This window comes from Mytilus californianus, unplaced genomic scaffold, assembly GCF_021869535.1.
Source record: "Mytilus californianus isolate M0D057914Y unplaced genomic scaffold, xbMytCali1.0.p SCAF_1, whole genome shotgun sequence".
NCBI lineage: Eukaryota > Metazoa > Mollusca > Bivalvia > Mytilida > Mytilidae > Mytilus > Mytilus californianus.
Genome location: NW_026262581.1, coordinates 4683153 through 4812101, shown reverse-complemented (window position 1 = coordinate 4812101; position 128949 = coordinate 4683153). Strand labels below are relative to the sequence as shown.

Sequence of the window (128949 nt, the reverse complement as noted above, 5' to 3'; positions counted from 1 at the left end):
TAAATGGCAAACATTATCTGTAAGATCTACAAATATAAAGTCAACGAGATCAAAATCGTCAGTCGCTCCTTTTTGGAGTTATTGCACTTCAATGATGAGTTTTCTCATTTTTTTGGTGTTTTTGCTTTTTATCTGAAACAAATATAAATATATAATAGATAGATCGAAACTTAGATAAATAAAAATTATCAGCAAGAAAAGATCAACAAGTAAATCAACATCGTAAAAATCGTCTGATGTTCCTTTTTGGAGTAATTGCCCTTTGATGACGATTTTTGTCTTTTTTCTAATTTCTAACAAAACTATAATAGATAGATCAAAACTTAAATAAGCAAACATGATTAGCAAGACAAGATCTACAAATAAGTCAATATTGTCGAAATCGTCAGACGACTCCTTAATAGAGTTATTGTCCTTTCATGACGGTTTTTGTCGTTTTGTTTGCGTTTTTGTCTAATACCTAAAGAACTATATAAGATAGATCGAAAATTTATGCCTGCTGAAAAGTAAGTTACTAATAAAAGTTCATTGAAATCTGAGAAGCCCATATCGGCACAAAGTGAGAAATGTACACATCATTAACCAGATTAGAAATACCCAATGATCATCACCACAATGGAAAGTAAATTAACATTACAGAATTGAATGCTGTTTTTTTTAATTTATCCATATGAAATGAAAGCAAGTGACAATCACATGCTAAAAATGTGATGGTCACTTGTTTTTTTTTAATTATGAATGAATTTTGAAAACGCAGCTTTCAATGCTTATATTTACAGATTTTCGAAATAAAAAATATAATATACTATCCACATTTTGAATCTGTGAAAGTAAAAAACCTCAAACACAAAACATCGGCAGAAATTGTCTAGTGAGAGGTAGTATCATTCCACGTGAAATCAATTATAATACGTCATATAGCTGAAATTGCCATACCAATAGGAGATATGGTATGATTGCCAATGAGACAACTATCCGCTAGAGACCAAATGACTTAGATGTTAGTACTGAACTATAGGTCGCCATACTGCCTTCAATAATGAGAAAAACTCATACCAAATAGCAAGCTATAAAAGGCCTCGACATGATATACATTACAAACTGTAAAACAATTCAAACAAGAAGACTAACTGTCTGATTTATGTGCAAACAACAAACGAAAAACAAATATGATGTACAGTAACAAACGACAATTAACCACTGAATTACAACACTAATTGGCAAAATTATAATTATTACTTAAAAATCGTCATTTAAAGTAAGGGCAATAAACCCATTAAGGAATCGGACAAATTTGCCTTGTTAACTTATTAGTAGATCTTATTGTGTTTATCTATCTTCTTTAGATTTGGGACAAAAATACAAAAAATGGGTAACAATCATCATTCTGGGGGAAATCACACCTCTAAGAAGTTTATATTTTCGTTAGTTTTCTGTTTTTAGTTGTCCTACATTCCTGAAAATAACACAGGAGATGGAATTTGAACTGCTAATTTTTACCCATGTCAGTTCTGACTGTTTTAGTTATTTTTAGATATAAACCAAACATGTGAAATTTCCAAACAATTGACATTTTAGGGACATTAACTCCAAAATGGGAAGTCCAATTTTTCTGAAAATATATAGGATATAGACCTCGACTTGCTGGCCTTTTTTCAACGGCTCATGCCAGTTTTGCTCCAACTGCTTAGTTTTTGAGATATAAGCCGAAACTGCAGTTTACCCTATTCTTAGCAACAGGGGCCATGTTTGTTGATGGATCAACTCCCGGATACAATTTTTAAATGAGATACCACAAGGAACATTCAGGTAAACTTTGGTAACATTTAACCCAATAGTTTCAGAGATTTTTTAAAGTTAATGACGACGGATGGACGACAGACGGACGACGATAACAGACGCCAAGTGGTGGTAAACGCTCAATGGTCCTTTAGGCCAGGTTAGATAAAAAAAGGGGAAAAAAAAGGGAATGAAAAATAGTTCTTTATCATAAATTTGAGCATAAAGTTTCCATCGTAGAATGTTTTGTGGTAATAAGCATTGTGTATATAAGTTTCATAACATTTAGGTGAGCAAACTAAAGTTAGAGAATGGAAACTAATTTTGGGACGTACGTACGGACGGACGTACAAATAGACAATGGTAATACTTAATGCCCCCTCCGCTGCGGCGGGGGTATACAAATATTTTAATCTGTTCATAATAGACTTATTTAAAGTTATAGTTCCCTGGGTATATTTCTGCAGTATAAAGAGATTTCGTCATTATTTAAAGCCAAACTATCACAAAGGTAACAGTGTTATCAAATCTTTCTATTAAATGGAATATAGTAGACAGACCTTTACTGAGTTTGGCCATAAACTGTGGGCAATAACCATGCAGGAACATGTCTGCTATTAAAGGGGTGCAAGTGGTGCTCATATGTCATTAGGAATGACTACAAACTGTTGATAAACTTTATTACTGAAACATACATAGATGTTGTCAAGAGGAATACTATCGACTTAAATCATCTCATCAGTTCTGGCATAGTCATCTTTTCCATTGCAAAAAAAGGCTTTAATATATGAGTTGCAGCAAATATATTTACAAACATAAAGGACCATTTGATTAGGGAAGAAAACTTCTTTGTGATATGAGTGTGTGGAAGATAAGGTGTTGAATGTCGAAAAGTCAATTACCAAAAGAACAATAAAAACACTTAATTTATCTAAAACATTCAAAGAGTCTTTTATAACCCCAAAATATATGGTTCCTTTGTTTTCATATGCTCCCTTACAAAATTTAATGAATTCTGTTATAGTAGGCAGGGAACTCGATAAAAGGACAAACATATTATTAGTCGTAGAACACTTACAAGAAGCCCAGATGAAACGAACTTTGACGTTCTTGTGTGTAGTTTATGTGATCAATACATAGTAAGGAACCTCAAACATTCAGAGGCCTTGAGCTGTGGTAATGAATATAATTGTCTTATCTTTGACTCTACAAGCAGCCTTGAATTTAGAAAATAATCAGCTGCAGCAAGAGCGCATGATACATCCTCACTGTACATATTGAAATTGTTGCAAGAATAAAATAGGATATTTAGGAGGCATTTAATCGGAAGAAAAATTATTAAATGTCTCTGCAGAAAAACTTGCATGGGGATGTAACATATAGATATATGGTTAGGCACTGGCTACGGTTACACTCAAATGTAACAATAATAAAAAAGTTATTGTTACATTGGAGACTAATTGCCGGAATGCAGGGTTGTGTAAGGAACTGATTAATTACGAATTATGTAACCGTAGCCAGTGCCATATATATATTGCATAACACATTAAAAAGTCTGAGAACTCTGGAATGACAAACCAGATAATTTTCAAAATCGAAAGCAAGGCTTCATTCACTAATCCCAACAACAGTGTTAAGTTTGTTCAAACATTCTAGTGCTAGTGCATGACATTAAAATATGCTTTTTGCTTTTTGCCTGTTGACTGTCAGATTCAAAGTTCCATAACTCTGCCGGGAATGACATATCAATTTTTTTTGTTGGTTTGTTATATTGTTCCAACAATTATGTAAAGTTTCCAGTAATTTCAATCCAAACAAATTCAAGTTATGGTACAACATATGAAATTTACTTAAATCTGAAAACTATTTTTTTTATGTTTGATAAGGCCCTAAAATGGCCTCTATTTCTAGCTACAATTTCAAGTTTATTGACTAATATCACAATGAATCATAGCTTATACAATGACAAGATAGATATTATGTCATTTTGTTTGAAATCCATGCTTTTTTGTCAAATTTCACCAAAACTTCTATTTTTTTTTGGCTTTTTAGGATTTAAAAAATCAATGCTTCAAAATAAAACTTTGACAAAAATAGTTCTATTTAACTTTCTTACATGTCTTTTCATCAACTTAAAAAATAAAATGGGGAATGTGTCCATGGGACACAGATGATGCCCCCTCTAGCATAATGTTATAAAGGGACATAACTCAAGAAAGTGACGCTACCCAAATTCGTACTTGATCTGAGTTTTGTGGTAATAAGCAGTGTGTATAAGTTTCATAACATTTGGTTGAGGCAAACTCAAGTTATGGAATGGAAACGGAAAATTCAGCAATTTTTCCATTTGTAAAGGAGCATAACTCTAGAATGTTAAAAGTGATGCCACCAAAATTCAAACTTGATCTGTGTTTTGTGGTAATAAGCATTGTATATAAGATTCATAACATTTGGTTGAGGCAAACTCAAGTTAGAGAAAGGAAACAAAAAATTCAGCAATTTTTCCATTTGTAAAGGGTCATAACTCTAGAAAGGTAAAAGTGACACCACCCAAATTCAAATACTTTGATTTGTGGTAATAAGCACTGTGTATAAGTTTCATAACATTTGGTTGAGGCAAACTAAAGTTAGAAAACGGAAACCAATTTCGGGACATACGGACGGACGTACAGAAGGACAAGGGTAAAACTTAATGTCCCCTCCGCTACAGCGGGGGCATAAAAACAACATAATTGGGGCCAAATATGGTCCTTACCAAACTTACTCTTTTATAAATTTGAACAATACAGTTATTGAGGAAATCAATCCAGGCATACTTGAGTTAGCGTGGGATATTTAAAAATAAAATGCTTCGCTGGGCGCAGCTTGATACGACCGCAGAGGTCGAACCCTGAACAGTTGGGGCAAGTATGGACACAACATTCAAGCTTGATACAGCTCTGACTTTGGATTGTGATTAAATATTTGACACTGCATAGGTTTCTGACACAGAATGAATGTGGTCTAAGAACTTAAAATTTTTTAATTTACCTATTATGGTCCAATATCTAAAATCTAAACAAATGGTTAGAATAGATTCAGCATATCAAAGAATCTAAAGAATTCAATTTTTGATGAAATCAAACAAAGTTTAATTTTGGACCCTTTTGACCTCAATGTGGACCAATTTGATAACGGGGCCCAAAAATCAAAATACATGGTTAGATTCAGCATATCAAAGAACCCCATATATTCAATTTTTGTTGAAATCAAACAAAGTTTAATTTTGGACCCCAACTTGGACCAACTTGAAAACTGGGCCCATAATAAAAAATCTAAACACATGTTTAGATTCAGCATATCAAAGAACCACAAGAATTCAATTTTTGTTAAAATCAAACTAAGTTTAATTTTGGACCCTTTGAACCTTAATGTAGACCAATTTGAAAACGGGACCCAAAATTAAAAATCTAAATACACGGTTAGATTTGGCATATCAAAGAACCCCAATAATTCAATTTTTGATGAAATCAAACAAAGTTTAATTTTGGACCCTTTTGACCTCAATATGAACCAATTTGATACCCACAAACAAAAAAATCTAAAGACATGGTGAGATTCAGCATATTAAAGAACCCCATATATTCAATTTTTGTTGAAATCAAACAAAGTTTAATTTTGGACCCCAATTTGGACCAACTTGAAAACTGGGCCCAAAATAAAAAATCTAAATACATGTTTAGATTCAGCACATCAAAGAACCCCATATATTCAATTTTTGTTAAAATCAAACTAAGTTTAATTTTGGACCCTTAGGACCTTAATGTAGACCAATTTGAAAACTGGACCCAAAATTAAAAATCTAAATACACAGTATGATTTGGCATAACAAATAAATAAATGTGGTCAAAGATTTTACAAATCTAATGCGCCATACTGTGCAATTAAAGATTACTTCTTGAAATTTTTCAATATTTGAAACTTGAAAAAAAAATAGTATTGGAAGAATAATTCTTTTTAATTTCTGAAATCTGAAATGAGAAAAAATTAACCCCAACAATTTCTTTTTAACCCCCTCCCCCCCCCCCCCCCCTTTTTCCTCCAAAAAATTCCTTTATAAATATGCATTTCTTTACACATAATTTAAAAGCAGTGTAAGGGAAGTAATCAAAACGTTGTATTTGGATTACCTCCCTTACACTGTTTTAAATTGTCTTAATTGTTCATTAACCATTACTTTATACATAATTTAAAAGCAGTGTAAGGGAGGTAATTCAAATGATGTATTTGATTTATCTCCCTTACACTGCTTTAAATTATGTTTTGTACTAAAGTATTTGTCCATTAACCAGGACAACCTTGTTTTTCCCCCCTTTTTTGCCCCTAATTCCTAAACGGTTTGAGCCATAACCCCCCAAAGCAAATCCTAACCATCCCTTTGTGGTATGGAAACTTGTGGTATAATTTCAGAGAGATCCATACACCAATCCACAAGTTATTGTCTGGAAACTAGAAAATGCTTATTTTTGTCCCATAATTCCTTAACTGTTGGTACCATAACCCCCAAAATCAATCCCAACCTTCCTTTTGTGGTATTTAACCTTATGGTAAAATTTCATAGAGATCCATTCACTTAAACTAAAGTTATAGTGCGAAAACCAATGTGTCTTCGGACAACAACGACGACGACGCCAACGTCATACCAATATACGACCGCAAAAATTTTTTGCGGTCGTATAAAAATCAAAATGGAAAGGGAGCTTTCTTCTTCAGTACTAATGTTGTGTTAAAATTACATGAGAATAGGTTAATCAAAGAGTTATCTTACAAAGTGTTTACAGAAGGATGCATATGGACGGACAAACTTACTATGGTATACATTGTACCATAATACAACTGGTCTTCAAAGGGCATTTAAAAATGTTTCAATCTTTAGAACTTCAGTGTATTATTAAGGTCACATTACTACTGCATTGTTTGCTGCTTTGTCAGCCTGTACAAACACAAAATGCTGTCACAGATCTTGAAAGAAGGTTGTACAGTGACCTTTAGTTGCGTACATCCACATCATTTTGACTCTGTTGGAGAATTGTCTGTCTCATTGACAATCATACCATATCTCCTTATTTTTATATTGAAATTTATTTTTTTCCTAGAAATGGACATAATAATGGCCATTTTAGTAATTTTTAAATTATTTTCCAAATGTGATAAGTGAATATCTACCATATTCAAGCATTTATTGAAATAAGAACCCATTGAATTTTATCAATATTTTCCTAGTGATAACATATTTTGTATAAGAATGAAAGAACATCTTTAATTACATGGCAAAACACTTTCCAATTTATTTCAGATGATGGAAAATATTTTGGTCCTTTATTGCAGAAAATTTATAACTTCTCAACATTGAAGAATGTTGAGATCGCTGTAATTATTACATGGCTATAGAGATAGTATTTAATCTTCTGTTTCAGTCTCATGTTGAAGAACAACCATTTTCTATACAGGCATGTGATGTAGCTGACATATATTTGAAGTATATGAAATAATGGGTGGTTCTACGTTATCAAAATAAGGAGATGTAAGTATTGTTATGACAGTGTCATATTCAATGAGTTGAAAAAACAATCTCTCTGTTTGTGGCTTTTATCATCTTCAGGTTTATCAATACGAGGGAACAGGGAGCCTATGGTGACAAATAGCTCTGATGATGTACGTACACCCATAGAGTGGACTAAAAAACAATAGACATGTAGTACTACTCTTTGAAAACTTTAAGGAATTAACTAATTGGTATTTCACTTAGTTTGCATAATAGTTGATACCTAACATTTTTCTTGAATATAGATAAGAGATCTTTCAGTGTAAATTAGTATGATGTTGACTGTTTACAATGGTTTATAGCATTTCATATGCTTACCATTATTTTGTTTTTTAATCATCAATATTCAAGATATCAATAAAGTTTTCAATGTTCCCATGTTCCATGATATATCTAGACCAAGAGGATATGCAGTCTGTAGTCGTCTAATCCAAGACAGCTCGCAACTTTTACCTGAATCTTCATAATGTTCATGTGATTATCCTGGTTGTTTCTGAAATGTTTTAAACTTTTGTTAGGTAAGTGGAAGCAGTATAGTTGTTGTTTGTGTCTGTCTGAAAAACTTATGTTCTGCTCCTCCTACATATTGAATACCACATTTTGGTTTTTTTCATGTTGCTAGGTATCCCAAGGTTTTTGAATGTTTGAAGTCATATCATAAGAAAAAGAGAATGAACAAGTTCTTCCTTTCACTAATGACTCATTAGTATAGATTGCAAGATATTTTCTGGTGGATATGATTTTCTTTCAATATGTGATAAAATGTGAATCATTAAATGGAGGACCTTCCATAAATAATTCCTCCCAAATTTGGTTAAACTTGGTCAAGTAGTACAAATGTATCAAAATAAGAGATGAAAATGTAATTTTTTCATAGGGTTGTAAGGGACCAATGCTGCCTTATTTGCCACCCAATCAACATTAAATGAGTATATTTTCCAAAGGGTCTTCCAATCATTAATGTTCTGAAGTTTTGAAAATATTATGCATTGTAATTTCAGGGAAAAGAATTTTGAAAATTGACCAATAAGAATCAAAGATTACTTCTGACACCAATATTTTTCATCCAAATTCAATCAAATGAGGATCATTTGTAAAAGACCTCCCATACATCATTTCTGCAAAGTTTGGTTATATTGGATTTAAAAGAAAATGGATATGTAACGTGTTCAAGAATTCCTTAGACAATTGATGCCAAGTCATGGCAAAAGCTCACATACCACATTGGGTCGGATGACCTATATAGGAGTTGGGCAAGTAAGACCTTTTTTCTGTTCTTGAACTTTTAATATTAGAAGATCTTGTCTCTAGGTACAACAAACCAATGATAAATATCTATAGTTTATTAAAACAAATCAATATGGCTTACATAATTGGATGATTCCATAAAGGGTCAAAATTTAATTTTCACAGATTTTCATGATAATTGCTTTTTAGACGGCATACCAGCAACTTTAAATTTGGATCAACAAATATTATATTTAACAGAAAGATATATATAGCTTTACCAAATATATATTTAAGTTGGTCCAAAGATGCAGGGTAGATACAAAACCAATTAACTCTTGAGTTTTCCTTGAAATTTGTGATCATGGCCATGTTCTAGACACAATTTGTTTTTTGTATAATTTTAAACAAAGTGTTCATAATATTATGAATTATTAACACCAACATGATCATCATCATTTAACTTATTTTAGTCATATTTGGGGCATAACTAACCCTTGTTCTTTGGTTCTGCTGCAATAAATGAATAACAGAATAAATTGTATTTTGCTATAGCACTATTGTATAAACAACATGATTTTGATAAATGAAACACAATAAATTTTCAGTCCTTTACCAAAAGTTTACATTATCATTAATTATCAAACCAGCTGTATGATTCAGTCAATATTCTGGTTCACAAACATAAATAACAATGCCCCTATGAGTTCATAAAGAAGTTGAACACATCATACAGGACTATCTAACCATTGTTTTAACCGACTTTCAAACAAATCACTAGCTCTTCTGTTTGAATCTATTTCTTTTTTCAGTTTGTCAACTTCATCTGTTATTAAAGGTTCACTTAAACTTTCAAGGAGTACATGATCACCAGACACAGTTTTCTCTGGAGAATCGAACACACTCCAGGGTGGTAAGGCTGAGATATCAGGCATTGTAGTATTGCTCATGTCTCCATTCAACAAGGCATTCTTCAGGAACTCTTCATATTTGTCTGACTCCTTCTGTTCCTTTTTAAGATCAGAAGACAGTGATATGGATATTTTACGAGCAGCCTGAACACACTCAGGTTCTATTTCAAGAACAATGTTAGCATTATTTTGTGTTTTGTCCACTCGGTCAGGTTCATAGGATAAACTCTCTTCAGCTTTCTTTGCTTTTGATTTAGTTTTCGCTGTCTGCATTGAAGATTTCATTGAAGTTGTCACTGAAATAAAATAAATATCAATCATTTATCAAAAATGTTAAATTTTATTTAATTCTGTTTCAGCTAAGTCGCTAATCCATATTTTAACAAAATTCCCAACCAAATTTAATCAGAATCAGACTACCAGAGTTATTGGTTCTCACTGCTGTTAGCCTGGGTCCCTTTAATCACAGAGAGAGATTATATATTTATTAAAGTCAACAAGAAACTTTCAACTATAATAAAGTTTTGAAATTGTGAAAATGTTATTTCTATGTTCTTAGCCTATGTATACTTTTCCAAAAAGGATGATTATAATCAAGTAGTTTTGATTGATAGCAGTTCATCATTGTTAAAAAATCATTTATAATGTTAACATTTTTGTCTTCCTCTGATTTTGCAATTATAACGTGAAAAAAGTGATCATGTCTGATGATAAAGTTTGCCACCATATCTTGTTTGGTTCAATATTTCTCTTTTATCACAAGTTAATTTCTAATATTTAAAACACTCAGCAAGCAGTATGTTTTTAAATTTTAAAATTTTCACACTCAGAGTTGGTAAAATCTATATATAATTACAAAAAGTACAAATCATAATTTTTTTGAAACAACAGCTAACAATGGACATCATTTGCGTTTGTGCTAACTTTTATTTTTTTCCCACAAAAACACCAAAATTCACTAATTGAGAGTTGCAAATAACCATCTGTCATGCCCTGTGATTTATAACATCTCAGCAATGTTACCAGATTAAATGTATGTGTCACAATAGATGCTAAACTTCCAGTTACTTTTAAAAAAAAATTGGTTTTATTACTAACAAGTTCCTCTTCCAAAAAAATGACAAATTTCTCAACACAGCAAATATATAATGATAACATTCATGTCTTAAATTCATAAGTACTCAGTTTAATCCCCCTAAAAGAAAAATATCTGGATAATACTGGGGATTGTTGCATCAATGGAAAAGAACAAAAATTCACTAGAGTACAATACCATTAAAATCTTTGACAGATTCCATGAATTTCCAACTATCAGGAGGACGGTAATCATCCAGTTCCTTCTTCATGTACACTGCCAATAATTCATACGTCTGTAAACAAACAAAAGACATATCTGAAGTTGGTGTTTCTATTCACCCTAGACATTCTATCTGTAGGAAAAAAATGCCTTGCATTCAAAAAAAATATGTAAGAAAATGCTACCATTGGATTGACTGCAATGGAAATGCAACAGCTAACAAGACCTACTAAAGCACATTATAATATAGTAAGAATATACTGGTGAAATATCTGCAATATACTTCTTTCTATTTTTTTGTTTCAATTGGACCAGAGTTTAAGGAGATCTTTGCAGATTTAGTAAAAAGGACTAGTATTTTAGGCATGGCAGCCATGTTTCTTATTTGCTCACAAATTTAAGTAAAAACTTTTGTACAGCTATCCTCAGGAATGCTGCATGTATGCCAAGTCTGTTTGTAACCTATGTCAATTTTGTTTTCAGCAGTAAGGGGGAAGAGGTTCTGGGAGTTTATGATGGACCTGCATCTTGATAAATGGAAATACAGTGTAAACATCAGTCAGAGAACTGACAACACATGGACATAAAAAGAGAATATCTGAAGGTCATAGCATTCGGAAATGAGCAGCCAAACATTAATGTCATTTGAGCATGTCAACTTGACATTCATATGTTGGGAAACAGAAAATCACAACTGATGGTGATGAGCAGTAGGTGTCTGCTGTAAAAAGTTAGGATTGATTATTTTCCCTCAACCATTTCAATTCTAGAAACTCCATGGTATTGCTATTCACAACTTAACCTACATCATTGAGTTGTGTATCATTAAACTTGGTAACAGTAAGTTTGTAGTCTACACAAGCTGATATGACATCTGTCCAGGGAATATTTTCATGTGAGGGTTCACATCTAGTCTCCTTCTCTAATAAGTAACAAATGTCTTCAAAATCTCTCTCTGTGTTCTTCAAAATTAATCTTATCCTACAGAGAAAAATACAAAATAATGATCAAATTAGAATGTTAGAGCCTACCAAAATTTCAATGTTATAGCCTATCATATATATTTTTTTTGTTTTACGGATCAAACACAGTGTTCTCCCCAGGGCTTTAAAGGACCGCGGGCCCGCGATGTATATTTTTTTACCGTGGTGGTATCGTTCTTACCGCGATGTATTATATTTCTCCGTGGTGCTAAAATTTTTAGTTAAAAAATCGACTTGTTAAATCTTTTCCGTGCGGTATAAAATTCCAGGTGAAATTTGACCAGTTCAAACCAGTTCAGATTGTTTACACCACATGATCGATTTACCTTTATGAGGTTAACCTTTGTTGATTGGATTTAATCGATGTAATTAACACTTGTAAAATTATTCTTTTGTGTTTTAATTAAGAGATCATAACTTTATGATCGTAGATAACTACTTTATGGCTTCACTCACCACCTGACAAGTTGGCAAATACTTTGTACACAAACCGTTTTGACCCGATAGTTGTACACACGACGGTACACATTTTGTACATTATAAAGTTGGCTCATTACGTATAATTGACCATTATACACTTCTCATTACTTATATAATAGTATTATAGGTCTCTGATTAAACCATGGCCAAATTATCTTTAATTTTGACATAGTTTATATTGCATGATATTCCGGTTTCAAACTATCATAGTATCTGTCAACAAGTAATTCAAAGGGGACGGATCACATATGTACATGACCCGTTAGTTCACATAGAATACCCAAGATTTATTTACAATTAACTGCAAACTATTCTATTTTATAAATAAAATGCATGACTGTACCTTCAAACTGGATATCTATATCCATATGATAATTAATGAATAACAGAAGTGATTTGCAAATTTTATCCATAAGCACATGTTAAATCTATTTATATCTACTTCCTGTCATTTAGGCGGGAAAATAGGGAGGCTTAGTTGTTGACATTGAATAGGGTTACTTATAGATCTATAGAACTAGGATAAATTTATAGATTTAGTAATTCTTTTTAAGTGGATCATGACAAAAAAAGATTTAGATTTCAGTGCAGTATTAAGTCTGTATCTGTGTTTGATTATCACTAAAGACAAGAAAAGTTAATATTTACATGAAATCTAAGGCAAAATGTTTTGAAATTTATGAAAAAATTCTTTTTATTAAAATTCAAGAGAGATACTGGTTCAAATAATTATACAATATTTATTCTCGTTAATTTTATATCTCCTTATGACAGGAATCCTTTCACAATACAACATCTTTCATTCTAGAAATAAGAAAGTTTTTTAAATTGAACATTTTTGTTCTCTTTTGAATGATATTTTATTCTTATTGCTCATTGATTTTATAAAAGATTTAATAACTTTAAATTTAGATGAATATTTTGTAATGTATCATGTTTTATTTATTTTTAAAAAATATTAAAAGTATACATGTCAAACTGTTTATTGATTTACATCTTTTTTACCAATAATTTTCAATGTCTACATAACACAGTACCACAGTATTAAAACAAAACAGGAGACATAAAAACTACAGTTACTAGAAATATAGCTAAGCAAAGCGATGCAACGCGACGCAACACGACACAACTGATTGTATGAATCATTTCACCAAGCAGTCCACACGCGTTACCCTGGTGCTATCCAAAAATCCTGGGGAGAACACTGAAACACACAAAATCTAATATCAAGATTTCATATTTTTTCTATATTTAAATTCTTTTGAGGTTTTTGTTACTATTGTAGGCCTAAACCTTTATCACCCTTACATAAAACCATATGATGATCTATTTCTATACAGATCTTTGTACCTATTTTACAACTGGCTACTGAAATAATATCCTTTCTTATGGCATGAATTTGCTCCGTAAAATTTGAATAGGATTAGTAGACCAGCCAAAGAAAGAAAGAATGAATCAATCAATATAATACCTCTGCAACTGTCACTGGGTGGAAAAGAAAACATCCTTGATAAACTATTGGTATTATGAAAGTTGCAGATTATATTTTAGCTCTTAACTGACATGATTCATTAAATTAGTTCTACAATAGGCTAATAGCATGAATGGAAGGAATCTGTAAAATAGGACTGATTGGCAAGTTTTCATACTTGGATGATAGGTCTATTTTGGCCTGTCCTGAATGGTCATCTATGACTTTGTCAATATAAATCCACAATACTTCACATATTTCTGACCAATCATCTTTCTCAAAATCATCATTCAGAAACCATGGTAACTGCAAGGATTCTGTTAACTGTTCTATACAATACAAATGATCTTCAGTGTTCCAATGAGAAGCAGGTATACCTGAAATGTATACACACATATCATGTGCATTACAGTTTTGAAAAGAATTTAGCATCATTCACTATGCTTTGAAATGCTATTTTTTAATAAAATTTATCAACACAAAATTGCATTAGTGAGTAGATTGACAGCTGATTTTTATTAACAAAACAGAAATATAAAAGAAAACCTACTCTTTATTGATTAATCTGCTCTTTATGTATATTTTTCATTAAACATATCTAAATGGTTAAATAAACAGGACAAATTTGCACACCTAAATGAGAGTGGCCATTGAAGATCAAGTTACTAAAGTAGTTGACCAACTTGTTAAGAGAATGGGGAGAGAAAAAATAGACCATAACAAAAACACATAACATATAAAATAAACACCAACTTACAAAGATTGGTTTTCCTTGTAGAGAAGAATTCTGCAACAGGCCAAGATTGGTCCTTCAATGTTTCTGATGCTAAAACTTTAGACATGTGACTGATCACATGATTATATAATATTACCAACTGTTCTGGCATCTGAAATAGGACAGATACATTATTTTGCTCTTCCATGATAGTCAGCAAGTAAAAGTAAAGTAAAAAAGACTTCTCCAGTTATTTTAAAATGTACCTTTAGCAGTATGAATAAATGTCAAAGAATTCTTGTTAAGTCTCTGCTAAGGTGAGAGTTATAAAAACTCTAAAGACCTTCAAACAATTGTAAAGAACAGCATTTAAGATGATCTTACATATTTCAATGCATGTCAGACTCACAAATGTTAAGTATACTGTTGGCCTCAATTGAACACACCTACATTTAAGTAAACAAGCCCACATCGAATAGGATGTTCTGTTAGGGTTCTTTTTGCGTATTGTGCTCTAAATTCTATTTACTTTTGACTTTTCAAACTTTAGATGATCTGTGGTTCTCTCTCCAGCTTCCTCCACCAATAAAAACTAGTCTCTATAACGTAGCCAAGTGTTCTGAAAGAGGCGTTAAACACCAACAATCAATCAATCAATCTAATTTTTAGTCTCAAGAGTACCTAATAATTATTTCAGAAACATGGGTGGTTTGACAGGTATCAGTATTCCACTGACTTTAACCTTCATGGTATTTGAAATCTGATTCACAAAAATTATAACTAAATAACTAAAATGACCTAATTATAATGCATTACCTGATGCAGAAAACCATTCTGTTTCCTTTGTTTAAGGTTTTGTAAAACTGGACCAAAGAATTTCTTAAGTATGTAATCATCTATAAAATCTTTTAGAAATTTGAGTTCGATGTCTGGCTGTGGAGGATAAGCTTCTGCCAAAAATTGGACACATTCTTGTAACTGTAAGACAAAATCATATAATTTTAATATAATGTATTAGTGTTTATAAACATTAAGCAGATATAAGGATAAATGGCTATACTAATGAAACAAACAACAAATAAGTTTTTGAGCAGATATACGATTTCATAAAATTGCATACATATTCTGTCCTTGCAATTTTGTTTAACTTATATTTCAAGAGTATTTGCTTACAAATCCTGGTGCATATATATGACTTCATTGAAAAGAATTTATCCTTGCCTCATATACAGCCTAAAACATAGCAATTTAATGAGAGAAGAACCAAGCTATCACTTTGCACATTATTTACTGATACTCCTTTGTATGTGAACTTATATAACTTTCAGTTTTATCTGTCACATAAAATTCTATAAAATTTCATAATTAAAATAATGCTGATGACTTTTCCAAACTGAACTAGAAAATGCACCAATAACTCTTTGTGATAGTTTCAATGTTGAATTACCTATCTGTAAAGAGTAGAAATATAATATAATCAAAGTAAATTTGCACTATTAAACTTAACATATTTCATGTCAGTAGTGATTCCTGCTAAGGTAATAATAAGATATTTTCACAATTAGCTGTAACAGTATGCAAAAGATATATTATGTGTAATATCTGACAAAATTTAGCTGTCCAGTTCTCAATTATAATTTGCAATTGTTATTCATACTGTATGATTATTCAAAATTAATTTACCTCCTGGTTGAGTTCTGGTTGTGTAACATCCAATGAACGACCATAATCTTGAAGATCGATAGTTCTAAGGTATATACTGGACACAAAATCTTCATCTATAAATGATGGCAAATCTAGTCCAGTATAAATTAAATCATCTAAATCTTCACTGATTAACAAAGGAATCATAATCACTAAAGGAACGGGTGGATATAACGGCTTCAGCTGTAATAATGTCTGTAGGCGACTTCTGGCATCTTCCCAGTACTCCTGTCAATGTTACAGAAAATGCATTAGCAAATTAAAAACTGACCTAACCACTTAAATGAACATGAAAATAATCAATTTGGTGGTCTTGTGTTCATCTCAAGTGCTGGAGGTTATGGTGTCTGATTTCCAACCATGTGAAACCAAAGACTTGAAAAGTTTATTGGTAATACTGTGGATTCATTTTGATTCATGGGATACCAGTTTCCATTGATTTGGTGGGTACAGGTGAACCATGAATTTAAATATACAATGAAGTCAAAATTTTCTACAGGATTGTATTGAGACTTTTCAAATAACCACGAAAATACAATTTTTCCTTAATCCACGTATATAAATGAATCCACAGTAGTTGAGGCATTTTGGACAATGTCAACTCAAAGTCAGAATAATGTGTCTCTGGGTAGGGTGATATGCCATCCTGGGGTCTGTTACCATGTAAACCATCATTCTTAATAAAGGCTGATTGTGTTGGCTGTGTACAAAGCAAGGTTCAAATTCATATCACATTATCATGTTCCTAACCTGAATATGCATGAAATATCTGCCACTGGATGTACAAATAGACATCCATCTATGAGGTTAAGATTTCGATACCCCTAACAGTCATAAATATACTTTGTGTGGAAAAGACAAAACATTCTTTTATACATGCTTTTGATCAATACAAGAAATGAAAGAAAAGTTTAACTATGATGAAAGAAGCAAAAGTCAATCTTACCGCAGATAAATCATCAGTTACTCCAGGAGGGAGAACAAAAATTATTCCATTTGTGCCAAGAATGTCACTGTGACTGAGTTCTTCACTTTTTACAGATTTAATACAAACTCCTAAATCTTTAACTATACTGCTGTGACTACAATGAATCTTAGTTCTGTACAGGCTTAACATATCCTACAATTACAAATCATCATTATATTCACGATAATATAAGATGGAGGTGAAACTGTCAATAAAAAAGTTAACATGTACTGTTTTAAAAAAAACTCTTTCAAGTGATAAACAAAAAATGCATCAAGTACTACAGAATATCTGATTCACACAATTATTTAAAATGTATTTCTTGTTTCCTGCCAAAAGTTGGTGGTTCCTTCAGGGCACTTTGGCTTCTTCCACCAATAAAAACTGATATACAATAAGGATGAAAGTGGCGTTAAACACCAACAATCAATCACTCAATCTTGTTGACTTAATCATTAACTCTCAATATATAATTAATTTTGTTAATACCTTATCTTTATCAGTTGATGTTTCATCCTTCCCTTTAGTGAACTTTGACCTTAACCATTTTTCAAGCAGTCCTCCTACATCTCTTTGCTCCTGATTTCCACATAGCCTCAAATCAGGGAGTGATAGTATTAATTTCCAATAAAATGTCCTAGATTTACATCCTAAAATAGAACAAGACTATATAGTTTCTACTGGTGATAGTTTTCCAACCAGATCAACTCGTTTCTAGTTTTTAGTGTTTTCCCAAATATTTCAATGGTGCATATGCATATTTGTCAATTTGGCTCTAAAATTTTGGACTTTTATCAATTAAAGACTGCTGATAGACAGTAATATCTCATCTACTGCAGAATTATTTCAAAGTGCAATGAACTATAAAACTAAGGTCAAGATTTAAATGAAACCTGTCAGGTGAACCCGTTATTTTAATAATTCATATAAAAAAGATTTTTTGTGAAATGAGTCGCAGCAGATCAAGACCTAATCCAAAAAACTTAAACCTGACCTCACAGGTAAACAATAGGAATGGAATATGTCAATATTGCAAAAATTATGTCAAACATTTAAAATTTATGACCATTTTACGCAATGTCAAAAGGAAGGCAATTTATTTTGATGATATTTTCAATTATTTGATAAAATAAAGGCAGAAATAAAACAACATGATTGGTTTGCATAAAGCAATGTTCTTTTGAGGAAAAATACAATTGATGTACTAAATTAATGGTTTCACTTCACTTCAAAATACATATAAATAAATCTTCTCAATCTTTCAATTCCCTTTCTACAAAATAAAAAAATTGCTGTTATGTTAAATAAAAATTCAGATAACAAAAGCAACTTTGAAGGATGTGGGCGACTTAATATCACTTTTGACAGCAGAAGAAAGAGAAGAAACTGATGAGAGGCTGGCTGCTCTATAACAGTGACCAATATTATAAGCCCTGGTCAGAAGAACATATACTTGCCCAAATCAATCTTAATACCAAATATGGTTTGTTTATCATGAACGATTACTGACAAACCTTCATAATCTATAAAACTTTCCCTGTAATCAGGTCAAGGTCACATGACAATGACTGAAAGAGAAGGTCTCATAATAAACAACCTCTATAGAAAGCTTTGATAACGTAGATGAGAGTAATAAGATATGAAGGCATTTGCAAATGGTCAATGCTACCCATGCACCAGAAAAGATATATGCAAATCTAGCTGACCACAAATAAACTTTTGATGCAAGGAAGACAAACTTAGGCATATTTAAACAAATCTAATATCTAACAATGTAATTGTCTTACTTTTAAAATGTTTCTGTAGCTGTGAACCAGCTGTAATTGCAATGTCCAGTGGCTGCCATGACTTTAAATGGCAAATCTTTCTGTATAACTCATGTGCACTTAACATAAGATCAACTGCCCATCTATTGGTTAAATCTCGTTCGGGAGTGTCAATTTTCAACTTAGCAAGTTTATTAACATAAAATCCATTGCTATCACAAACATCGTTTTGTCGTTCAGGAATTAACTTCTTCACTGAATCATAATTATTGTCCATTGCCACTGCAGGAGGGAATTCTAACATTGATCGTTTCAGTTTAATTCTAGCTAAGTACTCCTTCTTCCATCTTTGAAGAAATTTCCCAGCTCTCTGAAGTTCAATACAGTGACAAATATCGTCTAACTCCTCAAGGCGCTCTACAACATCCTTCTGATACACTTCCTCAGCAACCTCTTCAGACATCTCATTGATAACAAGGTCAACAAGTTCATCTGATATTTCAAGAGCACATCTGTCTATCTGTTCCTTCTTTAGTTGTGCCTTTACTTCCCTGTAATTATAGAAACTTAACTAGAAAACTGACATGTCAGGAATGGCCCCACTTGCACATTGTTTGTGCGATACAGAGAAACAAGACGTATAAATGATGCATCAGGTTTGAAACAAATGTACTCTTAGTACTTAACAAATTCATATTTTGACAGTAGAAATCAATTCATGGTATAGAACTCTAACCAGATATCAAATTTTGTTGAACTCAAAGCTCTTTGAATGTTTACATATTTTTGTGCACATATGGCAAATGGCAGTTGACAATATATATTGGACACCAGGAATTATTTAAACATGTCATGTTCTACATAGATATCAAATTTCGTAAAAATCTGAGCACTTTAAATGTTATGTATTTTGTTGGCCATGTGGAAAATGGTGGCAGACAGATAATTTTTGACACAAGAAATCAATTTCGAATAGCATATAATAGTCTTATAAGTAGATGTTTCTCAAAATTTGTGATTTATTAATACAAAAACTGAGAATTGACCACATATTCCACCCCAATTTTCACCTAATTATTGATATGCACAGCAAATTAAATTTTCTGTTGATTAGTCCTTGATCATAGGCTAGGTCACTGGTGAAGAATGATGTTGCATAGATTTGCTATCTAAAATTTATTTCATATTGTTTTTATTTTATCTAGAGGGGTGGTTGTTCGTAAAAGTAATGTTTATTGTATGTTTTTTGTGCAATCTGCAGATGAACATGTTGACACGTAAGTGTAAATTAAAACAAATCTCTATGGTCATGAAGTGTAATATTTGTAATTCCTGAATTGCACTACAGATCAAGAAACTTCTTTAATTTTTCGCAAATTTCAGTTGTTTTGATAGATAAAACTTGGTGGTAAAATCTCCTTGTAGTGTGATATAAAAACACTAGTTTGCTTTCACAGATTATTCTTATAATTTTTGACATAATGATTGCACTGATTAACTCAATTTCATACTCATTATTTTTTTTTTTTAATTTCTTTATGCATATCAAATATATGGTATATCATTTCATATTTTCTGCCATCAAGGCTGTCAAATTGCTGTTCACAGTTTCTATTTATGTGGACCTGCTTAAACATATAAATAATGTAAATGAACAACATGAGGATGAAAGGATTTATATTGCAATACAAATTTCCCAAATTGATGGATGGGTCCTCATTTGAATATGAATTAAAATCAATCGTGATTTTACAAATAACATAACAACAAACCTTATTTCTGCTGTTGCCAGGTTTAAGACTTCTTGATCCACAACATCTTTTATAATAACAGAAGTAAAATGGACAGCAGAATTCTGTATCATTGTATCTTTATCTTTCTTCTGTTTTAACAATGTCACCTCAGTGTGGTATGACTGTGACAATGACCTAAAAACATAAATATACACTTGTCACCAGATAAATCTTGAAATCTGACCACACTGGTCAAGAAGATAATCACAAGGACAATCACATCATTGTTACCACCTCTCCATTGTACATATATGCAGATACAATGGTACATGTAATATAAAGCTTCTTCCTAAGTATATTATTTTCACCTTTTTCTCCATGCATCCTTGAAATGACAAAATGAAAGCATGGATAATATCTATTCCTAAATAAAAAAAATAAAAAATTGAATTTCATTGAAAAAAAAACCCTCACCATATTTGTTTCCTAAAATGATAGTTAATACCGCAAATACCCCTCAAATTAAGAGAACCCATTAAAAAAAATTTGAGATGGTTTTCCATTTATCTGACTTTGCAAAGTCTTTTCTTGTTCTCTTGATTCACAATTAGCACATGGAGTATATCCTTCAAAATTAAATGCAGACTTGTTTTTTTTTTTATATCATATATTTTGTGTTTATTCCTGATTGGACGCAATCTAATTAACTATCAGTGAAACTCAAGACAATTGTTGATGGGTATGTGACCACATTAATATTATAAATATAAACACAGGTAAACATAAAATACAAATACACAGTAAGTATGTGAAACAGTATAAGGTCTATTTTCTGTTTGATTGCATTTCAAAGAAAAAAAACATGTATTAATTTTAATCACAGTACATGTGGAGCACATGCACAACTTATCTCCACCAACGGTTAAATCATAAGGTACATGAATATGCATTCAAAATCAGGTTGAATTATTGACTTGAAACCCAATATTATATCAACAATATCTTTGAGCCTATTTTGACAAAATTGTATCAAACTACTGCTAAAAGTGATTTATCATTTCAATTTTCCACTTTTACAAATGTTTGAAACAAAAACAATTGTATTTTAATGTTTTGTTTAAATCTTAGCTGATGCTCCTTTAAAAAGTATTTGAACACTTCATTAACATCAACAATCTTTAATCAACAATTGGTGTATAACTTTCAAGACATTCATAGGCCATTATTGTAGCTTCTTGTACCAATCTATGCTAAAACCGACTTATTGAGTAACCACATAATTGGCAATACAATCTGACATTCAATGGCCAACACTGTAGCATCATGTACCTTACACTAGTGGTTCCCTATAAACTGACCTAATCACAAACTAATACATTGTTGACAAAGATGCTGCTGCCGCCGGAAAAAGCATACCTATGTCTCTGTCAAGGTAAGACAAAAATCAGAGAGATTCTCTTTTTGTAGCTCTTACACATACCCGACATACTCTGTGACCACTTCCTCTACAATAATGTCACAAACATCCTGTGTTCCAGCAGATATCATCATAGCTCCTTGGACCAGATCTTCTGAAACTTCTTTAGCCATATCTCCAATTACCTCCCAGAATAAATGTTTGGCTAAATCCTTTACATCCTAAAATACAAAATATACAAAATGTCTTATGCACTTTCTTATTTCAGTTGTAATTGTGATGATGTACTTTACTTCATATTACGAATCTTTCTGGAACTCCACCCAGATCAAATTAGCAGTGGTTTCAGAACCATTCATAAAATATTACTCCTGAAAATCAAATGTGTTATTTCCAACAATATCCTGATATCTATTGATTTATTTTAATTTTGTATTCAGAAATGGTGCCAGTTATCTCCAAAAGCTGTTGGAGTACGCAACCAGAAATACTTAAAAGGGATCATGATGTATCAAAAGTTTCTTTGACTTTATATTAATATACATTACTGTATCACTAGTGCATTGCAGTTTTGTTTCTTAACTCTAACCACACACAAAGTTACAATACTTACATCATTAGTGTATTGCAGTTTCTGTGGTCCGCTATCTGGTTTTATTTCAGGTTTGACCTCTTGAACTACCTCTGGTTGAGGTACAGAAGGTTTATCCTGAATTACAGGCTTTGTTTGTATCTCTGATATATCTGATAATATAAGAAATAATTGAAACATCTTTTTGCCCTGTGAAAATAAGTACAATTTACAATAGGACATTAAAGGACAAAGGAAAAGAGAGGGAACACCTACATATATAAAAGTCATTGAACAAATAAAACTATAGGGCAACAAAGGTCAGCTGACTGTGACAAATTCAGAAGGGATGACTAACAGTCTTATTAATTAAAGCATGTTCATATGCAACTTATAAAGTTTTATGCTGCTAAAATTGATTTTTCATCTTCTTATTAAATTTCTTTTTTCCTGCTGGGTATGTTTATTATATCAACATCGACTGAGACAACTGGCAATAAATCAGAATACCAGGGACAAAAAATGAGAATAAAAACTTAATGAAAGCTGAGTATAACAAGAAATGATTGTAACAGGATGCTGTTACGAAGTCTCCCAAACGAAGCTCCCATAATTCGTTATTCCCAGGGTCGCCTGACATTGGGCAACGAGGGGGTGGGGGTGACCCCTGGGGACTAACCCTGTATTTCATTTGATGTGCATTTTCATGACAAACCAGAATATATATGGTTTAGGTATAGAACCACTAATTCAGGCCCGGTCGGAAAGAACATACAAGAAAGTAGTACATATTTTAAACAAAATAGTTCCTACGCATAGCTGTATCTTTGTCAATAGTGGGAATATTTGGGTAGTTTTAGTATCAAATGAAAGCTTGGGGACTTGGGATCACTGTAGAACCCTTGTTGAAAGTTTTATTTGAATAATAAAGAAGTATATGAAATTTTAATAGGAGGGCTCATTTGGCCTGTTGTTCATATCAGAAGTTCCTGTTTTTGTACTATCAAACTTCCGGGAACCAGTACGCTCTAAAATGCAATTAAAGGTATGTTGATTTTTTCAGCACAAGTCAGGATAAGGTACAGTTTTGACATGAAATAACTGCCACTTTATTTGAACTTAAGACAAAGTAGCCATTAATGCTTGAAATTGCAGAATTTAACATAGAAAGCAATGGGGCTATGAATTAGTGGTTTCATACCTATTACTGACAGGCATGTGAAATTCTATTTTTAGAAATCATACCCTTTACAGTGAAAATTGGTCACATTTGTTGTCAGAAATCATGTAACATTATTTTTTTATGTAACAATTATGTTAGTGTCAAATTACAACCCTCAAATTGCTACAATAAGGTATTTTAGCCTTTTTTGGTCATTTACCATGCACACAGTTAAGATTTTACCTGAAATTTCAATTTTTGGATTATCTAACACTGAAACCAATGAGACTTGTATATCATGACTAGTTTACAGTATAAATATTGTTTTTGGTCAAATTATCTATTGAGTGTTCATGTTTTATTGTGTTTCTTAGTGAATTATTTATTTCAAGAAAAATTTGTGTATACTAATATAGGAGTTCCAAAATCTCACTTGAAATGCATTTTAGAAAGCAATGGGGCTATGAATTAGTGGTTTCATACCTTTTACTGACAGGCATGTGAAATTCTATTTTTAGAAATCATACCCTTTACAGTGAAAATTGGTCACATTTGTTGTCAGAAATCATGTAACATTATTTTTTTTATGTAACAATTATGTTAGTGTCAAATTACAACCCTCAAATTGCTACAATAAGGTATTTTAGCCTTTTTTGGTCATTTACCATGCACACAGTTAAGATTTTACCTGAAATTTCAATTTTTGGATTATCTAACACTGAAACCAATGAGACTTGTATATCATGACTAGTTTACAGTAAAAATATTGTTTTTGGTCAAATTATCTATTGAGTGTTCATGTTTTATTGTGTTTCTTAGTGAATTATTTATTTCAAGGAAAATTGGTGTATACTAATATAGGAGTTCCAAAATCTCACTTGAAATGCATTTTATAACCATTTTAGCAAGTTGTCTAGCTTGGAGATACATAAATTGCTCTTGTTGATCCATGTTTATACATAAAAGTATGGTTTTTTACCAAATCACTCTCCTTTTCCAACATGTAGAAAAAGGGGGGGACAAAACTATCAATTTTATTTTATGTTTGGACCTTTGTTTTTATATTCAAGGAAGAATCTCTGATAAAAATAAGACATATAGGTAAGAACACTGTTATTTGAGTAGATATTAACAAATCAGAACTGGTAAAAATTGAAAAAGTGTCATATCTGTCACTATTAGTATCCATATGTAGTTTTCTTTGTTTGATGCATATGCTACTACCAGTCCAATTTGAGCTTGAATTCAGTGATATAGTGTTTTGACAAAAGCTTGATGTGTTTTTCTATGCTAGAAATAGATCATAGAAGGAATTTAAGTCAAGCAGAAGTCAATATAACAAGTTTGGTGCTGTTATAGGTATAGAACCACTAATTCAGGCCCGGTCGGAAAGAACATACAAGAAAGTAGTACATATTTTAAACAAAATAGTTCCTACGCATAGCTGTATCTTTGTCAATAGTGGGAATATTTGGGTAGTTTTAGTATCAAATGAAAGCTTGGGGACTTGGGATCACTGTAGAACCCTTATTGAAAGTTTTATTTGAATAATAAAGAAGTATATGAAATTTTAATAGGAGGGCTCATTTGGCCTGTTGTTCATATCAGAAGTTCCTGTTTTTGTACTATCAAACTTCCGGGAACCAGTACGCTCTAAAATGCAATTAAAGGTATGTTGATTTTTTCAGCACAAGTCAGGATAAGGTACAGTTTTGACATGAAATAACTGCCACTTTATTTGAACTTAAGACAAAGTAGCCATTAATGCTTGAAATTGCAGAATTTAACATAGAAAGCAATGGGGCTATGAATTAGTGGTTTTATACCTTTAGGGGTGGGGATCTCAACCATTTACAAGATATTAGAACTTTCTCAAATGGCAGGGGTTGGGATGACCCCTGGGGACTAACCCTGTATATCATTCAAACCTTCTTAGCATGACAAACCAGAATATATATGGTTTAGGGGTGGGGATCTTGACCACTTACAGTTATTAAAAATTTCTCAACTGGCAGGGGGTGGGGGTGACCCCTGGGGACTAACCCTGTACTTCATTTGATGTGCTTTATCATGACAAACCAGAATATATATGGTTTAGGGGTGGGAATCTCGACCATTTACAAGATATTAGAACTTTCTCAAATGGCAGGGGGTCGGGATGACCCCTGGGGACTAACCCTGTATATCATTCAAACCATCTTGGCATGACAAACCAGAATATATATGGTTTAGGGGTGGGGATCTCGACCATTTACAAGATACTAGAACATTGGGGGTGGGGGGAACCCCTGGGGACTGACCCTACACGTCATTCAAATGTTCGTTACATGACGAACAGGAATATATATGGTTTAGGGGTGGGGATTTCAACCATTTAGAAAGATATTAGAACATTGGGGGTGGGGGGAACCCCTGGGGACTGACTGTATACATCATTCAAATGTTCGAGACATGACAAATAGGAATATATATGGTTTAGGGGTGGGGATCTCAACCATTTACAAGATATTAGAACTTTCTCAAATGGCAGGGGGTCAGGATGACCCCTAGGGACTAAGCATGTATATCATTCAAACCATCTTAGCATGACAAACCAGAATATATATGGTTTAGGGGTGGGAATCTTGACCACTTACAAGATATTAGAATTTTCTTAAATGGCAGGGGGTGGGGGTGACCCCTGGGGACTAACCCTATATTTCATTTGATGTGCTTTATCATGACAAACCAGAATATATATGGTTTAGGGGTGGGGATCTCAACCATTTACAAGATATTAGAACTTTCTCAAATGGCAGGGGGTCGGGATGACCCCTGGGGACTAACCCTGTATATCATTCAAACCATCTTAGCATGACAAACCAGAATATATATGGTTTAGGGGTGGGGATCTTGACCACTTACAAGGTATTAGAACTTTCTTAAATGGCAGGGGGTGGGGGTGACCCCTGGGGACTAACCCTGTATTTCATTTGATGTGCTTTATCATGACAAACCAGAATATATATGGTTTAGGGGTGGGGATCTCAACCATTTACAAGATATTAGAACTTTCTCAAATGGCAGGGGGTCGGGATGACCCCTGGGGACTAACCCCGTATATCATTCAAACCATCATGGCATGACAAACCAGAATATATATGGTTTAGGGGTGGGGATCTCGACCATTTACAAGATATTAGAACTTTCTTAAATGGCAGGGGGTGGGGGTGACCCCTGGGGACTAACCCTGTATTTCATTTGATGTGCTTTATCATGACAAACCAGAATATATATGGTTTAGGGGTGGGGATCTCAACCATTTACAAGATATTAGAACTTTCTCAAATGGCAGGGGGTCGGGATGACCCCTGGGGACTAACCCCGTATATCATTCAAACCATCATGGCATGACAAACCAGAATATATATGGTTTAGGGGTGGGGATCTCGACCATTTACAAGATATTAGAACTTTCTCAAATGGCAGGGGGTGGGGATGACCCCTGGGGACTAACCCTGTATATCATTCAAACCATCTTAGCATGACAAACCAGAATATATATGGTTTAGGGGTGGGGATCTTGACCACTTACAAGGTATTAGAACTTTCTTAAATGGCAGGGGGTGGGGGTGACCCCTGGGGACTAACCCTGTATTTCATTTAATGGGCTTTATCATTTAAAAACATTTTCAATTAAAACGATTGTGTTTATCACAAACGGTTTTCAATTTATAATCATTTGAAAATTTTAAAAAATAAAATCCCATAGGGTTCTATAGTAAAACCCTCTTTTCTTTTTGCCCCTCAAAGTACCCCTTTATAAACCCCATTGCACAATCAAAACCCTGATTGCACCACTAGACATGTTAGTCTAACATATTGTGAAACCCTAAGTTAATCTGACAAGCGGTTTTGGAGAACGGGTGCGGACAAGTTCAAATTTAAAAGCGGCGGAAGAAGAAGAAGAAGAAGAAGAAGAAGAAGAAGAAGAAGAAGAAGAAGAATAATAATAAGAACTGAGCAAAAACAATAAGTCTTCCCAAACTTAGTTTGTCTATAAATCTGTGATTGTCATCAAAACTCTTCTTTTTTAATCTTCAAATCTGTATATTATGATCTTGTTTTAATCTTATAACACACACTGTCCGTTATTTTATAATTACAAAAGCTGATAGTGCTGATTTTACTTTATAAGATACATTAACTTTTATTACATACCAGAAACATTCACATCTAGTTTGCCTATAAATCTGTGATTGTCGTCAAAACTATTTATAGGTGTTGGTATACTTAAAGGTAACAAAGGTTCTCCATTCATCACCTGTAATGAAAAACAAGAAACCATAGCTTTTGCCTATATATTACCTTGAAATTAAAATTGATCAGGACTACACCTAAAACTTTATTAATAAGCTTCAATCTGATGAATTAAATATTTTCTTCTATATCTGTTGTTCTATTGTTTAAATTCAATTTAACTTTATGTGGCAGTCTATTAAATACAAATGTAAACTCTGATAAACAAAACAAAGCCGACTTCCGACCCTGTAATAATTGCATATGCTAAAAACATGTTAATTGGCAGAAAAAGTAGCATTAAATGAATGAACATGCTTAATTAAATATCATCACCTTTAAAAATTATAATATATAGAAAAGTTATTAATGCAATAAATAATTTTACATTTTTGACAATGTAATTAGTGACACTTACCTCACCAATAGAACTACTAAGTTTACTTTCTATTATATTCTGAGATCTTCTAGGCAGCCATGATTCTTCTGGCTCTACATAAGATGTCCTATCTAAGACAACAATCTCCTCTGTCACATTCAATCCATGGAACTTACAGAAATATCTGGCTTCAATCTTGCTCTCAAATCCAAGACATCTCACCATCTCATTAAGAGAATACTACAAATATACATTGTCCCTCTTTTTATTTATATAAAGTTAACAGCTAATACTGTGGAGTCATTTATTTTCGTGCTTACCAATTTTTGTGGATTAAAGAAAATATTGTTTTCATTGATACTTGATTTTGTGGTTTTACAAAAGTTTGTATACAGGCCTATAGAAAATTTTACTTTGGTTGAGCATTTAAATTTGTGGTTGTCCTTTACCTACAAAATCAACGAAATATTGAACGAATAATAATGAATCAACAGAAGTCAGTTTAAGTCTGGCATATATTCCATCTCTATTAGCTATAGGGACCAGAAACATTGAGTTTTTTTATTCAATATGAAGTCTGCTTTACTCTAGAAAACATTGGCCTTTTCTTTGGACCAAAATAAAATTGATTGCAGAAAAGTTGTTACACAAGAAAATATTTTGAAGAGCTGTTTTCATATAAAATTAACCAAATATCAATGGTCTTGTATAAGTACTTCTTCATAACACACTTCATCAGAAACAATGTACAATTCCAGTCACTAAAGGATTACTAAGGGAGTAGAGCCTCATATTCTGCCCTAAACTTAAGTGGATGGATGCTTAAAAATATATATCATAAATTAATTAGATAAACATAACACTTTTATAAAGTTTAAAATCACTGAAGCATGACTAAGGGGACAGGGCCTCATTAACTGCATGCAATTGAGATGCATGGATGAATGAGTAACTGTTTACAAAATGTCACTGATGATTTTAAAATGGGCCTATTACTCAAACTTCACATAATATATAGAAGATGCTGTTATCGGGAAAGTAACATTTTTCACTTCACTACATTCTTTGTAAGCAGGCTCTTTTCACAAAAAATGTTACAACAATAATTGATCTTAAGTGATACTGAAATGTTTTGTTTTAAGGTTTTTTGCGTAATGAGTCGCTGACAAATATAATCAATTTTTAATATCTTTGGGCAGAAAAAGGGAACACCAAACAACAAATATATGTAAATTAATACTTTCACTTACTTTTTAATAACAAAAGATTTTTTCACTCTCAAAATATGAGTTGAGGTTGCTTAGGAGTTAAACTTACGTGTGATTTAGGTCTGTAAGCCTTTATAAGTGTCAGCAGAGCTCTACTTCTAACTTGTGTGTAATATCTATAGATATAAATGTTTAATAATTATCATTGTGAAAGATTCTTTGTAAGCTTAAAAAAATTAAACGGAAAAATAGGATTGAATTCCATGCATCACTTAATCATTAATTTTCTACTAAACAAGCAATGCATATTTAAACATATATCAACAAAATATAAGTAATGACTACCCTAATGAAAAAAAAACTTTTGTTGTACAACGGTTGGTAAATAATCAAAGATATTCACTTGTTATCCTTTGACCATGGGAAAAATATTGAAATTTGTTTCATTGGCATTTATATCATATCTACCTGTCCATATAAACTATAAAGTATCTTAAAAAATGCATGGTAGAAAATGTTTTTAATATAAGGACAATTTCAGAATTCCCAAACCTGAATTAATTGTTTTCTGAATTTTTATATATGAAATCTTTTTAATATTCACTTTTGGGCAGACCACCTAATAACCTGCTTACTAAAACAAACAGGATAATTAAACAGTTAATGACCAACCTGTGCATTATGCAAGCTTGAAGAAATGATGCGTTTTTTACCAACTTGAAGAACCGTACAAAGTTATTACTGTTTAAAGCAGAATGGACTTGTACAGCAAAATTGATGTACTGTGTATTTCTCACTGCTGGTCGTAACTGTTGAGTTTCTCTGGAAAATAAATAATAAAATTTTATGATCTATTTTTGTGATAATTTTTCATATTATGCTATTCGCTTGAGATAGAAAATAGTCGTCAGAAACTAAGGGCCCAAATACTGTTGTCAATGTAAACATTAACAACGTCATAGTCAAAATAGCAATAAACAGATTATCAATGGTCTTTCAAACTTGAGGATGTTTCTCAGCCATATCCCATCTTAGGGCTGTCCCTCTTCAATGAGATTGTAGCTGAGAAACATTCTCATTTGAAAAACCATTAATAATCTATAATTAAATTAAATTCAGTGATGCATCACAAGAACTTATTCTAAAATGGACATAATATATTATGGTTTTGTCATTTAAACTATCTAACTTTTTTCTATGTAAAGGACACCGTCTTTTGGTATGTATAGTGCGCACATTTATACCCTGGGTCATGTTTCTTGTAAGAGGGGTGTGCATTATACATGCCTACAGACATTTTCTTAGGTCTTTTTTCAGGTCCAAACTCTGACAAAGAAATTTCCAGAAGAAGTGAAGAGTACGGAATATTTTTGCTAAAACCTCAATGTTTTACATGTTATATTTGTAGTATATATCTTATTGTTCTTGATTTGTCATGTTTTATTCAAATAAAATACATTTTATATCTCTGTAGTTACATTTATCGTGTAAATTTGTCCATCTGTTTGCAATCCAGAAATTTGCCATGTCTTAATAAAGACACAATAAAGCTTTTGTTGTCAGTTAAATTAGCCTCTCCTTTTGAAAAGATAAACCGCCATTTTTTTTAATATATCAGGTGATCGCCAGTCATGTGACTTGATATTGTAAAGTGATGATTTAGTCTATGAGAAGTTTATTTTTATAAATACGTTTCTACTTTGTAACTTTTAAACAACTGTTTAAAACCGTTCAAGAAGAAATTATGATTGAAAACAGGATAATCCCATAATTGTAACCTGAACGAATTTAATTAGGAACAAGGTGAACCTGTCACTGATTTGTTTTGACATCGATTAGACAGTTGATTGAGGTGTGATAATCCGGAATAACAGCTAGAATCAACAAACAAAAAATAAAAATAATGAGATTTTAACAATTTATTACAGCACTAATGATGTTAATAATAATCATTTGACTGATTTGTAATTATGTTATTGTTTCAATCAGAACATTAATTTGGATATTTAATCTTGTCCTTGATACTCAAACAATTTATTAAATTTGGTTTTAAAAAAACAAACTTAAATGTAGATTTATCTCAATCTAATAAAATTCTTATTCATTTGTCAGAATATTTGCAATTTAATTACATATTCCGTACGGAATTCACCGACTTCGGTGTCCATTTAAACAACTTCCTGTTTACCTATAGACTTCCTGTTTGCTGATTTTGGAGCTATAACTTTTCCGAAATGTCTATGAGTCTTATACGAACAATAAACTTTTTTTCTCACGTTTCTTGGACCATAAAGGGGGTGCGCACTATACACCCCAAAAGACGGTACATCATTTTATTCAATTCATTTACACAGCAGACTTCTATGTACCATTTGTTGTTCCATTCATTGAGATGTTCAAGTTCATGTCCAAAGTCAGGAAGCCTGTCTGTCATAAGCTTTATTTATATCTTAATTTTTTTGTCCAGTTTGGAATTTGGCAGATCTTGTATTTTTCTTTTAATAACTTCTATTTTTGGTCTATTTTTGATGCTGAATGTTTACCTTCAGATGTCTTTAGATTTTTGGGTTGTATGGTAATCATTAATTCATAATAAAAATGACATAAAAATAATGATTTTTTTTCTCAGTATTCATGAATATGTTTTACTTTTCTGAGGTATGAATACATTTTTTTCAATAATTTCTTCTAACCAATGCCAGCTTTAACTAAATATTTTACCTGAGAATGTCCCCTTCATTCAAATTCATTAAGACCATATAACTTCTTATTTCTGCCTCATTTCTACAAAACACATTCTGTTTCTTATCCAGATCATGATAAAATTCCTTCAAGGTTTGTAAACACTTTGTCATATTTTCGTTGTTGATTTTAAGGTCAAATGTATGCATGTCCTCCTCACACAATCGTTCACTACAGAATATATGGAATCTGACACATTTCTCCAGAAGTTCAGCACTTTCTGGTGTAGTCAACTGTTGTTGTGTTATATCCTGTAATAAAGGCACAAAGGATTAATTATCTATATACCAATTCAGTGTTCTCCTCAGGATTTTTTTAAGGCGCAAAATTCAAGGGCGCGTAACTCTTTTTTTAGAGTGAAGGTTTGTGATCTGAAGCAATACCCCTTTGTTATTTGCAGAGAACATGTTCATTCAGAATTAATAAAATCGAATATGGTTAAGATATTTGGTATGCAACTTTTTAAAACAAATTTTTTTTATAAATGAACAGGTGACCAGTTTCCATAGTTTCACATTACGCTTCCGTGTGTATTATTGTTTAATCCTATCTTTGGCAGATAGATATAAAGGAAACTTTACAAATTCGTTAAAGTTAAAACCATTGAAATTATTTACCAGTGACATTATACAGAAGCTGGGGCGATTCTGTACCCGTGTTGATTGTCACATATTTCCCGACGCACAGATTCACGATCGATGTTCAATGATCATTTTATTTCTAAAAATATGACAGTTTCAGACGAATTTACCTTGCAAGCAACATTTTTTCACTTTCTATTAAAGTAAATCACTCCTCGTTATCTTTAATCAAACTTTATTTTAATTTTTTCAACTACTAATACTTTCATTCATAGTTTTCATCGTAAATATCTTTAGCAATGTGTATTCAAATTTATCATGTGTATTCAACACGTTCATTGGTCGTGTTTAAATAGATTCTTCTTCTTACCGACCAATGAAAAAATTTGTTATATAAATGGTCAAGTGATCACACACACGATGCGTAAATACAATGTATTTGCGATCTATTTCTTCAATTTCTGCACTGAAGTTTTTAAAATTTTTAATTTTCTTCAAAAAATATCTATCTTCTTGATGATCATTTATGCTATTAACTGATAACATAGTCCGATAAGGCTGAGATAAGCGTGGCTCAGGTAAAACTAATTATCAGTTATTGCGTAACACTGACCGACCCATCAGCGGTGATCAGTAACTTGACAATTTTAACCAACATTTATAATGAAAATGTGAAAATTAACACGCTGCGGGATCAAGTATCAAGGGACAGCGGCCAATTAAGACGCTGCAGGATCTACAAAAATATTATGAAGGCGCTGCGGCACCGCAGCGTCATATCCGCCTGGGGAGAACACTGCAATTTTTATGAGATAGTCTAATTGTTGCGATGATAAAAGATAAGATTTTCATGTCATGCGGCAATTGATTCTCCCTTTCATGATGGTTATTCAACTTTTTAGTGCTTGAGAATTTTGTCTTTAGTGTCTAAAATCATGTAGAATCTAAAAGCACACTAAATAGTTAGCCAACTAAATTTCTCCCTTTACTAACTCAACATTTTATTTCACATTTTTTAACTATATTCAACAAACAATAAAGTAATCATAAAACACTCTTTTAATTTCACACTATTGATATTTATCACTAGCTATATTCATAAAAGACTTATTTTTCTTACACTGTCCCATGCGAAATCACCCCATTTTCTATTCATTTAAGACTTACTTTTCTAATACCTCTAGTTCTGTCACATACTATTCATAAGAGACTTACTTTTCTTACTCCACGTGTTCTATCCCATAGGAAATCAAACCAATCTCCCCATTTTCCATCCTCTCCTCTATCAGCAATCTCAGTCAGTAGGTAATTCATGGTAAGTATCAAAGCAGGCAAGGGACGTAACTCATGTGGTAAAGGTTCTTCCTTTAAAACATAAGACCAATTAACTCCTTTTCAGTTGGAAGAAAAAATTTCGTTTGCATAATGTTAGTGTTTCAACACATTCTAAAAGTAATATTGTGAATAGCTAAGGCTTAAAATCAACCTATGTATGCATGTTCTCATAAAAATTTATCAAGGAAAATCCTCCAAAAAAGAATCCTGTTCATTTATAGCACTTGGACTCTTACAAGAGATAGGCAATATCCTTCTATATCATGGCTCATCCTGAGATACCCAAAATTAATTGATAATATAAATCATCCTGCCTGAACTTTTACAAAATCATAACAAAGAATAAGGCATCAAACTGATTCTAAATGTCATCTATATATGGAAAGACTAAAAAATGTACACAAATCTGTAACAAACAAATCAATTTGAATATGCAATGATTTTAGGGCTGAATTTGTAATGATTACAGCAAATATGTCACGGTTGCCAGCTATGTTAAACCCATCATTTCAGACTTACAACCTATAGTCTTGGTCATGAATTTTTTTTTATCATAAACTGTAGCAAGACAATAACAAATGATTATATCTTATGATCTATTTTTGTAGTAATTTCTTGGCGAACATATTACTTATTTATTAGTTGCACTCATTAAGCAAGTCACATTACTTCAATGTAAATATTCTCACCTGATCAGCTGAGGATCTGCTATACTCCTTCACTGCCCTACTATGATCTACCTGAGGATTCTGTCAAATAAATAGTAAATACATAAATATTTAGCATCCTAAAGAATCATCACATGTAGACTTGAGAACTGGAAAAAACTTCATTTTTTAAGTTCAACAAGAGGCATTGTCCTTCTAAGTATACCCCAACTCATAACTAACAAGAATATGTCCATAGTACACAGATGCCCCACTCACACTATCATTTTCTATGTTCAGTGGACCGTGAAATCGGAGTCAAAACTCTAATTTGGCATTTAAATTAGAAAGATCATATCATAGGGAACATGTGTACTAAGTTTCAAGTTGATTGGACTTCAACTTCAGCAAAAACTACCTTGACCAAAAACTTTAACCTGACTTGACCAAAAACTTTAACCTGAAGCGGGACAGAAGGACGGACTATTGAACGGACACAGACCAGAAAACATAATGCCTCTACTACTATCGTAGGTGGGGCATAAAAATATTGTAAAACAGGAAGTAGGTATCTAACAGATCAGAAAAGGTCACAACTCATCAGTCAAGTTGCATGCAAGTATGAAAGCATTTTGATCAGTGGTATTAGAGAAATGTGTGATGTAAAAAATAAGTTCATTCAAAATATTAAAAAATTCGTAAGGGTTCCGCGGAACCCAGTGTCTCGCCTACTTTTTCTGTTAATCGCAGGCTCAACAAAAATGAGGAAGTAAATCAATAAAAATATTCCTCTTGATACTATTTTTTGATTGTAAGAAGCTTCTGTCCAAGTTTGGTAAAAATCCAGGATAGTTTATGAATCTAATAAATGTTTAAAAACTTTAACTGCAGACTGAATGTAATGTTAACTGGAAGAAAACAAAATTTCCTTCTAGATACTAGCATTTGATCATAAACAAGCTTCTGTCCAAGTTTGGTACAAATCCAAAATAGTATAAGAAAGTTATTAAAATTTTAAAAACTTTAACCACAGAGTGAATGTGTTGTTTCCTGGCAGAAAATCTAAGTCCATTTAAAAGTAAAAAATGGAAAAAATGGATTTATTTTTTTTACAAAATTTCCTTCTTGATACTAGCTTTTGATCATAAACAAGCTTCTGTCCAAGTTTGGTACAAATCCAAAATAGTATAAGAAAGTTATTAAAATTTTAAAAACTTTAACCACAGAGTGAATGTGTTGTTTCCTGGCAGAAAATCTAAGTCCATTTAAAAGTAAAATAAGGAAAAAATGGATTTTTTTTTTTACAAAATTTACTTCTGGATACTATCTTATGATCATAAACAAGCTTCTGTCCAAGTTTGGTACAAACCCAGGATAGTTTAAGAAAGTTATTAAAATTTTAAAAACTTTAACCACAGAGTGAATGTAATATTTCCCGGCAGAAAAACTAAGTCCATTTATAAGTAAAATACGGAAAAAATGGAATTTTATTTTTACAAAATTTACTTCTGGATACTATCTTATGATCATAAACAAGCTTCTGTCCAAGTTTGGTAGAAATCAAGTATAGTTTAAGAAAGTTATTAAAATTTCAAAAACTTTAACCACAGAGTGAATATTTGTGGACGCCGCCGACGCCGACTGAATGTAGGATCGCTATGTCTCGCTTTTTCGACTAAAGTCGAAGGCTCGACAAAAAATCATAGTTTAAGCAAACAGGAAGTAAGTGTCTGGAAGGTCAGAAAAGTGTTCACACTGTTGAGCTGTATTCTGTTCATAACTTTGTGAGAAAATGGTGGAGATATCATTTGCTGGACTAAGGGATGGATAAGGAGATTGTAATCTAGAAGTGGGACTAGATCAATTTATTTAAATGTAGCATATATTTTAGCAAAGACTTTTTATATTACAAATTACAATCCAATTCATATTTTGTAAATTCAGTAAAATTTAACATCTTTACAATTTATCTGTTTATTTTCTTATAATGTAAGGCATACATTAGTTTCTTTTATCAAGGCAACATGAACAAACAGCATATAAAGCCACTGTGACTAAATGTAAAGAACTCTTCAAATTACTTTCAAAACTTATTATTTTCAAAATACACTTACTATGAGCTATATAGCACATTATAAAAGATTTTCCTATTACTATCAAGATGAAGAATACCAATATTATTATTGTCCCCCTGATATATGGTTATTTCATTGCATTTCCCAGGAATGTTCTCTTATGTACACCAACTCAATATCTCCTTTTTCCAAAAATTAAAACAGTCAAAATCATAGCATTTTTAAAAAATTTTACTTACTGAACTTCCAGGGTTCAGAGATTCATACACATGTAATCTTCGTTTCTCTTCCCTATCATAACGTTCTCTCTCAGGACACATATCTGTACAGGTACCAACAAATGCCTTTGACTTTAGATTTGCAGTTTTCTTCATTCCTTCAAAATGAATTTTAACATTTCATCTTAATCTAAATATGTTATATTCAAAAGAGGAACAGTGCAGATAATATTGATGATCAAATGTTTACTATATCAAAAAATATAGTAATTCTACCTAAAAAAAATATTTATAAAAAATAAAAATATTTTTCTTGTTTATAGGTCTAATATAGAACAAACTTATTATTTCATGTTAATATTAAGCTCAAAGATCTGTCTAATCTTTCAATAATGACTACAGAACTCTGCTACTGTACTCAGAAAATTAAAAATACAAAAAAATGAATGTGATTTAACTCACTTTAGAGAATGAAAATTCTATTTTCACACTTGAATATACCTGTCAAATTACATGATTAATGTGTGATCTTCTAGATTTTAACCCCTTGTCCTGAATGCATCTTCATGATTATGAATGTAGCCCTAAAATTATCTTGTGAATATCTACACAAAAAAATTGTTGAATATCAAATTTGAACTTTCCCAAAGGGAGACATTCAAGACCCATTTTAAAATATAGCAAATAGAAATTATATTTTCTTGCGATCTCTCTTTTTTCTCCTGATTAATTCCTACATTGTAAATAATTGAGATTCAATATGTGTTTTGAATTTTGAGTTGTTTTTCCTTAGTTTATGTTGTGAATTTATAAATAGTTGACACCGAGATTTGTCTCCCCTGCATGTAATTTTGAATAATTTTCAAATGTTGAAACTAAAATGGAAATATGTTAACATTTAAACCATGCAAAGCATATACAGTGTTCTTCCCACAAATTTCATAGAGCATTGAGGGAAAGAGGAAATTTTGATATACCATCTAGTTTCTAGAAATAAAAGCATCACATCCATAACAAAATCTATACGAAAATCATTTCAGGTAGACTAACATTTAAGTTATATAGCATCACATTACCATCATGCTTAAAGGCCCTGGGGAAAACTGTGTTGTAATAAAGATTCTTTAATTGTAACATTGAAATCCACTCTGTTGTTGAAAAGAAGTTGCTAAAAATTCGTAAGGGTTCCGCGGAACCCAGTGTCTCGCCTACTTTTGCTGTTAATTGCAGGCTCAACAAAAATGAGGAAAAAAATCAATAAAAATATTCCTTTAGATACTATCTTTTGATTGTAAGAAGCTTCTGTCAAAGTTTGGTATAAATCCAGGATAGTTTATGAATCTAATAAATGTTTTAAAAACTTTAACTGCAGACTGTATTTAATGTTAACTGGAAGAAAAACTAAGTCCATTTATAAGTAAAATACGGATAAACAGGTACAAATTTTAACAAAATTTCCTTCTAGATACTAGCTTTTGATCATAAACAAGCTTCTGTCCAAAATTTGGTACAAATCCAGGATAGTTAGGAAAGTTATTAAAATTTTAAAAACTTTAACCACAGAGTGAATGTATTGTTTCCTGGAAGAAAAACTAAGTCCATTTATAAGTAAAATACGGAAAAAATGAAATTTTTTTTTGAACAAATTTACTTCTGGATATTACTTTATGATCATAAACAAGCTTCTGTCCAAGTTTGGTACAAATCTAGGATAGTTTAAGAAAGTTATTAAAATTTTAAAAACTTTAACCACAGAGTGAATGTAATGTTTCCTGGCAGAAAAACTAAGTCCATTTACAAGTAAAATACGGAAAAACAGGAATTTTATTTTTACAAAATTTACTTCTGGATACTATCTTATGATCATAAACAAGCTTCTGTCCAAGTTTGGTAGAAATCCAGGATAGTTTAAGAAAGTTATTAAAATTTCAAAAACTTTAACCACAGAGTGAATATTTGTGGACGCCGCCGACAACAACGACGCCGACGGAATGTAGGATCGCTATGTCTCGCTTTTTCGACTAAAGTCGAAGGCTCGACAATAAAAAGGATCACCCTCATTTGTTTGTAGATACATGTATAGCTATAGTTTAGTTAATTTTTTGCTATGGAACCCTAAAAAATTAAACAATAAAAAAATAATATAGGAGGAACACAATTTTTAGGAAAAATTAACATCAATACTTAATATTGAACTAAAAACCTACCAAGCCTTATAATCTTATCTCTAAGATTCAGGATCTGTAACCTATCTGCTGAAGTGTGGCATACTGTATTTCTTAAAACTGCCAAGGATCCTGAAAAAAGTAAATTACATTTTGAGCTACTATTTCAGTTACTGCAGTTTTTCTATTACTTTTTATGTGAGGTTCCAAACTCTCTGCTTATGGGTCTGGGAGTTTATGATCAACAACTATGAAAGTTGAAAGAAATAATTTCTTATATTAACCCTGAAAAGTTATATATCTGACATGATTAATTATCTAAGTTATGAAGAGAGATCTAATTTCTTCAAGTGATGTGTCTGAATTTATGGAAATAACGCAAATTTTCTACATGGATGAGGAAAAAAAATTCCTTATTCCAAGTTAAAGTTAAAGGGAATGCTGCCATAACGAGTACAAAACCATGTGCATTCAATATTCTACAATTAAATGATTGAAAATAACCTTCACATAATTTTGTAAGTGTACACACCTTTATCTACATTAGTTGGTATGGTAACTGCTGTCCTGGATGTAGAAGGACCAGGACTAGAATGTCTAACAGGACTGCCAGGTAAGGAAGACTTTCCAGCTTTAAGGTCATCAGGTCGGTCCATTACCTTCATCTGTTGTGTAGCTATATCACTGGTCCCTGACATACCTGCTAATTCATCATCTAAATCATTCTGTGCCCATTTGAATTTGGCACTTTTAGTGGTCGGCTTTAAATTGGCAAATTCTGAAATTCAATATTTATTGTACATTGATAATTAAAAGTGGAAAGAAGAAATTTAAACAGGAGGATGCTTAATAAAGAAACATAATGTCTAAAGTGACACATCTTCAGTGAAACACAGATTATACCATCAGGGCCGTAACTAGGTCTCCAAAACAGACGAGGCCGGGGTCTGGGGCCGCCGACTGAGGCCCCCTCGATAGTGGGTGCCCAGGCGGGCAAAGCCCCCCGGCCAAAAATTGTAGCATTAGGGTTCGAAATATATCTTGTAACATCCATTTTTATATCATATTTATCGTTTGTGTTTCATATTTACTGTATGAAGAAATGCATTAGGCAACCAGAGCCGGCTGATAGATACTTGCCTTGAATTTTGTTCCATCAAAATATATATCCATTTACAGTAGGGTATAGATATAGGAAGATGTGGTATGAGTGCCAATGAGACAACTCTCCATCCAAATTACAATTTATAAAAGTAAACCATTATAGGTCAAGGTACGGCCTTCAACACGGAGCATTGGCTCACACCGAACTGCAAGCATGTTTAATAGTAGAAAAAGCGTGACATGTGTGTGTGGTTAACGCTGCAATAAAAATAACATACATTTTGACAAAATTTAATAAAGACCAAAGAATGGAAGCTAGTCATTGTCTGTGAACGCTAGTTCAACCTTTCTTGTGCCACTAAGATCCCATTGTTTGAGAACAGCTTCTGCGTTTACTTGCCCGACATTGTCCGTACGATGGACGTGAAACATGGCCAAACAACATAATCTGTCCTCAGTCGAACTTGTTCAGAACCTTTTTCGCGGGAAATAAATAATTGCTGAAACAAATGCCGGTTTACTGGCGATTGTAATCAGATAGAGAGTTCGATTAACGTAGTTGAAATAAAAGTACACAAGCTTAATGTCAACATTAATTACTATTCTAAGTATGTATTACTCAATTGTTGAATGAAATGAAAATGTAAGGATGTTTTCTACCCGTGCATGTCCAACCTTTTTCCATTTTCTTTCTCTTATTTTTTTTTTGCCAAAAATTCAGACGAGGCAGTTGCCTTGTCTGCCTCATGGGTAGTTACGGCCCTGACCATCTTCCACTGAACTGCTTACATAACAAACTGATAACACTGAGAAGTGTCGTCTGACATAAACATATGTACTGTGGATTCAGTATTATATGTGGGATACTAATTCTCGTGGATTTCCTGGATACAGGTGAACCACATATTTAAATGTTCACCAAGTACAAAATTTCTATAGGCTTGTATGCAGACTTTGGCCAAACCAAAAAAAATTGGTACCCACGAAAAATAAATGAATCCACAGTATTGCACTTGAATTTAAAATAGCAGTTTTTTGCTTTAACACTGCTGAATACTCAGAAGTGTTCATTCATTTGAATCAAGTTTTTATTCATTAATTTTTCTAAGCTTATTCTTACTTTGTCTAATTTACCTTCAATTCAATTACTTATTTTTGGGGAAAAGGTCCACTTATTCAACTTTTGCTCAACTTCAATTATAGTCTTAAGTTAAGGACAGAATTAATTTTTTACCATGTCTTACCATGATCACTCTTTCTTTTGATGGGTGTACTGTCAGTTTCATCGGTCGATCTTCGTCTGTAACTACTCCAGAAGATTTCCATTGGACGTACACCTTTGTCCAGAAATTTCCCTCTAGCTTTAGCTTCTCTTGCACCTTCCTATAAAATGGAACACAGATCTTCATTTACACATATGATCAATCATCATAAATATAATGTAATCAAATAATGGTTTTTAGTTTGTTATTTAATATTTCTGGACATAGCTTAACCTTCCAACTACCAAAAAAAACTAAACTTTGACTAATGAATGGTGATTTCTGCTATTCAGTAGTTGTCTCGTGTTGCTGTTTGCAATATTTGATTTTTTGTTCATTGTTTTAGCATAAAAGAGAGGCGAAAGATACCAGAGGGACAATCAAACTCATAAGTCGAAAATAAACTGACAACACCATGGGTAAAAAAGAAAAAGACCAACAGACAAACAATAGCACACAAAACACAACATAGAAAACTAAAGACTGAGCAACACGAACCCCACCAAAAACTGGGGGGTGATCTCGGGTGCTCCATAAGGGTAAGCAGATCCTGCTCCACATGTGGCACCCATCATGTTGCTCATGTTAGTAAAAATCCTGTAATAAGTCTAATTCGGTAGGTCACATTCAGGAAAAGGGGACTGGATTGTAGTTACAACATTAGGAACATATCCACTCTTAAAATATAATTTATAAAATATTTATTTCATTTTTTCATTTTTTTTTTAGGAAAATTCTCTGAAAAGCAGCAACCTAAAGATTAAAAAAAGAAAGCTTACATGTGTTTTAAAGTGTATAGTGGTCATGAACTTCCTTGGATTAGGAAAAACTTTAGCTACATCACCAAACTTAGAGAAGTGCTTCTTCATGGTAAAGACATTGTTATATTTATTTGGCACATAGTTACAGACTATTGCTACTCTGCTAGACATTTCATCAGCACTAGACAGTCTTCTGATTGGTCTCTTTGATTGTGGTTCTTCATCTGTAAAACAACATCAGTTCTTTAAGTTTGTTTACAACTCAATAACTTTTTAATGGTGTACAATGATTTTATTCAGTTATTTGTTACGCAGACCTAGAAATATTTATTAGCTTTCTTTACTACCTACTCTTCAGTAACAACTGTATATATTAACCAATCATATCATGATACTTAAGGATATTTGCAGAATCTGTTTGACCGTTACTTTCACTTTTCACCATAGCCAATAAAGAATTCATGCAAACTAATAAGAAACTCCTATAATTAAGTGGTACATGAAAGATAAATCTGTGTAATTATTGCTAGATTCTTATTAATGCGAATGGGTAAGTATAGCAATGGTAAGAAATCGCATTCTGATATCTAATAAATGTATCTGTATGCAACTTATCCCAAAATCGCATTAATTAATCTCATATTTTTGTGTCCAATCTTCAAAAATTGTAATGATAAATGCATGCAATAATTTCTGAATTTACAGCACCCACTTATTATAAACAAAAAATTGTCAGAATTAAAAGCAGCAATTTCCAAATAAAAGAAAGAATTTGCTCCAAGGAAATGAAGAAAGAATCATTTTTTATGGATTTGTAAAGGGAAATAACTGATAGGGACAATAATAGTCTTTTATTCAACCAATACAGCTTATAGAATTTACATACACAAATATAATAGCATCAGTGATTAATTACGTATGTGTTTTACAATTACAAACAAGTTTGGATCATTGAATCATCGGCGGAGAATGACAACAAATAATATAAATAATGAAATATAATCAATATATTACAAATAACGATTCTTATCAGCTACATAAAGGTATTTACCTAGATTGTTAAGCTCTTTAATGCTATGAACAGACAATAATTTTATAAATTTATAACAAGAAGGTTTTTTCCAATAAAACAGTTATATATTTTTTTTTTCTTATATCAAAACATTTGTCACATACTAAAATATAATGAATGACCTTTCTAACATTTCTTGGTAGCAAGAATGATAAACATTGTTATGTCCAAAATACAAAAGTTTTAACTTTGCTTAAGTTGTCAAGTGAAAATTCTTAAATTTGGCAATATTTGACTTAAAGTGCAATTCCTGAATGCAGAAAATATTTGAAAATAACATCGTTAATGTATATTTTGGGTCATCTGACTGTGACAGTATCGTCACCTCATTCGATTACACTACTTACAGCATAAATTAAAAATGCATAAAATAATTTTCTTGCAACTGGTCAATTTTACTTTAATTTATTAAAAGCTCTCTTAAAATATTGAAACACTAACATGAAAACTTGGATATAGAACCACTGAAACATGCTGCTGCACCTAAACAAGACTAATTTTAAAACTTAATGATTTTTAAAATGGTTCCTGACTAATTTGAATTGAACTGATTGATTTGGAGTAAATTAATAACATGCTGGAGTTTTAAGATCATTAGGCTGAACTGAGATAAAAAAATAGTGGAACAACTATAAAGAAAAGTAGTTATGCTGTAAATATTCTAATAATTTACCATTTTCTTTGCTAGGTTTTCTCTTTGTTGTCTGGTCTTCATTGTCAAAACTGGTTCCTGCTTGGTCCATTGACCTTCTTCTAACACCTGGTAATATTGGAATGTTATATAAATCACCTACATTTAAAATGATATCATTTACTACATTCATAAAATAAAAAAGGGCAAGGACTTAAGCACAAGATTTTCAGTCAAAACCTTTCACACGTAATCTATAAAAATATGTGACATAGTCTTTAACATAGACATCAAAATTGCATACAATAGTACTGTAATTAAATCTTTAAATAAACTGTTAACACAGAGATATGTCTCGCCTTTTTGTTATTTTAATAATACAAATATTGAAATTAAAATAGCAATACTTTAACATGCAAGATATGCAAATATTCAAATTCAATGAACCATGACTGAAGGTACAGGGCTAAACAATCTTCATGGAAATGAGATTTGCCAATGCTAATACAACTGCATACAAAATACCATTGACTTATCATAAGTCCTTCCCTTTCAACAAACCTAAACACAAAACATTAACTTGTAAACTATGTAAAAGGTTCAAAGCCAATGAACCATGATGAGGGGGTGGGGCTATATAATCTCCATGGAAATAAGACTTGCAAATGCCAATAATTTGCATACAAAATATCATTGACTGGTTCCTCTTTAACTTACCTAATCACCAACTAATACATGTAAACTAAGCAAAAGTTTCTAAATCAATAGACCATGACTGAGGGGGCGGGGCCAAATAATCTCCATGGAAATGAGATATGCCAATGCTTATACAACTGCATACCAAATATGATTGACCTACCACTAGTGGTTCCCCATAAACTGACCTAATCACAAACTTATACATGTAAACTCAGCAAAAGTTCCAAAGTCAATAGACCATGATTGAGGGGGCAGGGCCAAATAATCTACATGGAAATTAGATGTGCCAAGACTAATACAACTGCATACCAAATTCATTGACCTGGCTTCACCTACCACTAGTGGTTCACCATAAACTAGATGTAATCACAAACTAATACCTTGTTGACGCCACCAGAGCCACCCACGCCGGAAACAGCATACCTATGTCTTGCTTTTTGACTCCGTCAAGGCGAGACAAAAATTGGCTGTTAATATATAATTTTTTCTGGAGGTCTATCTTGTAAGTCATGTATTTAAAACGATCTGAAAATAAAGTTCCCTAATATGGGTTGTACTTCAAATGTTTAATTCATTTTTTAATTCTTCACATGAATTATGAATCTATTTATATATTTATAAGTATGAGGACCTGTTTCTTCTGCAGGATAATCTTTATACAAAAAAAAAAAACCAAAAATTATGTATTAATGTAACTTGCTATCCATTGGCAATACTTTATAAATATGATGAAATTTCATCTATTCACAATTAAGATAATCATGGCCATATGTTGGTTTCTAGCCATCTGATTAAGATAGGATACCTGAACCAGCCACAAGTTTCCCAAACAACATCTTTTTAGATGACACTTTCAGCTTTTCTTCTTTATCTGAAAAGTAAATTATACAGTTATTACCATTATAAAGTTGTTTGTCATTTTTCAATCTTCATTTTGACAAAATTAACACAATAGGCCTTGATTTTTTAGCATGATACTTGTAGCTAACAAGATATCAGTCTGTATGAAGACATGTTACCCTAACCCGGGACATTATTCTCACTTTAATGACCAGTCAATGCTCTAATTCCATAATTTCTTAGCTTAAATGTGAGCATGAGACAGCAAGGATTAAATGTTAAAGTAATTTTGTTTGGTCAAACCCATAACCTCAGCACTCTTAGCAAACAAGCAACCATTAGAACAAAAACAAATTTTTAATCAATGATTTCATGTAATTTTGTAAAGCAGGTTGTGTTACAATAAAAAAATTATATAAGATTGTTTGTTATTTTGGTGGAGTTTGATATCCCTTTTTCTATAAATTGCATATAGTCATGGCTGTCAGTGAGAGAAGAAAGAGTGCCAGCAGTTTACCACCTACATGAACCAAATTGAAAAGTCTGTCACATACAGGTACACTAAGTACACCATGCCATTTTTTGTATGCCTTTTTTATGTGTAAGATATATTTGCATTTATCTATAGTTTATACCTGTAACATCAGGTTTCCCAAACATTCCATAACCTGATGTAGATGCTTGAGACTGTACTCCACCAAAAATAGAATCTGTAGTCTTGTTGGATGCTGAAAAAATCCATTTTCTTTCACTGAATCTTTATAATCATACATATTATATATTAAAGTTTAATCAGCCCTCTTTATACAGTAAGGCTATAAAGGACAAGGTAAAATGATGCTATCTTCCTATACCACTAAGCAACCAAGAACAATTGGACTTTACTTGCCAGGGTGGCTTAAGGTGGCATACACTTCTAAAACATTTTGTTACAGGTATAGGGAAATTTACTTAATCTGCTCAATTTGTCATGCATAATGTCATATAAAAATAAGAAGATATGATACGACTGTCAATGAGACAACTCTCCACCAGAGACCAAATGACGTAAAAGACATGCGAACACTGCTGGTCTACTAAGGCAGGCATTCTATAAGAGGGTTAGAAAATTATGGCAGAAAGCACATGGTAAGATGAATTGCCAAGGTGTAAGAGTGTAGATTGTAAATCTGTCAACACTATTTGAATGAAAGTGGTAATTGTACCTATACAGTGATAAATATAAATAAAGGAAAAGTGGGATATATGCAACCAAACAATAATCAAAACCGTATAAGATATTTCTAATATGTCTAAAATTTGGTCTTTCTCAATACACAGGAATTTATTAAATATGAATAGTACTAGATCTAAATCCTCATAAGTCTGCCCAAATATATATTTTTATCATATTTTACTGTTAAATGTTACATAAGCCACATTTACTTGTTCATTTATAATGTCATAATTAAGATGGTAATATAACAGGCACAGGCTGAATAACCTTATCTTGGGCAGTCAAAGCAAAAGCTTCAATCAAAATATGCACCAGGTATATCATAGGCCTACACATCACCTGAAAAATCCCTTGCTAACATAAACTTACGTGCAAAAACAGTGGTAGTTGTAGATACAGGATATAATACTGTACTGGGAGGACTCAGTTCAGTTATAGGTGCTGTCATTTTCAATTCTGGTTTGCCAAACAAGTTCTTTGCGTTCTCTGATTTTATCACATCACCACCTATCAGAGATTTACCAGCTGTTCCTAATTAGATCAAAAATATTTATGATTTAAATATAACTAACTTCTAAGTACAGTGCACAAGTTAACGTTTCATGCCGATCAACGTTCTTAATACACAGTTTAATCTGATTAATTCAATAATTTTAACAACAAAAGTTGCAATGCTCTTCATCTGTTTTGACACATCTTGTAGGCCCCCATTGTTATATGATCAACAATGTTTTAATACATATTTGTCTTTCCAAACTTTGGCTCTATATATATATATAAACTATAAGAGTATTCTAGATAATGTATACCAAAAGACAACCAATAATAGTGCTATGAGTATCTATCTCAGAATTCATATTTGTTTAATAAATAAATAATATACAACTGTTTACTCAGCAGGATTATATTTTAACAAAGGCTGACAAAGGATATGTGTCTAAATTTTTCATTTATTTCTAAAAATTATTATAATTGAGAAAAAACTATGAATATTGTTAAACTGGAAACACAGATTTTGCTTAAAGCCAATAAGCATTAATTTCCTATTTTTCCATATGTTAAGCTCTAATTCCTGTATACAGTAAAAAAGAAGACAAAAGAAAGACAGTTTCAGAAAACCTGCAAGAAAATAGACATTCAATTTTCTTAAAAATCAGGCCGTTAATTTTCTTGTTTGAATTGTTTTATAATTGCCATTTCGGGGCCTTTTATAGCTGACTATGCAGTATAGGTTTTGCTCATTGTTGAAGGCCATACCGTGACATTAAGTTGTTAACGTCTATGTCAGAGAGTTGTTTCATTGGCAATCATACCACATCTTATTTTATATAGATCCTGTCTGCAAGATTCTCTTACAAGAATATAACAATGCTCTGTCTTACTTTTTGTTTTGAAGACTTTTTAAAGGATCCTCAGTATTTGTTATACATGTAACATTTACCCTAGAAGAAAAATGGAGCCTGATATTTTTTTTTGATTGATAAAATGTTATCAGAACATAAAATAGAATGGATCACTGTCAAATCCTTGTAAGCAATAAATTGACACCACAGGATCTATATTTCAATCAAATGGAAAGCACTGGGAATTCACATGAAAACAAAAACAATTTTGAAAGGGTCTTTTCATATTACCAACATAGTTACCTGACAGTCCAAACAGCCCAGATGACACTGATGTCGCTGCACTAAAGGAATCTGGTCCTTTTGTTGATTGAATTCCTCCCTGTCCTAATATACCAGAAGATTGTATGCCTGATGTACCAGACCCAACAGACTGTGAACCTGTCTGACCAAATATTCCTGAAGATGCTGTTGTTTGTGTGTTTAAGGAACCAGTAGAGGATACAAGACCCTTCCATCCTATTGTACTATGTAAGCTTGTTGTGGTGACTGGTAAAGTTCCTCCACCAAATGTTGTTGACCCTGTTTGTAATCCTGTACCCCCAAATACAGAAGACTGAGTTGTTTGTCCAAAAACAGAAGGTGCCTGAGATGTTCCTAAACCACTTCCACCAAAAGTAGTTGCACCAGAGGAGGTCTCATTACCAAACCCTCCAAATGAAATCTGAGCTCTAGTCTGAGCTGATCCAGGAGTAGCTGTTGCATAACTAGAACCTCCAAGTGTACTTGGTTTGGTTGTAGGTCCAAATGGTGGAGCTCCAAATGTGTTTGTCTGAGTTGTGGTTTCAAATGATGGACTACCAAATGAGCTTGTTTGAGAAGCTGTTCCATGTGAGGAAATACCAAACATGTTAGTCTGAGTTGTAGTTCCAAATGAAGGAGTACCTATTGTACTTGCTTGTGACACGGAACCAAAAGTGGGACCACCAAATGACTTTGGTTGAGTTGATGTTCTGCTAGCTTGAGTGGCTGTTCCAAAAGTAGATCCACCAAATGCATTGCTTGTATTGGACTGATTTCCAAAGGCAGACCCTCCTAATGTGGCAGTATTTCCAAACAACCCAGAACCAGAATGAGATTGGGTTCCGAAACCTCCACTTCCAAAGGAGGCAGCTGTTGTTGTTGCACTACCAAAAACAGGCCCAGTGTGAGTCCCAAAACCTCCACTTCCAAAAGAGGGAGTCGTCACAGCACCAAAACCAGAGGCAGATTGCGGTCCCATTGTTCCAAAGCCTGTACCTCCAAACACAGAACCTGCAATGTGAACAAAACATGTATTAAGGAGTACAAAAAAATTATCAATGCAAATCACTGGACTATTAAAAGACTGATTTTCCTTTGTAAAAAAATCTACCTTGAGGTCCAAATCCAGGAGTGCTGGTTGTTGTTCCAAATCCACCACTTCCAGTGTGAGAAGTTCCAAATCCACTACCAGTCTGAATGTTACCAAATCCACTGGATGCTTGATTTGTACCACTTATACCAAATCCACTAGATGCTTGATTTGTACCACTTATACCAAATCCACTAGATGTTTGACTTGTACCAAATCCACTGGATGCTTGGTTGGTACTTGTACCAAATCCACTAGATGCTTGATTTATACCACTTGTACCAAATCCACTAGATGCCTGATTTGTACCACTTGTACCAAATCCACCAGTGGCAAATCCACTTGGAGTACTACCAAAACCTCCAGATCCATATCCTGGGGGATTAGGTGTTCCAAATCCAGCTGACTGGCCAAATGGGCTTGCCTGTCCAAATGCAGGTCTTTGTTGTTGTCCAAAACCCCCAGTTGCTTGGCCACTAGCAAATGGGTTGGCCATTGTAATAATGGTACTGTCTTTTGACAAAACTAATTCAGACTGCAGATTAATACATCTGAAATAGATTTCAAATTTATAAGATAGACTTTACAGAAGCATCAAATTATTTAAAGATTAATGTGTGTGTTTAACGTCACTCCACTAAGTGTTAAAAGGGCATTAGCTTTGATTTCGGCAAAAATTAAAAAAACAATTCATTTTGTTTCATGTATTAATAAAAGTGGAATTTTGAAATAATATTTTGTTATAAACAGTCAGTTTGGCCCAAATTCGTCAAAATAAGCTAAAAACATTGCTGATGTATTATTGACATGCAAGTTAATAATTTAACCTCCTTTCTGCAGAGACATATAAATATTTAGTATATATGTCTCTGCTTTCTGTAAATCTGTATTCATGTGACTTTCAATTTAAGGTAGCACTACAGTCAGAATTTTCTGACTCCAACCAACAGTCTTTAAAGATTAATTTCTCCAAAACTACTCAATGGATTTTTAAGATCTTTAACTCATTTTAAAGCTGAAATATTACTCTTTCTTAATCCATAGATACATTTATTTTTGGTATGATAAATCTCAAAATATAGCTCATTAATTGCCAAAAAAGTGGTCTTCCAACTTGGATGGAAATGGCACATTCAGGTCAAATGGTAGTAAAAATTTGTTTTCATCCCTTTAATCAACCATATACAAGCTGCAAAACCGTGTCTCAGATTTTTGATATATGCCTCCAGTAAGAAGATATATTGATTTAACTGCTGTGTGCCAAACCTCATTTCACCTTTCATCTTTGGAGATCTATAAATTCATTTAGAAACAAATTATCCAAAAACTGGGACATATTGTAGAAAATACTCCCTTTAATCACATATATCAAAGTCCAGCCAAAGGGGGTACCCATAAAGTTTACATTTTCATTTTTTCCTAACAAATCTCATGAAAAATTGTTCTGAGAAATGACCTAAAAACGGAATTTCCCCCTTAGAACCCCTATAAATGCAACATAAATACATAAATTCCACTGGGAACACCCCAGGAGTGTTCTGACACCATTACTTTATCAATAGAACCACACACTTTGTCTCTTTGATGCTCTAATGCTGTAAATTTTGCATTATGTGTGACACTGTGCAACACTAACTTGGCATTTGGCGGGAGTTTGACGTCATAGATTTGACCAATATCTGTGATGTAGTAATTAAATATAGACAAGGCTCCGCCTCTGTCCAGACAGTCTAAGATAAGAGAATAACAGGATTGACCAGCTGCATATAATCAATATTTAACATCATTATTCTCACTATAAAGAATAATTTTTGTATTTTAAAAAGAAATATACTATTACCATGATTACTGAAATTAGCTAGAACATTAAAATTGTGCATCAAAAGACATGTTCATAAAAAGATCCAAGACCATCCACTTCTTTAAATAAAGACACTCCCACATTATGCATATAAGTTCATTATCAATTTACTCCCTGTTGTGATATGATAATGACTTTGGGATTTTTACAAACTGTGCAGAATAATACTTAATTCAAAATTATGTGATAAAAAAAATATCTTCAAAAAATCATTGTTAGACTGTAGTGCTACCTTAACCCCTTAGTTGGAGATGGGTTACGCATGTACTAGGCATGTTCAGCTATCATAAGGAAAAGAATGTCAACATTGAAAGTAAAACAAGGATGAACCTTTTGGTTGACTGATCTGATCAACAAAAATCATTCTTATTCAGATAAAAGCGATGATCAAGATACTTTTTTAACCTATGATATGAAATCAAATAGACCTAGAAAAATCCAATTGCACGTGGTCGCTATCTATTTATATTCATATATCAGGTTATATGACCCTTAGGCAATCTTTGGAGGTCATCGCAATAGTTAATTAGATGGAGTCTAGATTGAAATACACACAAAATGCTGATACATATTATCTAGTCCATGCATTGCTGATTGTTTATTTTAGATTTTTTGTAATTTGGATATATGTTTTAGTATGTTATAAATCAAATATGAAAATTTGAGTCAAATCTGTGAACTTGAATGTCCCTTTAATAATATGGCATAATTCCTTCTTCCATATATCAAAATATACACATGAGCCTGAATCACTCATTTAATACGAGTAAAAAAAAGATGTAGATGTACCAGTATATAAAACTGACTTAATTTCGGTTTATACATTATAATCAAACGTCTTCCTTCCTGCATAGCAATCAAGTATAATTAACTGTTAACACAGAGATATGTCTCGCCTATTTGTTATTTTGATAATGCAAATGTTGAAATTAAATTAGCAATACTTTAACATGTAAGTTATGCAAATATTCAAAGTCAATGAACCATGACTGAAGGTACAGGGCTAAACAATCCCCATGGAAATGAGATGTGCCAATGCTAATACAACTGCGTACCAAATACCATTGACTTTTCATAAGTCGTTCCCTTTAAACAAACCTAAACACAAACATTAACTTGTAAACTATGTAAAAGTTTCAAAGTCAATGATCCAATATTAGGGGGTGGGGTTACATGTATATAATCTCCATGGAAATGAAACATGCAAATGCCAATACATTTGCATACCGAATATGATTGACTTAACATTAGTGGTTCATCTTAAACTGACCTAATCACAAACTAATATATGTAAACTAAGCAAAAGTTTCAAAGTCAATAGACCATGACTACAGTGTCTTCCCTAGAAAATTTTTCATGCATGGTGGGTCCATGGTGGATTTGCAACGCTGCGCGCAATGATTATTTTTCAGAATTAGTTACGCTACATAATTTATATGTTTATAGCCATATACCAATCTAATTGTTTTATTATAGGTAAGTCATGGAACTTTAAAGTATTTATTACAGATGAGAGGAATTAATGAAAGACCTTATAAACAATAATAAAAATAATCCAGTCTGCACTAGTTTTTTACAAATTAATGTCATGTACACATTATTTTGTTGATATCTTCCTCTGTTTCAACTTTCCAAAGGTCCCCACACATTTTTCAAAATCAAAATCTTCCTCCTTTGGTCCTTCAATATTGATAAATGCATTAAGCAATTCAGCACTTTTTGGCATAGTCTGTTTCTCAAAGGTGTTTTAACTCTGTTTAAACATGAAAAACACCTTTCACAATCAGCTGTTGAAACTGGCAAAACAAGACCAATTGCTGCATACTTAGACAGACGAGGATACAAAGTTCCAAGACAGGCAACTTTGTTCATTGTCTGCCTAAATGTCATGTCTTTACATTCTTTCACTAACAGTGCCTAAAAGTCGTGTCTTTACATTCTTTCACTAACAGTGTCCTCAATTTGCTGATAGAATGGTTTCAGCAGCAACAGCAAGTTGTTAAATAAAACTTTGAATGTCATCATTGCTTCACAGAGATTTTACAGGAAACAATAAAAAAAAAGTCTATTTGTGTTAATTACAGAAGTCGTCAATGAAGAATACCTGACATACAGATGACATACAATGTATTTGGCAATCACCTGTTTGGAAGCTAAGCTGACATTTTATTTCATGACAATTAACTTTTTTTTTTAAATACATTCCTGTCTGATTTATTTATAACGCTTCATAATTGTAAAAATCATATAATGAAAGAAATTTAGCCCCACTTGTGTAAAGAACGGCAAATGAATCCGCTATGTGACCCATTGAATTAAAGATAGAACAACACTAGTTAATTAAAAACAATATTTCCGTAAATGTTTTGAAAGTTTTTCCATCAAATGTTTTAAATATTTCATAAGACACATCTTTTTTCTCGGCCCGGTTGCGGTGATGTGTATTCTTTAATATAATCAATCAACCGCAACTAATCTAAAAATAAAATGCTCCGCAGGGCGCAGCTTGATACGACCGCAGAGGTCGAACCCTGAACAGTTGGGGCAAGTATGGACACAACATTCAAGCTTGATACAGCTCTGAATTTGGATTGTGATTAAATATTTGACACAGCATAGGTTTCTGACACAGAATGAATGTGGTCTAAGAACTTAAAAATTTTAAATTGGACATTCACCTACTATGGTCCAATATCCAAAATCTAAATACATGGTTAGATTCAGCATATCAAAGAACCCCAAGAATTCAATTTTTGATGAAATCAAACAAAGTTTAATTTTGGACCCTTTTGATCTCAATGTGGACAAAGTTGATAACAGGGCCCAAAAATCAAAAATCTAAATACATGGTTAGATTCAGCATATCAAAGAACCCCATATATTCAATTTTTGTTGAAATCAAACAAAGTTTAATTTTGGACCCCGATTTGGACCAACTTGAAAACTGGGCCCATAATCAAAAATCAAAACACATGTTTAGATTCAGCATATCAAAGAACCCTAAAAATTCAATTTTTGTTAAAATCAAACTAAGTTTAATTTTGGACCCTTTGGACCTTTATGTAGACCAATTTGAAAACGGAACCAAAAATTAAGAATCTAAATACACGGTTAGATTCAGCATATCAAAAAACCCCAATAATTCAATTTTTGATGAAATCAAACAAAGTTAAATTTTGGACCCTTTGGACCTCAATGTGGACCAATTTAAAAATGGGGCCCAAAATCCAAAAACTTAATACACGGTTAGATTCAGCATATGAAAGAACCCCATATATTCAATTTTTTTATTGAAATCAAACAAAGTTTAATTTTGGACCCCGATTTGGACCAACTTGAAAACTGGGCCCATAATCAAAAATCTAAATACATGGTTAGATTCAGCATATCAAAGAACTACATATATTCAATTTTTGTTGAAATCAAACAAAGTTAAATTTTGGACCCCGATTTGGACCAACTTGAAAACTGGGCCCATAATCAAAAATCTAAATGCATGGTTAGATTCAGCATATCAAAGAACCCCATATATTCAATTTTTGTTGAAATCAAACTAAGTTTAATTTTGGACCCTGTGGACTTTTATGTAGACCAATTTGAAAACGGAACCAAAAATTAAGAATCTAAATACACGGTTAGATTCGGCATATCAAAGAACCCCAATAATTCAATTTTTGATGAAATCAAACAAAGTTAAATTTTGGACCCTTTGGACCTCAATGTGGACCAATTTAAAAACGGTGCCCAAAATCCAAAAACTTAATACATGGTTAGATTCAGCATATTAAAGAACCCCAAGAATTCAAGAATAAAACCCCATTGAAATTGATCAAGAAATAAGCAACTTATACGAAGTATATTCTTTTGCACAATACTGTGCAATTGAATATTTCTTGCTATTGCGCAATACTGTACAATTGACAATTTCTTGCTATTGCGCAATATTGTGCTATTGGATATTTCTTGCTATTGCGCAATACTGTGCAATTGAAGATTTCTTGCTATTGCGCAATACTGTGCAATTGAAGATTTCTTGCTATGGTGCAATACTGTGCAATTGAAAATTTCTTGCTATTGCACAATACTTATTATATAATAATTTACACATCCTGTTTGGTGTGTATCTCCTTCCATATCATTATTATTTGCTTTTAAATATAAATCAGAAATAACCAACTTAAAATGGAAAATTTTAAAAGAAAAAAAAAGGAAAAAAAGAAAAAAAAAGAAAAAAAAAAATCCCCCCCCCAAATTTTTTGAACCCCCTTATGATTCATCACCCCCAAACTCAATCCCAGCCTTCCCTTTGTGGTATGGTACCTTGCAGTACAATTTCAGAGAGATCCATACACTTGAACACAAGTTATTGTCTGGAAACTAGAAAAATGCTTATTTTTGGCCCCTTTTTGGCCCCCAATTCCTAAACGTTTCGGGCAATTACCCCCAAACTCAATTCCAGCTTTCCCTTTGTGATATGGAACCTTGTAGTACAATTTAAGAAATATCCAAACACTTACACACAAGTAATTGTCATGAAACTAGAAAAATGCTTGTTTTTTGCCCCTTTTTTGGCCCCTAATTCCTAAAATTTTGAGGCAATTACCCCCAAAATCAATTACAGCCTTCCCTATGTGATATGGAACCTTGTGGTACAATGTCAAAGAGATCCATACACTTACACACAAGTTATTGTCTGGAAGTTACAAAAATGCTTATTTTTGGCCCCTTTTTGGCCCCTAATTCCTTAACTGTTGGTACCATAACCCCCAAAATCAATCCCAACCTTCCTTTCGTGGTATTGAACCTTATGGTAAAATTTCATGGAGATCCATTCACTTAAACTAAAGTTAGAGTGCGAAAACCAATGTGTCTTCGGACGACCCCGGACGACGACAACGTCATACCAATATACGACCAAAAAATTTTTAATTTTTGCGGTCGTATAATAACTGATTGTTGTGACCAATCAAAAAATAATGCATCAATGTAAATATACATTGATATAGCTGATGGAAAATCCGCGAAACTTTATTTAAAAATTAAGTTTTGTCCATTCTTGGTGAAGTTATGTTAGTTTTATTTTATAATACCAGAGACTATACCAAATTTTTTAAATTTACTTTTTAAAGATCACAATAACAATGTCAAACACTGGCCCATTTTTTGGTGAAATTTATACTGGAAAAGGTTTAACTTTTTATTTAGCACAGAAAGATATAATTGCATTGGAGATTAATCTTATTATTTATTTATCAGCTAACTGGCAACTTCTATTATTTAACCGAAGTCTCAATGTACAAATGTATAACCAACTAATCAAAAAGGTTGTAAAATCCCGGCACGCGTGACGTGATGCATCCAATTACCAGTGGGATGAGTTTAAAATTCCTGAGGAGTGTTGTTACTTGTCACTTCACTTTCAAAATATCGTTAATAAATATTTTACACAGTTATAATTTTCACACATAGCGGGATGCATTGCGGCAATGATGAAAGCATGGCGGTCAAAATTTAAGTGTAGCGGTACCGCAATGCTTGAATAGCCTAGGGAAAACACCAGACTAAGGGGTAAGGACCAAATATTCTCCATGGAAATGAGATGTGCTAATGCTTATACAACTGCATACCAAGTATCATTGACCTACCACTAACGGTTCCCCTTAAATTGACCTAATCACAAACTAATAAATGAAAAGCAAGCAAAAGTTTCCAAGTCAATAGACCATGAATTTTGTGAAATTCCTAATTTTAAACAAAATCTTGACTAGCCCGTCGGACTACTGTGATGAAAACTTTACTAGCCCTCCCTAATTTTTACAAGCCTCTGGCTAGCGACTAGCGTTAGTGTCGAAACCTGTACTACGAATTCATCTGATGTACGAAACATATGATCTGATCATACCCATTTGGATATATCAGTCCCTAACTTCATGAACGTGTTCTGGAGCACTTGACCGTCTTGAGTTCACCTGTTTTAATTACTGGGTTAATGTTGCTGTGCATAGTTTTCTGCGGTGTTTTATGGACTATTGTTTGCCCTGTCGTTGTTTTTCTTTTTGCCAATTTTGGCCAACACTACTGTATGTTTTTGATTGATTTATGTTATTTTCTCCCTCTTTTTCTGCAATATCAATGGGCAATCTAAGTTTTATTATTACTTGCTCACTGCACAATGAATTTATACAAATAATTCTTACACTGTGATGTATCGACAGCAAAATGTCGTCACCGAAGGCGAAAAAATGTTGACACCAATATTTCTTCTTTCAGTTCAGTTTGAAAACTTCCGCCACCTGACAACTAGGTCGCGCTAACGGTGGATAAATTAAAACACCAAAATGTAAGAAAGAATAATGATTTATACACGGTCTGAAATTTTTCTTTTCGTTACTCATTTTGCCAAATTAAACTTATAAATATTATAAATTTATCGTATACACAATTTTCTCCGTGACAGTGATTTTGATCATGGCAGGCTTCCTGTCTAGGATTTTTGAGAAAGTTAAATCTTGGATTCACTGGTCGTGGACTTATCTTTGGGCCGTTTGGTTTATTTTAGTAGTCTTTGTCGTATACATTTTGCGAGGCCCATTAAAATTGACAGAAAACCTGTCTTATGGTAAGTATGAAGATAGTTCAAATGCCCTCCCCCTTTTTTCAATTTTTTTAGTTTACTGAATACTCTACTTCACTCAGCATTTAACTTGAATAAGATTCATGTATATTGAAAGTTAGACAAGCAGTCAAACAGAATGCACTTAACATGCTTGACCAAAGACACCACTCCAGACATAAAATAGGTGAGAGAATAGACCTTATCGGGAATATCGCTATTTGGGAATCTATAACCGATCTAGGACATAATATATTGACGGGACTTGACACTCGACAGTCGTATAGATTTCATTGTCGGGTCATCTAATTACTGATATGATACGGAAACGGAGATGATTAATGGACAAATACTTAAGTACAAAACATAATTTAAAGCAGTGTAAGGGAGGTAATTCAAATAAATCATTTGAATTACCTCCCTTACACTGCTTTTAAATTATGTATAAAGTAATGGTTAATGAATAATTAAGACAATTTAAAAGCAGTGTAAGGGATGTAATCCAAATAAGTTTCGATTACCTCCCTTACACTGCTTTTAAATTATGTTTAAAGAAATGCATATTTTTAAAGGAAGACCAGTAAAAATATCTGCAAATGTTGCATCTTTTTTTTTTTACAAAAAAATCCATATGAAAGATTTGACACCATATCTTAAATTCTATTATAAAATAGATTAAGTTAGCACTATGGTAAATTTAAATGGGTAATTATGGTTACAAACTCCATTGGAAATTTGAATTTAGATTATGAACCGAATTTTTTTGGGAGAAAAAGGGGGCGTATTGCATTTCCGCTAATTTTTCAAAGTTCCAATACTACGTTTCCGGAAACTTAAAGTATACGTTTCCAGAAATTGTATTTATTACTTTTCGGGAAATTTACCTGGTAGTAAATTATTAATATTTGAACATATGTTAGATAAATTATTTATTTCATATTTTTATACAAAAAAGGTTCTGATCTTATATCTACAATATACTAGATATAAAAAAATGAAAGTGTCACCATAGTGAAAGATGATGATGTCGGAATCGTTATATTTTTATGTTTTACCAACTTGAAATGTCTATGATCCTCTATGTAAATTACTGATATTTTCATAGATGGCACAGTTAATTTTTCGATACATGGGTGTTAAATGGTAACTACATTCCTCTTGTGTTTGCGTTACTTCCACTTTTTATCAAAATGTGGAATCTGCTTATTGATGTGTGCACTACCCGAAGACTAACTCTCCAGCCCGAGGTAGATCAAATTGACTTTGAATGTGCAATGCATACTGCTGTTACAAAAATTGCATGCTGCTACAATCAGTTTCATTTAGGATAAAGTTCAAGGTACTTCTTAATTATTTTCTCGAAAAAGTAATAATTTATTTTTTCCGGAATCGTTATCATTTTCTCGGAAAAGTAATAATTTATTTTTTCCGGAATCGTTATCATTTTCTCGGAAAAGTAAGGTATTTATTTCCGGAAACGTACAGAGATGCAACTAATCGTCGGACCTGTCGGCCCGAGGGGGCAGAAATTGAGCAGGTCCGGCAAATTGGGTTTTTGTGCAAGACCTAATGACCGGCAGACAGTTCTCTAGGATTTTAGTAATATTTAGCATTTTTGGTGCTAACCTATTAGTGGGGAATCGAAATTTGCCTTGTTGAAAATTTATTAAAGTTAGTTAGTATGTTTGCTATAGATGATTCAAACATCAATGCTTTGTAGGTCAACTTTTGCGGTAAACAATGGGGATACATGAGATTGGGGAGAGAAACGGCAGTTTTCATTCTTTCTGTAACTGTAACTGTATTGCGAATCTTCTTCCAATAAAGGAGCACCTCAATTCATGAGTAATTATCCACCAAAATAAAAGTTAATGTACTGTAAATTCAGAAATTATTGCGTGCATTTATTATTGCGATTTTTCAAAAATGGACAAAAATGCGAGATTAATTATTGCGATATCATGAAAATCTGCATACAGATATATGTAACAGATATCAGAATGCGAGTTCTTATTATTGCAATAGTCACCAAGTCGCATTATTCGCATTATAAAAACCTCGCAATAATTTCTGAATTTACAGTATCTGAACACTTAAATTGTGACATTTATTATATGAAAAGTAGTCTTCCATTAAAACAAAATTTTGTGTACCAACATAATGGTAAAAAAATTATAAAATTTTCAAATGTTGCTTTTTGAAGTTTAAACATATTTATTCATGCAATTTACAAATATATCAAAATATACAAGGATAACAAAAAGTAAGATCTGGAAACAAGCTGCACACAGCTTATATCAATCTGATTGATTTTTTGTAAGTACATGTATCCCTGTGATGAGAGTTGTAACTGGGAACTTTAAAGAGGGAAATTTAAAACTGAATTGACTTTTCAGTCCTCACTTTCCTGAGAAAGTTGTAATCAATTAAAAATCTTAAGAGAACTGTCAAAAAAATTACCCTAACCTGCAGTTCAGTGGTACACAATAAAAAAAAATAAAAAATATATTGTAGTAATTATTAAATAAAAGAACTCAATTGAATTTTAGATATTTTCTAAAACAATCCACTAAAGCAGCTGTCACTGTAAAGACATCCTATCTTCGTTCTCTTACTGTATAAAAAACTGATATAAAAAAATGTAGGTCTGGCAGAAAATTGATGGGTGGTCAATTTTTTCTCATTTCAGATTTCAGAAATTAAAAAGAAAAATTCTTCAAATATTTTTTTTACAAAAAAAAAGTGTGTGTGTGTGGGGAGGGGTTAATATGCAACAGTATAGTGTATTGCACAAAAGCAAAAAAAAAGAGGGGGGTAAATTTTTTATCTTTTTTTTGTGGGGGGGAGGGGGGTCAATTGTCAATTTGCAACAGCAAAGTGTATTGCACAAAAGCAAAAAATAGAATATAAATTCAAATCATATAACCAATTCTAAGTTCTTTGACTACAGTTATTCTGTGTCAGAAACCTTTTATGTGTCAAATATCTGTATCAAGCGCGAATATTGCGTCCATTTTTGCCCCAACTGTTCAGGGTTGGACCTCTGCGGTCGTATCCAGCTGCGCTCGGCAAAGCAATTTTTTTTTTTAAACTAACACTGAATGAATTGTCTTTAATTTTGTCTGATACAATATGTACTCTTTGATTTTGAGAGTGCAGCAAAGAATATTCCTTCCTTGTCTTAATAATGTTTAAAATTTTTAATTAATTCCAAAATGATAAAATAAACAATAAAACAGAAACTAAAGTTTATTTTAGTAGAGAATCGGCAATTGCGATTACAAATGTATAATACTCTTTCTTTTTTTTTCTATTTATTTCCGTATTATTAACAGAGATATACAGTAAATAGGAACAATTAAAAAATATATAATATCACCTTTTGTCCTTTGAATTTCTGTTCAAAAATTTGTGTTTTTCTTTGTAAAATTTATTTTCATTGATGAAACAAGTTATACTAAATATACTGGTGGCGAAAAATTCAGAAAATTAGATTAAGTCAACAATATAAAGAGGTATTTTCAGGTATCAGTAAATGGCTGAAAGGAGTGTTTGGGATAGCTTTCTTGGCTCCAGGGGAAGTAGCAGACTGTTTTGATGAGGATTTCATGACTGTTTTACCTAACGAAAAGCCTTATATAGACTTTGACGATTACTTGACTGAAACTTACATCACAGACGAATCTTTGTTTCTCCCTTATCTCTGGGCCTCACTTCCATCTACGAAAAATAACGTACAAACAATGGACCTGAATCATTTCATGCCCATTATAATGTGCAATTTTATCATAGTCACCTATTCATTTATATTTTTCTTGACACCATTGTCAAATTACAATCTCTGACTTGCATTAAAATTCAGAGTTTGAATATTGATATACCTCCGAGCCGAACAGACAAGGAAAAGGAACAGAACTTGCATTCACGGTACTGCCAGCATGAAATAATGAGGGATTTTTTTTTATGTCAGAAGGTACTCCTTCATCATTCTTAACTTATTTTCACTCAAATGTCCTATACTTCGGTGCTCAAAACTTTTTTTTTTATCGCTCAAATGTTCATTGCCATTTACCTGTAATCAAATAATTCCCACCTAATATACATGTCATACTGTGTAATCATATATCTCTGAGACGTGTGTATATTCAAATGAGAAATTAATTGTCATTTTCTTTTAAATATTTAATCTTAAGAACAAATAATTTCAATAAAAAATATTTGTGTTGATCACAAATTGTTTTCTTAGTTGAAAATCATTATTATAGTTATTGATGGAATGTCATGAAATTGAATTCTTTCTTCAGAAAAAAACAATAAATTTTAACTTTGTCGCTTTATTTTAGTTATATATGAATATATAACGTTACAGAAGTGTGCCTATATGCTAAGGGGTCGTGAATAAAAACGGGGGCTTTGACAGCAATAAATCATTTCACAACGCTTTAAATCACTTCACAACCTGAAAATCTCTCTTTTATATGTCATTCTTAACGACAATTTATATTTTGTTTCGTTTAATATTTAATGTTTAAAATGTTTGTGACGATCGTTTGGAATTATTCTGTAAATTTACATAGCCATTGATATATCTCTCCAAATCCTAGCAAGTCTTGTTTTATCCTGTGGAGACAAGTAATTAGGTCATATCACAAGGAAAAACCTACAAGATTCTAATCCCGTTAGTATAATATTAGCCCCAGGACCAATGCAGGACGTTTCGGCCACACTGCCGTTTCGGCCATGCTTCCAGTTCGGCCATACTTTGTAAAGTTGTTTCAGCCATGGTGTATTTATTGTTATCAAAGGAGCAAAATATAATTGTTTCTAGAATCAGAAATGATAAAAATACATTTTAATCATTAATTTTTATGCATTGATAAAAATGTGTTTTAATTAAAGAATGTTATAAAAATATTCGTAAAATGTTGATTTTTAATAAAAATACTATTTTATAACAAGATATGATTGTTAATGAAAAGTGATATACAATATAACAAGATATGGTAATCCAACAAAATTAATTTTTTTTCACAACCACTACCAGTATTTTGAAAAAAAGCTCGGTGACCTATCATTATTTTTATTTTATTTTTGAACATATCACAATATATGCTACTTTTTGGCAAAGTATGAAAAAATCATTTTTCGTTTATGCTCCCATACCACCTTAATGTATAAGAACAATATGAAAAAGTATGGGCGAATTGACTGTCACCAAAACGTCTGTGGACGAACTGGTAGTGTGGCCGAAACGACTTGTGGATGAACTGGTAGTGTGGCAGAAACATCTCGAAAGCTCTGTGACACTTGACCTGAGAATCTGCGGAACTTGAAGTATTGACATCATAAACAATCACTTTTCCTTTGTGACGTCAGACTTTTTCTACTGTGATGTCAAAATTTTGCAGGAATGTTTGTGATGTCCAGCAATGGCGGATAAATAGCGATAAGGTATTTGGTTGGTGTCATGTCATTCCTGCCCCAGGTTGATCCAGTCCATATAGACTAATTTCTATTTCTAATTTGTGTATTTTCCTGTACATTTCCTATGTCAAAATGCTTATATCATTACATGTACATCACAGTAAGAACTGATTGTTCAATGACATCATTTACGCCAATTGATTTCAAACAACCGATGTAACTCATTTATAAAAACAAACTCAATATATGGTCTATTTTAAGTTAATGTGGCCCCTATTAGAATGACATATAAGGTTTACAATCAATAATACTTTAGTACAAGCTATAAAAAGTGAAATAGACCTCTATTAAAGAAAAGTTGTAAGTGCTCTCTCAGATGTCTACTTGGTGCCTTAAGAGTTTTTGTTAGTTATTTGTGTGCTTCGTATATATCTCTTTGATGAGTTATGCTCTTTTCAACTGATTTGAATGCAAGGCATAGGAATTAAAATCCTGTGGTAACAACATAAGCTATTTGTATAAAGGACCTAGATTTATATTTCAGAAGGTAGAAGACCTGGATGCTTCATACCTTGTATACATGTACAATGTAGATGCCTTATGTTACAAAGTTTCTGTCTGTCATATGACCATTGTCCCTGACCTCATTTACAATGTTCAGCGACTGCTTGAAAAAAATTATAGTTTTATTGTCATGTGAAATACTCACTTATTAAGATATATATAGGATCCTTGCAAGGTCTACATGTCTGTCAGACAGGGTTCACATGGCCTCAACCACATTTCATAGATCAGTGATTAAGGTTAACTTTTTGGTTGTCAAGTCCTTATCTCAAATACCTAAAGCAATAGGTCAACAATATTTAGTGTATGGAATGATAGTAAGGTGTACATGTCCGATTGGCAGGTTTCATCTGACCTTGACCTCATTTTCATGGATTATTGATCAAGTCCAGTTTTTGTGGTTTGGTCTGTTTCTCAGATACTATAAGCATATGATTTTAAGGTGTACATGTCTGTCTAGCAAGTTTCATCTGATTTTACCTTTTTTCATGGTTCATTAGACAATGTTAAGTTTTCCAGGTTTTGTCAGTTTATCTATCAATATAAGCAATTGGAAACTCTATTTGGGGTATGGAATGATCATAAGGTGTAGTCTGTCTGGCAGGGTTTATATGACTTTGACCTTATTTTCATGGTTCATTGGTCAATTCTAATTTTTCATTGTTACAAATTATGTCTGTTTCTCAGGTACTATAAGCAATAAGTCAACAATATTTGGTTTGAGGAATGATTGCATGGGGAATATGTTGTCTGGCATGGTTCATCTGACCTGGACCTCATTAATGTTATGGTTCAGTGGTCATTGTTAAGTTTTCATAATTAGGTCTGTTTCTCAGATGGTATACACAATAGGTTCATTATATATTTGGTGTGTGGTATGATTTCAAGGTGTACATGTCTGTCTGGCCCCTGACTGAACCTGATCTTGACCTCATTTCTATGAATAATGTTAAGTTTATCAAACACTTTATGTGATATTTGTAGCAAAATCTTCATATTACAGACTTTAAACATAAGTTCAATCACAATAAGTAAAGCAGGCGAGACATTTCAGTGTGTGCAGTCTTGTTATAGTTTATTCTTATATTGTGCTATTACACCACTGTCCCAGGTTAGAGGGAGTGTCTGGTGTCTGCTTACACGTTTAAATCCAGCCAGTTTTTTATTTGCCTGTCCCAAGTCAGAAGCCTGTAATTCACTGGTTGTCAGTTGTTGCTGTATATCACTTTTTTTCCATTTCTTGTTTTGTATATAAATCAGGCTGTTAGTTTTGAATTGTTTTACATTTGTCATTTCAGGACCTTTTATACTTGTAGCTTGCTATGCTGTATGGGTTTTGCTTATTGTTGAAGGCCGTACTGTGACCTGCAGTTGCTAACTTCTAAGTCATTTGGTCTCTGGTGGAGAGTTGTCTTATTAGCAATCATACCACATCTTCTTATTTTCATAAAGACCAATATTAATATTCTCTTTTATGAATGAGATATGCTGGTTGACACTAGGTCAATCACCGTAAATGACGTCTTAGAACAATCCACTTTTACAGTGAGGTAACTACATATTCTGGGTTATTTCATCAGAAATGTACAGGAAAATGCACAAAATGTGAAAGAAATCAATTGCTTTTTTTCTTGCTATGTATTGTGAGACAAGTGTTACATGGAAAGAGGACAAAGTTTAGAAGAGCATACATAAAACTTTTTTTTTAACACAAATTAATGAAATAATTTTGAATCTTACCACCAAGCTGTTTTACTACTATCGCAACTTGTGATTTTACCGTATATTTTATTTGTAAAGCTTAAGTTTAAGTTGTGTGTGATTTTGAATAAATTAAAAAAATATTGAAGCCATAAACAGAAAACGTTTTCAAATATTAGTTTAGTTGGAAAACTGTAAATATACTATTCATTTGTCGCCTGGAGTATATTATTCGTGTTTAAACAATCTGCACATGATGGCTTAGTTGCGTAGCATCTTTGTATAGTTTACACAAAGATTTTTACAAGCATTATATTAGTGAGAAATGACATTTGCATTCAAATGAGATATGAATCTAAAATGTTTGTTAATTTGAATTTTTTAATTTATATGATATTTTCTATATATCATACAAAAACTGAGAAAATTTTTTTTTTTGGGTGTCAATTTTTTTTCCTGAAGATTTACAGTAAAGGATATAACTCTATAGCGTTATTAGAGAAAAATAACATATATTTGTTATTGTGGACTAAAAAATCAAAGAACTGTGATAACATATGTATGTTACATGTTTCAAAGGGACAATATAAATCATTAGTATTGTTAAAATGTATACAAGTTCTATTGATATTACTATTGTCTTTATGTATACTTAACTATAGAAAGATATAACAGTTCATAGTTTGCCAATCATGCATAGTACACCTATGTTATTACAGAAAAAATATGCCTATAATAACTAAAGGGTGTTATTATAGCTTCTCAACATCACTCCAAAGCATTTGCTCAGACATTCATCATGCTTAATTTCAATGAATTTTAATTTATTGTAAGAAATAATGATCAGAGCATGTAATGAGGTTCTGCGCAAGCTTCCCAGGAATTCCCAAGTGTCTCATATAACAAGTTACATGCCTTTAATAACTAAGCCTTGTTATTACAGCAAAGTTTATCCCTTAAAAGCCTCGTCTCATTGATTTACCATGGTTAATGAAAAATGTATTAATTTAATTCAAAAATTCTAACATGACGTTCTTCAAACGCTTTGAGTACACACCCGTGGTAAAATATGAATATATTGTTTGGGCTGTTCCAATCGTACTCCCGCGTCATATGTTTTTTTATGAATGAGCTACCCGACGTCATAGAACGATGACGTAAGAATATAAGCATTTTACGGGAAAATACACGCTTGTGAAACCGAAAATCATCACAACGAGGAGACGTAAATAAACGATGCAAAAATGTGTTATATAAGCCATTTTTTGTATACATATAAGACATATAAGTACAATTATCATTTAGATTCATCCAAACCTATCTAAATATGTTATTGTAAATAGTTTAAGCATGTCATTTATTCAGTTTGTTCCGGTCTTTTACGTCAATTTAATAGTGCGTTTATTTATGGGAACGGCAAATAATGCCTTCATCTAGAGCGCTTCGATCCAAAACAATTGCCGTATTTGTCCTATTAGAATCGAAATAATTCATGGGGGCTTGAATATATCGTGATTTTACCACGGGTTATCCCTTTATGCCGATATTTTACCCCTCGCTATCGCTCAGGGTAAAATATTTGTCATAAAGGGCCAACCCGTGGTAAAATCACGATATATTCAAGCCCCCATGAATTATTTCTTAATTAGTTATCAAGGCTATGCATTTAGTTTCTGCGCAAAGTTTCCAGAGTTCCCTAGAGCCCACTAAAAATCATATTATGTATGATTTATTTTACAAATAACAAACATATGTTATTACAGATTTAGAAAATTTAAGGATTAAAGAGTAGACAACTCATGAAAGTATCTGTAATAACACATGCAAGTTATTAACTGTAATAACCCTATAGAGTTATATCCCTGACTGATTTAAGAAATTATCAATTTTCCAAAAATAAAAAATTGGGGGTCACAATTTATTTTGCTAATTCTTTGTATATAGTCTGAAAACAGATTTACTAAGTATTGCGCATCAGCACAGTGTATTGCACAAACAGCAAGAAATCTTCAATTGAATGTAAATTCAAAGCATATAACCAATTTCAAGTTCTTTGACTACATTTATTCTGTGTCAGAAACCTATAATGTGTCAAATATTTATTTACAATCCAAATTCAGACCTGTATCAAGCTTGAATATTGTGTCCATTTTTGCCCCAACGGTTCAGGGTTGGACCTCTGTGGTCCTATCCAGTTGTGCTCGGCGAAGCAGTTTATTCACAATTATTTTTGCAAGTATTATGAAAGGAATGATTGAATTATTCCCCTTTGTACAGCATCTAAGTTTCATCAGTAGTGTAAACTGTCTTTGGGGTTGCTACATTAAAGAAAACTAAATGAAAATTAAAACCTTCTCCCAAAATAATAAAATAAATTTTGTTATTTATAGCAATTTTTCTGTACAACTTGAGTTTGCTGAAACCACAATTTTGTTTTAGGCCATTTTCATTTCTTAGTATTAAAATGAAGCTATTAAAAGATATAATTCAGGGGTTATTTCCCTTTGTACATAATCTCTAAAGAACTGCATTTCATTACTGAAAGAATATATTTTGCATTTATATATATAGAAGCAAAAACATTTTTTGTTCAACACATGTAAACTTTATTTCACCTTGTATTATTGAAAATCAATACTTCAGCTCAAATGCAGTGAAAGGTGATAATTTATGGTTTTATATTTATAATCCAATAAAGGTTGATATATATTTCATGTGAAGTATATGATTGCTGACTTTGCAGTTAAAAATCTATATTTTTAATGTTAAGTTTTCTGATAAACTGTCAGTGTTCTTCAAATTTTTTTATATACATGTAGCATACTGGTAAACTGCAGGGAATTTTGAAGTACCAACTTGTTTCTAGAAAGGTCCGTTTAGAGTTTGACGTATTGTTAAGACACTTGTCTTTTGCTGAAGATCAAACGTGATCTCTAGATTTATTTACAATTTGTACATTTTCCCTTTGATCCTACTGCCTAATACTGTTTAAGATCATGGATTGGACCTGATACTCAAAAATATTAGGCAGCAACGTCCCATAGCAGTGCAATAACATTACACATTCATATCCATCCACGTCAATTTATCGTTGAAATGCATGTGACTTCATTCATACAACTGAGCAACTATCATTATCATTTTGTATGCACAAAAATTGTTTAACTTACTATTTCATTTTATTTTATATTCTCAACCAAAAAATGTATTGTTAAGACAAATTGCTGATAAAAAGAATATTGGCATTTTATTTTTTAAAACTGACTTCCTCAGTTGCCTTGCTTTATATTCTTGCTGATAAAGTCAGTATCAAGAACAAAAACACAATCATTCTGCATGTCTTCTGGTTATTTGTGTCATTGAGTAACTATCTCACTTACTTATAACCCACATAACCCTTTAATCATAAGACATACATATTTGTTTAATGTTTTCAGTCTATCTTTTTGTTATTGTTATGCTTTTCTTGACTTGTTTGAGGGTCAAGATTTACTCATGTCTATCTTCTACTGTGCATCCATTCCTCAGAGAAGTTTGGTGATATATATACTAGTGATCATTTACTTCCACAACTATCTTAACTAAAAAAAAAAAAAAAAAATATTTTTTAGTTAGATGACCTATATTTTGGGCTTGAGTGATTTTGATAGAACTTTTCCTTTTAAGGACTATTTTTCAAAACCAATTAGGATATCAATTATATTTGATTGCTACTGTTCTGAAAAAAAAAAACAGTTCTACAACATTTTGGTCACAATGCAAGTTATTACATGCTAGAACAACTTTTGTCAGAAAATTAGCCGTGTCCTTTTTCAAAATGAAAGACTAGAAAATTGATATTTACTGATTCTCTGCTAACCAAGCCACATTTAGGAGTAAGAGCAAAGAATGGTTGGCACGAAGTCTGAATAATGCATCTGTATAAGGGGACATGTCTTTCTTGGGAATGTAACCTTGTGAATTAGCATGTAAAAAATCCTGCTCAATGTGATGGTCTAATACAAAGCAGGGTTTATATTCATATTTCATTTGATAATATGTTTTCAGCCTGATATTCATGTAAAACTTGTATAAATCTCAATGACTTGTAATCATATTTTAACATTGTAAGTGAACTGGGGGAAGATTTGACTTTTCCTTCTAAGGACAAGAAGGAAAACCAAACAGGAAACAAAAACAATGCAACATGTAGTACAATCATGGTAATTGCTTCCAGTATAAAAATAAGGAGATGTGGTATGTGATTGCCATTGAGATAAATATCCATTAGCGACCAAGGGATTAGGATGTAAACAACAATAGGTCACCATACAGCCTTTGACAATGAGCAAAACCCTTGCAGTGTAGTGACCTATAAAAGGCCCTGACATGGACAAAATACACATTTTTATTTTGTTTTATTTTGAGATTATTTTCTCTGATGAAATTCTTTATTTACAAATAACATAAAAACTGGCTAAAAAAGAAAAGCTTCTCTATCAAATGTTGAGAAGCAATTGATTTGTAAAGAAATCAAAGACTAATTGCTGAGCTTTCTTGCATTATAATGCAATTACTGAAGCTAAGATGATTGTATATATGTATACCAAGTTGAAGGTCATGCAGAAACACAATTGAGTGTGAAATAAATAAAAATTATTCATGCAACGTTTATTTGGTAGATATGTAATCATTTGTTGCTGATGTTAATTTCCCCAGAGTAATATGAATTTATTTTATAGACTATTTCTACATGTTGCTGGAGGTAGAATATTGATTTTTCTGTAGTGTTCTGTCTGTCCATTTATATAGAACTACATTGACCATTATTCATATCTTCAATCAATTTCATACTGCAAGGTATTAGTTGAGAGAAAATTTATTCTATTTTGTTGTGTAAACTTGTCTGTGTTAGTATAAAAAGGTATGAATATGTCTCTGGACTTTATGTAGTTTCTCTTTTTTTTTTGCTGTTGGCTGGTTTAAGATGTCTATAGAACGGTTATCTCAGTTACTGGTACCAGGTGCAAATCAATATTGGGGCGCACCCTGTGCCCAGGCCCCATAAAAAAATGAAAACAAAATGTAATGAATGTAAAATTACAGCCAATTTTGTGTTATAATAAGGTCATCAAATTCTTAATTCTCAGGAGTAACCCCGCCCCCCCTCAAATCGTGGATTTGTGTTAGATTTAAAGACAGTTATAACACACATTGTACCTTTGTCTATCTACCAGGTGTAAATTTGTTACATGACAACTCAAATAATTTTTGCATAATCTCCTTCAATCAGAGAGAAGGTACAGTCAAATCTGTATAGATGTTAGCCTTGGGAGAAGAGAAAACCTACTCTATATGACAGATGACCTTTTAATTGAGGTCCAAATTATTAATGTGAAAAATGGGTCAGTATTAGGTTTGCAGTATTATAACAACTTTATAAAATTTTTGTAATAAGCATTTACTTGATTTCACATTTTTCCCAGTTTTAAATTTTAAAGTTTAAGCTTAATTTATTTACGGTTTGTGTTATGGCGTGGCCACTTGTCCTGACCAAGTTTTGATAATTTGGTGCATGTCAGCCATTGGAAATGCCTTCTGCTTGACTGGAAACTTCAAATATCTTAATCTTTATTTTTCATTAGAAATTATCTGGGATTAGTATATTTTAATTTAATATTTACAAACATTCAAATCACAAACCAGTACTTCAAGAAATATTTCCTTCAGAGATTCTTTGATTTCAATTTGCCAAGCAGTTTCTTCTGCAAAAATAAAGCAATTTTCCTTTATAATGATGATTGCATGCAAGACATTACATGTAATCGCCTAGTGTTTTGATTAAGGTTCAATATTGATTTTCCAAGATGGCTACGGTTGCCAATAAAAGACCTTATGGGGAATATATTTAACAGAGATGTCTCCCAGAAAAACTTTATTTGATTTTAAAAGTAAATGTGTAATTAAGTTATTCAGATGAAAAAAATATACTCTTCTTCTTCCGGTTAAAGAACAGGAGTTGTTGCCAACTGTTTAAAGCTCTGTTGGGCTACTATGTCTGGCGCACACAGATGTAGTCCCCTAGTCTATTTACATTTAAAGGGTATGTTTTGTACAATTTAAATTATATACATGTAGTCCCTTTCTAGTAACTGGTTTGGCTAACTCCTAGGTTAGCTATAAACTCCTCTATGGTGGCTGCAGCGACTGTGATGGCTGGTAGGAGATTCCAGTCTCGGACTGTTCTTAAAAGAAGGAGTTTCTGTATACCTCGTTGTTGGATCTTTTTTTGGAAGAGACAGTGTTGACCTCTTGTTCTTTATACCTAAGGTTTAGGTTACTGTCGATTGCTATAAGCTGGTGTTGTATTTTGTATAGTATACAAAGTCTACCGTTGAGTCTTCTCTGTTCTAGACTTTACCAACCAAGTGTTGCTATCATGTTGGTCACACATTCAGGTTTTCTGTCTATAGTTATTGGTGACAAACCACACTACTCTTCTTTGCACATTTTTCAGGGCCTTGATTTTTCTTTGGGTTGTTGGGTCCCATACCGTGGCTGCATATTCAATTGTAGGTCTAACTATTGTTGTGTAGCTTGTTCCCTTGGCAACTATGTTTTCTATATGTTTGTCCCAGGAAAGGTTACTGGCTATTATGACTCCCAGGTTCTTGCTGGAGACCTGGAGTCAACTGTTTCCAAAGTGTGGCAATAAAGTTGGTAGTTAGAGGGAATAACTGACTTGGTGTTATTAAGTGCTACTCTTATTACTGTCTGTTTACTTGGGTTGAAATTCATTTGCCATCTTCTTTCCCATTCCTCAAGCAGGCTTAGATCTTCCTGCAGCAACTGGCTGTCAGATGCCCCATTAATGGCAAGGAACAAGATGGTATCATCAGCAAAGAGTTGTGTCTCTGAGTTTTTGGTTGTTTTTGGCATATCGTTTATGTAGGCAAGGAACCAGAGAGGGCCTAGCACCTATCCTTGTGGTACTCCTGACAAGACTTTAGCTGGTATTGATTTTGTTCCTTCTAACACTACTTTCTGATTTCTGATGGCCAAGAATGATTCGATCCATCTTACTGTGTTGTGGTTCACTCCATAGTATGACAGCTTATGCAGTAGTCTGACATGTGGGACCTTGTCAAAAGCCATAGTGAAGTCAAGTAGGATGATATCAACTTGTGCTCCTTCAGCAAGGCTGATGTTAAGGATACTGGTCTGTGATTTGCAGGTATGTGTTTTTCACCTGTTTTGAAAATTGGTACTACTAAGGCATCTCTCCAATCTTGGTGAACTTCTCCTGTGTCGAGGGAGTGTTGGTATAACAGTGATAAGATTGGTGCTAGTTGTTGGGCTGCTGCTCTGAGTATAAATGCTGGGATGTCGTCTGGACCTTTGAGTTTCCGGTTCTTCAACAGTTTATAGACTCCATGTACAGTGATGTTAATGCCCTTCATTGTTGGAAATGTACTTGGTCCTTTGTCTGGGAAGTTTGTGTAATCCTCTTTGGTGAAAACTGAACCAAATTGCTCATTGAGTATGTTTGCTTTACTCTGGTTGTCACTTTGTAGAAATCCTTGTTGGTTTTTCAATTGTGCAACTGCTATAAATTCTTGTTCTTTACTTTTGATATATGACCATAATCTGTTGGTGTTATCTTTATCACATATAACATCTGTCATGTACTGTTTGTTTGCTTTCCTGGTTTCATATTGAACTTCTGTCTGTAGTTTCACGTAACTGTCTTTGTCTTTTTTCTTTTTTCTTTTCCAGGGTTTAGCATGGGCTCTGTGCTTTTGGCTGATTTTCCGTCTAACCTTGGCATTCAACCACGGATTGGTGTGTTTTGACTGTGTTATTTTTGTGGGAACTCTGTTTTCTATGATGGTCTTATTTGTGGATGTAAAAGTCTGCCACATTATTTCTATACTCTGATGAGATTGGTTCTTGAAGACTATGCTGAATGTTAAGTCATCTTGTACTTTATGAATCTCAGCTTTTTTCCAGAGGTAATTTTCGTCTAGTAGGTTTGGGTTTTACTGGTTTGCAAGTTAGGTCCAGAAGAACAATGTTGTGATCACTGTTTCCTATGGAAACTAAATGCTTATAAAAATCTATTTTGATTGGAAATGATTTTTATTAATTATTAGATGATTTATTTTGCTGATTTAGTCTTATTCAATTTGTAAATGAAGAACTTTTTTTGCACAAAGAGGTCAAATTATCATGCAATTGCAAACAGTGAAAATTGTATCACCCCTCCCTGTTTCCCCCTATTTTTATGTCTATCTAATGAACTTTTGATTTAATTATTACATTTAGTTCAGATATTTAATTAAATAAATATATTATATACAATTGTCAATAGAAATAAAACATTGATTACTATGTTCAATAGATTTATATGTTTTTGGTGTCATAATTTATCTCCTCTTCTACCTTTTGAGAAAGCCCCCAGGTGACATAAACGTGTCTGTTAGTGATGTATTGTTGTACACAAATCTTGATATGTGCACCATTATAATGGTCAAATCATCACATATGCCAAGATATTAATATTGTTTGTCTGTATAAGTGAAGGATACAATCTCGTTAGGTTAACTAGATAGCAGTTTACTAATTAACACATGGGTTAGAGGACACTATCAGCTGTTCCAGGTGTGAGGAGTGATTTACCTATAATAATTTACAGTTTTTTGTGTGACTGTAATGACATATAATTGAGCATCAAACAATCCAGTGGCATAAATTAGAGATTTATTTGACGATTAATCACTTTATATACAAACTTTGTTGATAAAGGTATAGAATGCTGATAGCCAAATCTGGATGTACTTGTATTGAGAGTCTCATTTATTATTTACACATTAATTGATCTTGGCCTAGCTAGCATGACAGATTTCATAGCTTAATACTGTAGGATTATTTTCCAATAATACTGTAATTCATTAATAGTTTTTGAAAGCTGAGGACATTCTGGAAAAAATTTATTGACTTGACTTGATTAGCCTCCATTGTGTGTTGAGGTGACAGTCTCTCATTTCTGTTGAGTCTCTGGAAAGGAAAGCATTCACAATGTTTAATTTGTTTATGTGTAAGTATTATTCTAGTATGTTCTATCTTCATGTTGTTGATCAATATAAATTCTTCACATATGGTTCTATTTTTTTATATACACAATACATTTGATCTGTATGAAATGTTAGCAGTTAAACAGATATTACTGTAGGTTCATTATTATTCGTGGCATACCAATTTTCATGGATTTCATAGGTACAGGAGAACCATGAATTTTAACGTTCAAAGAGGTGCAAATTTTGAATAGGTTTATTTGCCGACTTTGTGAAACAATGAATTCAAATATGAACGAAAATACAATTTTTCCTTAAATCACAAAAATTGTTACCAACGAAAATAAATGAGTTCACAGTAGTATTTAAATCTTCCCTGTCATAGCTTGACTTGCTGAAAATTATCAAAACATTGTAATATTTTATGTAAAAATATTTCTATACCAGCACATGTAGTAAATTGATTTTTACATTGTACACTCCTTGCTGCAGGCTTCTTGTTTGGAGAAAACAATTATAATAAACAGGTGACATCACTTTTGGGAGTTAACTCCTAAACATTAATCATTCATAAACCAAAGATTTATTCATTTTGGTAAAGGGTACATTTTATTATGAACTACTAAATATAAAAGGTGAAAAAAACAAAACTTTAAAAAAGATTAAGCTAAAAGACAGAAAAAATGGCAGCCCAATATTTTGAAATAAAAGGTCTTTAGCTCAAGTCCAATGTTTCGCCCAAAGTCCTTTTGCAAGGATTGTCACCATCAAAAAGTACTATAGGAGTGTTTAATGACCTTGACTGGCTGTAAAGCCCTCTAACAGTTGGTCAAAAACTACATCTTGCTTTATTTTTATTGCTGACTGTAACATTGTTAGGTTCTCTTTGGCAAAATTGTTAGACTTGAGCTAATTATAATAATTTGGAAGATGAATTCCCAATGAAATAAATGTCTTTTAAAAACAGGTTCTAAAGATCTTTGTCAAGGGCAGAAAAAAGATTTAAAAACCTCTAGTTCACATAAGGACAGGGAGATATTTTGGTGAAAAATTGTTTGTTTAGGGTATTTGTTCCTCTTTACTTCTATTATAAAAACTAATAAATGTTCTGAGTGTAAGGTGTATGTCCTTAATAACTATTATGATGAAGAACAGCAATAAAAGTCATGTGCATCTGATATTTGGTTATTTTCTAGATCCGGTAATTTTCAAAATATAGTCTTATGTTCATCAAATCCATATGCCCTATCCCAATAATTGCAGTGGTCAAGAGTTGTATACAAATTCATTTATTTATAGTTTTAAAGTGTGGTCCACTTGCAGTTTCAAAAGTGGCACTAGTTTTTACAAGAAATATAGCTGGGGTCATATTGATTCTGAAAATGTGGTTAAACTATGTGATGAATTATTGGATATTGAGTATCTGTTGGCCATAAATAAGACATCTCAGATGAATAATTTATGTATTTAATATCTTTATAGTCAATATTATATAATAAATCAAGCAATGTACTCCATATCATGATTATGATGTTTATAATGTTCTTGTACAATGACAATATTAAGATTGGACCATTTAGCATCTAGACAGATTTTAGCTTCATTCCAAACTGCTATTCATGAAGTATTTTTGTAGTCTTCACTCTGCCAAATAGTAATTAATTGCATATTGAACTAAAGGCAGTAAAAAGGGTAAGAATGCCCTGTATCGACAAACGTCCATTTTTTTGCTACCGTTAGAATCAAATGAGCCGTCATATTTTATATTCATTTGTCAAATCTTATTATGTAACTACCGTTATCTTCAAAGAAGAAACAATGTTTACCGTTAACGTTATTTTAACATATATTTAACTGTCATTTGTCATGTAGGGTACCCCATTTCTACCCTCATTAAAAAATCCAGACTACCCTGGTAATAATAAAGTTATAAGAAAAGTTTAAGAATCTGATGCAGACTTAGTCTTTACATATTTTATATTCCGTGTGTATGTAGGAATAGTAAATGCCTACACAAACATATATCTCAGTATTACTAAGGCTCAAGCTGTTACAGTGTTCAGTATAAACAACTGTTTTATCTTTTCACAGTAGTTTTTATCATAATTGCTTTTTATTGTGTGATATATATATATGCATTAAATGTAACTATAATTATAATCCAAGTTATGTCAAGGATGCAGTGTGTTTATAAGAAATTTTAGTCTCAATTATGCAATATATGCATTGGGCATATGTATAGAATAACCTTATATATATGAATAAACATTCTCATTGCTTGGAAGGTTTTTTGTTTGCTCAATAAGTTACCAGATATAACTGAAACTTAATTTGATTTTTGTACTGTTTCACCATATTTTCTACTGTTTATATTGGATTCATATAAAAAAATTCGTAAGGGTTCCGCGGAACCCAGTGTCTCGCCTACTTTTTCTGTTAATCGCAGGCTCAACAAAAATGAGGAAGTAAATCAATAAAAATATTCCTCTTGATACTATCTTTTGATTGTAAGAAGCTTCTGTCCAAGTTTGGTAAAAATCCAGGATAGTTTATGAATCTAATAAATGTTTAAAAACTTAAACTGCAGACTGAATGTAATGTTAACTGGAAGAAAACAAAATTTCCTTCTAGATATTAGCATTTGATCATAAACAAGCTTCTGTCCAAGTTTGGTACAAATCCAAAATAGTATAAGAAAGTTATTAAAATTTTAAAAACTTTAACCACAGAGTGAATGTGTTGTTTCCTGGCAGAAAATCTAAGTCCATTTAAAAGTAAAATACGGAAAAAATGGATTTATTTTTTTACAAAATTTCCTTCTAGATTCTAGCTTTTGATCATAAACAAGCTTCTGTCCAAGTTTGGTACAAACCCAAAATAGTATAAGAAAGTTAATAAAATTTTAAAAACTTTAACCACAGAGTGAATGTGTTGTTTCCTGGCAGAAAATCTAAGTCCATTTAAAAGTAAAAATAAGGAAAAAATGGATTTTTATTTTTACAAAATTTACTTCTGGATACTATCTTATGATCATAAACAAGCTTCTGTCCAAGTTTGGTGCAAACCCAGGATAGTTTAAGAAAGTTATTAAAATTTCAAAAACTTTAACCACAGAGTGAATGTAATATTTCCCGGCAGAAAAACTAAGTCCATTTATAAGTAAAATACAGAAAAAATGGAATTTTATTTTTACAAAATTTACTTCTGGATACTATCTTATGATCATAAACAAGCTTCTGTCCAAGTTTGGTAGAAATCCAGGATAGTTTAAGAAAGTTATTAAAATTTAAAAAACTTTAACCACAGAGTGAATATTTGTGGACGCCGCCGCCGACGACGACGACGCCGACGCCGACAGAATGTAGGATCTCTATGTCTCGCTTTTTCGACTAAAGTCGAAGGCTCGACAAAAATGAAGATTTTATTACCCCAATTATAATTACTATTGTCCAGTCATGTATCTTTATTCTGCTTTTTTTATTTTTTAGTATTTTTGTGAAGGTAATTTAAGAACATGTACTTATATAGATATAAGAAGATGTGGTATGAGTGCCAATGGGACAACTCTCCATCCAAGTCACAATGTGTAAAAAGTAAACAATTAAAAGTCAAAGTACGGCCTTTAACACAGAGCCTTGGCTCACACCGAAAAGCAAGCTATAAACGGCCCCAAAATGACTAGTGTAAAACAATTCAAACAGGAAAACCAACGGTCTAATCTATAAAAAAAACAAGAAACGAGAAACACTTAAGAACCACATCAACAAACGACAACCACTGAACAACAGGTTCCTGACTTAGGACAGGTGCAAACAAATGCAGCGGGTTAAAACATTTCAACAGGCGCCAACCATCACCCTAACCTGAAATAGTAGTGTAACATTACAACATAGAAATACATATTTTGTATATTGTGGATATTCACCACTACAGCCCTTTTTAAGTGATTATCATAAGCTGTTGGATTTAAGTCCATTTCTCAGATGCCTTAAAGCAATATATCTATGGTGTTTCACCACTGCAGTTTTCTTGTAAAGCTCATATGATACTCAGCTACATTTGGGCAATGTTGACCCATGGTAAAAGTAAATTTGAGTGATTTTTATTCCCAGCTACGATATTAGGGAGGATTACATTTTTTGGTCAGTTTGTCTATTCTGTATCAGGTTTAAGTTTTGGTTAATAGTAGGTACATTATGTTTTTGGTCTGCGTCCATCCATCTTGTATCAATTTAAAGTTTTAGTTTAAGATAGCTTACCATTATGTTGTGAACACATCAACATTATACTTAGTAGATATGTACATTGTGATGTGGACTTGTTAGAATATATACCAAGGAAGGGTTTCGTCCCAGATTTTGTAATTCACTCATCAGGTTAAAGTTTTGGTTTAAGTAGTTGACCATGAAGGGTTGGTCACATCAACATGAAATTTATTACACAGTTATGATGTGAAACATGTGCCAAATAAGGGGTTTGCCCAGATTTCAAAGTTCTCTGAACATGGGAATGTGTTTATGTGAGCAGGGCACGCCAGGTAACCTATGGACATGTATTCTTGTTTGGCAAAGTTTTGAGTTTATGTACATTTTGCAATAACCTTCACTGATTTGTAAATATTACATTTCACCACTTAAGTGCCAATCTGCCTAAGAATCAGGCAGTGGTGAAAACATGACAAAAAAACCCACTCAATTTGACATTAATATATGTTCAAATTGTATAATGGTACACGAATATAACATTCGTTCCCTTTTCCTGTTCTTGTAATTCAAGATACAATTTGGTTGAATTGCTCTAGAAATTAACAATTAAGGGGAGCTAACTCCGTAATTTGCTATCATTCTAACCAAAAGTTATCTAGAGATTTCTCGAATTACCAGACACGCAGAAACAAAAGACCTACCATTTCTAACTCAGAATGAGGGTAACTTCAAAATAAGATGGTTTGGTTAGTGGGTTTTTTTCGGCCATGTTTTGAAATTTTTCTAAATTGCCTGATTCTTAAAAAGACTGGCACTTAAGTCTTATTATAAAGGCAAATGTTGCCTATTGCTATTTTGGTCATTGTTACCTGTTTTTCGCTTTTCTTAATCTTGACCTTCCAACACTGGTTGCTGTATTTTTTAAATTGGGTCATCCATGTGTTACAGAAACATCATTTTATATGTTTGTTATTCATAACATGTTTTAAACTCAAGTCACTTGTATTTTTGATAAATTATGTAAATGTATCAAACTTATGTAAGTTGAATGACACTGTAAGTAGTTATGTAAAAACAAATGGAAATGTTAACAGAGTTGGATAGTAGGGGTACCCCTTTTATTTTTGAAATGCAAGTAGACCATAACAGGCTACAATCTGACCTGTATAAAATACCCATGTAGACAAGATATATAGCCTGTAATCATCTTCGTGCATTTCTTAATAAGAAAAACCTGTACTCCTTCATTTTCTTAAATTCAGGTAGAAGAGAACGGGTTTACATACTGGGTTCAAAACTAATATTTATCATTTAACTAAATTTTGACGCTGTTTTCAACTTAATTGTTAGTGTAGGCGTAATTTTTAGCTGACCAGGTTTAATATTTTGTACACCAAAAATGGAATAGGTCCATCCTTACTTCATTATTAGATATGTGTATTATTTTGCATTGAGAATGTCAATTTTCCACTATTGCAAAATATGACTCATCAGAAATAATCCGTTTCATTCTTGTTTCCCATTTCTTACATAATCAGCTGTCATAAGAATGAAATATTATGCATGTGTTTGTAGTTGCCGAAAAAATTAATTTTAATGAGAAATAAAGAAGTTGTCTCTTTTTTCTGTTACACTATGAGTAATGATGAATTTGACCATTTAAAAACAAGCCCTTCTTTAGACCCCTCAGATTTTTTCATGATAATTTTTTTTACCAATATTAAATGTTGTAATGATATTAGGAGATGGCTATAAGATACAAATTTTCAAATTAATTCCGATTTTGCCTGGAGAGTTTGTTGTCTGAAGAATGATTTAACTGCTTTAGTTGCAGCTGACGATAGCAGTGTGTTAGGTGCAGAAAAATGCAAAACTAATCATTGAGAAAATGATTAAGATGAAGATTTATGATCAATTTTGTCATAATTTCTCTTTTTATCTTCATAGTATAGATAGAAAAATACCAATAATGCATGCAGTTACAATGTCTGATAGCCAAGTATTGTTTATAGCTTCTAATATACTCTAAATTTTGAAATTTTTGCAATGTTTTTATTATTTGAGAAATTGCTACCTATTAGGTTTTGCAAAAATAAAAACTAGTAGGTTAATTTCGATAGCATAATTTCTGACAGGATTTCCTGACATCATAATAGTTGTCTTTACATTTGTGTCCAACAATTGCAAAAAATAATGCATAAAAACATTTATGAATATATCTAGTAAATGTCTGAATATACAGTAAATGTCTGAATTTTCAGATGATGGCCAGCTGAAAAGTTACAAAATAAGTGTTCCAACTCTAAACAAAAGACTGTTAATCCTCTAGTGGCTTTATTGTGTGCGTGGAGGAGGGTGGGGTGGGGTGGGGGGGGACTTTTGAACTATTTCTGATTTCCTTAAAGTAGGACTTTTAAGTTTTTTAACAGTGGATTTCCTTTTACTACTATTTGAAAATGAGTGACTTCCAATGAGATAAGAAATTATAATCTACTTATATATAAGTTGGTCTGAACGACTTTTAGTATGATTCTGTGGTGTCAAATTTTGTTCTACTTATATATAAGTTGGTCTGAACGACTTTTAGTATGATTCTGTGGTGTCAAATTTTGTTATCTATCTGCTGGTTTGGTGCATTGTATTTATGACATGTCGACCAAATCAGCAAAGTTTTAAGAAAAGATAAGTCACCCATAAGGACTCAATGCTGTCTGTGCATCATTTTTCAACTTTCAAACAAGCTTCTTTACATAATACCACTGTATAGAATAAGAATAAGAATAAGAATAAGAATATTTATTATTCCAATCAAGGGCCCTTGATGGGCAGCATAACATGTACACATAAAACAATACATCATGATTTGTAACAGAAAAACATTTTTATATATTAAAATGAAACATTAGAAAGTTCAGACAGATGTTATTATCTTCATTCTATAAAAAATCACATACATTTAATTCCAGGCAGGATCAGAACTATAAAATCATTACAATTATCATTGTTATTACATACATTAATTAACATTTCGTCTAACATCTAGACATGTAATAATATAGCTCCCTAAATATTTAAGTATAGACAAATTTTCATTAGTAAATAACCAAACAAATTTTGCCTCATTTGAAAGTTATATAAAATTGGGACAGATACAGTTTATCGCCTTGAAAAATATCTCCCTATCATTATTGTATGCTGGACAACTAGTAATAAAATGTTGTTCATGTTCAACCAGATTTAGAGTACATTTCTTACAAAGCCTTTGGTCTCTTTCTATATATAAAGTTTTATACCTGTCTCTTTCTATTTTGAGATCATGTGCACTGATTCTGATTTTACATATGGCACTTCTCAATTGAAAATTGTTTAAAGATAGATACATTTCTTTCGAAAAACAAGTTTTAAGTTTGAAATAAGTATCTAATTTACTACTCTTTGTATCTCTTCTTTTTGTGTTCCAAAATTTTACAAAACTATTACAAAGTTTTTGCTTAACTGACTTGATAAAAAAGTTGAGCTTTACCTCCAAATTATGAATATTCAGCTTTTTAAAAATGTAATGTATGGATTAATACCAGCATTCAATATTATTATTAAACATGTTTTTGTTACACATATAGGTATCATACAGTAAACCATCTTTCATATTTTTTATTCTAAACCAATATTTCAGCATTGATAATACAACTGAAAAATATAAAGGGAATCTACCAAGCTCACCTAGCACAGCTAGGTTAGAAGACTTTTTGTTTACACCTAATATATACTTCATATATCTTAAATTGGATTTATCTAAAAAATCATTCATATAAATGTGCTGTAATAAATATTCACTTTCTTTCTGGCATGCTGCAGAGCTAGTTTTAAACATACCTGTAATTTCACTGCCATACATTAAAATGGGTTTTATTGTATGGTCATATATATGTAATAGAGTAGAAATACTTGGATTGGAAGATGATAAAGATCTTTGCAATTTGAATACAGCTTTTAGTGATTTTTTGTATAATTCTTCCTTTCCTTGCTTAAAAAGTCCACTAGATATAAATTTTAAACCTAAATACTTTAAATAATTGTTAACGCATTCTATTGTATCTTTTTCGAAATAAAAATATTCTTTTAAAAGTTTACCAGGTTTGTTAAATATAATAACTTTGGTTTTAGATAGATTGACCTCTAAACACCATTTAGTTTTTGAAGACCTGCCTTGGAACTAGAAAAAATAACAATATCATCTGCATACATGAGGCAGTCAATCCTGCGACCGTTTATATCAACAGCGTCTGGGCTTTCCTTAAATGCATCCGGTAATTCATTTATAAAAATCTTGAAAAGGTTTGGACTTAAAACATCCCCTTGCTTTACTCCAATTTGAGAATAAAAATTAGGAGTAAGCACATCATCTATTTTAACACATAATTCACTTTTATTGTACATATCTCTCAGGATTGCATAAAAGTTACCACCTATATTATGTTTTAATAGCTTATATTTTAAACCAGAATGAATGACTTTGTCAAACGCTTTTTTGAAATCAACAAAGCAAGCATAAGGTTTCCCACCTTTCATACTGGTGTACTTATCCATTATAGTTTTTAATACAAACATGTGATCCTGTATATGTACTACACAGCTAATTACTGTATATCGTTTTTTTTTCACGTCTGCTTTTTTTCGCGACTTGATGAGAAAATGGGCAGGTTAAATTTTCACTGTGTATAATTTCGCTGAATGGGAAAAAACATGCGAAAAAATAACTGTATTGTATAATTAATATAATTTTGATTGACTGACAGGTAATCGATTGCAAATAAATATGCGTACTACAAACAAAAACACACACAATTCAATGAACTTGCAAGAAAAATGTACATTGGGGCATGCTAAAAATTGAAGGTTTTGATCATTACAGATATACAAATATCCGTGTAAATGTGATTTAGTTTTATTTTAATTTTACATTATATGCAAAATGTTTGGTTCATGACACCAATCAATAGGATTCACCATCAATAGATAGTCACTAATTAACATTTTTCAAGTTGTCACTGATTGCTGTGTTGTCAAAAAGGTGTGCCATGGGTACCTTGCCATGTATGATTAGTCATTTTAATTATTATAAAAACAGAGATCTTAATAAAGTATATACTTTCTTGTGATCTACGGAATAACACAAGACTCGACATTCAACAGTATAATGTATGAAACTTTCAAACAACAATAAATCTGGGAATATGTAGTGACATTTTAATTTACACTGGGTCAAATTTTCGCATTTCTTTAGCTGCCGCGAACAAAGGGAAGATTAAACACACATGAAAAACCCCGATAAACGGTAGTTCCCATATCAAAACATGGGCATTGGGCATGACTATTTGTAAAATTAGGATACAACAGAGAGAATGAATTCTTGAGAGTTGCATACATATACAAATTCATGATGATAGTTCTCAGAATAGTTGAACCAATTTTCAAACAATAATTTTGCATGAGGAAAACATACTTTTATATTTCTTGTTTCAATTCAGTATATTTACTTAGAAATTGTGCAAATACTTGAAGGGAGGGGGAGAGTTTGATATTTTTAAAACATACTCAATTCATAATACTGTTGTGCAACTCCAAATTTTTTTATATACAAGAATAAGTATAACTTGTATTGGTTTTAATAGCAAAACATGCATTTTGCCATTTCTGCATTATAAGTAAACAGGCACTCAATTTTGAGTCAATTGAACATGGAAGGTAGATTATATGGTTATGAAGCTGAGTTGCTTAATTCTCTTCTCCAATTTTGTCAGTTTTATGGCATGGAAAATGACAAAACCTACATGTATATATATTTGTTATTCAAAAGGACACAATTTTTTACTGGATTCCAAGTAGAAAATATTATTGATTTTCTGTGTAAATATCCCAAAACAGATTCTTCCAATATAACTGAAATGTCTTTCTCATGATTGTTACAGTTTCAAATATTCAATTTGCTCTTGTTCTTTAGAATTTAAAAACAAACTCTAGAAATAGTCAATTTCGCTTTCATTGCATGCAGTAATCATTCTACCTCTGTCATCAATTAGAAATCAGCATATTTTAAATTAAGAAAATGCATATATTTGAAAGGGTTAGTGATCTGGGTCCAATCTATGGAAGCTTTGTCTGTTTTACGTAATTTGATTTAAATGATAGGATTGTGGAGCGCGGGGGAAATCCGCCCCATCCCATCCTAAATGACAGTGCATGCTTTACATAGAATTAGAATATCAGAAAATGTTACACTGAATAATTAATAATGCAATGCTTTTATTGTTGTGAAATGCAAATGCTTAATTGCCAAATTGAATAAAATTCAGATATAATTTGCATGTAACTTCCTTTATGAATAGTCACAGACATCTATTAATTTGCACCCTCTCATGGATATTTGATAAAAGCAAATATTATATACTTTTATTAGATTTTACAACAGTTATTACTAGTAGAATAATTAAAAATCAAAGATTATATTAAAAATGTTTTAAAAGGCCATTTGATGAAACAAGTACATTAAGTTACTTATATCAACTGTACCCAACATTTTCTCAAATGAATTCATTTCAAATAGCTATAGGCTTTTTTATTATTTTTTTCTTATCACGTCCGTCGTCTTTCGTCTGTCGTCATCGTCCATCGTCATTAGCTTTTTACAAAAATCTTCTCCTCTGAAACCACTGGGCCAAATTTAACCAAACTTGGCCACAATCATCATTAGGGTATCTAGTTTAAAAGATGTGTCTAATGACCCCACCAACCAACCAAGATGGCCGCCATGGCTAAAAATAGAACATAGGGGTAAAATGTAGATTTTGGCTTATATCTCTGAAACCAAAGCATTTAGAGTAAATCTGACATAGGGTAAAACTGATTATCAGGTCAAGATCTATCTGCCTTTGAAATTTTCAGACAAATCTGACAACCTGTTGTTGGGTTGCTGCCCCTGAATTGGTAATTAAAAGGAAATTTTGCAGTTTTTGTCTCGCCTTGATGAAGTCAAAAAGCGAGACATAGGTATGCTGTTTCCGGCGTCGGCGATGGCAGCGTCAACAATGTATTAGTTTGTGATTAGGTCTAGTTCATGGTGAACCACTAGTGGTAGGTCAATGATATTTGGTATGCAGTTGTTTTAGCATAGGCACATCTCATTACAATGGAGATTATTTGGCACCGCCCCCTCAGTCAAGGTCTATTGACTTTAAAACTTTTCATAGTCTACATGTATTAGTTTGTGATTAGGTCAGTTTATGGGGAACCACTAGTGGTAGGTCAGTGATATTTGGTATGCAGTTGTATAAGCATTGGCATATCTCATTTCCATGGAGAATATTTGGCTGCACCCCCTTAGTCATGGTCTATAGACTTTGAAAATTTTGCTAAGTTAACATGTATTAGTTTGTGATTAGGTCAGTTCAAGGGGAACCATTAGTGGTAGGCAAATGTTAATTGGTGTTCAGTTGTATAAGCATTAGCACACCTCATTTCCATGGAGAATATTTGGTCCCGCCCCTTCAGTCATGGTCTATTTACTTTGAAACTTTTGCTTAGTTTACATGTATTAGTTTGTGATTAGATCAGTTTAAGATGAACTGCTACTGTTAAGTCAATGATATTTGGTATGCAAATTTATTGGCATTTGCAAGTATCGTTTCCATGGAGATTATATATAACCCCACCCCTGATCATGGTTCATTGACTTTGAAACTTTTACATAGTTTACAAGTTAATGTTTGTGTTTAGGTTTGTTTAGAGGGAACGACTTATAATAAGTCAATGGTATTTGGTATGCAGTTGTATTAGCATTGGCACATCTCATTCCATGAAGATTGTTTTGCCATGTACCTTCAGTCATGGTTCATTGACTTTGAATATTTGCATAACTTGCATGTTATAAAAGTATTGCTATTTTAATTTCAACATTTGCATTATGTGATAACAGTTTATTGGTTATTATCTTGAATATTATTATAGATAGAGATAAACTGTAAACAGCAATAATGTTCAGCAAAGTAAGATCTACAAATAAGTCGTATGACCAAAATTGTCAGTCGACTCCTTTAGGAGTTATTGCCCTTTATAGTCAATTTTTAACAATTTTTCGTAAATTTTTGTAATCTTTTACAAAATCTTCTTCTCTGAAACTACTGAGACAAAGTTAACCATACTTGGCCATAATCATTATTAGGCTATCTAGTTCAAAAAATGTGTCTGATGACCCCGCCTTTTAACCATCATGGCTGACTTGGTTAAAAATAGAACATAGGGGTAAAATGCAGTTTTTGGTTTATATCTCTGAAACTAAAGCATTTAGAGCAAATCTGACAAGGTGGCAAAAATGATCATCAGATTTAGGTTTATCTGCCCTGAAATTTTCAGACAAATCCAACAACCTGATGTTGGGTTGCTGCCCCTGAGTTAGTAATTTTACAGTTTTTTGTTATTATCCTAGATATCATTATAATATCTAATATCTAATACTATTAATTATGATTTTAACCTTATTTTACATGATTTCCAAAGCATCAGTAAATACAGGTGAGCGACACAGGCTCTTGAGAGCCTCTAGTTAAAGCCCTGTGCATGTTGGAAGACAATATTGTCTGATACTGACCATATAGATGTGAAATGGTATTACATATTTGTAGGCAGCCCTAAATGTTCCTCTGTGTACGTGGGAAGACAATATTGTCTGATACTGACCATATAGACGTGCAATCGTATTACATATTTCTAGGCAGATGTAACTTAAACACAATTCAGTTTTAATTAGATATTGATCATGAACGTAGGTTCCAATTAGAGCTTTGTTATAATGTTGTTTTTCCAAATATAATTAACAAGCATCAAGGAAGCAAGACAACTTCAGGAAGTCACTGGAAAATAATGGCTTTAAAGAACTTTGTTTTGTAGCTTTCTAATATTCTGTCAATAGTAATAATGATGTTTTCTAATACTGAGTGAATAAAAAGATGATAAAAATAGCATGAGAGGATTGTTCTATAAGGTTATTGGGGATGGTGTTAGCTATCAAATGAAGGATTGTATATTTCTGTCCAAACAGAGCTAATGTCTAGCCTGACTTTTGCATAAATGAAATCTGATCTTTAAACATTTTGTCCCATGACTTCCATTTTTTTCGATATGATACTATGGTATCATCACTATTTGTGGGATACCAATCTTCATGGATTTGGAGAATATTGGTAAACCAAGAATTTAATGTTCAAGGAAGTACACATTTTCTATAGGCATGCATATGCAGACTTTGGTAAAACCACAAAATCAAATATCCATGAAAAGACAGTTTTTGCTTAATCTATGAAAATAGTAAGCCACAAAAATAAATGAATCAACAGTGGTCTCTTATCCTTTATAACAGGATACAAGAAATGGAAAAACTTCTCTCATTTTTTTAACAATCATACTTGAGTAAGGTTTTTTGACAGTCCAGAGAAACTTTTTTTGCATTTAAAACTCTCTACATATTCTTTTTTATTTTGAGAATCAAACTTTTACTGCTCAATTCATGTAAAAAATATCAGATTTGCTCATAAAGAGATTTTATTCCAATATGCCATTCAAAGAATATGTATTGAGATCCTCTTAAAAGTTAATCCAATGGCCCTTTACTTTAAAGGCCTTTTATAAAAGTATTTGGTAAAGTGATTCTATTTGAACTGATTTATTTCAAAGAAAGGGACAATAAGGGGTCTAGATATATATTATACAAATTAATGTTGGTCTTTAAGCTTTATGATAGATATAGGTTTAATATGATTCAGTATAAAGCATTTGTGATACCAACATGAAACTACTTTCATAAATACATTATGATGCTACACACAGTACTTAGGTTTGGTACATTTATTCTAATTGAGCTACAAATATGACCATCATTGCCTCAGTTTGACATTGTTTATAATTGGAGCCTAAGAAAGTTTGTAGGAAAGTCTTCTTGAGGAATTTTGTACCAATTGTTGTTTGTTGCTTCTCCCTAAGATTTTTAGATTTTATTGGTCCTTTGATTGAGAAATCTATATTGTTTCAAAGAGGAGACTTTCTGCAGTTACTCAGTGTACTTGGAAATAAGGGGATTCCTTAACACAAAAAATGATCGTAAAGATACAGGCTCCTTTGAGCCTTTAGGTTTGTATGTTTGTTGGCAGCGAGTGAGTGTGTCCTTCTGAAACTCATGATCATTTACATTGGATTTTGTTTTTTTAATAGTATGTACTTAATCAATACTGTATTGAACTGTAAAAATTAGAAATGTCAGTTTAGTCATGTGGTGCTGAGAAATCTAATCCTGGATTAAGCTGTGTATCGTTGACGATGTAACACAAAAACACAACTTGCTGACTCTCTAGTTTCAGTATCATGATCAATAATTCTGTCTGTGATTCTATAAAGTATGTAGTGTAGTCTAAAAATTGTCACAGTTTATTTCTCGTCAAGATCATCAAGAAGTGCTAATTACCGGCCAATATCTTATTCAAAAACTCCTCAATCCTTAAGACATTAAACTGACAAAGACAGCATCGTTTTCTTTTTAGTACAATTTTGTCTCAGTGACGTTAATAAAAATCTATAAAAGGTTTTGTAAGATGTTGTATATATATAGAAGTTACTTTGGAAGAGATTGTTGTCTTCTTTAAGGCTGTTTATTTTTTCGCTATGTTAGATTGTAAGTTGATCATTTACTTTTTTATATTTTATACTTCAGAGGTTATTAATCAATATTTGATTATTTCTGTGTTTATTCTGTACAGTAAATTATAATTATTGGAAGACATTATATTGTATTGGATATTTTTGTCACATATTATAGGTTTTAACAGTATTTATTAGTTTTCACCTTTTATATGTAACCTATGGTTTTGAGGAGGATGACAGACATTTCATGCTAAACTTAAGCCACTTCTCATTCATCATTTGTTTGTTCATCAGTAACAATAAAAATGATTAATATGTACATACATTTTTGTTAATTTATTTTAACAAAACAAACTGAAAATGTTGTTTTTTATGTTTCTCGTTAATAAAAAATGAATCAGGGTCACAATTATCTTGAACTGCCATTTTTACTACATTAGGACTCTGAAGTGTGTGTTGTACATCTATCATGTGTTTATTAGCCAGGGGTGGATCCAGGATTTTTGAAAGGAGGGTATTATTCCTGAAAATGAAATGTAAACTCCATTTGTTAAAAAAAAATTAGACGATATTACGCTAAAAATGATAAGTTTTCCAATTAAAGGGGGGTGTACACCCTCTGTGCCCCCTGGATATGCCACTGTATGCAGCATTTTCTTGCTGTGCATAAATGCTGTGGACAATTATATATATATATATATTGCAGAGAGAAAGACTTCTATGGCTTTGAGATAACATGTGTATACTAGTCTGAGATTAGGGTCACAGGTAACCTTTGTATAGACTGAAATAAAGGGACATTTGAACCATTGAAACATGCATTAAATCCCAGAATTAATCCATCACTTAAAACTTCCCATGTATTTAAACCCTTTAAAAGAAAAAAAATTTCTTCCAACAAGAAAACTGCATTGCCATGAATCTCTGGTTGAAACTTCATTAATGCATCTTTAGTGTTTCAGGAATTTTCCGAATATATGGCATTAATAAAATGTAGCTGGAATGATTTCACAATATAATCATGTTTGATTTACAAGTATTCTTTGCTTTGAAAATAAAACCTTTGTAAGACATGTGCAGGGATCATATGCATTGTTACAAAGGATTAAAAAAAAATGAAGCAAAAAAACCCCCATAAACAAACTTCTTACATAACTCTTACATCAGATTTGTAATGAGTGATTACTGAACTATAGTCAGATGTGTTTGAAGTTTGAACATTTTGGAAATTATCATTCTGTAACATCAAATCATTTAGTTTGTTTTATTCACTTCAGTGGAATGTTTTATTTTCTTTGCTTGAAAGTTTAATGAGATTTTTATGACCTGAACATGTAATGAAGAATTTATGTGCTTCTGTTTGTACGATTCTACCAAATTACTTAATTTTATTTTAAATTCCTTCAAATTTGGAAGGAATTTAATGTGAATTCAATGCTAAAGTTTATCATACAATCTTTATAGTTGAAAACTTGTCTAAATATCAATTTTCCGAAAGTTAAGATTGAATTTGTGATGCCCAAATGATAATCATCATGAATGAAATATATACAACTGGGAGAAAAGCAAGCTATCAATCATTTAATCCGTTTGATACATTTATAGAATGTTATAAAATGATGCCTAAGTAAATTTATAAAGGAAAAACTGACTGTTGATGTGATATAACCTTGAGGAAGAAATTCTGTTCTGAATATTTAAAGAGCCTATTGAAAATTGAAGATAAACTAATGAACTGTATAGTACTTGAAATAAATTTTTGAGCAATTAATGTATAATCCCTTACAAAGAAGTGCAAATAACAAGAAACTATGGAAATATGTATAGTCATATTTTTCAACAGTCAAAAATATTGCCATGAAGAAGCTTATTGGCTTAGTTAAAGTTGCTCAGGATGAAAAGAAATTTGATTTTTATTTATGAATATTTTGTAAATTTTGTACACCCTTTTAAGTTCAAAGACTTTTATGCAGTCAGGTATTCATATATCTAGTATTGAAATTTAATAGTGTTGTGCAGATAAACAATACCAGGAATAGAAAGAACAAAGTCTGATTTAATAGGTTTAGTTAATTTGAGACAACAATAACAATGATTGACATCATAGTTGTCATGGAGTTTCAACTTTCTGTATGAATATAAAGGTGTGAAGATTTGTCACTAATTATTAAATACATTTGAATCTTATCAGCTTTTTGTGCCTACAATGTCAAAGTTTAAGTAACCACTTTTTCTTGTTTTGTCTCTCCTTTTTTGGGGGATGGGTAATAGGTGCACCTAAATAAAACAAAACCCAAACAACCCAAAAATGTAACTTTTATAAATTTCTATTAAGTTAAAAATCATTGTATGAATCCTCTTCTTCACCAGTTTATAGATAGACATGTTTTCTCATGTGACAAACTTCATCCTGTATTAAAAAGAACATCGCTACAAAAACCATAATCTTGTGTACATCACCCCATGACGATGTATGCATTGAAAAACAGATAGAGAAAAGCAAACTGTTAATAGTATACAGAAAACAAACTCATAATTATAGAATTGCAGTATACAGAGGGATGAGCTGCTATAATAGGTTATTATTACAAGCTACATAATATATGATAAGGGCTAGAAAATTTAGATAAAATGTATAAGGTTGCTGATTATATCATAACCATGAATCATATGAAAGTATTTTTCAAAGATGCGATTAAAACCACTGTCATAGATTGAAACCAATGCATCAGATATTTGTCGATATAAAAATAAGAAGATCAAATCTATTTCAACTCTCTGTGAAATAATGTAATACAGCTATAGTTCTATTTATGTCGAAAATATATGATAGGGTATTTTTTTATACTCAAAAATATATTTAAAGGGTTGGGTACTGGAAGTCTCAGCTGCTCAGACCTACCCCTTTTTTTTACCTCCTAACCCCCTTCAAATGGCCCAGGTTGTAAGAATGTAAGCCTCAGAAGTCAAGGTCATAACTTTATTCCACACTCCTGTTGTATATTAAACGAAGTAGTAGCAAGTTATTTTGAACTTATTACTTGTGACTTCAAAGAATGATATTAATGATGATTGATCTGCAAATGTTCTCCATCCTCCATCTAAAAATTTAGAATAATTGAGAAGGGCTGAAATGTCAAAATCTAGACAGCATGTCCATTCTTATTAAGCAGGTTTTTTTAACCCCTTAAAGGATATTGAAACTTGATATTTTTCTCCCCATCAATGGGATTAATGTTGTTGTAATAATGTTTAATGTTTAGTTGTAAGGTCAAGGTCAAGTTTGTGTACAGTACACTATTTATATATAGATAATTGTAATCAATGCATAAGTTTGGAATTCTTTAAAGAGCTATAGTTGAATTGTACTGAAAATGTTCTCATAACTTGACTAGCTGAAAGGTCAAGGTCGTAGGTAAAAATATAAAGTCAAGGTTATAGACTTTATCAGAGAAAATAAACTGATACAGATACATGGTGACAAGTGTTATCATAAGATGAAGATTCAATTCACTAACAAGTTACTCGCTAGTAAAGGGAAACTTTCAAAGATTTTTTGTTCAGTGGAACATATCCAAAAGTGCTGTAAACATCAGAAACATACTAGTGATAAACAGTTATAATCTCTTTTAACTTGTGCCTGAAAAAGTTATTAAAATCTATTTGAAAAAGCTTTAGAAGCAATTTAAGTGCAGCCTGCAGCTGGATTAATGAGATATAAGCTGCAGCTTTGTATATTTCAAATGTGTAATTAATTTGAATCAAATGATGGTTTAAAAGGTACCAAATACTTCCATGTTGATATTTCATTACATGGATTATTACTGTTGCTTGCTGGTTCAAATTAAGTTTGTATTGGTGGAGTTTTTATTACATTATTTTGAGAAAAAGCAAATTTATTACAGATCAATGTTGTCCAATGAATAGTAATGACATTTTACATGTAACCTTTAACCTTTGAAGGTTTTATACTGCTAAATAATACATGTGACATTCTGAACATGTGTAAATAAGGTATCATTAGCCAATACAATGTATAAATCTTACAGGAACCAAATGCCAAAGGTTGTTTGATTGGAAAAGAAAGGATATGGCGTATTTATTTATGACACAGAATAAATTGACAAAACTAAAAGCAAAGGATCAGATGGTATTCAACATCTTTAATCTTTTGAAAATTTGACTCTATTTGTATGCAAATTTGTTTTTAATTATTCTTAAATTTTAATTGATAAAGCAACATTGTACATTGTAGCAAATGAAAAATACTCAAACAATTTATTTGGTTAGAAAAATCCCCAATATACAAATCAGCATACCCATATGATGAAGGTATCAACTTCCTCACTTATTCATCCAAGTGTGAGTGAGAAGGTCCCATGGTCTCAGCAGCTAAAGAACATTTTTCAATAAGTCTTTCGGGGATCCATGAATTGCTTATTTCAAGGCTAAATTTCTTACCCTACTTGACATGAAATCTTTTTCTTTTGGAAGGCAAGCTTTCTAGACTCTTTAATGTTCCACCCTCTTTTTAAGAATAAATTGTTTTTTTGGCTAACTTCTTGATTAAACTGGATGTTATTGAAAAATTACTTCTTTTCTTTTTTCAGCAACTATGTTCCTGAATACTCTGACTCCCAAGTTCTATGTAGCATTAACTGGTACCTCTTCACTGATATCAGGATTAATCTTGGTAAGTACCAGTACCAACTATGTTCCTGAATACTCTGACACCCAAGTTCTATGTAGCATTAACTGGTACCTCATCACTGATATCAGGATTAATCTTGGTAAGTACCAGTACCAACTATGTTCCTGAATACTCTGACACCCAAGTTCTATGTAGCATTAACTGGTACCTCATCACTGATATCAGGATTAATCTTGGTAAATACCAGTACCAACTATGTTCCTGAATACTCTGACACCCAAGTTCTATGTAGCATTAACTGGTACCTCTTCACTGATATCAGGGTTACTCTTGGTAAGTATGAGTACCAAATATAATAGTACAGCAGCTCTCAGCTTTGGTAAAAACTTTATAGTCATCTTTGTTGTTCACCAGAGCAACCAATAAATCATAGAGAAACTGGGAACCTTCAAGTAAAACTACAGATTCCCAGTAAACTTTCTACAAATCTGTTGATGAGGACAATGAAGACTAATCTATACAGTCCAGGGGAATTCTGGATAGAAAACTAGGATTATCTGTAGAAAGTTTTTTTTTCAGTTTTCCATCTTATATTTGAGTAGGATTTACCTTGGACTGGTTCAATACAAAAGAAATTCCAGTTCTGACAGATTGCCCCTGTTAGTGTGTTTAAATCATATTATCTTTATTTTATTTTTTTAGGTCCCTTATTCATAAAGTTTGAAAAAAAGGAAATATAGTATATGTATATGTCAATGAGATAGGTACCCAAAGATATCTAGAAGTCAGCATATGGTCTGCAACGACAAACAGTTGTAGTTGTAATATGTCAAACTCTAAATAGCCCCCAGAGTATAGTGAATAAATTTAACAGAGACATCTGCCATCAACATGTAATCCCCTAAATGACAAATATCATAACTAAAGACAACCACTAACAAGCAGGGTTAAATTATGTTCTCAAACTAATTAAAGAAAGAATAAAGAACAGCTGAACCAACACCTCCTAAATTTTGTGCTGGTAGAGTTCCCTTAAGTGGATACCAGATGGTATGCAGGGTTGTCAGATTGAAAAATTAAATACCACTCAATTGACAACAACACTTAAGTAAACTGCAACTTTTATTGGTCCACATGTTTCACTGATTAGATCAGTGTCTTCAGGACAAAGTATACAAAATTAGAATCCCTGAAGTAAAGTTCTGAAACCAGTTTCAAAATCCACATTAAATAATTATGACTTAGGGTCTTAAGTTTCCATCTGGTCCAGTGTCCGATATCCTTGACCTCATTTTTATGGTTCAATGACCATAATAAAAATATATGTTTTTTTATCACAAGAATTTTTTCAGTTATTGTCAGTAATTTAATAAAACAACTATATTTGGTAGGAACAATGTGTCCACACGTCTTGTGAATGGTTGTCTATCATGCTCATTGTATATGATCATTGCAAATTATTCACAGACATATTTCTTGGGTTACTTATTGTTCATGCATTGATATTTTAATGTAAAAATGCTGGTTTGATGAATAAAACACAAGAAATTAGTCTGCATTCTTCCTTATTGTAATCTTGAAGATGTTGATAATATGTCTGCAAATTCTATTTTTCCAAATTGAACTGTCCCTTATGAATGCTTACAGTTTTATCAGACTTTCAGAAAAATAAAATGTTACTGTAAATAACTTGATATTTCAGAATGATATAAAAAATCACTTTGAGAATTTCCTTGTATTTTCTGCACTTTCTTGAATAGGTCTAATGTATAAGTCCCCATGACAAACTCCTACAGCTCATTCTGAAAAAATGTACAAAGGAGAAAAAAGTTTAGGTGGCCTACAGTTGCTTACATCCACATAATTTTGTCTTTGATGGAAAGTTGTCTCATAGGCAATCATACCACATTTACTTATTTTTATACAAAGGAAACTGTTTCTTTAACAAAAGTACATATGCTTAGAATTATTTATTGTGCAATATGAACTTTACCCTTTTGCATAAATGTATAGTACATTTATCTTGAAATAGGTTAAAAATATCCGCATTAAAATCACATTTGAAAAACAGAATCTAATCAACTGGAAGACAAATTAAACTAACAATTGAAATAGAAATGTTGTATGCGATTGTAATCACAACACAGGACAGAATGTTGATCAATCGATACAGTTACAGCCATATTAACACACATTTAAGTAAGCACTCTTCTGGATTTCATATTGATTATTCTCTGTTCTCCATCTTCAGAAAAATTGCCTTTTATAAGATAATTCATGATGTGTTTATCAAGAGGATCAAAACGGGTTCTTTTAAATTGTGTCTCAAGTTCATTTTTCATACACTTAAACAAATACGTGAATTCAAATATATCAGTTCGTGGACTTAATTGACGAAACTTGTAATGACGTAATTAGAAAATTGGAGTCATCTTATAGTGGTATAAAAACCCGCAGTAATGAAATAAACGTTGAGACCACAGGAAGAGCTGACATTTTAGTAAGACTATTATCCCTTAATACTACACCTCATCCAATTTGTCACGTAATTTTCTTGTATTTCCATTAGCCTATGAATAGATTACGTACCAATGCAGAGATGGATAATTTAACGATCAAAGACGTGCTTCTTATTACTTGTATTCATCATTACTATCATCTTAATCTAATTATTGTCTGAAACATTAATGTCTTTTAGTTAGTATACTATTCCTTAATGAGATGACGAAGAGTCTTCTCCTTAAATAGTTTAATTTTTTGTGTCCAGTTTCTAGCAGAGATGTCACATGCATCACTGTAAAACATCTCTGTAATTTACATGTTAACAACTCTAAAATTAGTTTGTGAATTTCAGAAAAACTCTGAGGTGTTCTTCATAATAAGACAGCAAAAATGCATAGAAGGTTCTTTATTAAATTTCTCATTTGATTGTTGTTTTGCTAAAAGCTTGATTGTCAATTGAAATTCTTGCTTCTAAGTCAAATTTCAAATTTCTTGTTTGCCAGAAACTGTCTGATCAAATCATAGCAGACTTTATACTAAACCTAGCAGGTGATGACATGCCTTCATGAAAAAGAAAGACTTCAGGATGATGTGTGAAAAGAAAAATGATTTACCGGTTACTCTTGATAGGATGTCATAAAACAACAAAATAGAAAAGCAAAGGATATGGGGTATCCTTCTATGACACAAAATCAGTTCATGCTCAGCAAAAAATACACAAAAAGCAAAGGAACAGCACTTTTATTGCTGTTCGTCTTCTCAAAGTCACAGTGAGGCCTTCAATATGGAGCAAAAAAATCCTCTCACCTCACTGCAAGTCTAAGACGGCCCGTAGTCAAAAAGTTAGGGCAGCCTTCTAATTTTTTTTATGACAGAGGCATATGATTTTGATAATAACTCTTTATATGAAAACAGTATATTTGACTAAGAAAAACACCAATAGAAATTAAGATGTTACTTTACAATTTATTTAAATTTATCAGAGAGTATAAAATTCAGATACACATCCTTTAGCAATAACTAAATTTAGACATGCACTGATTTTCTTCATTTCAATAAATATTAGATTTTACAGAAGTTCTCATTTGACATGTTTGATTGTAATTGATGTACAATATTAATTTGTTGATGGAATAACCAAGGCCGAATGCAATGTTCTACAGTACAAGACTTATAATTGTTAATTAGGTTCCCCATGTAGTTAATTACTGTTAATATGTTTATTTACACAAATATTGCTGTATGCAGATATGCTACTAAAAGTACAGAATGCAAAATGAAAAAAAATGCAGCAATAAATACATGCATTGAAAATAGTGTAATATATTCTTTCAGATATTTGAATGGTGGTATTTCAAGAAATATGGAACATCCTTTATTGAACAAGTATCGCTAAATCACATATCTCCATTGTTGGGTGGCACAGATGGACAACAGAATGACAACAATAATACAAACACAAACAGTAATAACACAAACAACACACCACAGAACCAGCAAACACAACAGTCTATGCCAGGTAAATTGTCAGACAACAGTCTACGCCAGTAAATTCTCAGACAACAGTCTATGCCAGGTAAATTGACAAGACAACAGTCTATGTCTGGTAAATTGCCAAGACAACAGCCTATGCCAAGTAAATTGTCAGACAACAGTCTATCCCAAGTAAATTGTCAGAAAACAGTCTATGCCTGGTAAATTATCACACAACAGTCTTTGTGAGGTAAATTGCCAGACAACAGTCTATGCCTGGTAAATTGTCACACAACAGTCTATTCCAGGTAAAGTTTCAGACAATTATATGCCGGGGAAATTGTTGGGCAGCAGTCTATGCCAGGTTAATTGTCACACAACAGTCTTTGCCAGATAAATTGTCAGACAACAGTCTATGCCAGGTAAATTGACAGACAACAGTCTATGCCTGGTAAATTGTCACACAACAGTCTTTGCCAGGTAAATTGTCATACAAGTCTATGCTGGGGAAATTGTTGGGCAGCAGTCTATGCCAGGTTAATTGTCAGACAACAGTCTTTGCCAGGTAAATTGTCACACAACAGTCTATGCCAGTTAAGTTGTCAGGCAACAGTGTATGCCAGTTAAATTGTCAGACAACAGTCTATGCCAGGTAATTTGTCAGACAACAGTCTATGCTTGGTATATTGTCAGACAACAGCTTATGCCAGGTAAATTGTCAGACAACTGTCTATTCAAGATAAATTGTCAGACAGTCTATGCCAGGTTATTTTTCAGAGACAATCTATATCAGGTTAATTGTCAGACAGCAGTCTATGCCAGGTTGATTGTCAGACAACAGAACAAAAATAAAGATGCATAAACCATTCAAACAACATGCAACAAAAACAGCATAAAAGTATGCCAGTGTATGTAAGAAAACGGGACAAAAATATATTTACATTTAAAATACAGCACATTGGTAAAAAAACAGCAGCCTTTTAAAAAATAAGGAGATGTGGTATGATTGCTAGTGAGACAACTATTGCCAGATTCCATACCAAGTGGATGTTAAAGCAATTATAGTTTTAAAAATCAGCAGATCAAGCATGAAAATTCTTTGAAACTACTTCATGTATTTATGACAAGAGTTTTCTCATCAAAGATGCCATAACAATGATTTTCAGGATATTAAGCAGTATTGCTTTTTAGCTTACCAGGCCTGATACAGCCCATGTGAGCTTATAGCTCAAAAACTAAAGCATTTAGAGCAAATCTGACAGGTGGTAAAATTGTTCAATAGGTCAAGATCCATCAGCTCTGAAATTTTCAGATGAACCGAACAACCCATTGTTGGGTTGCTGCCACTAAATTGGTAATATTAAGGAAATTTTGCATTTTTTTGATATTATCTTGAATATTATTGAAGATAAAGATAAACTGTAAACAGCAAAAATGTTCAGCAAAGTAAGATCTACAATAAAGTTTAATGACCAAAATTGTCAATTGACCCCTTAAGGAGTTATTGCCCTTTAAAGACAATTTTACACAATTTGTTCATCATGTTTGCTAACATTTAAAAATCTTCTCCTCTGAAACTACTGGGCCAAATACTTCTAGACTTTAACTGAATGTTCCTTAGGGTAACTGGTTTATAAATTGTATCCGAAGTTTTGATCCATTAACAAACATGGCCGCCATGGCTAGAAATAGAACATAGGGGTCAAATGCAGTTTTTGGCTTTTATCTCAAAAACTATAGCAGTTAGAGCAAAAGTGACACGGAGTTAAAGTGATGAATTAGTCAAAATCTATCTGCTAAGAAGTTTTCAGACCAATTGCACCACCTATTGTAGGGTTACTGTCCGAAATAGTTTATTCTTATGAAATTTTACTGTTTTTGGTTATTATCTTTAATATTATAATAGATTGAGAGAAAGTGTAAATGGCAAAAATGTTCAGCTAAGTAGGATCTACAAATAAGTCAAATGATCAAAATGGTCAATTGACTCCTTAAGGAGTTATTGCCTTTGAAACGTTTATTTTTTTACATTTTTTCGTGCAAGTCTAATTACTTTTTCAAAAATCTTCTTCTCTGAAACTACTTGGCCAAATACGTAAAAACTTTAATTGAATGTTCCTTAGGGTATTTAGTTTATAGATTGTATTCAGGGATTTGATGCATTCAAAAACATGGCGGCAGTTTCTGAAAAAAGAACATAGGGGTCAAATGAGGTTTTTGGCTTTCATCTCAAAAACTAAAGCAGTAAGAGCAAAACTGACATAGGTGAAAGTGTTAAACAGGTTATGATCTACCTTATAATCTTCAGACCAATAGGACAACTTATTGTTGGGTTACTGTCCAGAAATAGTTAATTTTTAGGAAATTTTACAGTTTTGGGTTATGTATTATCTTTTTTTTTTAATATTATTATAGAAAGAAAGTATAAATGACAAAATTGTTTAGCAAAGTTAAGATCTACAAAATAAGTCTGAAACTGCAGGTGAGCGATTTCAGGCCCTCATGAGCCTCTTGTTTATAATTCCGGATTTTTTTTTTTTTTTTTAAGTTTCTGTATATTGACCCATGAAAAGGTAACTTAACTTGGTAATATATTTTCAGAATGTAAAGTATGGAGAAATCCATTGAATTTATTCCGAGGATCAGAATATCAGCGATATAATTGGGCGAGGGGTAAAGAACCATTAACATATTATGACATGAATCTCTCAGCACAAGATCACCAAACATTCTTTACATGTGAATCAGATGCTGGTAAACAAGAATTTGAAAGTAAGTTGAAAAAACAATTAGAATAAATAAGATAAGCACAAGTTTAAAAGAGGTGTTTTTATTTGTTGGGTACAAGGTTTCATTGATGTTCTGCTTAAAGTTAAACTACAAATCTTAATACCAAATGAAATACATATCTTTTATTGATTTGTAAGTGCAAAGTTTGAAACCAATAAAACCCATGAATTAAATATTTTGGACAAATCACAAAAAAACTGTTATCTAGGATTAAAACTTTCACAGCATGTCAAATTAAATTATATGATTTACTTTACTCAATATATCAGATGTTGATTTTCTGGTTTAAAAATAAGTATATGTCTATTTGGGGAAAAAAATGCCAAAAGACACCTTCAAGTACAGTTTCTGTATATAATATGGTTGAAGGAAACTGCAGATAAATGATGGGCATACTTAACTCCGATGAGATATTCAAATTTTCAAAGTTTTCAATCAGTGGCGAAAATGAAGAGAAAATAATATCATAGTGCTAAAAAAATACTGTCAAGTTGTCATAATATAAACTCATATATGCGGTATGGGTTTTATTCATTGTTGAAGGCTGTACGATGACCTATAGTTGCTAATTTCTGTGTCATTTGGTCTCTTGTGGAGAGTTGTCTCATTGGCAATCATACCACATCTTCTTATTTTTATAATCAATAGTTTTAGCAGTCATTTGATTTGTAAAAATGAGTATGAAACACACTTAACAAGTGAAGGACCTAAATAAGATTTCTTGAGAATAATCTCTTGACAGACAGATGTCTAATTTTCCCAATTTTTGAAAAAGAGAATCAAATTTAATAAAAAATTTAAGCTCTCAAGTCTGCAATCTTGAATAAGGGGAATGTGACTGTTATACAATTTATATATAAAACTTTAGACATGCAAACTTATATACAGCTAAATATGCAAACTTTTGACAAATCTGTAAAGAAGGTTCAAAGTATCAACTGCTAAATAAATAGTATTATAACTGATGTATATATTTGGAAACTGTGTAATGCTCTTAGGAATAAGGCCTGTAGCCATGTGTATTCTTCTGTGTTTGCTTAATAACTTGAAACTAATTTATTGATATATTTTCAGTAATGCAAAGAGCATGGAGGGAAAGAAATCCTCAATCAAGAATCAAAGCTGCTAAAGATGCATTAGAGAAAAACCCAGAGTAAGATTTAATGAGAATTGTAATGTAATAATAACGAGCTGCCCACCCCAATATTTCAGTTCAAAACAAATAACCTTATGAATTAACTGAATAATCAAATTACCATAAAGTGTCAACTATGCTTCAATGATAGTAGAAAATGATATTTTCCAATGATTTCATTCAGACCGACCTTTGGAATTTCCTCAGCTACTGATGATGATTGTGATACTAACAGTGTAGTGTTACCCATGTATGTCCTTCTGTCACTCAAAGTGTTGTCCATATTTTTTTTATATTTGTTAAATAATGTTTGGTTATGAATAAAAAAGGATGTGTTCAAGATCCAGTTTGCGTTTGTTATTGATGACTTTTCTTCATGGAATAATAAAGTCCTTCGATTACTCTGCAATTCGTGTCATTTGTGTGATCTCGCATTTTAATTAATTTTTTTTTGATTCACATGTAAATGGTTCAAATGTGATAGAATATTTTTGATTTTTAACTCTAATCATATCATGTTATTTGAAAGTACAAGCCGTGCTTGAAAGGCTTGAAATTAAAAAAAAATGTATCCTAGTTCAAGACATTTCTTACTGTGAACTAAATTAACTACTGAAAATTCAGTTTAAATGAAACATGACATGCATATCTACCATGTATGGTTTATATTCCATCTGTAGAACTGTCAAAGTTGTAGCGATAGAGCAAACATTAAAGCTGAAGTTTTCAGTATAGAAAAACTCATTTATAGTACATGTACATGTGTAACTGGTATTACATTTTCAAAATCTTATTTTAAGGATGTTCAAAATAACTACATTTTCAAATGCAACTTATCAAATACTCTGATGACCAACAATTCAACAGTCTACATTGAGTATTAATAAAAGGAATATGTTGGAAATACCCCAAGAGACAGAAACCCAACAGGAATATTGAAGATTTTGCTAACCTTTCAAGGGCTTTGACCAAATGTACATTTAATGTGTAAAGTCTCTCAAGTTTTAGGTTGCTGATGTTACATACATATAAGAAATATAACTTCAAAATACTTCCAACTGTATAGTTATATCCTTCTTGGTCTAGTGTGGAGACTGTTTCTCATTTATACCTCTGCTCTAATGAGGGGGTATACTGGTTTACCCTTGTCTGTCAATCCATCTGTCATTCTGTCTGTAACACATTTCTGTCAAATTTTTATCAGCAACTGCAAATCAGATATTTGGTACCAAGCTTCATATTGGTAAGCTATACTGTGTGACACATGTTCAGATTTGTCACATATCAACTTCCTGTTGCCACATACGTGTATGTTCTTTCACATTCTACACATATAAAAATTTTCCCATGAGCAGGGATATAAATTAGTGAGAAGTAGCTCACTATAAGTCTTGTTTGTTTTTGATATTGACTTCTTGTTTAACCTTCTTCCAAAAAACAATCAGACTTATACTCAGTCATTAATCATTTGGTGTTACTTTATAGTAATTGAACCTTTGTTTCCTTTGATAGATGTTGTACAGCTATAATATTGTTAGCAGAAGAAGATACAAGTTCTATAGCAGATGTATGTATATATTATTGTATGGCAGAATGATAATTAAAATTTCATCAGAAAGCTGAGGAATCAAAAGTTACATTTTCTATTCATCCTACAGTGAAAGTACTCTTACTGTTAGATCCAAGTTTTTGTGGGTTTTTTTTTTTATATCTTTCATAAAAGTTTTCTTTAATTATTAAAAGGATTAAGCTTTGCACATGACAAATCTGATGAAAAAATTAATTTGATTAGGTATTTAGAATTTTGGTTTTGATTAGGAAGGAATTCCATTGAAATTGGTGCCAAACAAAGGGAGTTTGATATTAAAAGAAATAATCTTTGAATAGAAAAATATGTTTAAAAGAGAAAAAATAACTTATCACATATCTTTATTTTTAACAAGACAGTTTTGTGGTATATTATTCATTAAAAAAACCTTTCCACTGTTTGTACAAAAACTTTGCAAGGAGCATGGAAATTGTAAAAAAGATAGTCTGTTTTAATCATTTCTGTGGGGATAATTTGCCTCATTAGATAATTATTAACTTTTATTCAAACTTGAAAGGATACTAAGACCTTATCAAATAATTGTTCTGCCTTTTCGTAGATATTGATCTTCAATTTTTATTTATAGGGAGGATATTTAATTTTTGTATTTATAACTATAATTGTATTGGCCATTTTTTGTTAACTTTAGTTATAAACTTCTGTATTAGAAAATATAGGAGATATCAAAGGGGGACAATCCAAAATCATATAAGTCAAAGAAGGATAAACAACATGGTGGTCAAACGGATAAAGACGTCAGCACTAGTCAACAAAACATTACACTGAAAATATTGAGTAACACAAACCCAACACACCTACTAAAGCTAGAGAATACTTTGATCAAACTTAATGAAACTTGTATCAAATATTTGAACCTGCAGAAGAAAGCTTTATTGAGATTTGTAAAAGACAGCTCCCTTTCAATTTTTTATTTTATGTCTTTTTGGTTTCAGAGTTAAGGGTTTTTAACCTCAGATTTTAGGCAATTTTCCCCTTGTTTTTGTACTAGTTTGAGTATGCTTTGATCAATTTACTTCAAATATTATAGTATTCCTGGGATTAGTGAAAGAAAACTACTTTGTCATTACAGAGTTATGGGACTTTAACCAACAGATTGATAAACTATTTATTTTTCAGGCTGAAAAAATGTTTAAGCAGGCTTATAAAACAGCAGAAGTAGCATACAGAAAATCACAGCAAACACAACATCAAAATTTACAGCACGAAGCAACATACAGTATGTTTCAAATACTTAATAAGTACAGATATAAAGTATAATGTTGTTTATACATGTACAATCTAAATAATGGTATACGAGTACTATGTTATACCTGCAAACAGCAACAGAATTTTCACAAAGGTCTCAAGTAAGCTTTATTTAATTCAAACCACAATATTGTTTTTTTTTTCTGTTTTCTAAATCTATAATCTTCACACATAATATAAATTTTGATCCCACACAAATGATATTTTTTAATAAAGATATTAATTTGTATTAATGTCTGTCTGTGTGTCTCAACTATCTGCTATGGTCTGCACTTTGATTCAATTTTTGCCTCAAACATTTGAAATATGGATAAAATCATTTATATAATTCAGTTTAATCCACTTTGAACTTACTTATTTTTACCACATTCAGTACCAATATTATTGGGGGGTGGGGAGGGGTTCTTAAATCTTTTCTAAAGACTCTAAACCATTGGAAACCACATATTTTGAGAAACCTCTTCCCTGAAATTTACATTCTTTTATACAATCTGTTAAAACTAAGAGGGATTTTTGACATTTCCAATTTTATAAGTTTGAAGTATGATTTTTTTTTTAATTTGTTACAGGACGCGACACAAATGTAATAGTTTATATAAAAAGGAGACTTGCCATGTGTGCTAGAAAATTAGGGAGAACAAGGGAGGCTATTAAAATGATGAGAGAGGTAAGGAAAAAATTATTGTGCAACTTTTCACAGAAAAAGATATCAGCAGGTTAACTATAAACTCTATTATGCTTTACACAGATTTACGTTTTAGGTCATTACTAGACATCAGTAATTTTTATACGACCGCAAAAAAATTTTTGTGGTCGTATATTGGTATGACGTTGGCGTCGTCGTCGTTGTCGTCGTCGTCGTCGTCGTCGTCGTCCGGCGTCGTCGTCCGAATACACATTAGTTTTCGCACTCTAACTTTAGTTTAAGTGAATGGATCTCAATGAAATTTTACCATAAGGTTCAATACCACAAAAGGAAGGTGGGGATTGATTTTGGGGGTTATGGTACTAACAGTTAAGGAATTAGGGGCCAAAAGGGGCCAAAAATAAGCATTTTTGTAACTTCCAGACATAACTTGTGTGTAAGTGTATGGATCTCTCTGACATTGTACCACAAGGTTCCATATCACAAAGGGAATGCTGGGATTGATTTTGGGGGTAATTGCCTCCAAATTTTAGGAATTTGGGGCCAAAAAGGGGCAAAAAACAAGCATTTTTCTAGTTTCATGACAATATCTTGTTTGTAAGTGTATGGATCTTTATGAAATTGTACTACAAGGTTCCATATCACAAAGGGAATACTGGGATTGATTTTTGGGGTAATTTCCTCCAAATTTTAGGAATTAGGGGCCAAAAAGGGGCAAAAAACAAGCATTTTTCTAGTTTCCAGACAATAACTTGTGTTCAAGTGTATGGATCTTTATGAAATTGTACTACAAGGTTCCATATCACAAAGGGAAGGCTGGGATTGATTTTGGGGGTTTTCCCTCAAAATTTTAGTAATTAGGGGCCATAAAAGGGCAAAAAAAACATGCATTTTTCTAGTTTCAGGACAATAACTTGTGTGTAAGTGTATGGATCTTTATGAAATTGTACTGCAAGGTTCCATATCACAAAGGGAAAGCTGGAATTGAGTTTGGGGGTAATTGCCCTAAACGTTTAGGAATTTGGGGCCAAAAAGGGGCCAAAAAACAAGCATTTTTCTAGTTTCCAGACAATAACTTGTGTTCAAGTGTATGAATCTCTCTGAAATTGTACTGCAAGGTACCATACCACAAAGGGAAAGCTGGGATTGAGTTTGGGGGTGATGAATCATAAGGGGGTTCAAAAAATTGGGGGGGGGGGGGGGATTTTTTTCTTCCTTTTTTTTCTTTAACATTTTCCATTTTAAATTGGTTATTTCTGATTTATATATAAAAGCAAATAATAATGATATGGTTTGAATAGGCATACATGTGAACCTCCCGACGGGAGTACAATAATCCCGTTTTCAGGGGTCTCCTCCCGACCTCCCGTTGAAGAGGAAAAAATCCCGTGTATGAAATTTTTCATGAATGAAAAATTTCTGCCCAACATATCATCTCAGGCATCTGGTGTAACTGACATTACCTGAAGTTATATTTTACCTGTAAATCAATTAACATGCATAATTATATGGCTTCACTTGTCAGCTTGGGTGTCAAACATACAGGTAATCAACGATTTTTACCTCAGGCTAACTGCCGTTGTGTAACAAAAACTGTGTATTTATTGGGTTACTTCCCTTGATTTATCCTGTTTTAAGTTACTTTCCTTTTAATAATGAAAATTTTTAAAAGAATATAAATAAAATATAAATTGAACAAATAATCATAAAAGGATGGTTATTAAATGATTTTAAATGTCTTAGGACAAATAAAAAAATAATAATTTGAAAATTATTTGAGGATTCTAGACTTCCTTTCAAGGCTTAAATTGAAATTTATATAATAACTATGACCCTAATTTTACGGATGAAATGATTTTCTGAGTTTGCAAATAAAAACTATTTGCAAGAGAAAAAAAAAAAAATAAGAACTATTTGCAGATAGCTAAACAAATGTTCTGGTTGCAATGATTGTTTTATAGAATATGAAGTAAAAAATTTAAAGAACATACTGGAAAAATACAATGTTAGATTGAACATGTAGAATATAAAGATGGAGAAACTTTATAAGTACAAGGGTACTATAAACATAATAAATTGGATGGAAAGTTGAAGAAAACACACTTTAAAAGACCATTTTTACAGCACACGGTTACATTTACAACAAAATTAATGTCGATTAAAAACCTCCTGATCTGAGTCCTAATCTCCTGACCAAAATTTCCCAATCTCCTGATCTGAGTTTCACAGTCCATCACATGTATGAATAGGTAAATTGAAAATTTTTAAGTTCTTAGACCACTTTCATTCTGTGTCAGAAACCTATGCTGTGTCAAAAATTTAATTACAATCCAAATTCAGTGCTGTATCAAGCTTGAATGTTGTGTCCATACTTGCCCCAACTGTTCAGGGTTCGACCTCTGCGGTCGTATCAAGCTGCGCCCCAGCGGAGCATTTTATTACCATTTGGTTCTGTAAATTAAGAATGTGAGATGAATAAAAAGATATATCAGTTTGAAAATTTTATCAACCAACAATAATATGAGATTGATTATTAAATGTGATTCATGTAGAAACTTTTATTCTCACTTTCATCATGTCAAATTTTTAGCGAAGAAGCTTTCACATATTGGTATTATCAGTTATTAAAATTTCCATACCAATATAAAAAGTCACCATCTCAGCGGTGTCTTGGTAGCCTGCTGGCCTCTTAGTGTGGGAGATCATTAGTTTTGATTCCAAGTCTTGGCTAAACCAAATACTTTCAAAGTTTGTATTTCTTGTGTCTTAACTACACTTCAATAACAACTAACAAAATGAATGCATTTAGCCGTGCAGACTGACTGAGCCGGCATTTAATATATATTTTATATAACAATACATATAAGAAGTATAAGTAATTTCCAAAATGTGAACATATATATAGAATAAATAAACATCTGAACAATGGAAACCATGAAGTACAAAATGCCCTTATCTCTATAAGTGTATGTGTATATCTGTCTTTAACATAACCTCGCCGCCCAGGAAAAACCACAAAAACTTTAATAAAGAAAATTGATATGGAAACCTGTGTTACGGGAGAAGTGCAAGGCATGCCTCAGGACATTAATGCCGAACCTCATAAAAAAAATAATATATAAATATCAGATATAATAATATTGAAGTTTAGTGTTGTATGTCGGCAGCTAGAATAATTTTCAAACACAAAGAAAATAAAAAAACCCGCTTTCACCTGATTAACATGAGAATACTTATTGACGCAATCCAAATGATTGGTTCACGTAACCACGTGTACAACTACAGACAAACTGCCAAAAACATACCGTTATTAAAAAACGTTCCTTTTAGACAACATTTTCTTGCTTTTCTCTGAAATGCGGAAAAATAAATTTCTCTGCCAAGCACACATAATTTAGGAGTAAGAGCAAAGACCTGTTGGTTCAGAATCAGAAAAATGTATCTGAGTAGGGTGACATGTCTTCCAGATAACTGTTACCTTGTGAGCTATAACATTAGAACTGAGGCTTAGCCTGAAGGTCTTGTAAAAAGCATGGTGTATTCATACCATACTTTATTCTTTCTTTTGTTATAGCTTTCTGTTCATAGGTACAACCCACTCAGGGTTTATTTTTTTACATTTTACAAATTTTCTTAGTAAGTGAGAAAAAAACAAATTTAGAAATAAAGCAGTAATCATAGCTATGCATTTTTTAAGTAAACCATACCAAATGATATAATGAAAATATAAGAGTGATTAAGAATATATATATTCAAAAATGTCATGCATCCAAAAAAGCATAACCAGACTGAACTAGGCCATATCAAATTATTTAGATAAAATTTTGTTTAGAAGAAATGTCAGTTGTGTATTTTGTCTTTTTCTTGTTTATTTTGCAGTTAATGAAAGAGTTTCCCACATTAAATTTATTCAACATACATGAGAATCTCATTGATGCATTATTAGAAGTACAAGCATATGCAGATGTACAGGCATTATTAGCTAAATATGATGGTATGTACACAATTATCTCCCTTTGTAATGCAGTCTATTATCTCCCTTCCATGGAAAGGGACTGAGTTTTATTTGTCTGCATAAAGTCCAAGTTTCTAAAATTTGAAAGTTTGAAAAATAAAATCTGACATTTTTGTCAAATTTATAATTAATGCGATTTATTTGTGAACTATATAATTATCAAATGTTGATAAGCTTTTCTAAAATAGATCATATGAAATTATAACACAAGTGTATTACTTACCTTTTTGATCATATGAAATTATAACGCAAGTGTATTACTTACCTTTTTGTCTAATTTATAGTAATCTGATATAAATACAGATCCTGTGTCCAAGCTTTGCTTACAAGGATCTGACAACACTCTATTCTACTTTCTTTTCCAGTAATTATTACATCAGCCAATGAAATTCCTCCCCACAATTTTTAAGCCAAAACCTGAATATCCTGAAATGGTCCTCAAAACAGAAAAAAGACTGAAGTCTAGTCATATCCTTGTAAGCAAAGCATGTGCATAATATTATGATCTGTATTTTAATCAGATTGAATGTATAGTATCACATTGTATAATTCTTTAAATTTATTTTTAAAAATCTGCTAACTATGTTTATTTATAATTCATCTACAGATATCAGTTTACCTAAGTCAGCAGCTATATGTTACACAGCAGCATTACTAAAAGCCAGGGCAGTAGCCGACAAGTAAGTCACTATATGTTGCATTAAAATTGTCATAAAATATTCATTATGATGCTTTCTATTCTAACAGATTTTATTAACAGAATAAAGTGCACAGTATATGAAAGAGTCATAAAAAAAATTGTCTTAGGTATATTAATGAAAAGAATTTTGATGTGAAATGTTTTATGGGCATTTTTCACTGAAATTCTGATTTTTGCTTATACTTCAAGTAATTATCTATGTTTTTAAAGAATATTGTGCTCACAATTATTGAAAAAAAATTGTTCAATTTCTATCTTAAAATCTTTAATTTTAATATTCAAATAAGTCCTTCAAACATATGAATAGTATGCACTTAACTTTTTTTTTTGTCACCTTTAATGACTTTTAATATTAATTATATCACGACACATGTATATGTTAAAAAGGAATATGATTTTCCATGTTGTAAGTTTGATTGATTGCTGAAGCCTAACACTATTTTTACTCTTGTAGATTCTCACCAGACACTGCTTCAAAGAGAGGATTAAGTACAGCAGAAATGACAGCCGTAGAGGCAATACACAGAGCTGTGGAATTTAATCCACATTGTCCAAAGGTATTCAAGACAATATTGCTGATACACACTGTATAATTATCAGGAACTAATACTTTATTATGTATTGATGAAATGAAATTTGGGTATATGCCAGTGAGACATGGTACATAGAATACTACTACTGCAGATTCATTTATTTCAAGTACCAATTTTCCAAGCTCAATAACATGTTCCCATTCTTACTATGAGCAACACAACGGGTGCAACATGTGGGGCAGGATTTGCTTACCCTTCTGTAGCACCTAAAATCTCCTCCAGTTTTTGGTGGGGTTTGTGTTGCTCAGTCTTTAGTTTTCTATGTTGTGTTTAATATACTGTTTTTGTCTTTTGGTCTTTTTCTTTTGCCACGGTGTTGTCAGTTTATTTTTGACTTATGAGTTTTAATGTCCCTTTGTTATATTTTACCTCTCTTTTATAACCCTCTGGATGTTTAGCATTCATTGACTATCTATCAACATACAAAGTTATAATTATATATGAAATCTCCTAGAAAATATCCACACACAAAATCATTGAGAGTAGTTTATTTTTATGCAGTATCCTTTAACATACTCAAGTATTTACCTTTAATGTATACTGTAAAATGAAAAGATTTTGGATTTTATTAGATTCTGGTCATTGACGATATTGAGCTGTGCCTTCTTCTTCAACACATCACCCCTAACATTATTGCATATCTTTATTTTCAGTATTTACTAGAAATGAAGAGTTTAATCCTTCCACCAGAACACATACTTAAGAGAGGTGATAGTGAGGCTATAGCATATGCATTCTTCCACTTACCACACTGGAAAAAAGTAGATGGAGCTCTTAATCTATTACACTGTACATGGGAAGGAAGTAAGTAATACACAAAAATATACTTTCTTTGGTACTTCTAAAATGTACGAATATTTTCATGGGTTTCATTGGTGAATTATGCCATAGCATTCAACAAATGAGAAATATCCTCATTGGCTTGTGTGCACAAAAAACATTTTTAGCTCACCTGACCCTATGAGTATTTGCTGCAGGCATATTGTTAATGCTGATTATTGAGATTCTAAAACTTTTATTTGTGGATGAAATTTAGGAATATATTAGGAGAAAGGAATTTTTATTAGAAAACATTTGAAAAATTGATAAAAAGCTTATTGGTACCCGAATGCTAAGATTCTTTTAGGAGAACACTGCATGGGTTCATATTTATTTAAAGTCATTGATTTTAAACAACATAGAATAGAGTTAATGGGCATTTTTCATTGTAATGTTACCTAAATTACTTTATCAACAAATAATTACATTATATGTATGTTTCATTATAATACATTACTTTGATTGGCTTCCAGCAATCTTGTATCATTCTGAAATTGACCTTCATTTCAAAATGAAATGTAACATTCATGATGACATGAGCTTCCACAATAAAGTGCACAGGTAAATAAAAGAAAAACTTGATAGAAATCATGTTTTCATGGTTCTAGCAAAAAAACTGTAATTTTAAGTATTGAATGCTTCTTTTAGTAATTTTATAGGGTTGTTAAAGCGTAGACCGTGCGCACATTTTTAAAATCAAGTGCATCTGCGCTTCATACAAAATGTACTTTGGTCAACGCTTTTACATCCCATAAATTTACGAAAAGAAGCATTCAATACTTAAGTGAAGAATTATGAGACTTTCATAGTATAAGTATATACTTCTTTACTGGAATTAGTGATAAATTCATTCATGTGGCTAATTTGTACATCTTAAACTGCAAGAGAGCTTCTCTAAAACCATATATTTAAATCTGAATAAATGTTTTGAAGTTTATTTTGAAGATATGTTTGGTCTTATGTGTGAAATGTGGTAATAGTATCTCTTAAGTGCAACTCCTCCAAATGTATTGATGAAACTTTACACAGTTGTAGAATGATTACATTATATTTCAGCATTTAGAATGATACCATATCCCCTAGAGAAAGGACATTTATTTTACCCTTATCCAACATGTACAGAAAGTGCTGACAGAGAATTGTTACCAGGTATAAAATGCTAATCTTAATTTATGCCCCATAGGTTTTACTTGCATCAATAATTGATCAGGTTTTTGTGCTTCTATAATTAATGTGGTTAGTTTTTACTTCAGAAATTTAGCAGACGTTGGCTTCAATAATTAAGCAGGTTTATATTCCTCAATAAATTTGTGCACATTGATTTGAATGAATATAAACTTATAGGAAAATACAGTCAAGTCTTTCTTATTTCTGGAAGACAGCAAAGTAAATTATGTGTTAGTAAAAGTTGGTTTGAATGAAATTATTTTATTCAAATAGATACAATCATGAAAATTTCAGATAATAAAATAAATAATTCACCAAAACAGGAATATGTGTCTATAGGGCACCACTCTCCATCGCACTATCATATTTTCATGTCAGTGAATATTGAAATGTGATATTCAGAGTGGAACATGGTGTCCTGTGGACACAAATTCTTGTTCCAATCAATTTTTAGTACATTTATTTCTGTCTGTAAATTTTACCTTTTCAATTGTCTAAAAATATCAGTTTCAATTGCAATTCATGGTTAAACTTTCTAACAATTTAAGCTTCCAAACTTTTTTTTTTACATACTGCTTAAGATTTTATGTGTTACTAAAGCAGCAAATGAAATTAATGTATTATAAATCCTGACCAATTTTCTGATTTCAGCTTATCATGAGGTGTCAGTGTACCCAAAGAAGGAGTTACCTTTCTTCATTTTGTTTACTGCTGGTTTGTGTTCCTTCACAGCCCTTCTGGCCCTCCTCACACATCAGTACCCAGAACCCATGGGTATGGTAGCAAAAACAGTAAGTGTTATTATCATGATTGCATAGCAGACTAATGTTTAGGAAAATTCAACAAAAGCTGTCCAATTTACAATTTGCTTAAAATAAAGATCTTATGCTTCCCTTACAAGGACTTTACAACACTTCGTTCTACTCTCTGTTTTGGTAATCATATCAGCCAATGAAATTTCAGCCTTCAAATTTTTGAAGGTGTGTATCATCAACAGAGAATCACAACCAAAGTGTTGTCTGATCCTGGTAAGTAAAGCGTGGACCCATGATCTGTATTTCAAACAGATTGTCCAAGTTAGAATTTGTGTGACTAGTACAAAGCACAGTATATCATTTATATTTCATTGAGATGTTATTTTCCGTAATATGAAAAAAAATTTGCATGAAATATTTTCTGATAGATGTTAAGTAGCTGATAACCAACCAGTCATCAAATTTGACCCATTATTGGCCTTGATCAGTGGGCAATAGAAAAGATATTGCATATGAAGCATGATTCTAATGCAATTTTTTTTTTTTTTTTTTCATTGGCTAAAATTTACCGTCAAATGCATAATTGACATGTCTAACAAAGGAGAGCCCCATATTGAATTTTTGAATCAACTGTTTGATTCATGCAATATAATCAAAAATAAACAACAGCTACCTCAAACATTTAAACAAGATACATGTATAATACAAATTTGAATTGTAAAAGTAACAGAATACCTGAAATGTGTCGCCAGTCAAACTGATTTTGCGACCATCAAATTTCCAATTGGTGGTGGCAACTCTTCAACTACAGAACTGTAATTCCTTAATTTACTTACTCCTCTTGTAGACCTGATATCACAAAAACATTTTGGCCACAGACCATATTGGTTAAAGTTTAGATCTTTTTTATATTCATATTTAATTCTGTATCTGTTCAACGCTTTTTAATTGTCCCCATAGAAATACTGGGCGTCCGGTCTTGTTAGGGCTCTCACGTGTACAATTCTTGCCAGATTTTTATGAAACTTATATCATAGGTTTATATCAGCAATGTCTTGGACAAGTTCTAAAATCAGTGCTGATCAATTAATTTTAAAAGAGTTATGCCCCTTGGAAACATTTATTATACAGAAAATTGCATCATTAGCGCTCTCATTTGTACAATCCTTGCCAGATTTTTATGAAACTTATATCATAGGTTTATATTAGCAATATCTTGGACGAGTTCGAAAATCAGTGCCGATCAATTATTTTTTAAAGAGTTATGCCCCTTGGAAACATTAATCATACAGAAAAATTGCATTGTTAGCGCTCTCATGTAAACAATTCTTGCCAGAATTTTATGAAACTTAAATCATAGGTTTATATCAGCAATATCTTTGAGGAGTTCGAAAATCAGTGCTGATCAATAATTTTAAAAAGAGTTATGCCCTTGGAAATATTATTTATATGGAAAATTGCCTTATGAAGGCTCTAATGTGTATAATTCTTGCCATTTTTTTATGAAATTTGTATTATAGGTTTATATCATCTATGTCTTTGATGAGTTCAAAAATCAGTGCCGATCAATTATTTTTGAAAGAGTTATGCCCCTTGGAATTATTGATTATATGGAAAATTGCATAGTTAGAGCTCTCATTTGTTCAATTCTTGCCAGAATTTTATGAAACTGATATCATAGGTTTATATGAGTAATGTCTTTGACACTTTATAAAGGTGATCAGGAACTAGGACAATTCAAGAAAGAGGCAAATTAAAAGCAAATAAAAGAACAGAGTTCCAATGTCTCTCGCATTGCAAATATTTTATCTATCCAAGGTACAAGGGCAATAACTAAAATAAGCACTTTTTTTTGTTCTTTAAAACTTTTTATTAATATCTTATAGGAATGAAGGCTTCAGAGCATATGCAATGTGATTTCCATTATAATTAATATTTCCAAGGGGCATAACTCGTTAAAAATATTTGATCAGAACTTATTTTTATATCACAGTGAATTATGTATTTTCTACTTTTATTTTTGTTATTTTTTTTAGGTAATAGGATGGTTATACATGCCAATTAGTTATGTCTTGGAGAAGCTTGAAGCCATTTTACCATCCAATCTTCTTCATCAACTGTCTCGTATATAGACTATGGATCTGTTTTAGATATATAGAATATACAGTATTTACTAATGTTGAAGGCATAAGTCAAACAACAGAAGCTACCAAGGATTACAACTATTGTCATTAGAAATTACAGAATAATGGTGGCCATTTTGAATTTTTAATCATTATAATATTTAAATTCACTTCAGGGTAAATGGCATTAGATACAGGGTAAAAAACCCATATATAAGGCAGCTTATACTTTATGATTTCAACAGTACAGACTTTTATTAAGAATAAAAGGTGAACTTTGATGATGCAAATATGTTCATAGGAAATTGGTTTTTTTTTGCATACATGTTTGTGTTTTACAAGTATTTACAAGGGTATCTGTAAGCCAACAGTTTTCTAAAGATTATATATCATATGGCATACATCATCCCGTTCTACCATAGAGAATCCTGAATGAAGGCTTCATTTCAGCAAAACTATTCTGCCTAACAATATAAAAGTACCTGTTCGACTCCAAGTTATTAACAACATTGCTAATGATTGACTTGACATCATCATAGTAAGCTTCCAATATTTTAAGAAGAGATTTCCTTTTTGACACTCAAATTAATACATTAGGCAGTTTTCCAGCTAACACATATTGTAAATGTCAACATCTTTGCATAGTATGGATGTTTTAAGCTCATTTCCTACTCCTACTCACCAAAGCAGCAATACAATGCCTTATGATATTTATACATATATCAGTATTCAGAAAACCTGACAATCTTTTATGATTTGATTTCAGGGGTTGATCCAGTATTTTTTTAAAGTGGGGCGTACTTCCAGAAAACGAAATATATACTATATATATTTACAGAGCAAGGTGAAACTGGACGATTTTATGCAGAAAAAATTATATGTTTTCCTATAAAGAAGGGGGCATATGCCATCTACAATCCCCCTGAATCTCCCATTGGATAGGGGATCTGAAGAAAAAAAGTTACAACTCGTTCCTTCACATTCATGAGAAAGTCGTACAAGTAAATGGATTGAAATTTGCTCCTTGCTACTGGTTTACAGTTCTTAGGTTGACATTAAATTTTTGTTTTATCAAGGATGGCTGATTAATGTTTCAGTCTCATTTTAGACAGTTTTGATTGTAAGACAATACATATGAATCTCAGTAAATCTTGTTTGGTTTTAGGAATATGACAGCTATGTTAAAAATTATTTATTTTTTCACATTATTCATGTCCTGAAATTGTTACCTGCGATTAACAAGTTATTAGACAAAGGTGGTATTTTTAATTTACCTTTGTTTATGGTTTATTTAATAATTATAGATGTCTTTAATGCTTAATTAAATTTTATTTACATGGATTAGTGTCAAGTTAAACTTCACCTCTAGGCAGAAAGATTAAAATATTTCAGATAAAATAATTTAAATCATTTTACAATGTGTCAGTCTGCCTGCATTAAACTTGGTCAAATCTTTTTTTTTTTACTTTCATTATTGAATTACTCATCAGATTTTGAATCTTATTGTTCTTAAGTAAATATTTTGAGGAAAACTAAACAAGAGAATTGAGAAGAATGGATTTTACCCTTCCTTTAATGAATTTTGGTTGTTGTGGTTAATTCAGAAATGTTAATTTGGAGGTGGGTATTTCAGTCCAATTGATGTCAAGTTGACTTAGTCAAACTTTTATGAAAGAGAAAATTGACCTCCAGTTTTTCTTTGAGCATCCACATTTGAAAGTGTTTAATAATATTTGTTGAAAATATAATACGCATGACAGTTGTGAAACTTGTAGTCGATTCATTTTTTTTTAAATAACAAAACACAAATTTATTTTTTTAAAGAATCTTGTGATTGCTGTTTTAAAAACTTGCCATTTAGGAGGAAGGTATGGAATATTATTAAAAAGGTGGTTGAAAAACTTATACTGAATTTCCATTCAGTTTTTTTAATTTTGCTTTTTGTAGTATTTAATGATAATTTTTTTTATTGTTATAGGTTCTATTAAGCCACGGTAATGTCTATCTTTGTTGAATTCAATTTTAAAATCTTATGATACCTAGGTAATATGGTAGCTTGTGTTCTTCAGCTTATGACAGAATAAAATACAAGAAAAGACCAGCTAGTATGAGATTATATATTTGTTATATGTTAAAAATAAACATCTTGTCTTCAATAAATTGTTAATGAATTATTTGTCTTATTAATTATGGTTACAATAATTGGTGGCACCACCAAAAAAAATGCAGTTGAAAAAAATATTACAAAAATAACCATGGATACAACATAGAAAAACATGAAGAAAAAAAAACATTAGTACCTATATTCTGGTACAATGATCTTCGTAATATCAATTCTGATTGGAATATACAAGAATACTGGGATGGTAAAATCCGTGGTTAACAATTTGAACCAGTGACTCCATTTAATGAAGCAGATATATATATTTTTAAGGGCATTAGTACCTAAAATAGAGATAATATAATGGCAGCTGAAATCACCCCGGTTTTTCGTGTGGGGTTCTTGTGGCTCTGTCTTTAATTATCTATGTAATGTTTTGTGGACTTGTTGGTTGTTTTTTTCTGCCCTTTTTTGTAGTATTTTTTAAACGACCACAAAAAAATTGCCTTCGTATAATGCTATCATGTCGTCGACACATTTGGTTTATGGACAATAACTTTAGTTTAAGTGAATGGATCTCAATGAATTTTACCAGAAGGTTCAATACCACAAAAGGAAGGTTGGGATTGATTTTGGGGGTTATGGTACCAACAGTTTAGGAATTAGGGGCCAAAAAAAAGCATTTTTATACGCCCGTTTACGGTACGTATTATGGTATACCGCTGACCGTCTGTCCGTCCGTCGTCAACATTTCGGACATTAATTCAAAAATGCTTTAACCAATATGCATGAAACTTTTGTGAATTGTTCATATCTATTGATGTGAGCCTCCTTTCATTTTTTATAAATTTCGGAGTTTTGGGTTTTTATTCATTAAAAAAGGGGGGATTTTCCAGTTTTCAGACAATAACTCAAAAACAATTTCACTCAAAAACAATTTCACCAATTAGCAAGAAACTTTGGTGAATTGTTTATTTTTATCGACATGAGCTCCCTTTTGATTTTTATAAATTTCAGAATATATATTTATGGGGTTTTATTCATTACGAAAAGGGGGATTTTCCAGTTTTCGGACAATAACTTAAAAATGCTTTCAGCATTTTTTATGAGACTTTGGTAAATTGTTTATATCTATTTTTGTAAGCTCCCTTTTGATTTTTATAAATTTTCGATTTTACATTTCAGAGTTATAAGATTTTATTTGTTTATAGTCTGACAACAGATTTACTAAGTATTGCGCAACAGCACAGTGTATTGCATAACAGCAAGAAATCTTTCATATAATCAATTTCAAGTTCTTTGACTACATTTATTCAGAAACCTATAATATATCAAATATTTAATTACAATCCAAATTCAGACCTGTATCAAGCTTGAATATTGTGTCCATTTTTGCCCCAACTGTTCAGGGTTGGACCTCTGCGGGCGTATCCAGCTGCGCTCAGCGAAGCAGTTTATTGTAGTTTCCAGACAATAACTCGTGTGTAAGTGTATGGATTTCTCTGAAATTGTCCTACAAGGTTCCATACCACAAAGGGAAGGCTGGGATTGAGTTTGGGGGTAATTGCCAAAAACAAGCATTTTTGTAGTTTCCGGACAATAACTTGTGTGTAAGTGTATGGATCTCTCTGAAATTGTACCACAAGGTTCCATATCACAAAGGTAAGGCTGGGGTTGAGTTTGGGGGTAATTGCCCCAAATGTTCAGGAATTAGGGGCCAAAAACAAGCATTTTTCTAGTTTCCAGACAATAACTTGTGTTAAATATTATGGAACTCTCTGAAATTGTACATTTTTATGAAACTAAAATAATCTTCAAAATTTCAAAAAAAATTTGGGGGTTCATATTTTTTTTCTTCAAAATTTTTGAAATTTAAAATTTTTTTAAATTTTTTTTTAGGGAAGGGGGTTCATACTTTTTTCTTCAAGATTTTTCAAAATTTCAAAATTTTTCAAAATGTTAGCGGGGGTGGGGGGTTCCCAAACATTTTCCATCTTTACATTGATTATTTCTGATTTATATATTAAAGCAACAAATACTGATATGGCAGGAGATACACACCAAACAGGGTGTGTAAATTATTATATATAACAGATTAACTAAGTATTGTGCAACAGCACAGTATTGCGCAATAGCAAGAAATCTTCAATTGAAAATAAGTACAAATCTTTTAACCAATTTCAATGGGATTAAATTAAGTCTTTAATTTTTGGGGGTTCTAACCTTGTATTACTATTTTGAATATTGGGCCCCATTTTTAAATTGGTCTACACTGAGATCCAAAGGGTCCAAAATTGAACTTTGTTTGATTTCATCAAGGAGGTTATATGAGGAGAGTGCACACTCTACTTGATATAAAATCAGCATCCCCAGGATAACAATTCGATCAGAAGAAAATGATGAAAATATAAAGATACCGACATGTTTATCACCCACTCGATATAGCCCTTTGATTTTCGTTGTCCACGAATAAAGTCCCTAGTGTGGACAGTGTGTTGCTTGCCAATTTTTTTAGTACCCCTTCCAAATGTATTCCTTCATGTTTTATGCCTCAAATAGCAAGTAGGGGGATGAAATTACACTGTAAAAAAATTTGGGTCATGAATTGTAAAGTAAAGTAGTGATTTGGTCCAGCTGAAAAAGGTTAAAAATTAGCACTTCGGAAGCTGTCAAAAGATTTCAAGACCCCCTTAACATAGAATTGTCCATATTTTGAGTTAGAGCCGATGAAGTTTTCTATAATTTTGATATAATTTGTCCCAAAAGTAGTACAACACACTGTAAAAATATTATTGAGAAAGCGCAGGTGGGATTTTTTTTATTTTCATTTATTGTCTAAAAGAAATGCACTACGAAATAACTGTGTACTCGGACCTAAGAGGCGAAATCAGTAAATATAGAATCTGTACTTTGGCAACTTCCCTGAATGATATAATGGTGTCAATTTGTCAGATAGCATGAAACTAAAGGATTTAAACTTTTATTTGATAGAAATTCTGCAAAAATTACCCATTTTGGCATTATATGGTCAAAATAAGCATTTCAAAGCTTTTTCAATTTTGATGCATAAGTGGCATTCTGACTTTCTATGTGACAGGTTTTCCTGTGTCAATATTTGTGTTTCTATGCTTTAACCCAGTTGTATTACTCATTTGTGAACTCTGAATCTACAGAAAATAAGATTATCTCAGACAATATGTGCAAAATGTGTTGTATAAATGACCCTCGTGTAACGGCCTGTTTGGATCAAGTTAAATGTGAGGACCTAGGTAAATAAAAGTTGAAGTCCATAATAAAGATTTCACTAAATTTGTATTAAAAGCACTTCACAATGTCTTTTGTACCTGTTTCATTTCACATAGTATCTTTCTTTTCTTATGTTAAATAGCAAGTGGTTCAAATATAAGCCTGCTGAGGCTAAAATTGCATGCAAGTTTTTCACTAAAAAATGAAAAATCTTTGTATCAGACCATACTGTCTGCAAAAAAAGTTGAATGCAAGAGTCCTTTTATGCTCAGATTTATTGTATCATGTAACCTGAGTATAGAAATTATAAAAAAGACACAAATTTTTATTTCCTATAGCTTCAGTATGCATTTTTAAATGTAAATATGTGCTACGGCCTAAATTGACCCTAAATTATTTTCAGTCTTACTTGGCTTAAGACCCTTTTATACTAATATGGTATGCTATTTGTAATTTTTCTTTCCATTTAAAGTACATTTAATACATATGTAAGGATTATTTATAACCAAAAAACTCCACAAATTTAAAATTGCTGGAAAATAATACATCTTCATGTAAGGCCCCCCTTCATTGGAAAACCTCCATTTTTTGGCACAGGCTCATATAAATTTGACTTTTAAATAATTTTGATAAGTCTGATAAATCAAATGAGTATTCTATTGCTTTAAATACATAATATGTCATATATTAAGGCCTTTAAAATGTAATTTTTTGCAATATTTTAATTTTTATAGCCCCAAATGTTGATAGTTGAAATTTTTCAATTTAAACGTCAAAATTTAACACGCGAAGTTGAATATAGAATTTATCATATTGTCTATAATATATATCCTATTGCCATGAAACTTTGTCAGCAGTCTCATAATTTATTAAGCTTTAGTCATACCAAGTTTTATTAAGATTGGCCAAATTTTTCTATCCTATTAGGTCCGAGTACACAGTTATCGTCCTTTGATTTTCGTTGTCCACGAATAAAGTCCCTAGTGTGGACAGTGTGTTGCTTGCCAATTTTTTTAGTACCCCTTCCAAATGTATTCCTTCATGTTTTATGCCTCAAATAGCAAGTAGGGGGATGAAATTACACTGTAAAAAAATTTGGGTCATGAATTGTAAAGTAAAGTAGTGATTTGGTCCAGCTGAAAAAGGTTAAAAATTAGCACTTCGGAAGCTGTCAAAAGATTTCAAGACCCCCTTAACATAGAATTGTCCATATTTTGAGTTAGAGCCGATGAAGTTTTCTATAATTTTGATATAATTTGTCCCAAAAGTAGTACAACACACTGTAAAAATATTATTGAGAAAGCGCAGGTGGGATTTTTTTTATTTTCATTTATTGTCTAAAAGAAATGCACTACGAAATAACTGTGTACTCGGACCTAAGAGGCGAAATCAGTAAATATAGAATCTGTACTTTGGCAACTTCCCTGAATGATATAATGGTGTCAATTTGTCAGATAGCATGAAACTAAAGGATTTAAACTTTTATTTGATAGAAATTCTGCAAAAATTACCCATTTTGGCATTATATGGTCAAAATAAGCATTTCAAAGCTTTTTCAATTTTGATGCATAAGTGGCATTCTGACTTTCTATGTGACAGGTTTTCCTGTGTCAATATTTGTGTTTCTATGCTTTAACCCAGTTGTATTACTCATTTGTGAACTCTGAATCTACAGAAAATAAGATTATCTCAGACAATATGTGCAAAATGTGTTGTATAAATGACCCTCGTGTAACGGCCTGTTTGGATCAAGTTAAATGTGAGGACCTAGGTAAATAAAAGTTGAAGTCCATAATAAAGATTTCACTAAATTTGTATTAAAAGCACTTCACAATGTCTTTTGTACCTGTTTCATTTCACATAGTATCTTTCTTTTCTTATGTTAAATAGCAAGTGGTTCAAATATAAGCCTGCTGAGGCTAAAATTGCATGCAAGTTTTTCACTAAAAAATGAAAAATCTTTGTATCAGACCATACTGTCTGCAAAAAAAGTTGAATGCAAGAGTCCTTTTATGCTCAGATTTATTGTATCATGTAACCTGAGTATAGAAATTATAAAAAAGACACAAATTTTTATTTCCTATAGCTTCAGTATGCATTTTTAAATGTAAATATGTGCTACGGCCTAAATTGACCCTAAATTATTTTCAGTCTTACTTGGCTTAAGACCCTTTTATACTAATATGGTATGCTATTTGTAATTTTTCTTTCCATTTAAAGTACATTTAATACATATGTAAGGATTATTTATAACCAAAAAACTCCACAAATTTAAAATTGCTGGAAAATAATACATCTTCATGTAAGGCCCCCCTTCATTGGAAAACCTCCATTTTTTGGCACAGGCTCATATAAATTTGACTTTTAAATAATTTTGATAAGTCTGATAAATCAAATGAGTATTCTATTGCTTTAAATACATAATATGTCATATATTAAGGCCTTTAAAATGTAATTTTTTGCAATATTTTAATTTTTATAGCCCCAAATGTTGATAGTTGAAATTTTTCAATTTAAACGTCAAAATTTAACACGCGAAGTTGAATATAGAATTTATCATATTGTCTATAATATATATCCTATTGCCATGAAACTTTGTCAGCAGTCTCATAATTTATTAAGCTTTAGTCATACCAAGTTTTATTAAGATTGGCCAAATTTTTCTATCCTATTAGGTCCGAGTACACAGTTATCGTCCTTTGATTTTCGTTGTCCACGAATAAAGTCCCTAGTGTGGACAGTGTGTTGCTTGCCAATTTTTTTAGTACCCCTTCCAAATGTATTCCTTCATGTTTTATGCCTCAAATAGCAAGTAGGGGGATGAAATTACACTGTAAAAAAATTTGGGTCATGAATTGTAAAGTAAAGTAGTGATTTGGTCCAGCTGAAAAAGGTTAAAAATTAGCACTTCGGAAGCTGTCAAAAGATTTCAAGACCCCCTTAACATAGAATTGTCCATATTTTGAGTTAGAGCCGATGAAGTTTTCTATAATTTTGATATAATTTGTCCCAAAAGTAGTACAACACACTGTAAAAATATTATTGAGAAAGCGCAGGTGGGATTTTTTTTATTTTCATTTATTGTCTAAAAGAAATGCACTACGAAATAACTGTGTACTCGGACCTAAGAGGCGAAATCAGTAAATATAGAATCTGTACTTTGGCAACTTCCCTGAATGATATAATGGTGTCAATTTGTCAGATAGCATGAAACTAAAGGATTTAAACTTTTATTTGATAGAAATTCTGCAAAAATTACCCATTTTGGCATTATATGGTCAAAATAAGCATTTCAAAGCTTTTTCAATTTTGATGCATAAGTGGCATTCTGACTTTCTATGTGACAGGTTTTCCTGTGTCAATATTTGTGTTTCTATGCTTTAACCCAGTTGTATTACTCATTTGTGAACTCTGAATCTACAGAAAATAAGATTATCTCAGACAATATGTGCAAAATGTGTTGTATAAATGACCCTCGTGTAACGGCCTGTTTGGATCAAGTTAAATGTGAGGACCTAGGTAAATAAAAGTTGAAGTCCATAATAAAGATTTCACTAAATTTGTATTAAAAGCACTTCACAATGTCTTTTGTACCTGTTTCATTTCACATAGTATCTTTCTTTTCTTATGTTAAATAGCAAGTGGTTCAAATATAAGCCTGCTGAGGCTAAAATTGCATGCAAGTTTTTCACTAAAAAATGAAAAATCTTTGTATCAGACCATACTGTCTGCAAAAAAAGTTGAATGCAAGAGTCCTTTTATGCTCAGATTTATTGTATCATGTAACCTGAGTATAGAAATTATAAAAAAGACACAAATTTTTATTTCCTATAGCTTCAGTATGCATTTTTAAATGTAAATATGTGCTACGGCCTAAATTGACCCTAAATTATTTTCAGTCTTACTTGGCTTAAGACCCTTTTATACTAATATGGTATGCTATTTGTAATTTTTCTTTCCATTTAAAGTACATTTAATACATATGTAAGGATTATTTATAACCAAAAAACTCCACAAATTTAAAATTGCTGGAAAATAATACATCTTCATGTAAGGCCCCCCTTCATTGGAAAACCTCCATTTTTTGGCACAGGCTCATATAAATTTGACTTTTAAATAATTTTGATAAGTCTGATAAATCAAATGAGTATTCTATTGCTTTAAATACATAATATGTCATATATTAAGGCCTTTAAAATGTAATTTTTTGCAATATTTTAATTTTTATAGCCCCAAATGTTGATAGTTGAAATTTTTCAATTTAAACGTCAAAATTTAACACGCGAAGTTGAATATAGAATTTATCATATTGTCTATAATATATATCCTATTGCCATGAAACTTTGTCAGCAGTCTCATAATTTATTAAGCTTTAGTCATACCAAGTTTTATTAAGATTGGCCAAATTTTTCTATCCTATTAGGTCCGAGTACACAGTTATCGTCCTTTGATTTTCGTTGTCCACGAATAAAGTCCCTAGTGTGGACAGTGTGTTGCTTGCCAATTTTTTTAGTACCCCTTCCAAATGTATTCCTTCATGTTTTATGCCTCAAATAGCAAGTAGGGGGATGAAATTACACTGTAAAAAAATTTGGGTCATGAATTGTAAAGTAAAGTAGTGATTTGGTCCAGCTGAAAAAGGTTAAAAATTAGCACTTCGGAAGCTGTCAAAAGATTTCAAGACCCCCTTAACATAGAATTGTCCATATTTTGAGTTAGAGCTGATGAAGTTTTCTATAATTTTGATATAATTTGTCCCAAAAGTAGTACAACACACTGTAAAAATATTATTGAGAAAGCGCAGGTGGGATTTTTTTTATTTTCATTTATTGTCTAAAAGAAATGCACTACGAAATAACTGTGTACTCGGACCTAAGAGGCGAAATCAGTAAATATAGAATCTGTACTTTGGCAACTTCCCTGAATGATATAATGGTGTCAATTTGTCAGATAGCATGAAACTAAAGGATTTAAACTTTTATTTGATAGAAATTCTGCAAAAATTACCCATTTTGGCATTATATGGTCAAAATAAGCATTTCAAAGTTTTTATAATTTTGATGCATAAGTGGCATTCTGACTTTCTATGTGACAGGTTTTCCTGTGTCAATATTTGTGTTTCTATGCTTTAACCCAGTTGTATTACTCATTTGTGAACTCTGAATCTACAGAAAATAAGATTATCTCAGACAATATGTGCAAAATGTGTTGTATAAATGACCCGTCGTGTAACGGCCTGTTTGGATCAAGTTAAATGTGAGGACCTAGGTAAATAAAAGTTGAAGTCCATAATAAAGATTTCACTAAATTTGTATTAAAAGCACTTCACAATGTCTTTTGTACCTGTTTCATTTCACATAGTATCTTTCTTTTCTTATGTTAAATAGCAAGTGGTTCAAATATAAGCCTGCTGAGGCTAAAATTGCATGCAAGTTTTTCACTAAAAAATGAAAAATCTTTGTATCAGACCATACTGTCTGCAAAAAAAGTTGAATGCAAGAGTCCTTTTATGCTCAGATTTATTGTATCATGTAACCTGAGTATAGAAATTATAAAAAAGACACAAATTTTTATTTCCTATAGCTTCAGTATGCATTTTTAAATGTAAATATGTGCTACGGCCTAAATTGACCCTAAATTATTTTCAGTCTTACTTGGCTTAAGACCCTTTTATACTAATATGGTATGCTATTTGTAATTTTTCTTTCCATTTAAAGTACATTTAATACATATGTAAGGATTATTTATAACCAAAAAACTCCACAAATTTAAAATTGCTGGAAAATAATACATCTTCATGTAAGGCCCCCCTTCATTGGAAAACCTCCATTTTTTGGCACAGGCTCATATAAATTTGACTTTTAAATAATTTTGATAAGTCTGATAAATCAAATGAGTATTCTATTGCTTTAAATACATAATATGTCATATATTAAGGCCTTTAAAATGTAATTTTTTGCAATATTTTAATTTTTATAGCCCCAAATGTTGATAGTTGAAATTTTTCAATTTAAACGTCAAAATTTAACACGCGAAGTTGAATATAGAATTTATCATATTGTCTATAATATATATCCTATTGCCATGAAACTTTGTCAGCAGTCTCATAATTTATTAAGCTTTATTCATACCAAGTTTTATTAAGATTGGCCAAATTTTTCTATCCTATTAGGTCCGAGTACACAGTTATCGTCCTTTGATTTTCGTTGTCCACGAATAAAGTCCCTAGTGTGGACAGTGTGTTGCTTGCCAATTTTTTTAGTACCCCTTCCAAATGTATTCCTTCATGTTTTATGCCTCAAATAGCAAGTAGGGGGATGAAATTACACTGTAAAAAAATTTGGGTCATGAATTGTAAAGTAAAGTAGTGATTTGGTCCAGCTGAAAAAGGTTAAAAATTAGCACTTCGGAAGCTGTCAAAAGATTTCAAGACCCCCTTAACATAGAATTGTCCATATTTTGAGTTAGAGCCGATGAAGTTTTCTATAATTTTGATATAATTTGTCCCAAAAGTAGTACAACACACTGTAAAAATATTATTGAGAAAGCGCAGGTGGGATTTTTTTTATTTTCATTTATTGTCTAAAAGAAATGCACTACGAAATAACTGTGTACTCGGACCTAAGAGGCGAAATCAGTAAATATAGAATCTGTACTTTGGCAACTTCCCTGAATGATATAATGGTGTCAATTTGTCAGATAGCATGAAACTAAAGGATTTAAACTTTTATTTGATAGAAATTCTGCAAAAATTACCCATTTTGGCATTATATGGTCAAAATAAGCATTTCAAAGCTTTTTCAATTTTGATGCATAAGTGGCATTCTGACTTTCTATGTGACAGGTTTTCCTGTGTCAATATTTGTGTTTCTATGCTTTAACCCAGTTGTATTACTCATTTGTGAACTCTGAATCTACAGAAAATAAGATTATCTCAGACAATATGTGCAAAATGTGTTGTATAAATGACCCTCGTATAACGGCCTGTTTGGATCAAGTTAAATGTGAGGACCTAGGTAAATAAAAGTTGAAGTCCATAATAAAGATTTCACTAAATTTGTATTAAAAGCACTTCACAATGTCTTTTGTACCTGTTTCATTTCACATAGTATCTTTCTTTTCTTATGTTAAATAGCAAGTGGTTCAAATATAAGCCTGCTGAGGCTAAAATTGCATGCAAGTTTTTCACTAAAAAATGAAAAATCTTTGTATCAGACCATACTGTCTGCAAAAAAAGTTGAATGCAAGAGTCCTTTTATGCTCAGATTTATTGTATCATGTAACCTGAGTATAGAAATTATAAAAAAGACACAAATTTTTATTTCCTATAGCTTCAGTATGCATTTTTAAATGTAAATATGTGCTACGGCCTAAATTGACCCTAAATTATTTTCAGTCTTACTTGGCTTAAGACCCTTTTATACTAATATGGTATGCTATTTGTAATTTTTCTTTCCATTTAAAGTACATTTAATACATATGTAAGGATTATTTATAACCAAAAAACTCCACAAATTTAAAATTGCTGGAAAATAATACATCTTCATGTAAGGCCC

General features: G+C 31.9%; 2 protein-coding genes across 9 annotated transcripts; one reads left to right on the top strand and one right to left on the bottom strand.

The window, feature by feature from the left end:
- Positions 1-8691: 8691 nt before the first annotated feature.
- Positions 8692-57866, bottom strand: LOC127739199 (germinal-center associated nuclear protein-like). Its single transcript, XM_052250822.1, has 32 exons — positions 57775-57866; positions 49738-50267; positions 48627-49637; positions 47350-47511; positions 46400-46492; positions 45730-45795; positions 44268-44354; positions 42541-42746; positions 41744-41882; positions 39928-40173; positions 39438-39527; positions 37252-37388; positions 34980-35039; positions 34171-34320; positions 32354-32625; positions 30305-30454; positions 29742-29808; positions 28464-28664; positions 27968-28070; positions 22648-22778; positions 22098-22255; positions 20657-20812; positions 18906-19435; positions 17608-17768; positions 17098-17271; positions 16131-16379; positions 15264-15425; positions 14490-14619; positions 13911-14109; positions 11605-11779; positions 10775-10871; positions 8692-9797 (listed from the first exon to the last, which is right to left on the bottom strand). Exons 2-32 carry the CDS (start codon positions 50210-50212, stop codon positions 9319-9321), a joined length of 6516 nt encoding a protein of 2171 aa, XP_052106782.1. The 5' UTR covers positions 50213-50267; positions 57775-57866; the 3' UTR covers positions 8692-9318.
- Positions 57867-58037: 171 nt separating this feature from the next.
- Positions 58038-118220, top strand: LOC127739418 (suppressor of tumorigenicity 7 protein homolog). Of its 8 annotated transcripts, none has more exons than XM_052251174.1 (15): positions 58038-58196; positions 94434-94516; positions 98312-98495; positions 101051-101221; positions 102314-102392; positions 103887-103941; positions 105100-105199; positions 105798-105895; positions 109754-109868; positions 110497-110569; positions 111044-111146; positions 111836-111986; positions 113058-113150; positions 113820-113959; positions 115960-118220. In XM_052251174.1, the coding sequence occupies exons 1-15, from the start codon at positions 58046-58048 to the stop codon at positions 116053-116055; spliced, it is 1692 nt and encodes a 563-aa protein (XP_052107134.1). In that variant the 5' UTR covers positions 58038-58045; the 3' UTR covers positions 116056-118220. The 8 variants fall into 8 exon arrangements, with proteins under 8 accessions (XP_052107134.1, XP_052107138.1, XP_052107148.1 ...); XM_052251178.1 differs by lacking the exon at positions 58038-58196 and adding an exon at positions 74329-74955; XM_052251188.1 differs by lacking the exon at positions 58038-58196 and adding an exon at positions 89812-89854.
- Positions 118221-128949: the final 10729 nt, after the last annotated feature.

Bases quoted from the DNA above. Each gene is read 5' to 3' on its own strand.
- LOC127739418 (XM_052251174.1), top strand. From the start codon at position 58,046: ATGGCAGGCTTCCTGTCTAGGATTTTTGAGAAAGTTAAATCTTGGATT. The intron at 105,200-105,797 runs GTATGTTTCAAA...AATTTGTTACAG, and splicing joins ACAGCACGAAGCAACATACA to GACGCGACACAAATGTAATA. The intron at 105,896-109,753 runs GTAAGGAAAAAA...TTTATTTTGCAG, and splicing joins CTATTAAAATGATGAGAGAG to TTAATGAAAGAGTTTCCCAC.
- LOC127739199 (XM_052250822.1), bottom strand. From the start codon at position 50,212: ATGGCCAACCCATTTGCTAGTGGCCAAGCAACTGGGGGTTTTGGACAA. The intron at 32,626-34,170 runs GTAAGTCTCTTA...CCTTTATTACAG, and splicing joins GAACACGTGGAGTAAGAAAA to GATATAACACAACAACAGTT. The intron at 14,110-14,489 runs GTAAGTTGGTGT...TATACATTTCAG, and splicing joins TACAAGGAAAACCAATCTTT to GTATACCTGCTTCTCATTGG.